General features: G+C 40.7%; 3 protein-coding genes and 1 non-coding gene across 8 annotated transcripts in view; 3 read left to right on the top strand and 1 right to left on the bottom strand.

The window, feature by feature from the left end:
- The window catches only part of Ccdc92b (coiled-coil domain containing 92B), a 12,586-nt gene extending 4,054 nt beyond the window's left edge, over positions 1-8,532 (top strand). The window contains exons 2-3 of the mRNA XM_076870510.1: positions 252-299; positions 4,965-8,532. Coding sequence (XP_076726625.1) covers positions 252-299; positions 4,965-5,569 — 653 coding nt within the window. The 3' untranslated portion in view covers positions 5,570-8,532. The remainder of the gene's footprint in view (positions 1-251; positions 300-4,964) is intronic.
- A 6,614-nt stretch (positions 8,533-15,146) lies between these two features.
- Positions 15,147-36,744, top strand: Cluh (CLUH binding protein of NUMT mRNA). 3 transcript variants are annotated; one of them, XM_076871692.1, is made up of 26 exons: positions 15,147-15,356; positions 21,960-22,162; positions 22,996-23,167; positions 24,892-25,035; positions 25,223-25,347; positions 25,432-25,586; positions 25,689-25,814; positions 26,100-26,247; positions 26,424-26,516; positions 27,631-28,325; positions 29,003-29,226; positions 29,428-29,529; positions 29,702-29,802; positions 30,477-30,629; positions 30,718-30,780; positions 30,892-31,136; positions 31,429-31,513; positions 31,679-31,832; positions 31,909-32,048; positions 33,304-33,384; positions 33,459-33,584; positions 33,667-33,788; positions 34,035-34,128; positions 34,218-34,352; positions 34,440-34,513; positions 35,254-36,744. In XM_076871692.1, exons 1-26 carry the CDS (start codon positions 15,257-15,259, stop codon positions 35,438-35,440), a joined length of 4,047 nt encoding a protein of 1,348 aa, XP_076727807.1. In that variant the 5' UTR covers positions 15,147-15,256; the 3' UTR covers positions 35,441-36,744. The 3 variants fall into 3 exon arrangements, with proteins under 3 accessions (XP_076727807.1, XP_076727806.1, XP_076727808.1); XM_076871691.1 differs by having other exon boundaries at positions 29,425-29,529; XM_076871693.1 differs by lacking the exon at positions 15,147-15,356 and adding an exon at positions 19,420-19,557 and having other exon boundaries at positions 29,425-29,529.
- Positions 36,745-40,689: 3,945 nt separating this feature from the next.
- Positions 40,690-118,863, bottom strand: Pafah1b1 (platelet activating factor acetylhydrolase 1b regulatory subunit 1). 3 transcript variants are annotated; one of them, XM_076870506.1, is made up of 11 exons: positions 118,493-118,863; positions 85,133-85,354; positions 65,467-65,551; positions 65,159-65,233; positions 63,422-63,628; positions 54,504-54,672; positions 52,693-52,795; positions 51,173-51,401; positions 48,401-48,502; positions 45,540-45,696; positions 40,690-44,593 (listed from the first exon to the last, which is right to left on the bottom strand). In XM_076870506.1, the coding sequence occupies exons 2-11, from the start codon at positions 85,162-85,164 to the stop codon at positions 44,520-44,522; spliced, it is 1,233 nt and encodes a 410-aa protein (XP_076726621.1). In that variant the 5' UTR covers positions 85,165-85,354; positions 118,493-118,863; the 3' UTR covers positions 40,690-44,519. The 3 variants fall into 3 exon arrangements, with proteins under 3 accessions (XP_076726621.1, XP_076726622.1, XP_076726623.1); XM_076870507.1 differs by lacking the exon at positions 118,493-118,863 and adding an exon at positions 118,136-118,322; XM_076870508.1 differs by lacking the exon at positions 118,493-118,863 and adding an exon at positions 95,138-95,153.
- Trnat-ugu (transfer RNA threonine (anticodon UGU)) lies at positions 90,455-90,528 on the top strand. The gene has a single exon. It is a non-coding gene; the product is annotated as a tRNA-Thr (tRNA).
- Positions 118,864-134,238: the final 15,375 nt, after the last annotated feature.

The following is a 134,238-nucleotide window of genomic DNA, read 5'->3' as shown; positions in this document are numbered from 1 at the left end:
TCCCACAAAGGTTGAACTAATTCTCCAACCAAGGCACAAAGCCTGAACTGGAGTTGAGCCTGTCAAGCTCAGACTGTGCCCTGGGCATGTTTCTTCCCCTTGCTGAACTGCAGCAAAATAGGTGTAGGGGATGGTTTAGATGGTTCTAGGCATCCTTATGCCACTTTACTGAACTATGATTCCCTGATATCTATACCTCCCCCCACATCTCTACATACACTCAAATCTGCTTTTTCTTTTTTCTCCCCCAGAACTGACCCATGACCTGGAAATGAGAGAAGCCCAATCTCACCAGCAAGGTAAGAGAAGAACCACTGGTGGGGAAGTGTCATGGGACCCAACAGGTCAAGTTCCCTCCAACCCTTGGTAGGACCTATGTCTCTCCATCCCAGCCTGAACATAGGGACAGCAACCTCCTCATATTGGTGACATCCTCACCAACAGAGCATGTCAGCCCTGCCTGCCCATTCAGAGAGTGACCTTGTACAGTAAACAACCTGCAATACCATATGAAGCACCCTGTATCCATGTCTCTGTCCAAAGTAAGAAAAGGAAAGCAGAAAGGAGATGGCTCTGTGGTTTTAATTCCACGTTTCTGGGACCCAGCTCCCCAGTTCTTCCTATCCTGTACAAGTGATCTACAGTTAATGTCCACACCCCATCAGATGCTGAGTGTCAAAATGTAACATAATGGTAGTATGGAGTCCTTGGCTTGGAGGCACTTAGTCTAGATGAAAACAAAAGAGATGCCACCCACACACACATTAGCAAATCTTCCACTTCACAAAAGTATAACTTAGTGATACTGTAGCAATTGCATCAGGACATTTTTTTTCCCAAAGCATTATTTTACTTATAATATGGGAGTTGGGTGGGGGGATAGTGTTCAATGAGCACAAGAGTTCCAGTTTTGAAAGATGAAAAAGCTCCAGAGAAAACTGAGCACGGTGTTACACACCTGTAATCCCAGCCATTAAATTGCCCAGGCTGGCCTCAAATTTGGGATCCTCTCCTGAGGCAGGAATATCCCAAATGTGAGGCCAGCCTGGGCAACTTAGTGAGACCCTGTCTCAAAATAAATAAGTAAAAGGAATAGGAATGTAGCTCAGTGGTAAAGCATTCCTGGAGTCAATCCCTAGTACCACAAAAATTAATTTAATTAATTAATTAATTTTTAAAAATTAAAGTAAAAAGGGCTGGGGATGTAGCTCAATGGTAGGATGCCCCTGTGATTAATCCCAAGTGTGAGGGGTAAAGAGAGGGCAGAAGAGCCAGATACAGAGGCATACACCTGTAATCTCAGGAGGCTAAGGCAAGAGGACCAAAAGTTGGAGGCCAACCTAGGCAACATAGTGAGACCCTGTCTCAAAATAAAAAATAAAAAGGACTGGAGGGGCTGAGGATGTGGCTTAAGCGGTAGCGCACTCACCTGGCATGCGTGCGGCCCGGGTTCGATCCTCAGCACCACATACAAACAAAGATGTTGTGTCCGCTGGAAATTAAAAATAAATAAATAAATATTTAAAAAAAAAAAAAAAAAAAGGACTGGAGCAAGGCACAGTGACACATGCCTGTACTTCCAGATGCTCAGGAGGCTGAGGAAGGAGGATTGTGAGTTCAGAGCAATTTAGTGAGGCCCTAAGCAATTTAACGAGACCCTGTCTCTAAATAAAATATAAAAAGGCTGGGGATATGGCTTAGTGGTAAAGTGCCCCAGTACCAAAGAAGAAAAAAAAAATTCTAGATATCTATGGTAGCCAGGTATTTCTCTGTGTAGTCCCAACTACTCAGGAGACTGAGTCAAGAGGATCACTTGAGCCCACCACTTCAAGGCCAACCTGGGCAACATAGGGAGATCCTGTCATTAAAAAAAGAAAAGAAGGGGCTGGAGCTCAGTGATAGAGCACTTGCCTAGCATATGTGAGGCACTGGGTTCGATCCTTAGCATAGCATTAAAATAAACAAATAAATAATTAAAAGAAAGTTCTAGAGATCTGTTGCACAATGTGAATATATGCGATATTACTGAACTGTACACTTAAGAATAGTTAAGATGGGGATGGACACAGTGGTGCACACCTGTAATCCCAGCAGTTTGGGAGGCTGAGGCAGGAAGATCTTGAGTTCAAAGCCAGCCTCAGCAATTTAGGGAGGCTCTAAGCAACTCAGTGAGACCCAGTCTCTAAATAAAATACAAAAAAGGGCCAGGAATGTGACTCAGTACTTAAGCACCAATGGGTTCAATCCCTGGTGCAAAAAAAAAAAGAAAGCAAGAAAGAAAGAAAGAAAGAAAGAAAGGAAAAATAAAAGAAATGGTTAAGATGGTAATTTTTATTTTGCTTTAACTATAATTTTTAAAAGATTAAATGTGGGGCTGGGGTTGTAGCTCAGCGGTAGAGCACTCGCCTCACAAGTGTGAGACCCTGGGTTCGATCCTCAGCACCACATAAAAATAAATAAATAAATAAGTGAAATAAAGGTGTTGTGTCCAACTACAACTAAAAAATAAATATTAAAAAAAAATTAAATGTGGCAGGAGGAAGATTGCCTTAATCTTAATCACCAGATTATAGGATTTTAATCATCAGATTATAGGATCTCTAAGAACTAGGACTGGGTGTTATCCTTTGTCTGTGAAGTGCAAGACATGTTACCTGGCTTGCAGGGACTCTAAGAACTTAGCTAAAAATAAATCCAAAACTAGTTATTCTTGGTCAGAAGAGTCTTAAGGACAAACTGCCATATTGCTGAGTTGCTTATAGATTAAGAGCTACATGACCAAGAATTGAAGACAAGGACACCTGGAAGTTTAAGCTAAAATGCTAGGAGTCCTGTAAATTGCTTTGTATATATAAAGATTAGCTGGGATCACCTAAACATTTCTTCTCATTCTGCTCACTTCCTTAGATGGCAGCCCAGGGCAACCCTTGATCCTTAGGTCCTTAGACACCCCCCACACACATACAAAAAAAAAAAACAGATGGACAGACCAGTGACAAGCAGCTTTCACCCCTACTGTCCTTCCTTTGAAAAGATTTTTGGGGTCACGAACTCAAGTCACTATCCCAATGTCCTGAGGTCTTTTGTTTTTTTTTTCTTCTCTCTCAATGAGCTTGAGAACTCTTTCTTTGTCCTATAACTTGGTGATTTTCATGTCCCAGGGTTCCCTTTTTCTTCTTCCTCCTCCTCCTATCCTTCTCTAGGGATTGAACCCAGGAGACCATTGGGCTCCATCCTCATCCCTACCTTTTTTCCTTTTTACTGTTTATTTTTGAAACAGGGTCTCCCTAAGTTGCTGAGGCTCTCCTCCAACTTGCAATCCTCCAGCTTTGCCTCCCTCCTGGGAATAGCTGGAATTATAGGCCAGCACCACCATACCCAGTCCACTGTTCCCTTTCCTCTTTCTGCTGCCTAGATCTCAACATTGACTCACATGTGCCAAGTCCCAGGATATACTCTTCCAGGATGGAGTTCATGATCCAGGAAGCTGGGGTCTTCAATTCTAGCTGTTCATGAGATTCACCTGTGAAAACCAAAGCACTATCACTTCCAGGTCCAATCCTAGAGATTGTGATTCAAATAGGCCTTGGTAGGGCCCAGGAAATGTGTGGGGTTTTTTTGTTTTGTTTTTTTTTTTTTTTAGTTGTCAAAGGATCTTTATTTATTTATATGCGGTACTGAGAATCAAACCCTGTGCTTCACACATTCTAAGCAAGCATTCTACCACTGAGCTAGAACTCCAGCTCAGGAAGTGGTATTTTTTTTTGTTTGTTTATTTATATTTTTGTGTGGTGCTGAGGATCGAACTCAGTGCCTTACATGTTTGAGGCAACTGCTCTGCCACTTAACCACAACACCAGCCCAAGAAAGTGGTATTTTTTTAAAAGCTGTCTGAGTGTTCCAATGTTATGTCCAGGGCTGAAACCTGCTGCAGAGGCAAAAGCAAACAATACCCAAGTAAACAAAACTTCAGGATTGAACCCAGGGGTGCTCTGCTGAGCTACATCCCCAGACGTATTTATTTATTTATTTATTTATTTATTTATTTATTTTATTGAGACAGGGTCTTGCCAAATTGCCCAAGCTAGTCTGGAACTTGTGATTCTCCTGCTTTAGCCTCCCCAGAAGCTTAGATTATAGGTGCTTGGTTTAAAAAAAAAAAAATGATAAATGCTCTACAAAGGAAACAAGGACACCGATCTCTCGATTTCTCCCTTCCAGTGAACACTCCCAGCTCTTCCAGCCCCTTGCTCTTGCCATGTCTTTCTTCCATGGGACTTTTGTACAAGATGTTCCCTCTTCTGGAGCACACTTCTCCAGGGGAAGAGGTATTCATCGTTCGGATTCTAAGCCAAGCCTCTTCTGCCAGGAAGCCACCTCTGATTAGGTCACATCCTTCTGTTAGAGCATTGATTGATTTGCTTCTTTTTGGAGCATGTCACAGTGTGATCTCATTTATTATTTACTATACCTCTCCCACTGCACTGTAAGTTTCTTGAGACCCGTTTTATTATCCACCATATCCTCAGTGCCTAATACAGTGCATATAGACAGCTCAACAAATTACTTTTGGAAGGACTAAATGGTCAGGAAGAGTTTCACATTTAAAATGAACCCGGAAAGGGCTAGGGATATAGTTTAGTTGGTAGAGTGCTTGCCTCACATGCACAAGACCATGGGTTCAATCCCCAGCACCAAAAAAAAAAAAAAAAAAGAAAAAAGAAAAGAAAAAAAAAAAAGAAAAGAACCCGGGAAAAATTACAAGAAAAGCCAGGATATGTGCAAGGATCCTGAGAAAGAAAAAGGCAGGCCACTGAGGCTGATTCGTGGGGCGGGAAAGAGCGCACCACAGGCCGCGTAGGTGGGGCGGACTAAAGCTTTGTTACACTGGCCGCTGAGCTGTGGGGGTTCTGCCCCACGCCTGGCGGGCACTGTCACCGCTCTCTTCTATCTCTTCTTCCCAGAGGAGGCGTCCCGGGAGCTGGAGAGCAAGTGCCGCGCGCTGGAGTCGCAGCTGGCGGCACGGACAGCCGCCAACGCAGAGCTGCGGCGGGAGGTGGCGCAGCGCGAGGTTCTGGTGTCGGCGCTGCGGTGCAGCCTGCGCGCAGAGGAGCGCCGCTTCCTGGAGGAGCTGCGTCGCCGCAGCCACCGCGCCACAGTGCTGGGCACCGAGCTGCAGAAGCACACTGAAGCGGCCGCCTACCTCTCCTGCCAGCTGCACGCCGCGCGCCAGAGACTACAGGCCCCGCGCCCGGGCCCCGGCGCAGCTGCGGAACCCCGGCCCCGCCGGCGCGCTCAAAGGGCCCGCCGCCAGCCCGAGGCCGCCACCAAGGGCCCCAGCCGGGACTGGGCCTCCTGGGACCGCGCGGCTGGACCCCTGGACGACGTCGACCCCATGCCAGACCCCGCGCTCTTCCTCTACGCCCGGAGGCCCCCGCGGCCCGGCGCCCGCGGCCCACGCCAGCCGCCGCCACAGGAGCCACAGGAGCCTCCAGACCAAGGTGGCCAGCAACCCAGGCCCTGCCAGAGCCCGCCCGCCGCATCCAGCGCGCCCAGGGCCCCGGAGTAGGCTTGGGGCTGGCGGGGGAAAGGCCTCACGGCCCGGCTAGGGACGCAGCCCAGTCCCGCTGGCAGGTCCCGAGGGCCAAGGGCAGTCGCCCCGGCTCCAGGGAGCAGGGGAAGGCGGCCCCAGCTTCCCCACCCTCTCAAACCGCCCCGCCTTTTGTATTTCCCAGCGTTTCTGAAGCTTCGAGCTCTCCCCTCTCGCGAGGGAGTTCCTCTGCGGGGCTGAGCGATTGCACCTTTTTTTGTGGAGAAGGACTCGTACCAATCCAGATCTGGTCCCCACCCTGCCACTGGAAGGGGAGGGACGGGGGACACGCCCGGGAAAGCTGACAATCTTTGTGGGGAGGGGAAAGGCTGGGTTGGCCTATAGAAGGAAATGCAGAGTGCACTTGGCACCCCTAGACCTTCCAGCTTCCCTGCCCTGCCTCCCCCAGCCCTGCCAAACCTTGCTCCCAAGGAGAGGCCCGGGCTAAGAACCGGCCTCTTCACTCGGAAACCTCCCGTTACCCCTCCCCCATTGATACGTCCTTGCAGGTGAGAGCACCGAACACTTTAGAATTTGCATCCTCCCAGAAACCCTGGTGGGGAGAGTGCTGCCTGATGGAAGTTGAACTTCCGGAGAGCAGCATGCCGTAGACCCTTAGAAGAGTTATGGAATGGTGGCAGGAACGGGGCTGGAGCTATTCCAGCTCAGTTCTTCTCGGGTCTGCCAGGCAGGTATGTAGGGATTGGAGCTGTGCTGGGGAAGCGCCCTGGGACAGGGCAAAGACTGCCGCTCCCCCTCAGGAGCCTGTTCTGGGAGTTTCCCTAGTCCTGTTATTGGTGCTAACCTTGCCCAGCTTCTAAGCAGCTGGCTGCACCCAGAGGCAGGAAAGAGGGCCTGGCTTCTTGGAAGTGAAAGCTATTGATAAAAGTTTGGGTTTGCAAGGGGGAATGTCCTCCTCCAGGGATGCCTCTAAGCCTATCTGAGAGTGGTGGGATACCCCTATGACCCTCTGTCTTGGTGGGGAAATGGTAAATGGAAAGCAGGATTCCTCCCCTCTCCCAGTTACCCAACCCCCACTACCAAAGGCAGGAAATAGTTTCAGTCCAGCTCATTGCCCCCAGCCCAGCCCAGCCTAGAAACACAAACCCCCAAAGCTCCATCACCATCCCTCTTGGGTTGGTCCTACATCGAGTCCTAAGTGCCTGTGAGTTCTTCCAGGGGCTGCCAAGGGAGGACGCCTTTCCCTCACTCTGACACTGGTCCCTGGCAGGTTCTGACCCTGGCTTGAAGACACACATTCTGCATGTCACCCAGGGGTTGGGAGGAGAGCAGAATCAATCTCTATAGGTGAAAAACTCTTCTCCCATTAAGGCCCCCAGGGAGAAGTGGGGAATCCCCAGTCATATCCTCTTTTGCCCTGTTAGAGGGAGGGAGAATTTGGTAAGAAGCAGAACCCAGTGAGTACACTTCAGGCCTGGTCAAACATGCTGCCCGCTCCCAGCTGACCCTATCCAGGATTGATGAATCCACCAAGCAATAACCAGGCCTAGTCTGGGCTGTCCAGCTCCTGGGAGTAAGGCAGCAGAGGTGGCAGTCTGGGAACCTTTCTCTCTCATTGCCTTACCTCTACCCCACTAGCCCCTGTGGCTGTGCCCAGGCATCTGCCTCTCCTCAAGAGTGTATGATTCACTGTGCCCCATTCTGCTGCCCTCCCTAGCAGAACCTGTGGGGGAGGGGGCTCACTCCCCTCTCTTGGAGGTGCCTGGAGGATTATGGGAAGAGGAAAGTTCTCTTCCAGAGGAACCCACATTGACCTTCATCTCCCACAACCACACCTTTGGGGTGAACAGGGTGACTTTGTTATGTTGATTCTTCTGCAGAGATGGCAAAGTCCTTTATCCACCGCCCACCCATCCACTAAAAGCCATAGCTGTGCCACCTGGCCTCCCTCAAAGCTCTGTAGCAATAGCTCTCTTCCTTTTTCTTCCTCAGTACCTGGAGTGTCTGGCTAGGGCACCCACCATATCCAGCCCCAGGAATCCTCAGTGGCCTGCCTGCCTCTCCCCAAGAGACCCTATCAGCACTGTCCAAACCCTGTCCCTCCTCCAGCAACCAGATAATGATACTTAATTGTTTGGGTAGTGCTTGGAGAGTTCCCAGATGAAAGAGAATGCTGGGGTGGCTGACCTGCAGCTGACATGTTTGGGGGTGGCTGGGAAAGAAAATAAGGCAACCCTTATCTCAGTGAGGAAGAGTGGCAGGAGGCCTAAGGCAGACACAGGGTTCCAGTTTTAACAGAAATACCCCTTCCCCTATTCTCATCTGGAAATAAAGGAATAGATGACTTCCTTCCACCTACCTGCAGCCTCAGGGCCTGATTGGGACCCTGCCCTCAGCTTCCACTTCCTCCCCTTCCTGGTCCTGGTTTGAGGGACCCACCAGGCCTAGCTCTTGGAATATTTGGGACTGAGAAGGGAAAGGAACGTTTTTCGTCTATTACATGCACCCCACTGGTGGAAGGAGGGGAGTGTTGACATGGACACTCAGGGTCCCTAGGCAGGGATCCCACCACATTCCAAGTATAGAAAGTCCCAGAAGGGAGAGCTGCAGGTAGATGGAAGCCTCCCCGTGTTCAGGAAGCTAGCCAGGGCACAGTGGGCAATGTTATATGAGGCTCTGTACCCATGACCCTGTAACCCTTCCACCATGACCTGCACTTTGTGGGACCAGTTCAGGGCAGCACAGAGCCCTACCTAGTGGAGAAGGAGGCCAGAGGGTGTGGAGCAGTATCTCCTCACTTGCAGAGCCCGGGGGACCCCTAAATGCCCTCTCACTGATATGTCAGCCTTGAAAGGAGGATATGCAGGGCAGAGGGATCCTGCTCCGAATTCTCTGTTGGCTGCGCTTTTTAACCCAATGCTTTTCAGAGTGTATTCACTCACCCACAGAAATAGAGCCCTGTGCTTTAAGGGGTGACTGTCATATGCCTTATTCTTAATAAAATATTTGAAAAACAAGCAAGTCAGCTCTTTTCCTAGGGCACTGCCTGCTACCCCATCTCTGTTCCTGCAAGTTTGGGGAAAAGAGGTAGAAAGTGGCTTGGGAGTCAGCAGATAGAGTGAGCAAGCTGAGTCTCAAGGGTTCCCTCAGCAGATATGCCTCAGATAAAGCATAAGGTGTTCTCTGAGATGTGCTGGCCCCCAGCCTATTGCTGCCATGTAACCCATGCCAATGAACAATGAAAGAAAGCAATCTTAGATCAGAGGCTCCTGTCTAGGCTGGGGAGGGATAGATTGGTAGGATCCCATGCGTGGAATTATCCATTGTTCTGCCTAAAAGGAATCATGAGTTTTGGGCATCTTTGGCTGTGAGGGTTCCCTGCCTCTATCTGTGCATTTATTTATTTATTCACTTATTTACTTTTCCCCAGTACTAAGGATTAAACCCAAGGGCAGTCTACCACTGACTTACCTCCCCATCCCTCTTCATTTTTATTTTATTTTATTTTATTTTATTTTTTGGTATTGGGGATTATACCCAGGGGCACTTAACCACTGAGCTGCATCCCCAGTCCTTTTTATTTTGCGACAGGGTCTTGCTAAATTGCTCAGAGCCTAAATTGCTGAGGTTTGCTTTGAACTTGCAATCCTCCTGCCTCAGCCTCCCAAGTAGTGGGGATTACAAGCATGTGCCACAGCTTCCCTGCTCCCATCTGATGCAACTGTAAAAAATCCCAACATCACAGAAGTGAGTCCTTTCTTATTCTCTGTTGATGAGAGTTATCTTAAGACTGCAGGCTTAGGAACTCAGCTTACCCAGCACCCACAAGAATTCAAACCAAAACACTTTCAGTCTAGGTCTATGTTGTGGATGAGTCTAGGAGAAAAAAGCAGTAGCTTCACATCCCAAGGATACAAGGGATCCTGATAATAGGACCCATCTCTTCCTTTTGAGGAACAGCATTCTGCCCATCTCCATGTTTTTTGGGGGGATGACCCCCGGCCCCATGGATGTGACCCAGGAAAGGTAGGTCATGTTGTTTGGTTTAAAGATGGGTACATAATTCAATCTGAGCCAATGAGAATCAATAATAGGACTTTTATTAAAGCCACTCATTGAACACTCCATGTTAGGTGCTAAGGTTATAGCAGTGAACAAAATAGGACTGTTGACAAGGACAGCCCGTCGGGTGGCTTAAATGGCAGAAGATCTGTTTGGCGGTCTGGCAATTCATTTGCTACTATAAGAGATAAGGCTGCAAGAGTATGAAACTATCAGAAAAGAAGCAGAACCAGGAGAGATGGAGAGTCTCCTGGATCCAGTTATGCCTGAAGCTCATACAATCCTGCATCTTTCCTTTATATTAACCAAAAAGTCCCCTCCCCCTTCCACATTTTTGCTTTTTTTAAGTGGTCAGCATTGATTTGTGTTTTTTTTTCCTGTTTATTATTTTAAGAGGCAGGGTCTTGCTATGTTGCCCAGGTTAGCCCCAAACTCTTAGGCTCAAATAATCCTCTTACCTCAACTTCCTGAGTGGTGAGAACCACAGGCATGGCCAGGTTCTATGTGTGTGTGTGTGTGTGTGTGTACCAAAGATTGAACCTAATGGCATTATACCACTGAGTTACATTCCCAGTTCTTTTTATGTATTTTTAAATTTTGAGACAGGGTCTTGCTAAATTACTGAGGCTGACCTTGAATTTGCAATCCTCCTGCCTTAACCTCTTGAGTCACTGGGATTATAGGTGTACGCAGATACACCTGACCTTTCTACTTACTGTTTTGAATTTAGTTCCTTGTCCCAGCCTCTAGGATTAAGTTTTGGCCCAGGCTGGACTAGGCCAAGGACTTATAGCAAACCCAGAGAGTATGGCCCGGGGCTCTGCTTGTTGATGTCCTTTTATCTCCTGTGGATCCTAGGGGAGGGAACATTTAGTATTGGGTAAACATTAGCCAAAGACTCTTGGGTCTCATATACAATTTTTTTTAATTTTTTTTTTTTTAGTTGTAGATGGACACAATACCTTTATTTTGTTTATTTTTATGTGGTGCTGGGATGGAACCCAGTGCCTCATTCTTGCTCAGCAAGCACTCTACCACTGAGCCACGACCCTGGCCCCATCATATACAATTTTAGAAAAAGGAAAAAAGAAGGGGAAGAAAGAGAAGAGGTTGAACTAAAGCCCTCCCTCAACAATAAGAGACCCTTGGGGATGCTTGGCTGAACCCAGCCCAGAACCCAGATGAAAATAGAGATGTAAAATGTCAGCACCAGATAACTCTCAGAGATCACCCATGCAACTCCCTCATTCCACAGATGGGGAAACTGAGGCCAAGGACATCTCACTACTGTCAATCCTTTCTTCCTGGAAGTTCTGCCTACACAGGTTTGGGGTTGAGGAAGTTGTAACATTTCCTCCTCTAGGTTCCCACAGTCAAGGCAGGGAGATAGGGGACTCCCTTCTGAAGTCCAGGAGGTTTGGGTCCCAGCCCCATTTCGCCACCTGCCTGGGGAACACCAAAAGAAGTGGGGAACTATGTATGGCTAGCTGAGTAGGTGGATTCGTCATAACAACAATTAGGGAGGTGGAAGGCTTTCAGCGGGCTAATTATGTGGGCTAGGTCTCAGCCTAGATAAACTTCCTTAGGCGTTTGGCATCTTTATGTGAGAGCTCCAAAGATAAGAGAAACTAAGATACAAAGAAGTGCCACCCTGGCAACTCTGAGGATGGGATGTGCAAGGAGAGCCCGTAAGGGACAGGGGAAGAGAGCCACTGAAGACAAGTGGTAGATTCCAAAGCTGCTGGGACCACCTTGTCACCAGGCCCATGGACAGATCAGTCATCAGCCCTTCTGCTAATCAACAGACACTCCCAAACATTGACCAGAGGTGGACAGGGAAGGCCACCTCTGCTGAGCACTCTGTATGGGCACAGGCTGGTGGGTCTAACTGTGCATTATTAAAATGATCTGAAGCTCTGGATACAAAGGTCAAAGCTATAGTACACAAAGGGAATATCTGCAAGTTAAGCCCAGATATTATAAACAAAACGGTGGGGATCAAAGGTGGCACTCTGGGCTGCCAGCAAAGCTCCCCCTCTGCACCCTGTGAAGCCCTCAAAGGACTGTTTGGTATTCTGTATGCCTGGATCCTCCACTCAGCTAACAAGTATATATTAAACACCTACCCATGGCAGGCTCTGGAAAGATTCCCAGATTAAAAAGGTACTGTCCTGTTTGGCACAGTGGCACACACCTGTAATCCCAGCTACTCAGGAGGCTGAAGCAAAGAATCACAAGTTCAAGGCCAGCCTGGGCAATTTAGAGAGATTCAAAATTGAAAAAAAGTGGGGGGAGTGGGCCCTAGGGAGTGTAGCTTAGTGGTAGAGCCCTTCTGGGTTCAATCCCCAGGGCCAAATAAATAAAAAATACAGTCCTTGCTTTCAAGAAGACCCTTGATCTAGCAGCTAGATGCCACACCTGAGAACCAGACATCCCATTTTGGTCAAGACAGTTTCAGTTTTCCAGGAACACCACTTCCTATTTCTCAGTGTCATTATTAATAGTGCCTACTTTAATACTCAAAACTGTCCTGGTTTGAATGGCAAAGTATTTGGTAACCTGAACCACAACACAATGTTATGGGTAATGCTGGATATAGTTGGGAAAGTAGGTGTAGCTCCTATTGAAACCACAATGGAGATTGGGATGTAGCTCAACAGCAGAGAGCTAGCAATGGAAAAACATTGGTAAGCCAGGTGCTTGGGTGTATACCTGTCATCCCAGATAGGATAAGGGTCTCAAGTTCAAGGCCAGTCTGGGCAACTTTGAGACAAAAACCCTGTCTCAAAATAAAAAATAAAGAGTGTAGCTCAGTGGTAGAGCACTTGCTTAGCATGTGCAAATTCTATATATTATATGGTAAAAACATCTCTCTAGAAAGGTACAAAAGAATTGGTAACCTTGGTAGGTTGGCTGGAGACCAGTGAGACTTCAATGTATATCCTTTTTACTTTTTGGAGTTTGAACTGTATGAATGTATTGTGTATTTAAAATTAGGTATTTAATTAAATAAATGAGTGAATTAATTCTCAAGAGCACCTTGATTCTTCTGCCTCAGCTTCCTGAGTGACTTTGAGATTACTGGTGTGCACCACAGCAGCACCTAGCTTCAGAGTCCCTCCTGAGTCTGCCCATATGATTCTCTAACCTCCTCATTTAAATCCTTTGTATAAAATCAATTTAGACCAGACTGCCCAGAAGAACTTCCTGAATGCTTTCCCTAACACTAAGCTTTGTGTAAAGACATTATTCTGCAGAGTTCGACATTGCTGTGTGTATCTCACTTTACCTACCAGATTGAAATTTCTTCTCAGTAGGGAGTGGGCCTGGTTCACCTCTAGTCTTCCTTTAACACTGAACTCTTGAAATCTGTTTGAAAGAATCAGTGAATCAGGAGCCCCATGAATGTTTTATGCTTTGTGAAGGGCTTTGATGACCGCCATTTCCTCTCAACAGCTAGGTAAGGCTATACAGATGGGTGTTTTTATCTGATAAAGAAAGGGGGTCTAGCTCAGAGCATGCCTTAAAGCCCTAGGCTTGATCCCCAGCACCTTAAAAAGGAAAGGAAGAAGGAAGGAAGCAAGCACCAAAGATTCAGTAATCATAATCAAGTGATTTGCTCAAATTCACAAAACTCTGAGTAGAGGGTGTCAGGTACAGATTTCTAACCCAATTCAGTGGTAGGTTCACACATTATCCTGTCTGCCTGCCCTCTATGTACATCTAATAGTAAGATCTTGTTCTCCTTTCCAGCCTGCTTATACAATAGTTCTAACTCCCTCTAGTTCAGCTCAGTCCCTCTCCCCCCTTACATGGTAGCCAGAGGGATCATTCTGAAATCTTATCACTTCTCACCTCCCTTTCTTCTGCATAAAGGCTTCCTCCTTTCACCACTCCTCTTCTCTCCACCTGCACTCCAGGGCAAAGTCTACTTTCCTTTGCAATATTCCAAGGGCCTAGGCAGCCTCCCACTCCCAGCCTATCTCTGCAGCTTTGGTCCCCAATCTCTCCCAATTTCCATTAGATCCTGGCAAATGTAAAAAATATGCTTCCAGGGGCTGGGGATGTGGCTCAAGCCGTGGCGGGCTCGCCTGGCATACGTGCGGCCTGGGTTCGATCCTCAGCACCACATACAAACAATGTCTGCCGAAAACTAAAAAATAAATATTGAAAAATTCTCTCTCTCTCTTTATAAAATATATATATATATATATATATATATATATATATATATATATATATATATGCTTCCAGCAGAGTGTAGTGCAAATGCCTGTAATCTCAGTGACTTGGGAGGCAGAGGAAGAATCACAAGTTCAAGGCCAGCCTGGGCAACTTAGCCAGACCCTGTATCAAAATTAAGAAAATAAAAAGTGTTGTGGGGCTGGGGTTGTGGCTCAATGGTAGTGTGCTTGTGTAGCCTGTGTGAGGCCCTGGGTTCAAGCCTCAGCACCACATAAAAATTAAATGAATAAAATAAAGCTATAAAAAAAAAAGGGTTTGGAATGTAGTTCAATGAGAGTAGCCCTGAATTCAATTCAGTAGTGCAAATTAAGAAAAAGAAAATCTTTTAAGTACTTCATAAGGGCTTCCTGGGCCTATGCAGGGAAGACTCTCCCCACTCTCTGCCTGGACAACTTCAACTCACAGGTAAGGCCTGGTTGAAATGTTACCCCTGGGGCTGGGTGGTAGCTCAGTGATAGAGATGTGCTTAGCAAGCATGTGGTTCTGGGTTCCATCCTTAGCGTCCCACACCCGATTATCCCGGTAGCAATCTCTGATCTCACTCACTCTCCAGTCCCACCAAGCCAACAACAACAACAAAATACAAACTACTGTAAATTGCCGAGGCTATGGATTTAGGCTGCTCTCTGTGTGACCTTGGCCTCAGCTTCCTCTTCTGTAAAATGAGGATGGCAGCCTGGAAGAGAGCACCTATCTTGTGAGGTTGTAAGGACGTTGATACGGAGGTGCCGAAGGTGGCTCAAGACAAAATGTGGTGAATTAATTTCTTATACTTCATTCCCATTAGTCACCCTCACCCTTGCCTCTGGTGACCACGCTCTGGACTGCCTTGCATTCCCTCCTCAATAATCCAGACGCAACGAGTCTCATTCCTTCATTGGGAAAGGGCATGCTGGGAGAGAAGGGTCCTGAGGGGTCACGCTAATACCGCAAATTAGAAACCCGCGGTGGTTTGGCGGATTCGCAAAATGAAGCAGAGGGTCATTGGGGGAGGGGGGCGTTAGCTATAGTAGGCCTGGACTAGTCTCCACCCAAGGTCACGGCGCCCGCCCAACGGGCAGCCAGCTGCAGGGACGTCTCCCCGAAGCCCCGCCCCTCGAGAGGGCCGAAGTCTCCCTCCTTTGAGTAAGGATTCGTTGCCTTTAAGGCTTTCCGGAAAGTCACCGCACCCGTGGACTGGCAACAAGGCGCGGCGCTTTTTGTCCCTCGCGGGCCTCCGTGGGCCGGGCCGGGCGCGAGGGCGGGGCAGGGGAGCGGCGGTGAGGTCAAAGGCTACAGCGCGCACCACGTGGGCCGGTGACTCCGTCCTTCCCGCAGCGGCGGCCGCGCGCAGGGCACTTGGGTTAGTGGCGCGGCGGGCGGCGCGGACAGCCTAGCCGGACGCCCGCTCCCGCCACCATGGTCATCAAGACGGACGAGTTGCCGGCGGCCGCCCCGGCCGACAGCGCCCGGGAGCATGGCTCGCAGACCGGTGGCAAGGGGCGGCCGGGCGCGGCCGGTGAGCGGGGCCGGGACCAGCGGGCAGCCGGGCGGGGGGAACCGGACCGGGACGGACGGGTTCGGGACTCCGCGGGGACCGCCGACTTCCTTCTGTGCCTTGCTCCGGTGCATCTCACTGGGCTCTCCGCTGGCCGCCCCCGCCCTGAAGGTCACCTTCACTCTCGCCCCCGGCTGCGACCCGGGCTTCGCACGTGGGGTCCCGGGGAGGGCAACCGCGGCGGGCACACGCGCGTCAGATCGTGGGGACACGTGCGCGCACACGCGGTTTCAGGGTGCGCCGCAGCCGCAGATAGACGGAATCGGCGGCCCCACCCCCTCCGCCCTGGAGCATGGGTCCCCTCTGGTTTGGGGCTTTCTGACACTTTCGGCCTAAGCTCTATAGGTTCTCTTTCGCATCAGTCTCCCAAATATTTCGTGTGCAGCAGAACTGCAGCCCTGCCAGTGAAACTCGGCTTGACACTTCCCAAGCTGGTCTGTGGGAAGAACACACGAGTAGGGGGTGTGTGTGTTGTGAGGGGCCTTCTCTGGTTCATTCCTAGAGACAAGGGCTTAACCCTAGATCTTGGGGCTGTGATCTTTGCCCACTTAGGTGTTGGCCTGGTCTTCTGACCTGAAGGGTCTGTCTGTGTGTGGGGGCAAAGCTATGCTCTCTGGCAGGGGGAGGTGTTTATGCTAGAACTTGATCATTAACCTGCCTTATTGCGAAAAGTGGGTCAGACCAGAGTTGCTTTTTTTAAGGCAAAGGTCATTAGCGTGGAGTGGAGCTCCCAGCTCTTCCCCAAGGGGGCTGTGTAGCGGTGGCTTTGGGAATGGCTGTAGCTAGCCTGGGGTGGGACCTGCTTCTCTCCATTTCATCTGGTCCCCTTCTGTTTTTTTTCATCATGCCCCAGACTGCAGTCCTTAGGCTGGAAGCCCCTTCCCAGCCTTTCACTGTCATTTCCTCAAATCTTCCTGGTGGCCCAGGGCTGAACCTCTCTACCCTGAGTGGCAGTGGAAGTGTAGAGTTACCCTTATTTCCTGCTCCCTCCAACCCTCATCATCATCATGTCCCTTCCCAGCTTCAGTGAGCAGGCTGGGGCTGACTTGGGAGTCCAGTTGGGGGTAACACTGGGTAGGTTCTCATCCTGACTTGGGAGTCAGGATGGGACAACACTGGGTGGGACACTGTGATGTCCCTATCATGGTGGATTTACCTTGATGGGAGAGCAGGTACTATGGCAGCTTTGCAGATTGCTTAGACAAGGCCAGGGTTTGGGCAGAACAAGAAATGCTGATAACTCCAGCCTACCAGGCTTGGCCCTGATGCAGTTCTGAATCAGTGGGCGGGCTAGATAAGAGAAGGTTGGGGCTGGCTGGTTTCCCCTCCAGAAAGAGACCTGAAGTGAGTTGCCCAAGGTCACATAGTAATTTAGTTATTGAGGGAAGCATTTGGATTTCCAGGTCATGGCCAGCATTCCAAGGCTGCCCAAGCCTGGCCCACAGGAAGCTAGGACAGACATGGTGCTTTAAATTATGTGCTGAGAACTGAGGAGTTAAAGAGAATTTCTGTGAAAGCCAGAGTGAAGCTCCCTTCTCAGGTGTGCTGAGGGACTGTTTCTGTGGGAAGCCTGGGTCAGCAGAGGGGCACAGCTGTCCATCTTGGAGAAACTGGGGGGATTCTAGTGGGAGGACCTTGGCCCCCGCATCCCAGGGAGGTTAGTCTAGAAAGCCAGGACTTGCATTACAGCCAGTCTGGATCTGTTAAAAGAAGGAGAGAGCTTTATTGGAAATCCTTCTCCCCTAGACTCCCTCCCGACCCTTAACCTCAGTTCCCAGCTCTAGAAGATTCTCCAGTCCCCTTAAGGAGGTGACAATCAAGGTCTTGGGAGCAGGTAAGGGTCTGTTACCTTCTTAGGAATAAAGCAGCTTTTAGGGGTTAAGAGAACAGGCAGGTTTTTCAAGTTCACAGTGGTGTGTCGAGTTCCTTCTGCCTAGGGGAGAAGGAACTAGGGCTCTCTAGAGTTGGGGCCAAGAGGGGGAAGAGAAGAGAGCTGGCAGATGAGGGAGGAGTTCAGGGGCTTATAAGCTCCCTCAAAAGGATTCTAAAACTCTTCTCATGAATAGGGTCTGGGCAGACAGCTTAAGGAACTATGGACTAGCCTCAGACCTTGAAGACTTTCTGGCCTGGGTGGGACATGAAGAGGCAAAGGTACTGGCTTCCCCAGGGTCTTCACAGGCTGCCTGGCTGCCCCTGCAGCCTGAAATTCTGGCTCCAGTGTCTTTTGGGACCTTGCTTCCTGCTGCAGCCTCACCTGCTGAGGTGTGGCCTGGCCCTGGCACGTCTCCTGAAGGAGACCATTCCAGGCTGAGGAGGCACACAGACACTAGCCACTCATTCTTTTCTAACTCTTGTCTGCAGCTAATGGGACTTCTGTGTTCCCAGGCCAAGGCAGGATAGGCTTTGTCTTTTCACTTTAATCTGCCTAGTTAAGACATAGGATGTGCACAGAAGACATAGGATGTGCAAGAATGCTGTTTGTGGACAACCTTATCCCATACTTCAGAAGGCTAAACCCCAGACTCTCAGAGGAGGCCCCTGGAATATGAGAGGGGGAGCTGGCCCAGGGCTCTGGAGGCCTGGGGAAATTCTATAGCTATAGATATATCTGCCTTCTGGGCTGAGTCCTGAGGTGTTAAAGAGGAAGAGGGTGAGAAGGTGCTGCAGTCTGATGTCTAGGGAGTAGGACAGCATATTGTGCTCAGTGGGAGTGGCACTCAGAGGCAAGGACCTGGGCATCTGACACACCTGGCTTTATCTTGACCTGGCTTTGCTGCTGCTTGCTTCTGTGACCTTGGACAGCTTGACTGCCTTGTGGAGTCTCAGTTTCCTCAAGTTGAATGGGGTGGTGGATTTGATTTAGGGACCTGCTATGGGCTGGGCCTAGAGTAAGCACTGACTCTATGGTAACTAGAATCTAGGTGATATCAACCTCTGGGTTCATTGCCAGGCTACTCTACCTCATCCCCTTCTCTAGAGCATTAGGGTATGTTGGGAGAGTGGGTGGGGGGAAAGGGGCTGTGTCAGGACTTGATGTTTCTTATCTTCTGGTCCTTGTGAGGAGCAGAACCCTTTATGGAACTGTGGAGGAGCTGCTCAGTGGGTCCCTGGGACTGGAGGGGAGGGGGTCTGGAATGAGATCCTGGCTCCCTGCCCCCACACTGGTTAGTATGGATGCCGGAGCAGTTCTGACTGGGCCCTGGCAACAAGTCAGAGGCCCTGGGAAGGCGCCCTGGCGAGGCTGGGCATGCTTCTTTTCCACAGCCCAGCGGCCTTCGGCCTCTTGCTGCCAGTTCTGTTTTCCCCAGGGGAAACATTTGATTTTCTCCTGGCAGCGCACAGGCTGCTGGGAAGGAAAGAGAGAGCCTGCCAGCTTCTTGGTGGAGCCCGGAGGCCTGGGGCATGGGTGCAGTTGTCCTCTGGGAGACTGGGGGACCATCCTCCTCTCACAAGGACTAGTGACTCTCAGGAAGGGGCTAGCTGCCAGGTCACCTGCAAGGGACAGCAGGAGCCAGAGGCCCCAGCCAGTCCCTTGACCCAGAAGGCAGGCAGGGCACTCAGTGTCTGTGACTGGTGGACAGGGGCAGCCACCTCATGGCCTGGGCCCGGGTCTGTGCCAGCTGTTGCTGGCAGCTGGCAAAAGCAGTCTTGCCCACCCCAACTGGGGTTGGAACTGAGGAGAGGACCCCCTTGCTGAGCTCTTCCTCTGCCAACCAGTACCCCCAGCCCTTGATCCTGAGAGGTCCAGGTACCCCAAATGCTGGTTTTTCTTGCTCCCAAAATGGCTTCACCAGCAATGACCTCCTTTCTGGGGGGCATAAAGAAGTGGGCCTGAGTGCTGATAGCAGCTCCTTCTGGGGTCCTGGAGCCACCGGGGCCTCCTGGCCCACAGCCGTCCTTCTGGCCGACCTTGAGCAGGATTCGAGGCAGGGGGAGTGTGCCCTTTCCGGGGCCGCCCTAGCAGGCCTGGCCCCACTGAAACCTGAAGCCAGCCAGAGCTCCAGCTCTGGACCGACCAGCTGCATTAGGGCAAGGGTAGAGGCAGAGGCTGGAACAAGGGACACAGGCAGTACTGGGCCTGGGCCGGAGGGCTGGCTGCCTTGCTGCCATGGCAGTCCTGAGACTTCAGAACCGAGGAGAGGGCAGCTGCTGACTGCACCAGGTGGGCTGTGGGGGTTGCATGGGGGAGATCATTTGGCCCTAATCTAGTGGTGGGGAGACCTTCAGAGTCTCTTGGAGGAAAGAAGAGAGGTCAGAGCTGGCTGTCCTAGGGGAGAGGAAGACCCTGGGGAACATTCCCTTGATCAGACCAGGAATTAGGTATTCTCCCACCCCTCACCCCATACAGCCCCTTGGCTGGAAAAGGGAGGGGGACCTTGGGCCTACTTTACATCTTCTTTCCCTATTCCATGTCCTCCCTATTCTATACACCCTGAGGAATATAGGCTGCCTATCTGGGTCCAGGTCTGATTCTCTAGTTCTGGGGCCTCACTCTGTATTGGATGAGGGTCCTTCCTGTTTCTCCCCTCATTCCCTGGAGTTTGCTAGCCAAAGAAACCTTTCTCAGGGACCCAGTAGAGGGGAAGCTCCTCCTATCTACCATCTCTCTTGCTGCTCTTAGAAAGCTGACCAGCCACCACTCTCTTATCTGTCTACTCTGTCATTAGATGGGCAGGGCTACCCTGCTTGGGGCTGGTGGGTCACTGGAAGGAAAAGATCCTTGTGCATCCTGTGGATTTCAGGAGTTGTACTCCAGATTTGGAGAGGGTATGGTGGGGAGACAAGGTCAGGACAGATACTGTTAGAGGCCCACAGTGGCCAGAATTGAGGACAGTGAATCAACATGGATTTGCAGCCTTTAGGAATCTGGGGTCCATTCTGGTTTGATGACCTTGGGCCAGGTTTAAACCTTAGATCCCTTATATGGGGTAAGGAGATGGGGACTTACCACTAAGTTGAGGGGTACATAGAACGGAGAATGGCTTTTCCTTAAGTCCCTTAGTGTCCCTCTGTGGTCTGGGCCAGTCTCCTTTTGTGAGGTCCCTGTTTCATGTATCTGGTGCCTCTGGACAGAGGACAGAGACCACAGAGCTCTGGGGAAATTCACTCAATCTGCTTTCCTGATGGCTGAGTAGGGAAGGGGAAGTGGGTTTGGATAGGATGGGCTGGCATCTGGAACAGAATTCAGTAAGCTGTCCTGTCTGGAAGGGGAACTACCTCTTGACTGTGGGGCCAATCTGGGAGATGGACAAACTCTGGGGCCAAGGTCCCCATTTGCCCAATGGGCATCCAGATTGGCATTTGTTCAACTGGAGTGTTTTTGAGAGGAGGTCCTTGACTCCCTAGGGCAGGAAGGCCTCACCTTTGTTTCTTTTAGTTCCTGGGGAGAAATGGGAATTTTTATTCTCTGTTCCTCTCTCCCCACAGCATGTGAGTTTAGTACTCTTCACAAATATTGGACTTGGCTATGGGTTTGTAGTAAGTTATTGGTTAATTTGATGTCTTCTCCTTTATCCTGGGCAAGACAGAAAGTGGTAGATAGAGCTGCTGGCATGAACAACCACCCAGAATGTAGCAAGATGGTGCCCTGGAGCAGTGTGGGTTGAAAGTCTTCCACAGGTGATGATTCTGCCAGCTAGGGTCCATTGGGCAGGCTTTTGAGAAGGGGCTTCATTCACCTAGCCTTTGAATTTGCCTGGTGGAATGATACATCAAGGGTGGCTTAAGCACTGAGGTTGGAAGAAGGGAGCTGAGAGCTGAGACTGACTTTAAGTAGTACCTAAGAGTGCTAGTCTAAGTTCTTGTCTTGTCAACAGTGGGATTATTAGAAGGGTTCCAGGTAGTGCTCTTAAAATTGAAGAAATGCCTGTACCAGGGCCCTGACTGAAGAAACAGGATCCCATGGGTCAGGTTGGAGAAGTAGGTTGGGTGACTAGATAGATGGTGGGGGCCTTTACAGAGCAGGGACTAATTTGTAGATGAAGATGAATTCCATCTCCACAAGATGAACTTTTAGTGATGTGTAAGGGACAGCAACATGTGATACCTGGGTATCAATTGAAAAACTTGAGTAAAGCCAGGAATGGCCATGTGAGTTCTAGGCAGAAGGCTATGCGAAGCCAGGTGAGAGGATGAGGGGAAATTGAAGAAAGGCTGGGGCTGACCCCACCTCTCAGGATCACCAAAGAGGATGGAGAGGTAGAAACAAGAGTGTCACCTTGGTCAGGGAAGAGGAAGAAGTGCACGGTGATGTTGGTTGCTGTTGAAAAGCCAGACAGGGCTGGAAAAGACCCATGGGCTTGGCCTTAAGGGTGGCATTGGTGAACTTGGGAAGAGTGGTTGTGCAGTGTGCTCAGGAGGAAGCCAGAATAAAGTGGACTGGGGAGGGAAGGGAGGGCACAGCATGTGGAAGAGGGAAAGTGGTTGTTTGTAGGTATGTTGGGATGAGGTGGTGTGTCTGGTTAAGGAAGACATGCACATTCCATGCTATAGGGCACATGCCCAACTCGGTGTCACCTGACCAACGAGACCCATCGGACTCAGCTCTTTTCCTGTCTTCCCCAGAGCCACCATCAGTTATGCTGTTGAATGGGGACTGCCCAGAGAGCCTGAAGAAGGAGGAGGGGGCAGCTGAGCCACCTAGGGAGAATGGGCTAGATGAAGGTGAGCCAGGAGATGAGACTGCTGGACAAGAGGTCATTGTCATCCAGGACACAGGCTTTTCTGTGAAGATCCTGGCCCCTGGGATTGAGCCCTTCTCCCTTCAGGTAAGATGGAGAAAGAGGTCTTGGGAACAGGGCCTGAGCTTGCAGAGGACCACCAGCCCAGGAAGCCAAGCCCTGCTCTTACTTGTCCTGACCTCATGTTGTAGTCAGGAAGCAGGAGTCCTAGGATCCAGGGATCCTTGCTTAGGGTCTCAGCTATTGGGTAGGTGAGGGAATCAAGTCTAGGTTCAGGTCATTTATCCGTTGCTAAAGGACATCTACCAGTGGGATTGCCAGCCCTGTTTGGAGAGAGGAGCAGTGTAGCTAGGTGAGATTGGCATGCTCCATGCCCCAGCCTCTTGCTGTGTACCCTCAGTAAGTTACCTCTCTTTGGGCCATAGTTTTACCATCTGCCAGAGGGGCAGGTGGTATTGGATGGTCTCCAAGGGCAGAGCCAATCCAGAGGTCTTGCAAGCTGGTGACTTGTTATGGGATCACGCAAGGCCCTCTTCAGTCATCTATATCCAGGACTTGGGCCCTAGAATACCCCTTCCAGAGAATGAAGACCATTTGCCCTGGGGAACCTTAGCATTGGGAGGAGGCAAGACTGCATTTGCTCTCCCTGCTTTTCCATCACAGGCCCTGCTCAGGGATTGCTCTTAGGTGTAGGAATTGTGTGGGGCTGGGCTGTTCTACATATATAAACACTGAGGTGTAGATAGATATGGTATATATGGACAGGACCTGGAATGTAAAAGCCCAACAGTGAGAAACTGAGTATTTGGGGCATTTACTCTAGGGACCAGGTACTTTAGCCTGAGGGCAGGAGATATGTATGTCCTTGCTCCCCATTATGTGACCTTTCACCAGGGTAGTCTTGTCTTTCTCCCTGGCAGGTATCTCCCCAGGAGATGGTGCAGGAGATCCACCAGGTGCTCATGGACCGTGAAGACACGTGTCACCGTACCTGCTTCTCACTGCACCTAGATGGCAATATGCTGGACCACTTTTCAGAATTGCGCAGTGTTGAGGGGCTGCAGGAAGGCTCGGTCCTCCGTGTGGTGGAAGGTTGGTCAAGAAGTTGGTGGCCTACTAGAGTAGAGCCCGGAGAGGCAGGCCAGACAGCATTCCACCTGTCACAACCTAGTCACATCTGAGCACATGGAGGTGGGACTAATTGGCACACAGGTCTGCCACTTAGGCCATTTTGCTGTCACTGTCCAGCTGAGTGGTCTGCAGGTTAAAGACCAGAGTCCCGGGGCTGGGGTTGTGGCTCAGAGGTAGAGTTCTCGCCTAGCATGTGTGGGGCACTGGGTTCGATCCTCAGCACCACATAAAAAAATAAAGTAAGGATATTGTGTCCACCTACAACTAAAAAAAAATAAATATTAAAAAAAAAAAGACCAGAGTCTCCATATGAAAAAATCAGCCAGTCCCAAGCCAGGCTTATAATCAGCCCTGTTAAATTCTGCAAAGATAAATGTAAACTCTTGTAAGGAAATTTAAAAGTTTTATAGCTTTCAAATGAGGAATTTGAGCCCAGTACAGATCTATCAGCTCTGGTGTGAGATGTTTGGTTGTAAAAGAAAAGTTCCAGGGGCTGGGGTTGTGGCTCAGTGGTAGCGCTCTTGCTAGCATGCGTGAGGCACTAGGTTCGATTCTCAGCACCACATACAAATATATAAAATAAAGGTTCATCAACAACTAAAAAAATTTATATATATATATATATATATATATATATATATATATATATATATATATATATATATTTTATTTTTAAAAGAAACGGGGCTGGGATTGTGGCTCAGGGGTAGAGTGCTTGCCTAGCATGCATAAGGCACTGAGTTCGATTCTCAGCACCACATACAAATAAATAAATAAATAAATTTAAAAAAAGAAAAGAAGAAAAGTTCCAGCTGGGGGACTGTAGGACGCACCTATAATCTCAGAGGCTCAGGAGGATCCCAAGTTCAAAGCCAGCCTCAGCAAAAACGAGGCACTAAGTAACTCAATGAGACCCTATCTCTAAATACAAAGTAGGGCTGGTGATGTGGCTCAGTGGTTTCAGTCCCTGGCAACCCCCCCTCCGCCCCCCCCCCCAAAAAAGTTTCTGTGGCCTTTTAGGTTCCTAGGGCCTGTCAGCTTTTCAAGAGCAAATATGGAAAGTATCTGTTATTCAGCTGTGTGCATGATTAATCACAGAATGTCTTCCTTACCCCTGTCAAAGAACCACACCATTAAAATCCCATAAAACATATATTAAGGGGCACTGTTGAAGTTGGGTGTCCTGTGATGTCAATCCCTAAGAGAAACAGAACCAAGGCTCTGGAGGCCCAGGAGCTGTAAAGTCCTTGCCTACTGAGGCATCAGGGAGCAGAAAGCAGGCACTTTGTAGGTTTTCTAAGGTCTTTGTGGTTTTGAGAGGTATTTGGTGGACAGGTTTTAATACTTTTTAGTTGTCAGTGGACCTTTTTAAAATTTATTTATATATCGAACCCAGTGCATCACACATGCTAGGCAAGTGCTCTACCACTGAGCCACCACCCCAGCCCCTTCATAGTGGAATTTGAAAATGGGAACTAAATTGAAAATTTAAACATCCATGAGGCTGGGGATATGGCTCAGTGGTGGAGCATTTGCTTAGCATGCACAAGACCCTGAGTTCTATCCCTAGCACTGCCAAAACAAAAACCTCCCCCTTATAGGACCTCTACAAACTCTTTGCTGAGCTAGGTGGGTTGGTCCTGGTCAGGGCTGTGGTAAACCACCTGCCTCTTCCCTCCTGCCAGAACCCTACACAGTGCGGGAGGCTCGTATTCACGTGCGCCATGTCCGAGACCTGCTCAAGAGCCTGGACCCATCTGATGCCTTTAATGGGGTTGACTGCAACTCCTTGTCCTTTCTGAGTGTCTTCACTGATGGCGATCTGGGAGGTGCCGGAAGCATTGGGGCCGGGGAATTGGGCAGAGGGGCAGGGAGCAAGGGGGCCAGGGACTGGTGAAGAGGCTAGGGGCCATGCCTTCCTATCAGGGAGGTTGGGTCCCAGGAATGCACACCAGGGCCATATTGAGGCAGGGAGACAGCTGGTTCCCAGCTGACCACCAGCCTCGGGTCCCTCAGACAGTGGGAAGCGGAAGAAGGGATTGGAGATGGACCCCATCGACTGCACGCCACCTGAGTACATCCTGCCAGGGAGCCGGGAGCGGCCATTGTGTCCCCTACAGCCCCAGAACCGTGACTGGAAGGTGGGACTGCTAGGGGAATGAGGTCGAGGGTCTGTCGGGGTTGCCCAGGAAGATCAGCTACCTCATGCTTGACTGTTCCTGTAGCCCCTTCAATGTCTGAAAGTGCTCACCATGAGCGGCTGGAATCCACCCCCTGGGAACCGCAAGATGCACGGGGACCTCATGTACTTGTTTGTGATCACAGCCGAGGACCGGCAAGTCAGCATCACGGCGTCTACGCGGGGCTTCTACTTGAACCAGTAAGCCCCTGCGGAACCCCCAGTTGCCCCCTGTGTGACCCCTGCCCCAGGTCCGAGATAGATGCTCAGAGCACCTGCTCAGTGACCCCTGTCTTTCTGCAGATCCACAGCCTACCACTTCAACCCCAAACCTGCCAGCCCACGCTTCCTTAGCCATTCCCTAGTGGAGCTGCTCAACCAGATCAGCCCGACCTTCAAAAAAAACTTTGCTGTGCTACAGAAAAAAAGGTAGTTCCTTTGTACCTTCTCTGCACCACCCTGTCTCCCATCACGCGTATGAACTGAACAGTAGCATCTTTGCTTGAAGAAGTGGTGCCCATGACCCTCAGTGCCTAAGAGTCCCCACTTAAGGGAGATGGCAATCCTGGGAGAGTTGCCCGCTAGTTTCTGATGCTTCAGGGTGGCATCTCAGGCCCAGAGATGCTGGAACAGTGGGGTCCTCAGAAAAAGGACCTTATAACTAGGCTCAGAGCTTGGTAGGCTGCCCATCTCCCCCTCCCCTGCCTGCCACAGGGTCCAGCGCCACCCGTTCGAGAGGATCGCCACCCCGTTCCAGGTGTACAGCTGGACAGCTCCTCAGGCAGAGCATGCCATGGACTGTGTACGTGCAGAGGATGCCTACACCTCAAGACTGGGCTACGAGGAACACATTCCTGGACAGGTGCAGCTGTACCCTCCTGGTGCCCTGCTGGTTCCATGCATTTCCAAAGAGGCTTCATTTGCTTCTCCATTCACTTGGGAGTTTGGGGGGCTGTCTGCAGGAAGTGGATAAAGACTGTCCAGAATAGGTCATGGGGCACCAGGCTGAGCCTGCATCTGTCTCTTTCCCTTTTTCAGACTCGGGACTGGAACGAGGAGCTACAGACAACTAGGGAGCTGCCCCGCAAGAACCTGCCTGAGCGGCTTCTTCGAGAAAGAGCCATATTCAAGGTGTCCCTACCCCTTCATGACTGTCAGGCCCACCTGCCACTTGCCAGCTTTTCTTATGGTCAGGAGGAAAACTGTGGAAGCTGGGACACCCATCCCTATCAGCTGCCTGAAGGCTGGTCTGGGTACCTACCTGCAGGATGTCCCGGCTCCCCGCCTCCCAGCAGACTACCCAGTTCCTTTTTCTGGTTCCTTTGAGGCTTTGAGTCCATGGGAAGGAGAGGGACCCACCTCCTATATAACTTATGAGTGCAAAGTTCATCCAACTTCCCACCTTTCACTCGTCACATGGGGCCTTCATCTGGACACCATAACCATTTCTTGGGTGGTAGCACATTTGCACTGCACTTTCAAGTTGCTTGGGTTTAAAAATTGTTAGTACTATTACTGTGATAGAAATGAGGAAAAATATTAAACAAAACAACAGCTAGGTGTGGTGGCACCTACCTGTAATTCCAGCGGTTTGGGAGGCTAAGGTAGGAAGTACACAAGTTCAGAGCGAGCCTCAGCAATTTGGTGAGGCCCTAAGTAATTTAGTGAGACCCTGTCTCAAAATAAAACAAAAAGAGCCGGGATGTGGCTTGGTGGTTAAGCATCCCTGGGTTAAATCCCTGATAACAAAACAAAAACCACCTGTCATCATACCATGAGAGACCATAATGGTAAAAAGAAAGAGCTCTGATTCTTGATATTAACTTGGCTAGGGGCTATGCCAAGTGCTCTATCAGCATCATCCCTAATAATCTGGGACACCTCTTAAAGGTCCATGTAGTACTCTTATCAGTGTTTTGTAGATGAGGGGATCGGAGAGGCTACCCGTTCTAGTTTCCCTGGCACATATCTGCTGGGTTCCAAACCTGCTCTAGCCCCCGTACTTCCTGTTAATCAGTAAGCACTACTGTCTTTCAGTGTTTAGTCTGGGGTTTTTGTTTGTTTGTATTTTTGTTTTTTTAAAGATTTTCTCTCCCTTTTCTAATTGAGGAACGTTTGAGGCTAGAGTCTCAGCTCCCAGCAGGTCTGGTTGCCTCTACCATCTTGAGATTGGCTAGGGTAGGATGCAGTGTGAGATTCTTGTGGGTGGGGCTTTTCTCACCCTCCCAACCTTGGCCCCTCCTAGGTACACAGTGACTTTACAGCAGCAGCCACACGGGGTGCCATGGCAGTCATTGATGGCAATGTGATGGCCATCAATCCCAGTGAGGAGACCAAGATGCAGATGTTCATCTGGAACAACATTTTCTTCAGCCTGGGCTTTGATGTCCGTGACCATTACAAGGACTTTGGTGGGGATGTGGCAGCCTACGTGGCACCCACCAATGATCTGAACGGTGTGCGCACATACAACGCAGTGGACGTGGAGGGGCTGTACACACTGGGCACTGTAGTGGTGGACTACCGAGGCTATCGGGTCACGGCTCAATCCATCATCCCTGGCATCTTGGAGCGGGACCAGGAGCAGAGTGTCATCTACGGCTCCATTGACTTTGGTAAGACAGTGGTGTCTCATCCACGGTACCTAGAGTTGCTGGAACGGACCAGCCGACCCCTCAAGATTCTGCGTCACCATGTACTCAATGACCGTGATGAGGAGGTAGAGCTCTGCTCCTCAGTTGAGTGCAAGGGCATCATTGGCAATGATGGCCGCCACTACATCCTTGACCTGCTGCGCACCTTTCCACCTGACCTCAATTTCCTTCCTGTTCCCGGTGAGGAACTGCCTGAGGAGTGTACCCGAGCTGGCTTTCCCCGTGCCCACCGCCATAAGCTATGTTGCCTACGCCAGGAGCTGGTGGATGCCTTTGTGGAGCATAGGTAAGGAGCACACAGCTGGAGGCCGCGGCTGCAGCTCACAGTGCCCAGCCAGGATGTGGCCTCAGAACCTGTTTGATTCTGAGGAAAAAGAAGGTTTGGATGATAAAGAAGGGCAAGCTGTGGCCACACTGTCTGGGGCTCCATTCCCCACCTCCCACCCTGGTCTGACCTCAAGCTCTCAGGTGAGAAATCCAGGGGCTTCCTGTCTCTTGTCTACAAGTGATCAGACCAGAGACTCAGCCGAATCTATTTTCTTAAGGAACATTAGAAATCTGCTATGGTGGTTTTGAATACCACAATTCCAGGGCTAGGAGATGGCACATGGGATATTGACACTATTTAGTGCTTAGGAGTTGACCATGTCAGATGTTCCATACCATAACTAACCCTCTGAAAATGACAGTGGCAGTCCTGTTACTACTAACATTCTTCCCCAGCCTCCCACCCCCAGTTGCCTTCTTCCTGTTTGGGGAGTTCTTGCTTTCTGCGTGACCTGCCACTGCCTAGTAGTTTTGCCGGGCTGCCATAGGCATGTGTACATTGGGCAGGACATGGCCTCATGCCTGCAGGGTGTCCAGTCTGGACATTCCTTAACCCCTGCAGGAAGCTGCCAGGCCAGCAAAGCTTTTAGATTCCCCTTTCCCACCTCCTGCTTTATCCTGTCTGCTCTGCTGTAGGTACCTCCTCTTCATGAAGCTGGCCGCCCTACAGCTGATGCAGCAGAAGGCCAGCAAGGTGGAGAACCCCACCTCACTGGAAAATGGTGGTCTTTCCCCCTCGGAGTCCAAGCCTGAAGACCCTCTGGGATCCGAGGTGGGAAGCCAGGAGGAGGGCGGCAGTGCCAGTGGCCTGGCCAAGGTGAAGGAGCTGGCGGAGACCATCGCCTCAGATGATGGCACAGGTGGGGCTGCTATGGAGGCCAGTGGGGAGAGCCCTGAGTCTGCCCTGGCAGCTCATCTTTGCCAGGGATGGCTCATGACCCGGCCCTGGAGAGAAGCAGGCAGCCATCTCTGCAGGGAGCTGGGAGCAAGAGGCTCAGGGTAGCCTAGCCCCCCAGAGGTGGAGTGGGACCACCTGCCATCGTGCCATATCCCCACAGCAGACCCCCGGAGCCGAGAGGTGATCCGCAATGCATGCAAGGCTGTTGGCTCCATCAGCAGCACGGCCTTCGACATTCGCTTCAACCCTGACATCTTCTCACCAGGCAAGCAATGGGGCTTCAGTGTAGGAGTGCTGGTGGGTGGGGGCAGAACATCCTGGAATGGACTTGGGGCCTCAGTGCCTATTTGAGCACTGCCATGCCTGCTCCAGTGATATCTTTCTTACCTCTGTACTTCCCCTGCTTAGTTCAGGCTTCTCTCCTGTCTCTCCTGCAGGGGTTCGCTTCCCTGAGTCCTGCCAGGATGAAGTTCGGGACCAGAAGCAGCTGCTGAAAGATGCAGCTGCCTTCTTGCTTTCCTGCCAGATTCCTGGCTTGGTGAGGGAGGGGCTGCAAGGGTGGGCAAAGGTTACCCAGAAGGGCTATTGCAGGACCTGGTATCTTGTGGGTGTCTGATTCCAGACACTGGAATTTTTGCAGGGGTGGCTTCTTCATGCCCCCTGGCCTATAGGTCAGGCAGAGCCAAGTGATTGTCTCCATTTTGTACATGGGGAACTTGATCCCAAGAGATCAAGGGAGGCCCAGGCACCCACTCTGCTCTGCTGAGGCTGGGGTCTGGTCCTCTGAGCCCCAAGTAGTGAGAGGCCTCATCCTCACAGGCTTTGTACCCTTGTGTGACACATTTACTCCCATTTTAGTAGGAGCCCTAGGGTCAGATGGCCTGCTTGTCTCAATGTTGTCTCAGGAAATAGGGATAAAGGTGTGGCCCCTACATAGTCACCTACTCTTTCCCACATGGTCACTTGGCCCTCAGTTCTTCACACATAGCCCTACTTCCCTCTTGGGAGGGTGGTCGCTTCTGTTTGCTGTGCTGTGGAGAAAGTTGGAGACAGGTTCTCATGGCGTCACTGCTGCTTTGTCTTCCCACCTGGGAGCTGGAGTCTTATCCCCTCCTTCCCTCAGGGCCCCAGGACAGCAAAGCTCCCCAGGAGGACCCAGGGGGGTGGAGGCAAAGGGCCCAGGCTGGGGCCCTGACCTGCTGCAGCCCGCAGGTAAAGGACTGCACAGATCATGCGGTGCTGCCCATGGACGGAGCCACACTGGCTGAGGTGATGCGCCAGCGTGGCATCAACATGCGTTACCTGGGCAAGGTGTTGGACTTGGTGCTGCGGAGCCCAGCCCGTGACCAGCTGGACCACATCTACGTGAGTGGGGCTGAGGGTGGACTGTGAGATAGGCAGAAGGGTAGAGACCTAGGGCCTGATCCAGTTTTCCCTCTTTAAATCCCTTTAGAAAATTGGCATTGGCGAACTCATCACCCGCTCTGCCAAGCACATCTTCAAGACATACTTACAGGTGCCGCCCTCCCCAGCCTGGCCAGCCTCCCTGGGTGGTATAGGGCTTTGGAGAAGAGCCATGGGTTGTAATTGAGGGCCTTCATGACTTTGGTCATAACCTTCCTTGCAGGGAGTCGAGCTCTCAGGCCTCTCGGCCGCCATCAGTCACTTCTTGAACTGCTTCCTGAGCTCCTACCCCAACCCTGTGGCCCACCTTCCTGCGGATGAGCTTCTTTCCAAGAAAAGGAACAAGAGGAGGAAAAACCGTCCGCCAGGGGCTGCGGATAACACAGCTTGGGCTGTTATGACCCCCCAGGAGCTCTGGAAGAACATCTGTCAGGAGGCCAAGAACTACTTCGACTTCAGCCTCGAGTGGTGCGGACATGGGGTGCTGGGGGTGCTGGGGGTGCTGGGTCAGGTTGAGGAGGTGGTGCTGCTGGTCTCCCAGACAGCATCAAAGGTCCTTGGTCAGGGTAGTGGAGTGAAGAGAGGAGGGAAGAGCCCGTAGCTGTGGAGGATCTGTGGCATGGGAAGCAAGGATGGGAGCATTAGCTCTTGGGTACTGGAGGTTGAGCAGTGGGGGGGCTCCTGGAGTCAGGTGGAGAACCAGCTGTCTTTAGAGGCAGAGACAGTACTGGGCTGCTCAGGACCCAAACTTCTCCCCCAGTGATTCTGTGGACCAGGCTGTGGAGACCTACGGCCTGCAGAAGATAACACTGCTGCGGGAGATCTCCCTAAAAACCGGAATCCAGGTGGGCACAGGTTATAGTGCCCTGGCTCTGTGGATCCCCCCCTGTGCAGGGCCACAGGGTCATTGGGGGAGGTGGCTTTCTCATATTGGCAGTCTCTCGACACATGCTGGTGGGCTGGGAGTTGCTAGGCCTTTAAGCCTAATGCTGAGGCTGCTTGTCCACCAGATTCTGCTGAAGGAGTACAGTTTTGACAGCCGCCACAAGCCTGCATTCACTGAGGAGGACGTGCTCAATATCTTCCCCGTGGTCAAGCATGTCAACCCTAAGGCCTCAGATGCCTTCCACTTCTTCCAGAGTGGGCAGGCCAAAGTACAGCAGGGTGCGTGGCCAGGCATGCCAGGGGAGGTGGGGACATCCCTTAGCCTGCTCTGACCTTGTGGTGGGCTGCCCTGCAGGCTTCCTGAAGGAGGGCTGCGAGCTCATCAACGAGGCCCTGAACCTGTTCAACAATGTGTATGGAGCTATGCATGTGGAGATCTGTGCCTGCCTGCGCCTCCTGGCCCGTCTCCACTATATTATGGGTGACTACGCTGAGGTAGGTGGCTCTAGAGTTCTCCTGGGGTGCGTTATAGAGGCCTTGGGTGAGGAGGAGTGAGGAGCCTGGGGCTGCATTGTCAACCCCTACAGTAGTAGGAGGTGGTGTCCAAGCTGTTCAAGGGATGCTGCTCCCTTTGGTGGTCTTATGGGGAAGCAGGTAGGATCCAGGGACCATGGGAGTCAGTCACCTGTTCTGTGAGCTTCCCTTCAGTTCCACCCCTCACACACTGTCCTTGGGAGAGCTCAGGGGCCACTTTTGTTCCAGTAAAGCGAATAATTTGGAAGGACTCAAGGCCTGCCCTTTCAGGGACACTGGCAAGGGTAAATTCTGAGACCCTGTGAGGAGTGTGGCACAGTTCCTGTCACCTCACAGGTCCCACGTGGAAGCTACACAATGTAGTGTTTTTGTTGTCAATGTTCTGTGGCCTGGTTTGCGGATTGCCTTTCTGACCCTGGAGCTTTGAGGGGCTTTTTCAGGGATCGGTACACTTTAAGTCATCCCTCACTGCCCTTCAATCAGAGGGGCTATTTAATCTTTTTGGGTAGGCATGTTTTTATTTAAAAAGTTTTATTTCTAGTGCAGTTTTGGGTTTGTATGTGTGTTTTTACATAGGTTTTGTTAGAGGAAGATGACATGACAGTAATTATTAGTCTGGTATGATGGCCCATGGCTATAATCCATGGAATCTGATTCAGGGCTAAGGCAGGAGAGTTACAAATTGAGGCCAGCCTCAGCAACCTAGCAAGACCCTATCTCAAAATTTTAAAAATGTTAGCCGAGCGTACGCCTGTAATCCCGGTAGCTCAGGAGGTGAAGGCAGGAGGATCGTGAGTTCAAAGCCAGCCTTAGCAATTTAGTGAGGCATTAAGCAACTCAGTGAGACCCTGTCTCTAAAGTACAAAATAGGGCTAGGGATGTGGCTCAGAGGTCGCGTGCCCCTCAGTTCAATCCCTGGTCACCTCCACCCCTCAAAAATTTTTTTAAAAGGGCTAAAAATGTAGCTCCATCATGAAGTGCCTTGGGTTTAATTCCTAGTACCAAAAACATAAAATAGGAAGAGTAGATTTTTAGAAGGCTTGGTAGGGTATGTACATCCACAGTGACAAAAGCTGATAATGTATGAGCCACTCTCTATTGCTTTTGTGCAAAGAAAGAATAGAAAGCACAGCCAGAGCCGACAGGCTGAGCAGCAAGGTGTGGGCTCTGGTGTGGGGTGGTGTCTACCCTGAGACTGACCACCCTGCCTCCCCAGGCCCTCAGTAACCAACAGAAGGCAGTGTTGATGAGTGAGCGAGTGATGGGCATCGAGCACCCCAACACCATCCAGGAATACGTGAGTAGCCGCCCCAGGTGGCCTTTGTGGAGGTGAGGCCTGCACCGCCCTGACCATCATGGCCTCACCCACAGATGCACCTGGCTCTGTACTGCTTCGCCAGCAGCCAGCTGTCCACGGCGCTGAGCCTGCTGTACCGTGCCCGCTACCTCATGCTGCTCGTGTTTGGGGAGGACCACCCTGAGATGGCTCTGCTGGATGTGAGTGCCAAGGAACGGGGCTACAGCCACCAACCTCAGTCTATGGGAGCAGGAACTGACCATGTTCTCACGTGTCCCCCAGAACAACATCGGTTTGGTGCTGCATGGCGTGATGGAGTACGACCTGTCACTGCGATTCCTGGAGAATGCGCTGGCTGTCAGCACCAAGTACCACGGGCCCAAAGCCCTTAAGGTGGCCCTCAGGTGAGACTACAGTAACCCAGACCCACAGGGGCCCAATGGGCTTTTGGTGGGGCAGGAGTGGAACCCAGTGCTGACTCTTGTGAAAATTTTTCTCAACCTCCACCTCCTCTCTGTACCCTGGACTTATGTGGCCCCCCCCGGGAGGATCCAAGGGATGGATCTAGAGCAGAGCCCCAGGCTCCAGAAGGTCCTCATTGCTCTGCCCACTTTCATCCTTCCTTCGCCCTGTGTACTATGCCTCTATAGCCATCACCTAGTTGCCCGGGTCTATGAGAGCAAAGCTGAGTTCCGGTCAGCCCTGCAGCATGAGAAGGAGGGCTACACCATCTACAAGACCCAGGTGGACCATGGCAGGGGCTGCAGGGGGGCTGGGCCTAAGTACTGTGGGCAGCCCTGATTCCCTCCTGCCTCGGCCCCTGTTCCTCATAGCTGGGTGAGGACCACGAGAAGACCAAGGAGAGCTCCGAGTACCTCAAGTGCCTGACCCAGCAGGCTGTTGCCCTGCAGCGCACCATGAATGAGATCTACCGCAATGGCTCCAGCGCCAACATCCCGCCCCTCAAGGTATGATGACCCTGGGCAGCATGGCTGGCCCCTGGCCTGTGGGTCCCTGGCTTCGCTCACTGGCTTGTCCTCCCCACTGCCCTTTAGTTCACAGCTCCCAGCATGGCTAGTGTCTTGGAGCAGCTGAACGTCATCAACGGCATCCTCTTCATTCCTCTCAGGTGAGGCTCCCCAGAGCATGCACCCCCCCTCTCAGAACCTGGCCTTTAGTTTTCATTTTTAATGTCATACATTGACATGGCTGCAAATTGAGAAGTGTCACCAGTGATGAGAGGTTCCTTGTTACTCCTCCCTAAGATTACACAATTGAGCAAATACTATGTGCATGGTATGCTACAATTTCATGTACAAAAATTAAAGGGAAAAAGATGGAATTTTGGGTATTTACATCACTTAACAATGTATCTTAGTGATCTTTTACATCCAGCTCCTTTTCTATTCCAGAGCAGGGATGTCCCTCATAAACAGACCAATCCTGAGGGTTCTCTGAGGATTCCCTCCGGCACTTATTAACAGTGCTACCTTTAGGAGCTCCTCCTTCTCCCTCTTCCCTCCCACCATTGTGGGAAGTGGCTTTGGTCAGCCATGGTGCTGCATCTGGCTCCCATTCTCTGCCTGTGGCCTGCTACAGGAGAGGACAAGTTGCAGCTAATTTGAACTTGGCATGACGGGGAGTGGGACCCAGGCCTTGCCTAAGGCTCTCTCCAGAGAAATTTGGGACTTTTAGCACTTAGGGACCTTTTGCTTTAGGAAGGAAAGTGCTTGTTATACACATTTCTCATAAAATAAAATAGAGCTTAACCATGTCCTGAGTGTAAATGTAACCAAATCCAGCAAGGTGGCAGAGGGCCCAGGCTACTCTGACCCCACCTTCACCCCACCCTCCCATCCTTCCACTCAGCCAAAAAGACTTGGAGAATCTGAAGGCCGAGGTGGCACGGCGGCACCAGCTCCAGGAGGCCAGCAAAAACAGGGATAAGGCCGAGGAGCCCATGGCTACTGAGCCTGAGCCAGCAGGGGCTTCAGAGGACGTGGGCTCCAAGCCCCAGGCTGCCAAGGACCCTTCCTCCCCAAGCTTGCAGGGATAGAAAGGAAAGACAGATGGACTGTTAGTCAGAGGCCCGTTACCCAGTGATCCAGACTCCAGGAGAAGGGGGCGTGCCCTGCAGATCGGAAGAGGAAGCCAGTCCCTTTTCTTCCATGTTCCACCCCACCCCACCCCAGCATTCTCCTGGGACCCCGGCCTGGCCTGCCCCCCAACAGATGTTTTTGCACTGGTTCAATGAATATACGATGCAGAGGCCTAATTGAAGACACATGAATGGAGTGTGTGGGCATTGGTTCCAGCTGGGGCCAGGTGCCCCTCAGGCCCCATCCTCAAGCAGGTGTGTGCGAGTGTGTCCATGCCCGTGAATGTCTTGATCCGTCCCACCTAACTTGTACATAGCCCCCAGTCAGTTCTGAGTGGATGACGTGCAGATGCGATTTCTCAGGTCATTTGTATGTTTGACATTATGGCTGCTGCTTTTGCTGCCACTACCCCTGGGCCCAACCTGGCTTAAGTCCAGGTCTTAAGCCAAAAAAGGGGGGCTTTCCTTTATCCTGGGAGAGGGAGCCAGAGCTTTGTGGCAGGCTAGAGGGTTGGGGTGCACTTTAGTTTTGTGACAAGATGAGATCTGCACTGGCTTTACCAATTATGATGGGGCTTGACCTGGCTATAGCTTCAGGGCAAGGGAGAAGGGGGACCAGTGGTGGTGGACCCTCAGACACCAGTTGCCCAACCCAGCCTGTCTGCCTTTGGCCCAGCAGGAGGCACTGCCACAGGCTCTGACTTGCCTCCCTGCACCCTAGGTGGGATAACCTTGGGGGCCACAGCTGAATGTATCCTTCTCCCATTTTAACCTGAGCTGCCTAACGCACAGTGGGGGCGGGGTGGGCAAGGGCCTGGGGAACCAGGACTGAATCATGGATCCTGGGGAGAAATTACCAGGTATAGGAGTGATTGTCACCTCTCTGGAATCCAGCTCCCTACCTGATCCTTGTCACACAGGCACCTTCAGAGAGTAGTTCTGGGGGTAATGGGGGCTTTCACCAGCCCAGCTGTTCCCGCTCCCTGCCTGCCTGTGTTGCTTCTCCCTGCCTGCTGACAAAGCCCTAGCCAGGAGGAGACTGTTGCCCTGTGAACCCAAGGGAGCTGTTCTGGGCCACAGCCTCTGCCTGGGGCTTTGCAGAGAGCTGCTTATGGGTAGGGTCTGTCCAGGCACCTTGTTTCAAAGGGAGTGGGCATGAGTTAGCAAGCGAGGCATCCCACAGCTGATCAAGAACTTTTTCTTGTTTTTAAACCATCACGTCTTCATTTCACATTGGAATAAAGTGAGTTTTTGAAACCTGCTGCCCTAGCCTTCCCAGTGTGTTCTGTAACCCAGCCCCTTGTGTTGGATTGTAAGGATTGTTGTCAGAAATGTTACTGGAAGTTGACTGCAAATTAGGTCAAATCCAAGGTTATGCTTATAATGTCACTGAAATGGGAAGAAAGGAGGTGGAGACTCAGGCACTTAGCTGGGGCTTACCCATGAGTTTGTTGCTCAGGTGACAAGAAAAAAGATAGGAACAAAACCTGAGTGGGGGATGGCTACTAAGAGAGGCCTAGGACCTGGACAGGTTGAACTTATTAGGTCATAAAAAATCTTACTGGCTGGGCACCTGCCCTTATCCCTTCACTTGCAGCAGGAAGATTGAGCAGTACTCCCTAGTCTATAGTGCTAGAATGGAGGAGTGTCCACAGTCAACTTCTAGGCCTTCCGTTGTTTTGGGGGGGCACTCACAATTGAATCTAGGGGCACTCACCCCCTGCTACATCCTTTGCCCTTTTTTTTTTTTTGAGACAGTTGCTAAGGCTGGCCTCAAACTTGCAATCCTCCTGCCTCAGCTTCCCAAGTCTCTGGGATTACAGGTGTGACCAGCAAAAGACAGCAACCTTTGTTTTTGCAGTTCTGAGGATTGAACCCAGGGCCTTGCTAGGCAAGTGCTCTACCACTGAGCTCCACTCCTGTCCCTCAGTGTAGGTTTTAGAGCAAGCTCGTGGAGTGCAACATGAAATGGGAAGAAGAGCCCAACTAGGGGGACTTGTGGGACTGAATGTATTTTTGCTTGGTTGTGGTACTGCGGCTCAACACAGGGCTTAAGTTAGGCAAGTGCCCTACCGCTGAGCTACACCACCGCCCTTGAATGCCTTTTTGAGTGCTTGGAGAGTCCTTAGTGTATTGGACATCCTGAGAAGAAAGTTGTTTCCAAACCTGATGTCTTAGTTTTCCTGAGCAAACTTGGGGAGACAGCCCTGACCTGAGGCTTAAAGTGGCATCTAAGGATAGCCATCAGTGCTTTAGCCCTTTAAGCCTGTTACATGTTCCCCACCAATGATTTCTTAATGGTTGTGTTCCAAACATACTTCCCTCTGCCCCTCTGCCAGTGAACAAAGGTCACATCTCACAGTGCTTGTGGAAATGGGGCATCATGGAAAGCAGAGACTGGCTTGGATTTAATTACCATTGTGGCTGCTAGTCACCTGAGAGGCCCATTTTTCCTGGTTGGTCCCTTAAGCGTCTTAGTGCTGTCAGATATGTTTTGTCAACCCAGATAACAAGAGGCTGTTCTGTAAGAAACAGACTGGAGGTGCGCAATCATCCTTTCTTTTCCCTTTTAATTGGCAGGTTTCTTTTCTTTTTTCTTCCCTAGTACTGGGAATCGAACCCAAGGACAGTCTACCCGGAACCACATCCCTAGCACTTTTTTTCTTTTGGTTGTAGTTGGACACAATACCTTTATTTTATGTATTTATTTTTACATGGTACTGAGGATCGAACCCCAGCGCCTCACATGTGCAAACTGTGTGCCCTACCGCTCAGCCCCAGCCTCCCTCCCCAGCACTTTTTAGTTTTTATTTTGAGACCCTATCTCAAAAGGCTGGGGATGTGGCTCAGCGATAAAATACCGGAGTTCAGTCCCCAGTACTGTGGGGGGCGGGGGGTTAAAAGTCTCAGAGAGTCCTCCTCACATTTACTAGTTCATAAGGTGCATTACACAGCCCAACTAGGTTAAGGGGAAAAGCTAGTGCAATTCAAGTTCCGGTTCACACCTTAATTCGCTGTAATACTTTTGGTGTGTGAGTCTCTTATGCAAGCCTTGGTTTTCCTGTCACTAAAACTTACCAGCAGGGGGCGTGTGTACGAAGTGTTTGTCCCTAGTAGGCATTTGTAATGCCATCGGTTGTCATTCCCGCCTTAGTCCCTCCACCTCCACTTTCAGTGAGAGGGCCAAAGTGATGAACTCCCTGTGTCAAAAGTGAGGATGAAGGCTTCAGTTGTGGCTCAGTGGTAGGACTACTTGCCTGGTATGCATGAGGCAATGAGTTCAATCCCTGGCACCACATAAAAACAAAACCAAAGGCATTATGTCCATCTACAACTAAATATATACATATGTATATAAAAATAAAAAAAGTGTATCCATCTACAACTAAAAGAAATTTTAAAGGAAGGTGAAAAGGAGAAAAGAAATATTAGTTAAAACCCCACTAGGGGCTGGGGCTCAGGGACCAGCAACTTTTGCCCAAATTTCTTTGGTGAGAAGTTGAATCATTTAGGTCAATGGTTCTTGAGCATCAGAATTATTTGGAGGCATGCTGAAACGTTCCCAGGCTCTCCTGTCCTTGCTTCCAAAATGACAAAGCAAATAAGGAATATTAGTGTCAAAAAGGGCCATGGCCATGTGCAGCCTATTTGCTGCACAAACTGCGCAGTATGTGCCCAAGGACAAGGCCACCAAGAAATTCATTATTCAGATCACAGAGGCTGCAGCTATCTTCATTGCTTCCCAAGCTGTGTATGAAGTTGATTTACTGCATGAACTGTGCCATCCACAGAATGGCAATCAGGACTGGATCCCCCACCCTGATTTAGACTTGTGGTGCTGCTCCACAGCTTCCACCAATGTGGAAGGAGCTGGGTCTTTACTGAAGAAAAACTATTCTCTGGGAAAAAAAATAAAATAGAAATCATACTTTCAAAAATGTGCTAGACTCAGTGATGGACACCTGTAATCCCAGTAACTCAGAAGGCTGAGGCAGGAGGATCACAAGTTGGAGGCTAGCCCCAGAAACTGTACAAGTGTCTCAATGAAAAGGGCTGGGATGTAGCTCACTGGTAGTGTGCCCTCAATTCCTTGGGGGAGGGGGGGGGGGCGTGGAAGGTGCCAGTGTGTGTTGGGGCCCTAGAATTTGCATTTCTAATGAACTCCCAGGAGAGGTTTATACTATTGGCTCCAGAATAGCTGTTCCAGATGATTTTGGTAGATCAGTGGTTGAAAACTGTCAGCTACAGTTTCCTCCAAACTAAGCAGGGAGAGCAGCAACACCCAGAATGTAGCACAATTTCTCACCATCTTCCACTTTCCTGTTCCTCACCATCAAGCAACAGAGATGGTCATGAATCCTGGGAGAAGGCACAATGTGTATGATGCACCATAGGCTTTGAATGTTTCCCATTTCAGGACAGTGATTAATAGATATTAAGGCTACAACTCTACACCTTAGCAAAGTAGTCAGGTTCTCATCCTAGGGTGAGAAAAGAGCCCTGCAAAAGGTAGGACGCTCCAACTAAGGCAAATTATGTTGTTGCTTAGGATCCAGCTTCCAGTAGGGGAGGCTACTTCCAATAGGAGGCAGGAAAACAGCTGAGTTGTAAGAAGAGCCACCACCTCATTTAAAATCTCTTTGTATGTGAAATAATGCTGTAGACTTCACGGCCACCCTTGGGGATACAGGCACCAGCACAACAGCCTGGGGATAAGGCAGGACACAGCACAGAAAATGGTGGGGCTTCTAGGGGTAAAGATTCTTATTTTGGTACATTTTAGGCAAACTTTCAATATTAAGGATCTTCAAGAATCCAGGGTAAGAGAGGGTCACTATCTCTAGAATTGAGTCTTTGTAGAGGGGGTTGTATAGTCCTCACTGCTTTAGCTCTTGGCTTCAGCTCTCTGGCCAAGCTGTAGTCAGGGAATGTACAGCTAGAGGGGAGGATGGGGCTATAGCTACCCAACACAGTCAGCTCTGTGCACACTCACCAGACCAGACCTCTACTGTGGAGCTGCTTCCTCCAAATAGAGGGAAGGATAGCATCAAAGCCATGGCTGGATGCTATAAAGAAGAGCCTTCTGTCAACTGCTTGCTGCCCAGGGCCAACTTAGACTTTGTTCTATGACTGGTCCCACTTCCTATTGACTGAATTCTTGCCCCAGAACTCACCCCCACCAAAAAAAAAAAAAAAAAAATCAGATCTAGTTTTATAGGCATTTAATAGTTTACCAATTGGTACAATAAGATTTTTAATATGCAGAAAACATGAATAAATTTTGTTTTACACAGTCTGAGAGCAACAAATCTTACTGTAAAACACAAGAGCAATATTATATACATTCCTTTACTGATTTTTTTTTTAATTGTGTCAATATCTTCAGTTAACTCTTACAATCTGGGGAACTGTTTTCTCCAATTACCACCTCTACAATGTTCATATGAAATCAATGCTTGCCTTCATGTCAGTGTCAGGATCAGATTATAACTCGAAGATTTCGTATTTATTTCTAACATCTTCAGAGTGAACTTTAGGGATGCCTGAAGGATGGGCAGGACAGGAAAGCAGCTACTTACATGATATAGTGGAAAGATAAAAAGGCTAGTTCAGTTCAGTCCAGTTGTGACTTGTAAATCCAGCTTGCCCTCCCCCCAACCCCACTGGAAACAAAACAAAACCTTTTTCCACCAATTTTGTACATATCACTTCTCTACCAGGAGATTCTTTGCATCACCTAGATTAATCAACACATTGGATTTATATACAGCTGGACAGAAAAAGTAACCATTTTAAGTGCCTTTTCCTTCAAACACTTTCAATTTCAGTTGCTTAAGGATTATCAAGCCACCACTGTCAACAAACAAAAATGTGTCCTCTATTTTTAAATAGTTTTTCTTTAAATTAAAAAAAAAGAAAGAAAAGAAATTATTTGATGAGTGATATTACCTGGAAGTTCACACAGAAACAGAAAGAGGCAAACAGGAAAGCAGGGCACTGACAGTAAGGAGACTGGGCTTGGTGAATCTAGAGCCAAAGCTTCCAAAGGATTATAGCACGCTCCACAGCCCAGGACGACTTGCTAACACTAGTGATTTCAGATAGTGCTCTGGGCACACCATTGGTCACACCATACAGACAAAACAGGACGGTCTTAGTCTCCTAAAGTGCAAGATGCCATGTCAAAAAGCAACTATTCTTCAAGTGATGTCTAAACCAGTTTTTGTGGCTTGCACTTGCAAGAGTGCAGCCAGAATTTCTTGGGCACGTTATATTAGGGTGGCACTGGAATGTCTGTTTTCACACATACACAATCGCACACACACACAGACAGTCAATAATCATCTGAGGATGCAATTCTACTAGCTTTTTATTTCTTAAATAAGTGGCCAATTTGAGAAAGTGACAAAGCAGCAGTGAACCTCTAAACCAATTAATAGTCCTCTACTTACAATCCAAACCAGTAACCTCATCATTGTCCTTATCCCAGGCAAGGCACAGGGTTAGACAGCAGACAGAGAAAACAGAACACAGAGTAAGAAAGGGCATCGACAGGGCAGTGTCAAACAACAGTGCAGGGAACCTCTGCAAATCTGATTCCAGATTGTGGATGGATTGCCCTCCCCCACCCCCTTCATGATTTAAACGGGGCTTGTTACATTTGGATCCAGTTGTGGACCATCCCTGAGATTCAATGTTCGCTGCTTCTTAAATGGACGATGTCTGGTAACTCAACTAAGCAGCAGGCTGTGGCAATCTCCCAAGTAAGGATAACTTTGTTTATAGAGTAATTGTTTCTCCTCCTTTGTCAACGACAGTCACTGTATGCTGCAGGGGAAGAAACCCAGCGAACAGCAGCTTTGTTTCCTCTACATCAGTACCATATTTCTTTTATCAATATCTGTGAGTGATTTCTAGATGTTGTGGCTTACCCTTAAACAATTCATGTTGCTACATGCTAAAAATGAATTAATACAGGACATTTATACATGTACAAACAAATGTTAAGATGCACCATTTCTATGTATTTATATTTCTTGAAATAAGACAGGAAATAGCAGCAAATGAGAACAAAGATAATTTCCATAGCATCTGTAGAAAAATCTAGTCAGAACAGCCAAGGGAAAGAAAAGATTTCTCAATGTAAGCAGGGTTATGAGGCAATATTGTCCTGAAAGTTAACCTATTATATTTAAGGAATTGACTAAAGATGTAATTTTTGTCCTTAAAAATAGCTATTAGTTCTCAAAACACTTTCCCTTCCAGAGACATTTCTCAGGAATTATTGAAAACAAAGAAGTAAACAAACAAAAGACACACGCTAGACATTAAGCTGCTTAAAGTTAATATATATGGCCTATTCTGTGTGTGTATCTACAGGACATTAACTCTCACCCTTTGTCTTGAAATTTTTAGGAACCAAATTTCCATTAAATGCTAAAAGGGACATTTGAAAAACATCCTATATTACACAAATTGAATAAAATGTAATTCAGAAAAAATAAATCTTGGTTAAACTGTCATTATTTCATTGCTTCTATTAACTTTTCAAATGACTCTCATTTAAAAAAAAGAAAGAAAACTGTTGTTTAGCTAAGCAATGGAATTCTTTATTAATAATTGACAATGGAGTGGTGTTCCAAGTCATAGATAAAAATTCTTAAACCTACTTAGTAATAACTTTGGATCAAAATATACAATATATCAGGGATGTGTAAAATGCTGAATGGCCACATTAAGGGGGGAAATAAAGGAAGTGATTTTCCTTTAGCTGGGAAAAATTTCCAAAGAACCAGTTTTCAGAAGCATTGGGATCAAAAAGAATTTGTTCTAAAGCATGGTTGTGGTATTCCAAGATTTATTCTAGTTGAAACTTTTAGCACTTCTAAAACATGGAGGTTCTATGTGTGCCATATAGATATACAGACTTACCCACTTGATAGGCCCATATACTTACAAAACATTTATATATAAACAAAAGGTGAAAAAAACAGTACAATTTTATGGACACTCCATTAAACCCTGTCAATTTTTTTTAACTTGCAAGTGAAACAATTCAAATTGTTAATTCATGTTGAAAAACAAACTGCTGTTATTTCTCTCACTCCTTTAATATGGGCAAACATAACCTTTTCAATATTTCTATCATTATGTAATGCACATTGCACATCCCTAAAAAACATCAAAAACAAAGTGATTTGTATCATGACACTCAATGGGAAGATTAAATTCTACTTGGAAATCACATCACTATACAGTCTAATAGTATGGAGAATACAACTAGAAGTATGTCTAGTGTGGAAAATAGAAGCTTAGAATATGAGTGTTTTTTAACCTGTTTACAAAGAAGACCCAAATGAAAGAAATGACTTGCTATTAGCTGCTGAGATTTTTCTTACTCAAGATTTACAATCATTTTCTTACATAAATATACCACTAGCCTTTGCTTGATAGGCTGCCAAAACAAACATATCCTATTGATTTGGCAAATGGGTCATGACAAAAATTCCAATGTGTAATCCCCATTAATTACATAGATGGTTCAGAAGATTTTGTTATCTAACATCCTTAAAGATTTATTAAGCACACTTAAGTGATGTTACATAGATACACATTTCAGAAAAGCCCTAATAACCACCACTTTTCCCCAAATGAGGCCATCAAGTCAGGCACCAACAGATAGCAGAAAGAAAAACAGGAATTAATAATCCAACATAAAACGACACTGTCAACTATTCAGTTTAGTGCCCTAGTTCAATTTATTAAACTTCTGCCTTCATAGGCCTGGTGTGACCAATGCCAGCCCAGGTTTTTAAACCCTATGGTACTTCTAGACAACGTATGTAAATTTACAGTATACAATTTGGATTCACCATGCATGAATACTTTGTGTGTAACATTTAATAAGCTCAATCTACATCCAGAATAATTTACATGAAAGGACAATATTTATTTAAACAGAGCTCAATGGGGTAACCATGGTATCATCAGAGTGCATCCAGAGGAAAAAAGGGAGGAGGGGCCAAGTGAGACTCAATCAACGGCACTCCCACACCTTTACTGTTTGATCTACACTGCCAGTAACCACATAGGGTGCCGTCTTGTGGAAATCTGGAAGAAAAAGAAAAGGCTTGCTTTCAAATCAGATCAGGACACAAATAAGCAAATCCAAGTGCCAAGAATATTCATGTTTCTCCGTACATACAAATCTACACTCCTAGAAGACACCAAGCATACCAACTGAGTTAGGGAGGAGACTCAATGATTAAATTCTTTTTTTTAAATGTATTTTTAGTTGACAATGTATCTTTATTTTATTTATATGTGGTGCTGAGAATCAAACCCAGTATCTCACACATGCTAGGCAAGTGCTCTACCACTGAGCCACAACCCCAGCCCCTCAATGGTTAAATTCTATATTAATACTTCAGTGAAAACGCATTGGCCTAATCCAAAATGGGGTTCAAATCTTATTTATAAAGACAGTTCTACCATATCCATTTATTATTGAATATGATGTTCCAGGCTTAGAACTAATGCTTTATGTTCATGTTTAATCCCTCAAATATTACTGTGAGGTAGTCAATGGCCCTATTTTACAAAGGCTTTATGTTCACCATTAGGTTTACCACATTCCAGTGTATAATAACTTACTGTATTCACTATTTTAAATTCCAGATTTGAGTTCAGATGATAATTCCCTGAGTTCCTAGTACACAGTACCACCTGCCAGAGAAAGCCTTCTTTTGAGTAGTTTACAAACTAGTAGTAGAGAAAAATTAACCTTTAGGAGTGTTAATTTTCAGTAAGTATTCTTTTCACAATTCTATTTTCAAAAATAAATCCTCTATGATGAAGAAAGTAATTTCTTTATTATAAGGCTAATGATGAAAAGAGGAATTTAAAGCAACGATAGGACTCCACAGTTTTATCTGTTTATTCTATTCGGCCCTGAAAGCACTGTGGTCATCTTACCTGGAAAAGTCCACAAAGTTACATAAAACTTTGCTACATGGGGCACTCCAAAATTTAATAGAAACTTCACAACTGTACATACCCAAAGAGGTAACAAAGTGTTCATGCGCATTGAGGGTCTTCATGCATCTTTTGTTCTTGTAATCCCATACACGTAGGGTCTTGTCATCAGCACAACTCAAAATAAATTTCCCCCCAGAATGGAACAGAACTCCACGTACCCAGTTATCATGACCCACCTTAAAGACAAAAAGGTATTTGACTAGTAAAAGGGTAAATTGTTTTAAGCAGCATCTATGACTAATACATTATTACAGTGAAACTATGTATACCAGTATTCCCAAAAAATGAGACTGACCATTAAATGTTCTCACCATGAAAATGCTTACTATCTCAACAGGGCAAATCAATAAAAATCTTTACACTGGAAATACTGGAGCAAATTAATACAAATCTTTTTAAAAAAATGGCTATGTGGGCATCATGAATGAACCAACATGAACAGCATAAACCTACATTAGGAACACAGAGGTTGCTGGGCACAATGGCACACACCTGTAATCCCAGTGGCTTCGGAGGCTGAGGAAAGAGGATCACAAGTTCAAAGCCAGCCTCAGCAACTTAGCAAGGCCATGTCTCCAAAAAAAGAAAAGTCTGGGGATGCGGTTCAGAGGTTAAATGCCCTTCAGACCTCCCCCTATCCCTGCAAAAAGAATGTAGAGGCTGAGGACAGCTCAGTGGTGGATCATGTGTTTATTAGCATGCACAAGGCCCTAGTATCAAACCCCAGCATGAAAAAAAAATAAGATGAATTGTATTAAATATTCTTTTTGTTTTGGTTGTGCTAGGGATTAAAAACAGGGCCTCATGCATGCAAGGTAAGCACTCTATTACTGAGCTATTCACCCTTCACTGGAAACTCTATATCCAAAAACAAACAAAAAAATCATAAAACTTTTAAAAAATGTTAAAAGAAAAAACCCACAATATTATATACACCAAAAAATGTGAACACCATAAAAGACCAAAAAAGGGGGTGTGGGGGGGAATAAGTTTCGGAATTCTAGATTAAAGGAAACCAAAATTAACAGGACAGGACCAGAAAATGCAATGTGTGATCCTAGACTCGATCTCAGGTATTAAAAAAAAGTTATAAGGGACATTGTTGGGATAACTAAAGAAAATTTGACTATGCAGTGTTACCAATGTTAAATTTCTTATATGTGACTAATTTTGCAGTGGGGGCGGGGGGTGCCTGTAAAACTCTTTGTAAATGCACATATAGAATTTCACTGTGGAAAGTTACACTGGACAGCAAGTCTAGAAAAATACACTTGGAAGGCATTATCAAGTATGGTAAAACTGATCTGAAGGTGATTTTTATTTTCTTGTTTTAGCTTTTCTGTTTATTTCTACATTTTTCCACAATGGCAATGATTACACTGCTTTCATATAAAGGGTAAAAAAGAACTTTTTTTTTTTTTTAAAGACAGTAAAGTAATAGGTGTTTTGTCTTGATTTACTCTTCCTTACTTGCCCTTGTTTAAAATACTCTATTATCCTGACCTATAAAAAAATTACCAATCACTAGAGTTGTAAAAGCCTCTATAAGGCCAGGCATGGTGGCACACACCTGTAATTCCAGAAACTCAGGAGGCCAAGGTAGGAGGATCGTGAGTGCAAGGACAGCCTCAGCAAATTAGTGAGCCTCAAGCAACTGAGTGAGACCTTATTTCAAAATAAAAATGAAAAGGGCTGGGGATATAGCTTAGTGATAAAGTGCCCCTGGGTCCAATCCTCAATATCAAAAGAAAAAAAAATAGCCTCTACAAAAAGCCAAATCACATTTCTTGTGGCCATATGAAAATAAAGCAGGAAAAAAGTATCAGGACCTGAAAAGGATCCAGAAGCCTCCTATGGAAATTCATGCTGTCCTGGCTATTACAGATGACAGAGCATTCTTCCTAATTATAAATGCAGATCTACTTTTCTAACAGCAACATGGTATAAGTGAACACAGCTCACAATACTATGGGTTTAATTTTTTATTTTTTTAATCCCCTCCTTTTTTTTGGTGGTGGTGGTATTGGGGATGGAACTCAGGGGTGGTCAATCAATTTTTAAGGTGGCCCCTTTAAAAAAATTTATTTTGAGACAGGGTCTCACTAAATTGCTAAGGCTGGCCTTGAACTTGTGATCTTCCTGTCTCAGCCTCCTAAACTGCTAGGATTACATGTGTGTACCACCTCATCAATTTTTTTAAATCCACTCTTGTCAATGCTTCCATGTGTCTATCATTCTACAGAGACAGTCACTTTAACGTATGGTCAGCAACTGAAGAATCTAAACAAACATGATGGCAAGTTATAAAAACTGCTAACAAATTATACCCACAGAATCTTTCAGAATTCCCTTATGCAACCCAAAATATTCATAATCCCTTATTACCATTTATATATTCTCATGTGGAAATCCCAGTGTTCCTAAAATGAAGTATTTCCAAATCATAAAGCTAAAACAATTAATTTCAAAATGGTAAAAATAAGCCAAATAAACTAGATCATATCAAGAAAGAGACAATGTTAAAAGAATTCATATAAAGAATGAAACAGTCATGAACAAACATCAGAACTGATTACATCTGCAGAACTTTCTTCTCCTCCATGGGAAATAATACACAATTTTTAAAGATACAGTGATCTAGGACTCCTCCCAACACACACACACCCTGCCAGCACTGAATACCTTTGTAGATTTTTAAATATAACACTCTATAAAAATAACTTTCATGCCACTATAACAATGGAATCTTTATAAAGAAGTTACTTTTTAAAGCCCAGAATATTTGGGGCTTATTTTAGATTATTTACTAAGATATCAAAAAGCATCTAATTACAAACACAGTGATAAGACCAAAGAAGCAATGAGATTATACAAACTTACAAGGGTCATAAGGCACATGCCAGTACTGACGTCCCACATCTTAATAGTTTTGTCTCTGGATCCAGACAGCAAGAATGGCCCAGGCTTGCCACTTTTCTTAGTCTATAGAAAATATGTAAAAATTAATTTTCTCATGAATGAAGCTAAATAAGAACTTTAAATGGCATCCATAATAATTCTTTTTTTCTAATTCTATAAAAATGCAATTTTATTTTTAAAGAGAGAATTTTTTAATATTTATTTTTTAGTTTTTGGCAGACACAACATCTTTGTTTTGTTTTGTATGTGGTGCTGAGGATCGAACCCGGGCTGCACGCATGCCAGGTGAGCGTGCTACCGCTTGAGCCACATCCCCAGCCCCAAAATGCAATTTTTTTACTCTTTTCTTTTTTTCTTTTGCAGTACTGGGGATTAAACTCTGGGCCTCACACATGCTATGGAAGTGCTTTTGACTACTGAGCTATATTCCCTGTCACTTTTATTTTGACAGAGTAGTGCTAAATTGCCCAGGTGTCATTGAACTTGCAGTCCTCCTATCTCCACCTCCCAAGTAGCCAGGATTACAAGTGTGTGCCACCACAGCTAGCAGCAATTTATTTTTACCTATTGATATACACAAGTCTTTAGACACTATAGCTAGGCTATATAGAAAGGACCCAGATAACACTAACAGATGACAAATTTACTGCTTCAGACTTCTGTAATAGGGATAAAGGGTATGTGCAGGGCCCTGGGGATTCAATTCCCAGTACTGCTATAATTTTTAGACTATTTTTTAAACTATTCATTTTCTTAATATAAAGAACAGCCAAGATAAAAATTCATGACATGTAATAAGTAACACCACCAGAGGGCAGAATAAAGAATTTAATGCAACAGGCAGGGAGCAGTGGCACACTCCTGTAATCCCGGCAGCTGATTGAGAGTTCAAAGCCAACCTCAGCAAAAGCAAGGCCCTAAGCAACTCAGTGAGACCTTGTCTCTAAATAAAATACAAAATAGGGCTGGGGATGTGGCTCAGTGGTGCCCCTGAGTTCAATCCCCATCAATCAATCATTAAGCAAGCAAGCAAGCAACTGGGTAGCCAAATAGTGATCACAGAAGCTTCATTTAGAAAAACACCTGGGATTTCAGGGGAGCTTTCCTCCTTTATTAGGATGTAGTTATAAAAATCCATGAGAGGAGGGCTGAGGCTGTAGAATTCTTGCCTTACACATGTGAGGCACTGGGTTTGATCCTCAGCAACACATAAAAATAAATAAAGATACAGTGTGCATTTACTGCTTGAATTTTTTTAAATAAAAATTCATGAGAGGAATGCCACTAAAAGAATGTGAGCCAGGCATGGTGGTACTTATAATCCCAGCTACTTGGGAGGGTAAGGAAGATGGCAAGTTTGAGATCTGCCTTCGCAACTTAGTAAGACCCACCCGCAATTATTCATAGATAGATAGATAGATAAGGATGAAAATGTAGCACATTTCAAGAGTGCCCCTAGGTTCAATCCCTAGTACCACAAAAAAGAAAGAAAGGGATTTTTAACCCATATAACCTATTCATAGAAATAACATCTGCAACTTATTTTTTTTTTTAATTTTTGCAAAAGTTTTGCAATCTTTCATGGAAAGAATGCTAAGGATTGAACCAAGTGCCTCACACATGCTAGGCAAGCAAGCACTCTGCTGCTGAGCTACAGTCCCAGCCCCTGCAACTTACTTTTAAAGTATTAATCATAAAGACCGAAATCATTTATATATATAACAGAATTCCAGACTCAGCAAGAATTTTTAATGATCAAGAGTAGCAGAGGCTTCCATATGAAGTCTTCATCTAATGCAAATATGTAGGGGAGGCTGAGGCTGGGGCTGGGGCTGGGGCTGGGGCTCAGCAGTAGAGCGCTCGCCTAGCACATGCGAGGCGCTGGGTTCGATCCTCAGCACCACATACAAACAAAGATGTTGTGTCTGCCGAAAACTAAATAAATAAATAAATTACTTAAAAAAAAAAAGATAAATATGTCTAACTACAACTAAAAAACTATATTTAAAAAAATTAAATTAATTAAAAAAATACACAGGGCTGGGGAAGTAGCATGGTGGTAGAGTACTTGCTTATTAGCATATATAGGGCCCTAGATTTGATCCTCAGTACTGAATTTTTTTTCTTTTGTAAAATTGTATATAAAAAAGTACCATTAAAAATTTTAAAATATTTAAATATTGAACTGCCCTTCAACATGAATGTATAGATAATTAGGTACTTTTAAAGAAGGTTCTTCTTCTAAACAAGAACTCTAAAATAACAAGCTTATATTTATACTGGTTTACTCTTATAACAATGACATTTCATATAAACTTAAATAATCACTTTTACTCTTTAGGAGAATCTATTCCCACAACCCATAAAATCAAGGGTCAGTTGACAGCAATAATAACCACTGGCTAAAAATATTAACACAACTATATGTTGGAAAGAGTAAAGAGTTTCATGATTCAGAATTCTAAAGTGCAAGTTTTTTTTTCCTCTTTCCACATTTTTTAATTGGTGCACTGCAATGTACACATTGATGGGATTTATTGTTACACATTCATAAATACACACAATATAAAAATACAATTTGGCCAATATCACTCCTCAGCACTTCCTGTCTCCTTCCTTAAAGTATAGATTCCTAAATGCATTAATAGACATGAAACAGAATCAGGAATGTTGTCTAAGGTTCTAAAACATCAACAATAAAATCATGGAATGATAATGTATATCACACAGTACCTCAGATCCTGTTGCTTCAGAGATGGAGGAATATGAGCTTTCTGGAGCCCAGGAAATGCATTCTACCACATGTTCATGTTCTCGGAGCTCGGCCTTGCACTCCTTTGTTGCTACGACCCATACACGCACAGTCTGGTCATTGGAACAGCTGGCTATCAGAGTGCCATCCTGATTTGGCCGCACCATACGTACCCATTCTCTGTGTCCTGTGAATGTCTTCACACAGTAGCTGTCAACATAAGTAGTAATTTACATTGTGAATGACAATCATCAGGACCCTTTACAGAAACTTTATAGATACAAAAATAGCTATACATTGGAATAAAAAGAACAGAACAAGCAAGTCAACAAAATAAATCTAAAATCCTGGTTAATAAAAGATGGGCACAAGCCAGGCATGGTGGTGTATGCCTGAAATCCCAGTGGTTTGGGAGGCTGAGGCAGGAGGATCACAAGTTCAAAGCCAGTCCCAGAAAAAGTGAGGCCTTAAACAACTCAGTGAGACCCTGTCTGTAAACAAAATACAAAATAGGGCTGGGGATGTGGCTTAGTGACTGAGTGCCCCTGAGTTCAAGATCTGGTACCAAAAACTAAAAAAGATGGGCACAGGACAGAAAATTGAATGCCAGTTAAAATAAGCTGACAGGAATATTGTTAAGGAGCCAGCCCAACCAACAGAATCTAAAGGATAAGAGATACATAGAATAAAATCTTTCAAAATTAAAACAAACAATAAACCCAGGGGAAAAAAAAATTTCTAGTCATGCTGTGAAATAGATTATGTGCTACTAATCTGAGCAAAACCAGTCAGTTAAGATTTTGTTACAACAATCAAGTGTAACTTAAAGCACAAATTTAGCCTAATAGGGATACTATCATAAATGTTATTTACATTTTAATTTAAATCCAGACAGATCACCTAAAAGAAATCCACAAAAGAAAAATAAGTCAGCACATAAAATGGCTCTTAAGGACACAGAGTCTCTGTTATGTAATGTCTCTGTTTCTTTTAGGGAAGCATTTGAAGATCAAACTTAGTTGTTTGTCATACAGTGCTAGGGATCGAAGCCAAGGTCTCCCCCATGATAGTCATGCACTTTAGTACTGAGTTACATCTCCAGTCCTCTAACTTAAGTTTTACAGTATATCAATAACTGGGCATGGTGGCACAAGCTTATAATCTCAGTTATTCAGGTGGCTGCGGCAGGAGGACTGCAAGTTCGAGGCTAGCTTTGGCAATTTAGCAAGGTCATGTCTCAAAAAAAAAAAAAAACGGAACAAAAACAAAAACTAAAAGGTGCACAAGTCCCTGAGTTAAACAGAGAGAAACTAAAAGGGGGCTGAGTATGTAGCTCAGAATTGAGTGCCACTGGGTTTAGTCCAGCACCATCAAAAAGAAAAGAAAAAAAAAAATGTGACTACATGGTCCTTCTGGATTAGAGTCAAAATTACTGAGCACTCAGAAAAAAAAAAATTTTTTTTTTTTTTAAACCTCTTTAGTTGATGCCTTTTCAACTTACCCAGTTTGCACTTCCCACATTTTTATAGTTTTATCCCTTGAGGCAGACACTATATGATCTCCATTGGGCATGATGGCTACTGAAGAGACATTGTGGTCGTGGCCTAAAACATATATAACATAGTAACATATTAAACAATATAGCACCAAAAGCAACTAAACCTCAGTTTACCACTGGCTTATACCATGGTATTAATATATCACAGCAAGTTCTCCTCCCCTCCTCCTCAGGACCAAGGACTAAACTCAGGGCCAGGTCTAGATACACCGAGCATTATATACATTTCATAAGATATGGATTTACACAAAAAAGAAATGAGTAATTAAAATGTAACCTGTACAACTGTTTTAAAATGCAGACAACAGTGTTTGAATATATTCACACACTTTAGAGAGTGATGTTTACATAATGAGCACCAGGAAAACATAAAATTTCCTATGGTTGATATTCTACAAGAAAGAAAATTAACATTTAAAATGCCAAACCAGATGGATTTTAAAAAATGGGAATCTGATGCTTTATTTGAAACACTTGCTGAGAATCATCTTTGTGTTGTTGTTGATGTTCATGCATTAAAAAAAAAGAAGAAGGCGGCATTATTTCATACATGTTGCTCACATTCTTAATAAGCTATGCTTTGTGGAAAAAGTCCCCGAGAATCCACATAAATATCGTATCACTTCAACAAATAAACAATAGTTAGAACAATCTTTTAAGTGAGAATGATAAGATATAAGCAACATAAAGACAGACGAATAACAGACTTTACAAAATATCCTCCACGTAATCACAGCTTATTCATGCACTAAGACCACTAGTTAACCGTGTTTTTGTTTTTGTTGGTACTGATCATTAAACTTAGGGGCACTCTACCACAGAGCCACAACCCTGGATATTTTTTTTTTTTTTTTTTTTTTTGAGACAGGATCTAAGTTGCCCAGGCTGGCCCAAACATGATTCTGCTGCCTTCCAAGTGATTGGTACTTCAGATGTGACACCAAGTCAAGCTACATAATTTATTTAAAAAAAAAAAAAAAAAAAATTTATTACTCACATAGTGTTTCTTACATGAAATCTAAAACATTTATACTTAACCATATTTAAGGAAACAACAAAAATCCTTATACAGTGAGCACCTCCTATGTATCAAGATGACTGGAGTTTTTAATTTCATTCTATTCCCACAACTTTTATTTGAATAAGATGTCACTACTTCTATTTTCCAGATGAAAGAAGTTAGAATTTCATAATGCTGAAAGCAAGCAAGTTGAAATTTGAACCCAGATATCTGACTTCAAAGCCCATGCTATTTCCACAAAACCACACTGCATCAGGAAAAAGTTTCCAAAACTGTTTGCATCTTACAAGATCTTTCCTTGGCTCCTTAAATGTCTGAGCTCTGCTAATCTAACAATAAGAATGAATGTGAGAACATTTAAAAATGAGCAAAAGACCCTGAGATCCAGTTTTCATGATTCCCACACTGAACAAGTGAGGGAAAAATGAAAGAAAGGGTGGGGGGACACCCAATAACTTAAATTTCTAGGTTTCACAAACACCAATCAGTTTTTCTTATACAAAAAATAGTACTTGGAAAATAAGTTAAATATTCTATGTAAACTTCTAAGAGATACTTAAAAACAACTTTCAACCATTGTGGCTTATTCATGCATGAGATACATCATATTTTTCTCCAGCAACACAATTAAGAGTTGAATGTAGAATACCTGCAGACTTTTAGAAACAATAATGCTCCTCTCTGAAATGTTACATTAGCAATTACTATTAAAGTACTATCCTCTATGCCTTACCATGCATGGTTCTAATGCATTCAAAGCCCTGAAAATCCCATAGTTTAATGGTCATATCTGCAGAACAGGAAGCCAGAAGCTTGCCACTGTGGTCAAAGGAAATGTCTTGTACAGAGTCTGTATGTCCCTTTAGAGTTCGTTCAAAATCTCCTGTCTCATAATCCCACACCTGTCAAGTAAAGAAAAAACTGGTTAACACCAACTCATGGCACCTTTCTTATTCACATTTGCATTCAGCAGGCCCGTTCAGCACCTTATTGACTAATTAACTGAACAAGGAACAAAGAACAAACACTATTACATTTTCAAGTTAAAATTGGTATTGTTTTCTATAGAAAACAAGTGATCAAAACAGACCTTTAATATCACATTTATTATCTACCATAGGCCCAATCATGCTGCTGTCAAGACAGCAAGACATAGACCCTTCCTAATGTGACAGCAGGTAATGTATCACACTTTTTGGACAATACTAGAGATTGACCTAAAGGTCTTGCATAGATAGCTAGGCAAGTGATCTACTACTAAGCTACACCCTCAGTCCAATATTTCAATGGTATGTGTAAGAAAGAGAGAGTGAGAGAGAGGTGGGGCGGGAGGGGCGTGGAGGACACAAACAGACTAGAAATTTAATCTGGAGTTTTGTGTAGGCTAGGCAAGTACTCTACCATTGAGCTATATCCCTGGCTCATAAATAAAGAAATTTAAATGTAAATTGACAAAACAAAAAAAAACTTTAAGGGGCTATGACACACATTTATATGTAAAATATTAGGTTATATAACAGAGTACTCAATTCTACTAGACTAGCAGAGCTCAGACATCTAAGAGGCCAAGGAAAGATTTTATAAGATGCAAATCATTCATGAATAACAAACTGTAACAAACGCATATGTGTAAGTTTGATTTTTTAAAATGAAATAATGGTCACCTTTTTTGGCACAAGACTTGGGTCTGAACCCAGGGATTTGCATGTTAGGCAAGTACTTTTTATCACTGAGCTATATCTCTAGCCCTTTTTGTTGTTTAATTTTGAAACAGGGTCTTATTACATTATCCAGGCTGGTCTCAAACGTCCTGAGCCTCCTGAGTAGCTGAGAGTACAGGCATACTCCACCACACTCAGCTTACAAGTATATTTTCAATTATTCATTACTAGTTTATAGAAATACAATTACTTTTTGTATATTAACCTGGTATCCTGTGATTCTCTTAAATTCAGTCATAGTTCTAGTAGCTTTTTGTGGTAGAATCTTTGGGATTTTCTATGTAGAAGATCGTGTTGTCTGTAAATAAAGACAATTTAATTTCTTCCTTTCCAACCTGTAGCTAAAGCTAGAACTAAAAGCTCTTATAAAAAAACAGGCATAATGTTTGAGATATTGGATTAGGCAATGGTTTCTTAGATATGAAACCAAAAGCATATGCAAATAAAGAAAAATCAGAAACAACTTTATGTTAGTGTACAGGATGCTTCATTTCCCCTTAAAGGCACATGGCCAGTTGTATATACCAAATGTCAAGCTTGGGGCTGTGGGATAATAATGGAAACCTCTATTCCAGTTGGGAAAAGAAGAGAACATCCCCACCTCACTCCCATCATGGGCTTTCAGGAAAACCGGACCATGGTTTCAAGGAGACAATGAATGTTCTGCTGTCTGGTTCCTTTTCCTGACCCATAAGACTGACCTCAGGAAATCACAGAAAGTGAAATCTTGGATAAAGGAGCAAAGCTAGGGGACTCAGTGCTAGAGCACTTGCAAAGCAGGCACAAGGTCCTGGGCTCAGTTCCCAGCACCATAATTTAAAAAAATTACCAAACATTGTTTTTAAGGAATTCCTATTGATGATAAAACATTTTCATTATTACAGAAAACATTATGATGGACATCTTTAAATACTGAAAAAAATATATGCACTCATTTTGTAATACTTTGGTCAGAAAATGATGATGAAAAGAGTTAATGAGTTAAAAAGCAAAACTTTTAAAGTCCTTTATATATTCTACCAACTTGCTCTCCCATTAAGATGGTTTGAAATGTAATGAGAATGCCTGCTTCATTAAAATATTTTAAAAATATTTTGTTTATTTAGTTGTAGTTGGACACAATACCTTTATTTTTGTTTTTACGTGGTGCTGAGGATCGAACCCAGGGCCTCAAACCCAAGCTCTACCACTGAGCTACAACTCCAGCCTTCATTAAAATCATATCACTGAATATTCTTGTTTAAAAGATAACTTGAGATACACACACACAAAAGTAATCCTAATTTATATTTTTCTATTAGTAATAAGGTCAAAACTATTATTATGGTTGATTAGCCACTGCTGCTTTTTTCAATAGTTATCTGTTCCTGTTCAATATACATTTTCTACTAAGATGCTACTACTTTTCATATTTGTGTGGATTCTTTATTATAGACAGTCCCTGACTTAGGATTTTTCAATTTTATGATAGTGTAAAAGTGCTCACATTGCAATTCTGCTTTTCATTTTCAGTACAATATCCAATTAATTATATGAGATATTTAACACGTTATATATAAAATAGGCTTTGGGTAAGATGATTTTGCCCAACTAGGGCAAATGTAAGCTAATGTGTTTAGAGCATATTTAATGTAGATTAGGCTTTAGCTTAGGTGTGTTAAAGGCATTTTTTACCTACAATATTTTTAATTTACAATGGGCTTATCAAAATGTAACCCCATTTTAAGTCAAGGAGCACCTGTATATTAAAGTGAATAATCTCTCATCTGCTTATTAGTTGAACATATTTCTGCAATTTTCTTTGCTTTTTATTTTTTTAACACTAAGAATTAATCCTGGGGAGAGAGGAATAGACAGAAGGTAGTTAATGCGTACACCGGTACAACTGGTTAGGTGAAATACCTTATTTTACCCCAAATGAATATAAAATTACTATGTGTTAAGATAATTTATTAAGGAAATTATTACTTTTAAGTGACAAGCAAAAATAACATTTTAAAAATCTACATGAGGGCTGGGGATGTGGCTCAAGCGGTAGCGCGCTCTCCTGGCATGCGTGCAGCCCGGGTTCAATCCTCAGCACCACATACAAACAAAGATGTTGTGTCTGCAGAGAACTAAAAAATAAATATTAAAAAATTCTCTCTCTTTGGCTGGGGATGTGGCTCAAGCGGTGGCGCGCTTGCCTGGCATGCATGCGGCCCAGGTTCGATCCTCAGCACCACATGCAAACAAAGATGTTGTGTCTGCCGAAAACTGAAAAAATAAATATTAAAAAATTATAAAAAAAATAAAATCTCTCTCTCTCTCACTAAAAAAAAAAAAAAAAAAAAAAAAAAAAAAAAAAAAATCTACATGATATAGTTAAAAATATTCTAAGGAAGCTGGGGGTGTGGTTCAGTGGTAAAAGTATGTGCTTAGCAGTGCATGAAGCCCTGGGTTTAGTCTTCAGCTCCCTCCACCTCCCTTTCCCCCCAAATACTGTCAAGAACTGTTGTGAATATGGATTCTCTTTTTTTCCTCAATTATTACAGTTGAAATGCTGATACATCTACATAAATGAATGGCCTTAAAAGGAAAGAACCTGTGGTATTTACCAAATGCACGCAAGAAATAATATAAATTGAGCCCTTAAACATCTATCTCTTAACATCCATCTGCCAGTCATCATAGTGTTACATACATTATTTCATGCTACAGAATCTTTTTTTTAAACTACTTTTGGTTGTAAATGAACCTTTATTTTTTATTTATTTACATGCGGTGCTGAGAATTGAATCCAGTGCCTCATACATGCTAGGCAAGCATTCTACCATTGAGCCACAACCCCGACCACATGCTGAGAATCTTAAGACAGATATTATTAACTCAATTCCCCAACAAATGAGAATTATTGAACATATTCAACTATGCTCAAAAGAGTCACAAAATTACAATACCTATATTATGGCAATTGGGTTGTTTGTCTTTCGTACTAGGGATTGAGACTTTAACACTAAGCTTCATCCCTAGCTCTTTTATTTTTATACTTTGAGACAGGATCAAGCAAAGTTGCTGAGGGCCTCATTAAGTTGCCCAGGGTAGCTTCAAATTTGTGATCTTCCTGCCTCAGTCCCGAGTCACTGGAATTACAGGCAGGCACCACTATGCCTAGCAATGTTATGCTTATGAAATTCTGAGTTTTTCTTAGTCATCATTTAAAAATAACCTAGTTTGGGGTCTGGGGATGTGGCTCACTGGTAAAGAGCTTGCCTAGCATGTGTGAGACCCTTGGTTTAATACCCAGCACCACAAAAAATAAACAAACCAACCTAGTTTTACCACAACTTCTCTCTCTCTCCCTCCCTCCTTCTCTTTATATCGGGGATTATCCACAGCCCATTTTTGTGTTTTATTTAAAGACAGGGTTTTGCTGAGTTGCTTAGGGCCTTGCTAAATTGCTGAGGCCTGGCTCTATAAATAAAAAATTAAAAGGGCTGACGATGTAGCTCAGTGGTTAAGCACCCTGGGTTTAGTCCCTGGTACCTATGAATCAATCAATCAATCAATCAGTTTTGCTTTGTTGTTTGGTATTTATTATTATAAATATTATATTATTATAATTATTTAATATATTATAATTTTTTAATATAGACTAGTCGATCCATTCTAACAATTTAGAAAGAACCCTCCATCTTTTTTTGAGAAAATGTTTTAAAATATTTCTATATTTTAGAATATTATCTTTTAAATAGGTATCTACATTTCTAGTCTTTTTATTTTTTGAGATAGGATATGGCTCAGTGGTTAAGTGCTCCTAGGTTTAATAGCCAGTACCAATAAAAGATTAAAACAATTTTAATATTAAAATAAATTTTTTTTTTAAAAAAAAGATTCTTTGACAATTACCTGCCACCCACCCTCATGGCTCACCAGACCTCAAGATAGAAGTCACCAATTTAGAAACTAAAGAAACCACATAAGGAGGGGCTGGGATTGTGGCTCAGTGGCAGAGTGATTGCCTTGCACACGTGAGGCACTGGGTTCGATCCTCAGCACCACATAAGCCCTCTCTCAAAATTTTTAATTTTGAAGCAAGGTCTTACTAAGTTGTCAAGGCCAACCTTGAACTTGCCATCCTGCTGCCTCAGACTCCTAAGTAGCTGTGATTACTGGAGTGTACCATTCCTGGCCATTCTGCATTTTACGCTGGACTGCTGCTAAAACTTCATTGATATAATAATTCTCTGATTGGACCTCTAGTCTATAAAAAATACAGTAAGATTTACATACTACTCCCTTCACTAAAAGATAACCTTAATCATATCTTTTTAGAGGCAATTAAGAGATACCTATTTAAAAGATAATATTCTAAAATATAGAGATATTTTAAAACCTCTCAAAAAAAGATGGAGGGTTCTTTCTAAATTGTTAGAATGGATCAACTAGTCTATATTAAAAATTATAATAATAAATAAAAGGTAAATCTATTCTTATCATTTAAATACTTGTACTATTTATTATCTATAACTTAAACTAATGATACTATGACTTATGCCAAGCCTTTACTCAATTTTATTAAATAAAAAAAAGGGGGGAATACAGGACCCCAGAGACACACTCTAGATTTTACAAATATTTTATAATTTTTTTCTTAAATTGTAATATTAATGTTACTGAGCATGATTCAGTAAATTAAATCAGATATCAAAGGAGAGTTTAAACCAGTCATCATGATAATGATTGAGAAACCTGGCACAGGAAGGTAAATTTCTAGCTACAGAGTTTATAGCCATGCAGCTTCACAAGCTTGTCAGGTAAGTAAAAATTATGAAAAGACTTCTATGGACCCATTTCCCAGGTCCACTTTTAATATGTCTTGCAGTGTGGTCTGGAAAGTCCACCCATGAAACTAGATTAATTGTCCTGACTGTAATGGTCAGTTATACCTATATACTGATTCTGTGGTAAATAGACTGACTGGAAATATCTTTTGAGAAAAAGTGTTGAAATAACGGATTGTTCCACATCCTTATGGATAGCAGCTATGGACCAAATGTAAGTAATACCAACTAAGGGCCAGTTCTCTATGAGGGATCATGCCCTGAGTCTTAGCACTGCTCTCCTCTTCATCTATCTGTGTCTCTCAGCTTTGTCACAACATTACTGTTTGTCTGTTTATGGCTTTTCTCCTTCCTTCCTGAACGCAGCCTCACCAGCCCAGGGCTGTGAGCTGGGCCCTCCATGGAGAAGAAACCTGAGTTTGCCAATCCTAAGGTAAATGCTGGTGTGGAGGCCACGGGGGCATTATCTATCAAGGAGACAGGGGCTGGGGGTGTGGCTCAAGCGGTAGCGCGCTCGCCTGGCATGTGTGCGGCCCGGGTTCGATCCTCAGCACCACATACAAACAAAGATGTTGTGTTCGCCGAAAAACTAAAAAATAAAATATTAAAAAAATTCTCTCTTTCTCTCTCTCTCCCTCTCTCTTTAAAAAAAAAAAAAAGGAGACAGAGAGCCCTCTTGGGGACAATGCCTTGCACACACCACGTCACCCTGTTTGGCCCCAGAGGATGGCTGGTTAGTCAAAGACAGGTAAGATTCCTCCAGGGAGGGACAACCTAAGATAGGCACAGTTACAGAGGGGCCATCAGGAGAAAACTTGGGGGCCAACAGAGGTGAGGCACAGAACCTCACCCCCCACCTGTAAAAAGGACTAATTCTTCTCCCCTTCTGAGAGAGGTCTCCTGCCCCCATGGCTGTTTTACTCTCCACATCCAGATCAGATGGAAACCCAAGTGACCTAGTCAATAGTGACTGCCTGCTCACCACTGCAGGAAACAACTGCAGCTACAGGAATGGGTCATGTCTGGATGCTTTTCTCTTTCTTGGTTCCCATTATTTTTTTCTATGCTTTTCCCTTTTCCTTTCTTCTCTCATCAGGGTTCTCCTTTGACAACAAATTTAATAAAAGGGGAGAAAACGTTGGAATAGCCTTCAGTTGCAACTAGCAGCTATGAACAGCTTGGAGAGCTTGAGGAATCCACATTCTTTAAGGCCTGACAGAAATACCTGTAGGATGGGGTGCTCTGCTCTAGTGAGACGTCAATAAAACTACATGCTCAGCACTTGTGGTTAACATTGCCAAACTACCCTAACTCAGTAAGCCTCTTCCCTTAGGGACACAGACCCTTCCAGATTGCTTTCCACTACAACAGCAACTATTTAGAGTTTCCTCACAGTATGGTTACATTAGGCAAAAGATGATTGGTTTACGGATATTTCTTGCTTATGTATGATTGACGGGCACGCCTCCCTTAAACCCTATAACAGTTTGTGTACATTCCAAAAATCAACTGAGTTACTGGACTTCGACTTGAGGTTTGTCACCAGCCAGTTCTCAGCAGCTCCCAGAATCTGTGTGTTGATTCCACATCTCTATCCCCCACAACTGAGGTAGGTGAGGCAGCCTAACAACAAATCGACCACACCAGTGACAGAAACACATGCTAGACAGCAGATAAAAAACCCAAGCCAGCCAATTATGCTGGACTTTAGTGACTAAGACTACATTTACCTATAGGGACAATTGTTGAGAAGATTATTAAAATAGATTTTTCTGAGAGTATTTATATTACTGACAGACCTAATTTACTCCTTAAATGTGAGAGTTAAGAGAAAAAATGATAAATACCCTGTAGCCTGTAAGAATACAACTTATTATATCATTAGTTATTGACAGCTAATATTTCAGAGCTTTAATATGCTGAAGTTAATATTCAGGCTTTAAAACAGGTGTATGTCAATTAACCAGACCTAGGCAAACTGCTGGTGTCATAATCCCTGAAGTGACTACTTTAAACATTATTCCTTGCTTATTCAATTGCAGTCTTCATGGCTATGTCTTAAAACTTACAATGTATGGATTTTCTTAATATTTGAGTTAAATTACTTCCAAAATCCTTCATGGTCAGATAGTGCTGATGGAAGGATGAGAACTAAGTAATGATGCTCTGGAAGAGGCAAATAAATAATGTGAGTGAGCCCTTTGCTCTATGGTTTATGGAGAGGCCTAAATGCCATGGTAATGAAAATGTCTGTTACTATGGCCAAATACAATGCATCCCAATAAAATTCGGAAAAGATTAAAAATCTTCTGATGAGTGTTTGGCAAAGTAATAATAATCAGGATTATTGTGTTAATTGTGTTATGAAGATGATATGTTTTCTACTAATTGTGTTGTGAAGATTGTACGTTTTCTACTAATTCTTTTTGTGTTTCAATAGCAGATCGTGATGATCTTGGACCAAGAGTCAAATGACTAAAATATAAAATTTCCCAGTTACATTTTTTATATATTAAGAAAGGGGAATGTAAATACAACTGACTCACATTTTTTTCTTAAAATCTGGAACTTAATATGAAATAAGCCTTACAACAGAGAAACTCACCTAAACTTTTCTATATTTTAACTATCTTATTTTTCCATGTCATTTACACAACTATCACTTTATTGTGTGTAGACTAAAGGCAACTATTATAAAAATAGCTTTTGTTCTAAAATTCCTTTCCAGATGAGTTTTTCCCCCCTAAATTTCTAGCTTTGTACACCAATATTTTCATATATCATTTCTGCTTAAAAGTAACGAGCACACTTTTCATTCACTAAAGACAAAACTTCTCCCTGTTTAGGCCCAAGGTGACCTACTGCCCAACATTAAATTAAAAACATTCTATTTTTTTCAAATTCACCAGTGAACTTACTGGCAGAATGCCTCTCAGGAGCTACAATGAAATTTTATTCTAATTCAGTCTTCAAAGTTCAGAATCAAACCACTGACACAGTTTCAAAGAACCTTTCCTTTCCCAGTATCAGGGCCTCATTTTCAGGGCCCCCCCCCACCTTTTCCCCCCTCCTTCCTAACTTAAAAGTATTTTTTAACAAAAACTTACCTTAATTGTAGCATCCTCTGAAGCAGAGACCATAACACTGAACACAGGATGAAAAATGACACGAGTGACTGGACTCCTATGACCACTCAATGCATATTTTTCTGGTGGACGGGGAATCCATTCTTTTGGGTCTCGTTTCTGACCAAGAGGACCACCTGACGTAAATTCTTCTTTTGCTTCATTTAGCTTTGATTCTAATTCCATAACCTTGAAAAGGAACATGCAGTTAAGTAGACAGATTCTGATAAAAATAACATATTTGATATATTCTATCTATCTATTTTTCTATCTATCTATTTATTTATGGTAGTGGGGACTGAGCCCTGGGGTATTCCATGACTGACCTAAATCCCCAACTCCTTTTTATTTTTTATTTTGAGACACAGTTTTACTGAATTGCTCAGATTTGTGATACTCAGATTTGTGAATTTGTGATACTCCTGCCTTGGTTTCCCAGATTACTGGGATTACAGGTGTGCACCACCACACCCAGCTTTGGCTTGATATTTTTTAAAACTGCCTTTGTTTTGCACATAAATGTAAAATACATGAAAAAATGTCAGTAATTTGCAAACCATTTGGCAGATTCATGTGAAAATTATCTTTATCACCAAAATGTAAGTAGTATTAACAAAACCAAAAATGGAAAAATTCAGTATATCTTCATTATTTAACTCAAAGAAAAATTTCGATTTACATTTGACAACGGAGTCTTCTTACTACTAATCAGAAGAACAGTAAACCTGTCTTCTTCTGAGACTGCTATATACTACTGTTATATCCCTTTTGTTTTTTTCTTTTGTGTGTGTGGCATGGAGATTAAACCCAGACAAACTATCACTGAACTATAATCCCAGTTCCCCCGTTTTTTATTTTTTGAGAAAAGTCTTGTTAAATTGCCAAGGCTGGCCTTGAACTTGAAATACTTTTGCCTCAACCTCCCAAGTAGCTGGGATTACAGGTGTGTAATGCTGCATCCAACAGAGAACTAATGTAATAACATAAGTTAGTATTCAAAAATCTACAATGAGCTAGATATTTTTTTCCAAGAGCTTTTCTTTTTTGGGGTTTTGGGTATTGAATTCAGGGGCCCTCAACCTCTGAGCCACATCCCCAGCCCTATTTTGTATTTTATTTAGAGAGAGGGTCTCACTGAGTGCTTAGGGCCTCACTTTTGCTGATGCTGGCTTTGAACTTGAGATCTTCCAGTCTCAGTCTCCTGAGCCACTGGGATCATAGGTGGGTGCCACCACACTGATTTTTCTAAGAGCTTTATATAGATGAACTTATATTAGAAAAGGGCTATTTATTTATTCTAACTTTGCCTATGAAGTATAATCATTTTAGGGCTTAAATATTATTTGTTGCTCTCATATTACAGGTAAAAATAAAAGTAAAGCTCAAAGATGAAAATGTTGTCTAAGAGCATGCTTTAGTGCTCTTTCCCTATAACCACAATGATTGCATGAGTCCTTCTCTTCTAAAGGCACAAACGAATTCTTGTAGGATGAGTGTCTCAAAGTCAGGACTATACCGATTCAACATAGTCAATACCCCATGTTGCATGAGTAGTATGTATCAGTAATGATCTAAGTTTTCATAAAGCATATTTTCCATTAGCTTTTTCAAGATTATAGATAGGCAATTAATGCAGAACAATTTGCTAATATGTTCAGGATATGAATATATAATAACATGCTGAGTATAGCTAACTTTAAAGAAAAAAGATTTAGTTACCTTCTTTTGTAATCTAATAACAGATGTCCATTTTTTTTCCAAAAGACCAGCATACTTCTTATCTAATTCTTCATTCTAGAGAAAAATAAATAGGAATCTTTAAACAACTTAACATTTCAAATCACAGAATACCATCTCTAAGCCTAAATATTACGAAAAATCTGATTATATAAAAAAGTGTAAAACCGTGTTTAATGCCAAGAAACCTACAATAACAAATAAGATTTGTTAATAGCTGACTATTAACTACTGATACTATAATAAATCCACTCTTTACACTATGAATGATTATAAAAAGTCAAACATACCATATCTAATTCAGCTTCTTTTTTAAAAACTGAATATGCCTCTTCATAGCCATTTGAACGAAGATAATCTGCTATAGCTCGATTTCTGAAAGACAACAAATTCAAATGACTCCTAAATTTTTTTATAATACTTTTATTTTTATGCAGTGCTAAGGATCGAACCCAGTGCCTCAAAGGTGCCAGGTGAGCACTCTATCCCTGAGCCACAGCCACAGTCAACCCCTAAATTTATCTCATTCATATTTAAGAAATATATTTTATTTAAAATTCATAAACATGAAGGCACTCCTTTAAGAGTGCTCCCTTTCCAAGAGTACATGTATTTCTCAAATACACATTCAAACACACACACACACACACACACACACACCCCCTACAAAGCCTCAAGAACATTTAGCTCCTATTACACAGTATATCCATAATATATCTTATTATTCTTGGCCTTTTTTTTTTTTCTAATTTGTTGCTTACCTCAAGCTGTGGGTACTCTACATAAAGTATGGCTTATATAATTAATCTATGACAATAAGCAATTAATTTTGCTAATGTTTACACACTACCATTCTCTTATTATTTGGGATACACAACTAATCAAGGGAAGGCAACTAGAATTTTTTGCAGAATAATGAATTTTGTACTGGGGACTGAAGCCAGGGGCACTGTATCACTGAGCTACATCCCCAGTGCTTTTCATTTTTTATTTTGAGACAGGGTCTTGCTAAATTGCTGGGATTACAGATATGCACCACCATGCTTGGTCATATAAAGAAATGTCTTGATATTTCTCTATAAGAAATAACTTTGTAATAAGTTTAGTATACTGTCATATAGAATGAGACATTCATTCTTTTTCAATTTTTTTTAGTTGTAGGTGGACAGAATACCTTTATTTATTCATTTTTATGTGGTGCTGAGGATCAAGCCCAGTGCCTCCCATGTGCTAGGTAAGCACTTTTTTTTTTTTAAAATATTTATTTTTTAGTTTTAGGTGGACACAATATCTTTATTTTACATTTATGTGGTGCTGAGGTTCGAACCCAGGGCCTCGTACATGCTAGGCAAGCACTCTACCACTGAGCCACAATCCCAGGCCCAAGGTAAGCACTCTTATCACTGAGCTACAACTCCAGCCCCAAGACATTCATTTTAAATTAGAACTTGAAGGATAGAGAAGATCAATTAGTAGGTAACTTCATTCTCTTCCCCACCCTCTTTTCTTGCTCTATGGGGAAATGACTCAACCACTCCAGCTCTTTTTAAATTTCAATACAAGAGTCTCCTTACATTGCCAAGGATGCCTTGAACTAGGATCCTCCTACCTCAGTCTCCCAATTTGCTAGGATTACAAGTATGTACCATTCACCCAACTTATGCTTATCTTTTATTCTTCTCAAAATATAGACAACTGGCCCTCCCTCCTAAGGCAACCTACTTCAAGATGTCACAATTATTTTGAACCTTAAATTCCAGCATAATATAAAAGGTTTTTGGGGATTTCCTTTAAAATATTTTAATTAATTTAAATAATTTAAATGTAAAGTAATATATATACCAAGTTAACCAAATTTTAAATATACAATAAAGTATCCTTTCAATTACTGATCACCTCTATTCCACTCCAATACAACCATTTTCTAGTGTTTTATGCATTTTTTTTAGAGATATTTTACCTAAAAACACATATCTACAATCTTCTAGATAACCTCTACTTGTTTTTGAAAAAACATTAGATTGCTGATGGCACATAAATCTACTTCATCTTATCATTCCTTATCTGCAGATTTAAATCCCTCTTGTATTCAAATTATATTACATTCCATTATAGAGCAAAATGCTTTTATTACTACACACAATGCTAAGAATACCCTTGTATAAACATTAATGCCAATACCTAATGCTTTAGGAAATAAAAACACTCTAGCAGTATGGCAGCACTGTGGGATTAAGTTTTAAGTGAAGGGTATATTACCAAAAATGAAAAACAAAAAGAGTAGAGAAAGATAATAGGACATTACAGCAAATATTTTATGTTCCAGATAATTATGAGCATGCCAAAGATTAAAATAATAATTACAGGGTTATTAGCACATTGAATTTCCAGACACAAGGATAGAAGAGAGATAAATTTTTACTATGAGTCTGAGTCTATGTGCTGCTCATACCATGGCCTATACTTTCTGGTCTATTCTACCAATTCATTCATCACAAAATATCTTCTTTTAGAGTAAAATCTACTTCCCACCAAGTAGTAGTTTTACTAGTACTTGGGACTTCCAAATCAATACAAACTAAGAAGGCAATGTCTCCCCCATAATCCCCTTTTATTAAATATTTTGTTGTCGAGATATTCAAATTTCAATAAAAATAAATTTCCTTTTCATTAGGATATCCCAAAATAATAAGGAAAATGAAAAATTTAGAAAACATCTATTTCTTAGCTTTATTTCCATCTTTTTTTTTTTTTAAGAATTTTAATATTTATTTTTAGTTTTTCGATGGACACAACATCTTTGTTTGTATGTGGTGCTGAGGATCGAACCCGGGCCGCACGCATGCCAGGCAAGCGCGCTACCGCTTGAGCCACATCCCCAGCCCTATTTCCATCTTTTAATCTAAAATATAAATATCAAGTAAATAAAGGGGAAATGTCAAGGGCAAACAAATTATACACAGCAGTTGTAAATATTTAATGTTCCTACCTCATTCCACTTCTATCTCAGAGTTAAGTCCAAGCTCCTGACACTGCGAGAACACAGCACACAGCTTCTTACACTAAAGCTCATATAACGAATAACATGTTATGTATAACATATGCACAAACTAGAACCACTATGGTGTTAGTGAACATTTTTTTTGGTAAGGGAAGTGTAAATAAATAAATGATGATACTTTTTCATGTAAGAATATTAAAAGGAAGCTAGGTGTGGTGGTATATGACTGTAATCCCAATGGTTCAGGAGGTTGAGGTAATTAGATTTTGAGTTCAAAGATAACCTCAGCAACTTTAGTGAGGCCCTAAGCAACTTAGCAAGACCCTGTCTCTAAATAAATAAAAAAGGGATAGGGATGTGGCTGATTGGTTAAGTGCCCCCGGGGTCCAAGGAAAAAGGGAGAAAAAAGATTAAAAGGAGAAAAATGCAAAATGAATATTTCTTTCTTTTCTTTATTAAAACAAAACCATCACTTTGAGATTACAATCACAAACTGAGAATCCCTACCAGAAAATCCAAAATATTCCAAAATCTGGTACTTTCTGTGTGTAGTGTTGTGTTGAGGTTACTGAACCCAGGACACCTGCTCTACCCCCAAGCTACACACCTTGCTTCTTTAAAAAAAAAAAAAAAAATTAAGTTACCCTGCTAACTTCATCCCAACCCAGTGTAAATACCTTCCCTTACTAATATTATTTTATAACATAAAACAATATTACACTGTATAACTATCAAATTAATTTGTGTTATCATTTACTGCTAGATTTTCAGGGTGATTCTAATTGCTCATCCTTTTAAACAATGTTGCAAATAAGTAGCCACATAGTTAAAACTTTCCTAACATCTTTACATCTGAATCAAAAGATACATAATGGGCTGAAGACACAGCTCTGTGGGTGAGTACTTACCCAACATACCTAGAGTCTGGGGTTTGATCCCAGGACTATTAAAAAGAAACAGGTCTGGGGGTTGAGGCTCAGTGACAGAGCACTTGCCTTGCACGTGGGAGACACTTTGGGTCCTCAGCACCACATAAAAATAAATAAAATAAAGGCATTTTGTTTAACTAAAAAAAAATTATTAAAAAAAAAAGAAACAGAGATAGCGATATAGAGATGGGAGGATGTGAAAAAAAGATTTTTCAGGATATTCTGAGAATAAATACTCTCCAGAATTGCATCAATTTTGCTTTCTATCAGCAGTTAGGAATGCCTCTTTACCTCTTCACTTGGTAAAAATGAGCGGCAAACATGATTAATTACAAAGATTTGGATAATCCCAAAATGTACATAATAAAACAGCACTCCAAGTTAGTTGGGCTTTACACTTATGATTTTTATTTGAGAGAGAGAGAATTTTAATATTTATTTTTTAGTTTTCGGTGGACACAAAGTCTTTGTATGTGGTATCGAGGATCGAACCTGGGCCACAAGCATGCCTGGCCCCACCACTTGAGCCACATTCCCAACCCTACAATTATGATTTGTGTCAAATGTTAAGTCCAACTTAACCTTGTCTCTTGATTCTAAAATCATCCAGTTAATTTAGGGAGCAGAATATATTATCCTGGTGTCATACGTTGGAGGACTAATTTCTCTTAAGGAACAAAAGTAGTTAGTAGTAAAATAATTTAGAGGACAATAATTCCAATGAATATATATCAAGTGAGTGGGAAAGCTCTTTTTAACTCTTCTATTCAACCAGAGATATTGATTTTTACATATTTTCCATATCCATATTGTTCTTCATAAATGTTCTTAAAATTGAGGTACACTGATTTTTAAACTTCCAACAAAGCCAGGCACAGTGGTGCAATCCTGTAATATCAGCAACACAAAAGGTTGGGACAGGAGGATCTCAAGTTTGAGCAACTCAAGCCTCAGCAACTTAGGACCTAAGGATCTTAGTGAGACCCTGTCTCAAATAAAAAATTAAAAAGGCTAAGGATGTAGCTTAGTGGTATAAAGTGCCCCTGTGTTCAATCCTCAGTACCAATAAATAAGTAAACAAAAATAAAATTAAAAAAACAAAAAATAAAAGAGCTCAGTGGTTTAGCACCCAGGAGAGGTTCAATCTCCAGCACCTCAAAATAAATTATTAAATAAAAAACCCTGCACACAAATATTTAAAACAAATCTGACTCATAAATTTACTTCCCCCCCCCCTACCATACTCATGATTGAAACCAGGAGTCCTTCACCATCTCAGCCTTTTTTAAAAATTTTTTATCTTGAGACAGAGTCTCACTAAGTTGTTTAGGGCTTCACTAAGTTACTAAGGCTAGCTTTGAACTTGCAATCCTCCTGCCTCAGCCTCCTGGGTCCCTGGGAGTGCAGTCAGGTGTCACACTTTTAACCAGTAGGCTTTTTTTTTCTTTTTTTTGTTAACTAATTAAATATAGGAAGTGAAAGAAATAAATAGTTATCTGCAAGTTTCGAGTAGGTGATGGTTATGAAACAAAGTCCCCTTTAAGATTAAAAGCAACATCCTGTAAGTGTCCTTCTGCATTCAAAATTTTCTTTTCCTGAGAATCAAAACTGGAAGGAAAAAAAAAAAAAGAGCCCCAGGCCAGGCAGAGCCCAAGTAAACTAAAACTGACAAATTCTCTGGCTAGCATAGCCTAGCTCAATCTGCATATGCATATCACCTGCTGGTTTTGTTTGTTTGTAAAGGGAACTGAACCCAAAGGTGATTTAGCCCTTGGGCACATCCCTGGCCCTTTTAAATTTCTCTTTTGAGACAGGATCTAAATTGCTTAGGGCCTCACTAAATTGCTGAGGTTAGTTTTGAATTTGTGATCCTCCTGCCTCAGCCTCTCCAGTCACTGGGATTACAGGTGTGTACCACCATACCCAGCTCACCTGAGTTTTGTTTATAATTTGTAACCACTTATGTAGGACCAGAAGAGAAACAATCTAGCTACTTCTCCCTAATCTGATCCAACTACATAGTATTCTCCTTTTTAGTTTTTTTCTTGAGAGAGCAGCAGACCAAATGCTGCCAGCTGAGATCTAGACAGGTACACTGACTTGGCTATAGGGAACCAGAGGTCTCTGCTAATTATACCAAGTGCAGTTTCAGAACTTGAAGCAGCCTCAATATTCCATTCCACAATAAAATTTGAAATGAGTATGCACAGTACTGGCACTGAGATGGAGCAGTATGGTTTTAGGAAAGCCTCAGTTCTTCCTTCACAGGTTCTCTACTGAGTAAAAGTCAACATAGATAGATGTCTGTAATCCCAGCATGGTTAAAAGGTTATAATACAATGACAAACTTTTATTTAGGTACTTGCTCATGGAACCACTGACAGAATTTAGAGAGATCACAATATACCACATGTCATTAATAACATCATAATACTGAACAGTAAAACAAGCAGGGTGCCTGCCTGTAATCCCAGGGACATGAGAGGCTGGGGCAGAAAGACTAAAAATTTAAAGCAAGTCTCAGTAACTTAGCAAGACCATTTCAAAATAAAAAATAAAAAGGGCTGGGGATGTAGCTCAGTGGCAGAGCACTCCTGGGTTCAACCCCCAGTTTAGAAAAAAAAATATATACAGTGAATAAATTACAAATGAGGGCCTGGGGATATAGCTCAGTTGGTAGAGGGCTTGCCTCACATGCATAAGGCCCTGGGTTCAATCCCCAGCAACACACACACACACACAAAAAGTGAAAACTTAAACAAGCCTGAAGTAATTAGGAACAGTTGTACAACATACTGATCAAAACCAAAATCCTAACAGTCCTTCAGGAGCTCCAGTCACTTCTCTTATAATAAGATACAATTTAGTCACAGTCACACTTCTTGCAATATGTTAAATAAGTGACAGGGATGAGGAATACTTTTAGTACTACCATCTCTGATGTCCCACCTCTTATTATCTAAGATAACTATCTGATCCAATGAATGAGGAATTTCTAACTCTAGGAAGGTGTACTACCATCATTTTAAGTAAGAAATAAATAAGACTAAAGCTTTAAAGGATACTCCTAGGGTTTGCTAGTTGTTGACCTTGAGTTGATTTTTTTTCCCCTTCTTTTTTCCAAGTTGTTTTTCATCAGTTTTACTGCAGAGGCAACATCTATCCCCTTTTAGACAAGTAAAATGAATTGTAACAAGCAGATATCAAGGCAAATGTTTACAATAATTATGAGAAACTCCAAAGACATGATTTGAATTATCTATTAAACTTCAGGGGATTAAGAGAATAAACCAATCACTTGGATTCAAGAAAAATTCTCGGGGCTGTGGTAGCTTGCTTGCATAGCACGTGTGAGGCACTAGGTTTGATTCTCAGCACCACATACAAATAAATAAAGGTCCATCAACAACTGAAAAAATATATTAAGAAAAATTCACATGGAAGTGCAACAGATCATTCTGAGTAGACCAAAACCAGTAACTCTACGCAGAATTTAACTAAAATCAAAAGGAAGTGAGGTTTTTTTTTCCTACTGGGGATTGAATTCAGGGATGCTTGACCACTGAGCTACATCCCTAGCCCTTTTCATTTCTTTTGAGACAGGACTTGCTAAATTGCTGAGGCTGGCTTTGAATTTGTGTTCCTTCTGCCTCAGCCTCCTGAATCACTGGGATTACAGCACCCAGCCTGAAATTTTTTTTTTGTACCAGCCACATCCCCAGCCCTTTTTATGTTTTATTTTGAGACAGAGTCTTGCTAAATTCACAGGGCCTTGCTAAATAGCTGAGACTATCTTTGAACTCGCATATCCTCCTGCCTCAGTCTCCAGAGCCGCTGGGATTACAGACATGTGTCACCATTCCTGGCCTCGAAATATTTTTTTGTTTAATATTTATTGTTTAATTTTCGGTGGACACAATATCTTTGTTTGTATGTGGTGCTGAGGATGGAACCCGGGCCGCACGCATGCCAAGCGAACGCGCTACCGCTTGAGCTACCACCACCGCTTGAGCCACATCCCCAGCCCTCGAAATATTTTTAAAAGACCCATTTATCACATACTTCAGACAGATTAGATGAAATAGCAACTAAACAAAGGAAGACTGTTGTATAGTAAATCAAGCCCTAAAGAATAAAAGTGAAGATCCTTTAAAAGATCTCTGAAGATCTCAGGTTGTAGTCATAATAAACCTCCACATTACCTATAAATACAGGTTCCACTTGGCAACAGATTTTTTACTCTGTATGAGCAGGGATATTCAATAATCTCCACTGACTCATAGTGGGTAGGGAGGGGGAGCATGGGAGGAATAGGCAAACTCTAGATAGGGCAAAGGGGTGGGAGGGGAAGAGAGGGGATGGGGTTAGCAATAATGGTGGAATGTGATGGACATCATTATACAAAGTACATGTATGAAGACATGAATTGGTGTGAACATACTTTATATAAGAGATAAGAAAAATTGTGCTCTAAATGTGTAATAAGAATTGTAATGCATTCCGTTGTCATGTATTTTAAAAATAAAATCAGTTATTAAAAAAAAAGTATTTACATTTAGAATTAGTATGTAATTATCCATAATATGTGGTTACCATTCTATTCTAGGGCTACCTAATGATCATTTATTTATTTGTTCAAGGTTCCCTTTCCTCACTCTGAAACACTAACTACATCTCAGCCTCAGTTGACCTCTAGCATCATGCAGAAAATAGCAACAACTCAGGATACAACTTTCTGAACTTCCTTATTGGAATTAGTGGCACTGGCTGCTGCTTCTACAATGTTTTGTTGTTGTTGTTTTAATTTTCCTTTTAATACAACCCTCTAGAATTACCAAATCTCAGTGAAATGAAATATGATCCTGCAGAATAAAAAGGCTTCATAATCCTACAGAAAGTAAACAATCACGATCCCATGGTAATCACCTTATTTATTGATTGATTGATTGATTGACTGGGGGGGGGTGCTGGTGATGCACTACCAGGGAGTTTCACTTTTAGCCCTTTCTAAAAATTCATTTTAAGACAGGGTCTCACACTAAGTTGCTGTGGCTGGCCTTGAACTAGTGATCCTCCTGCCTCAGTTTCCCAAGAAGCTGAGATTATAGGTATGTGTCACCATAACTAGCTATATTTCATTCTGTTATACTTGAAATATACTTTCTGAAACAATGAGCAATTCCATGATTTTGACTTGAATTCACAAATCAAATGTGTGTTTTGTTTACTAGTTTATCTTTTTGTCAAGTCTAGAAGGGAAAAGGCCAATATTCCTATAATACAGGATGTTATCTGTAATGATCAGCATACAATGCTTCTACTAAAATACTAATTTAAAATGTTCCAAAAAAATAAGACTAATTGTAACACAAGCTAAGAATATTTAAGTCTTTCTTTGAAGGCTCAACAGACTCTTTCTAATCTTTTATCTCAAAGTAATAATTACAACTATAATGTACGAAGTAAGAATACAGTCAATGATTATAGGTTCCATCCCTACCAAACTTTTAATCCCAGCAACTTGGGAGGCTGAGGCAGAAGGATCACAAGTTCAAAGCCAGCCTGGGCAACTTAGCAAGACCCTGTCTCAAAAAATAAAAGGTACTGAGGATATAACTCAGTGGTAAAGTACACCTGGGCTCAATCTCCAGTACAAAAATAATAGTAGTAATAATAATAATAAAGCTTATGTTCAAAATGTATATTTTTATACTCAATGTGAAAATACCTGTTTTTAATAAACACTTGAAAATGAAAGGTTATGAATTATGGATTAAAACTGCAGTCTTATTTCAACCCTAGTATTCAACTGATTCATGTATTTTGCTTTTATTGCTCAGTATTAATAACATCCTGATTAATATAGGTACACTGTGCAAACGGTAACTGGACTTAAACAGCTCAACTTGCAGTCTTAGAATATTCTTCAATTAAACCAACCCAGAAGATTTTCACAAGTGGGAGAAATACCTATTTGAAAGCTAAGTCAGTAACAAGATCTGAACATTGCTCTCATTCCTTATTATAGGACCTAAAGTCTGACAAGAAGTACCCAAATCTTAAGCTAAACCCTAACACTATTTGTCTAGCATCTAACTCAACTCTATGAATATGTGTTACTGTAGTGTATTCTCATGTACAATTTTAAATATGTAGGCAGGTGCAAATTTTCACTTTCTTTTGCAAAGGCTGGGAAGAATCACTTTCTAATCAATACTAAATATATACAACATTCAAATACATGCACAGTTGAAATCCATGTACTTCAATCAACTGACATTAGTTTTAAAGAGGAAAAAAAGTTTAAAATATATTATTACACTCGTGAAACAGCATGGAGGAACCTTCAATGCATATCCTCTAAGTCAAAGAAGCCAATATAAAAAGGCTATATATACATCCTGTGTAATTCCAAATTTCTAGAAGACAAAAACTATGGAGATTAGTAATAATATCAGAAGCTGTTCAGCTTGGGGAGAAGAAAAAAAAGGATGAATAGGTGGAGTTCCAGGAATTTTAAGGGCAACAAGTATTCTGAATAATACTATAGTGGTGGACATAAAACATTATGTACTCACTAGTCAAAACCCACAGCAGGGTTGGGGATATAGCTCAGGTGGTAGAGTGCTGCTGCCTAGTATGCATGAGGGCCTGGGTTCAATCCCTACTACTGGAGTGGGATAACAATGACAATAAAACAAAGACTATACAACACAAAGAGTAAACTACGTATTTTAGTTAATAATGATGCTTTAATATCAACTTGTCAATTATAACAAATATATCACATTAATGCAAAATGGTTAACAGTAAAGAAATTTGGGGGAAAAGCAGAAGGATTAGGATATGGGGAGGATTAATAGGATTCTCCTCTAAACTATTTTATCCCATTCTCCAAATTAAATTTTTTTATTTTTTTGGTAAAATGATTTTTAAGTTTCTTTAGAAGAAAAACATTTTACAAAAGAAAATTTTTAAGACAAAAAATTAGGAAAACATTATCAGATACTGAAATTTATTATACAGTTATAATAATCTAAAATTTGTAACTCTGGTTCCTGAAAACACAAATCTAAATCCTAATATAAGGCTCTGGAAAAAGGTGCTTTTAGATTAACTGGGAAAGGACCACTCAGTAAATGTTTGGACAAGTGCTTCAAGGGAAAAGCAGCTGGATCTCTTCCTCATACAGTCCACAAACATCAATTCCATATGTCTAAGACATTGTAAAAGTAAATAAAAGCAGAAGAATGCTTTAGGAATATAAAAATGAATATTTATGTAACCATGATTAAGGAATTATTATCCAAAGTCTGATTCTAATAGTCAAGGAAAAGACATAGCTTTCACTACATGATACCTACTTGTAGCACAAAAGTCCTCCTAGAACCAAGAAAAATGTAAACACTTCAAAGGTAAAAGAAATATACACAGCAAAGCCAGAAACAAGTGATTGACAAGAAAAAACAAATAGCAGGCTGGGGATGTGGCTCAAGCGGTAGCGCGCTCGCCTGGCATGCGTGCGACACAGGTTCGATCCTCAGCACCACATGCAAACAAAGATGTTGTGCCCGCCAAAAACTAAAAAATAAATATTAAAAAATTCTCTCTGTCTCTCACTCTCTCTTTAAAAAAAAAAAAAAAAACAAATAGCAATACATCCACACAAAACTTCAAGCTCATAATAACTTTAAAATACTTTTTTTTATTAATTGTGGAATTACTTTTATACATCTACATATAACCTGATTTTCTGCTTTTATTATGGAAAAAAGCTTATAAAAAAGCATCAAGAAAATAGTTAACAAACCATTATACATTGTAAAAGCAGTTCAGATTTATTACACATGTACTTCATACAAGACTTCAAGCCAAGCATTTCACATACACTATATTTAATCCTCATTATTCTAAAAAGTATTCCCTGTTAATCTAAATTACTTAAAAAGTGAGCTGGGAAAATCTGGAGAAAATATTTCTACCACAAAGTAATGCTGAGGGCTGGGGATACAGCTGAGTTGGTAGAGTGCTTGCCTTATAAGCACAAGGCCCTGGGTTCAATTCCCAGCACCACAAAACAAAACAAAACAAAACAAAAGTAATGCTGATGCTGAATTGTCTACGGATGTGATATGAAAATATCTCTTTTCTTTTTCAAGAAATCTGTTCCAATTTTTCTTATGTTAAAAACTATTATATTTTTTCCTAATTAAAATCACATTTCAAATAGTTCTAGCTGTTCTGCTTGTAAGTTTATTAATAGGTGACATCTAGCACCAGAGATCAAAAAACTGGGTGCTAAGCCACAGTCTTGATCATTTGCTTTTAGTTCCAGTTTCTAGGATTATGTGTTTATGTGACTTTATAAGATATATTCCAAGAGGTGGAGTTATAGGTCACAAATAATTTTACTTTAAATAACAAATACTGCCATAATATCCTCCTAGACAATTACAATTCCCTTTCCTTAACAGACACTATACTCTCCTTCCTAGAAGCATCTACTTTTTTTTTAAATTTTATATCTTTATTTTTATGTGGTGTTGAGGATCGAACCCCAGAGCCTCGCACATGCTAGGCAAGTGCTCTACCGCTGAGCCACAACCCAACCACAGCATCTACTTCTTTATACTAGAATAAATGATCTGAAATCAAAATCTTTTTCTTTTTCCTTTTTTGGTGGTGCTTGGAGACTTGAACCCAGGGCCTTTACATGTGAGGCAAGCACTCTACCAACTCAGCTATATCACCAGCCCCAAATAGCTTTTTTATAGTAATTTATTTCAACCTATTGGCTTCATTACTATCTAAAATTGTAAGTGCACTAAGTCATGTCTTGTACTCTAGATCTCAAATATTTGTTTTTATTTAATTTTATCTTGTTTACAGCCATTGCTCTAGATATTTGCAATTTTATTTATCATTAAATGTATTCTGTAACTTCATATCATCTAAAAAACTGAAAGTGTCCTATATATTTTAACACTTAAGACAAAGTCCAATGTTTCTAATTTCTCTTTAGTTGTAACTCTTGTAACTACTTTGTACTACTCTCATTTAGTATATAATTATCCACCTTGTCCACAAGAATATGATAACAAAAACTTTTCTGAAAACCAAGTATATTGTGGACCCAGCATTTGTTCAAATGTCCAAAGAGTTGCCTTGACAAGGACTATGAGGCAAGAAAAGAGATTTCTTCTTATATGCTTTTATATAATTTGTCATTCCCATTGGCCTATGATAAAATACACTTATGAAAAAATAGGGGCTGGGGTTGTGGCTCGGTGGTAAAGCGCATGCCTTGGACGTGAGAGGCACTGGGTTCAATCAGCACTACATAAAAATAAAGGTATTATGTCCATCTACAAGTAAAAAAATATTTTAAAAAAAAAGAAAAAAAATTTAAAGAAAATAGAATCTGTTCTACTTATTCTTTACAAATTAAAGATAGGTTAGTATAGAGGCTGGAGGGGTGGCTCAGTGGCAAGAATGCCTGCCTATCATGTTCGAGGCACTGGGTTCGATTCTCAGCCTCACATATAAATAAATAAAATAAAAGTCCATTGACAACCAAAAATTATTAAAAAAGGAAAAAAGAAAAAGATGAGTTAGTATAACTTAAAACTGAATGTCAAACTCACTAGCATATAGCCTCTTTTCCTGTTATACAACTTATTCTTTCAACTCAACAATACAATTCATCAAACACTAGAGACTCAACTCAAAGCCACTAGATAATCTTCTAAATTTTTCTTTACTCACTTATTAGGTTTTAGTTCTCTTATTAATGTTCATTCTGGCTTTCTAATAAACTTTGACAGAGAAAAAAAAAATGTTAGCAAATAATTGCCTAGCAGCTGCAATTTGGAGTATCCAAAAGTACAATACCACTAATCTGGCATCAGATCCTCCTGATGGCAGTATACATCTAAATCACCATCTTAAAAATCAATCTGATGGGCTGGGATTGTAGCTCAGTGTAGAACACTTGCCTACCATGTATAAGGCACTGGGTTCAATTCTCAGCACCACAAATAAACAAGTAAGTAAAATTTAAAAGTCCATCAACAACTTTAAAAAAAAGACAATCTAACCATACAAACTTTAGTCCCACGCCAAAAAAGAATGCACAGCCCTTCAAAACATTCTGCATCCTAATGACTGAAATGAATCTTTCTTTTCTGGTTCTGTGACTTTATATTTATAGTACTACACATCTCTTTCTTACAACAGATTTGAAACTGTTTGAGGAAAAATTGAATGTACAAAAATGACATCTCCCACATTTTAATGTTCTCTGGATGAATCTAGAAACCATAGAGGGGCTGGAGTTGTGGCTCAGTGGTAGAGCACTTGCCTTCCATGTGTGAGGCACTGGGTTCAATTCTCAGCACTGCATATAAAGAAATGAATAAAATAAAGGTCCACCAACATCTAAAAAAATATTTAAAAAAAGAAACCATATAGATACTTAATGCAGCTGTGTTTCTTCATCCCAAAGGTGATATTAAATCAATGTGTTATGTAATCAATGATATCTCAGAATAAAAGGGGGAAAACCCAAACTATAAATCAATGGAAAGATGGAGAATGTCACACAGAAAACCTGTCTATAGGTCAAAAAAGATTTAAGAAAAAAGCCAAGAGATTTAGCTTCACACATACTGTCCAGAATTAGCTAAACATTTAATTATTAGATAAACAATAGATTATCCTGAAAAAAGGCTTGAAGATCACTTTTAGGAAGGTCACTTTACCCAGAGAAGGAGTTGCCAGAGAAAAATCAACACACCCTAGAGCAAAAGGTAGCACAAATGTGGCAGAAAGGGGCTGGGGATGTGGCTCAAGCAGTAGCACGCTTGCCTGGCATGCGAGGGGTGCTGGGTTCGATTCTCAGCACCACATACAAATAAAAATGAAGATGTTGTGTCCATTAAAAACTAAAAAAATACTGAAAGAATTCTCTCTCTCAAAAAAAAAAAAAAAAATGTGGCAGAAAGGTGTTCTAAAGAAAGCACGCCCAATTCAAGCTATTTCATTAGATTCTCCCCCTCAGATCAAAATGTCCTCAAAGATGATTAGTAAGAAGGAATAAGACAACACTGGGTTCAAATAAATTTTATTAAGAGGGGAAGGGGAAAATAACAAAGCAAAGAGAGAAAAGCATACTTTAGATGGGAAGAATAGCCCAAGGAAGCAAAAAATTACAGATAAATATACTTTCAAAGAAATTAAAGGTAATATCAAACTAATGATAAAAATAAAAATTCAAGATATTATATATATTATATTATATATATAATAAAATATAATATATATATAAAATAAAAGAAATATCCCCTAAAATAGCCAATTTTTTTTTTTTTTTAAAGAGAGAGAGAGAGAGAATTTTAATATTTATTTTTCAGTCTTCAGTGGACATAACATCTTTGTTTGTATGTGGTGCTGACGATAGAACCCGGGCAGCACACATGCCAGGCGAGGGCGCTACCACTTGAGCCACATCCCCAGCCGTAAAATAACCAATTCTTTAGCAGGAAAAAAGTTACACCACAACCAAGAAACTGATTCATAATGTATTACACCCAAAATCTGGCTTGGTAAAATTTACTTTTGATTTACACAATACATTTGCCATATAAAATATTGAAAGAATACTGTCACAAATCTCTTTTTGTTCTACCTTCATCCAGTATCATTCTTCTGCTCAGAAGCAACCACTGTTAACATTTTAGTGTGTGTCCTAAAACGGTATAGGTATTTATCTATACATGTACATAGATGTATCTACACAGATATAAGCAGAAAATAAATAAGTGTGTATGTGGTATGCATGCGTGTTTGGGAGAGTATTTAAATGTTTCGTATCTTTTTCATACCATCTTATTTAGCAATCTGATTGTTTCACTTAACAATCGATCTTAGAGTTCATTTTCTATACATATGCATAAATATACCACTTTCTTTTTAACTGCTTTACAATATTTCCACAAGATCTATATAGTATATTTAATATACCCTTCTGAAGGATAAATTTTTTAGACTGCTAACAGTTTCTCACAATTACACACAACTGCAACAAACATCTTTTCATATAGTTATCCCTAGAGAAATTTCTACACACATGCTGAAAAAGTTATGAAAGTTAAATCAAGGAATGTACATGTTCTAATGGTACCTCTCTACACAATGTGCAACCAGAGAAATGAAATGCTGCACTCCATTTGTGTACAATGAATTGAAATGCATTCTGCTGTCATGTACAAGTAAGTAGAACAACAACAAAAAAAGAATGTGCATGTTAAAAGATATAGCCAGGGGCTGGGGTTGTGGCTCAGTGGTAGAGTGCTCGCTTAGCATGCACAAGGCACTGGGTTTGATCTTCAGCACAACATAAATGTAAAATAAAGATATTGTATCTACCTAAAACTCAAGAAGAAATATTTTTAAAAAAAGATACAGCCAAATTAACCTTTAAACAAACTAACAAGAGCTGGGGATGTGGCTCAAGCGGTAGCTTGCTCGCCTGGCATGCGTGCTACCATATACAAACATCTTTGTTTGTATATGGTAGCACGCATATACATTCTTTCTCTCTCTCTCCTCTCTCTCTCTCTTAAAAAAAAAAATAATAACATTAAACAAACTAACAAGCTGGGCATAGTGGTCCACTCCTATAATTGCAGCTACTTGGGAAGCTGAGGCATGAGGATCACAAGTTGGAGGCCAGTCTGGAGAACTTTGAGAATCCTTGACTAAAAATTTAAAAAGACCTAAGGAGCCAGGCACATTGGCACACACCTGTAATCCCAGGTGCTCATGGGGCTGAGTCAGGAAAAGTGTGAGTTCAAAGCCAACCTCAGCAACGTTGCAAGACCCTGTCTCAAAAATAAAAAATTTTAAAAAGGGTTGGGGATGTAGCTCAGTAGTAGGGTCCCCGTGGGTAGAAAGAAAAGGACAGGAAAGGACAAGACAGAAGTATTTAAATACTTTTAATGCATTATGACAGCAAATAAAGCCTATGTGATTTCTACTTTTTTGGAATTTAAAATTTTCTTTGTAGATTAATACATGAAATTTTTGTAAATATATGAAAATATCTGGAAAAATATATATAATATACAGAGGTAATGTTGGCTACATCTCGAATGTAAGATTGTAAAGTTTTGGTTAGGGTAAGGGAATTGATGCTTATATTTTGACATGTACTATTTTTTGAACTAAAAATCAGAAAACTGGTTTTGCTTCCGTTACTCATCATGAAACCAGATTAATTTTAATTTCTCCTCAATTAATCTATAAAGGTATTTGTCATATCCACAAAAATGTTTTATATTAGTCATGCCTGTAGGACCCAGAACAATAAGAGCATAGAAGGTAAATAGCACACACTGTTAAGCTGAAACACATTTAATTGTACTGCTTCAGTGATCTCTTTCCTTCTTGAAGTCAAGCGTGGTGGCTCATGCCAACAAGTCAGGAAGGCTGAGACAAAAGGATGGCAAGGTCAAGACCAGCCTCAGCAACTTAGTGAAACCCTGGCTCAAAACAAAAAGGGCTAAGGATGTGCTCAGTGGTAGAGTGCCCCTGGTTTAATCCCCAGTACCAAAAAAAAAAAATCATTCTCATTTCTACCTCAATGATAGCTCAAAGGATTTTACACATCAATTACTACCCAACCTCTTATAAATGCTACAAATGTTACCAAAAAAAAAAAAAAATCAATTAAGGTATCAAAATATACCATATTTCAACGAAGTATATACACATTTGTTTCCTCCTATTACAGTAAATACACATTCATATTATTTTCAGAAATGGGAGGAAAAAAAAGATTCACCTTCTATTTTTACTAAAAACTAGACAATTTATTTCCCAGATTTACAATGAAATCCTATTATAACACAAATTTTTGTTGCTTGATAAACATGTCTAAAGGGATGGGAATATAGCTGAGCAGTATAGCTCACCAAAAAAAAAAACAAAGAAAGAAAAAAAGAACTCATGAGCTCATACCAAAAATGAAAACACTACTAAATAAAAGGTGGGGGAGGCCCCTGGCTTATAGTAAAATGATAAGTGCTGAATGGTAATTGTGGAATGAGTGGTGGTATTAGAAAATCATTACTTTGCAACCACTGTACTAAAGACTGGCTCAAGCAAGACTCACCAACCGATATTAAATCTAGGAGGAAATATCGATGGAAAACCAGAAGTTCATGTGGTCTTAAAGTATTTCCTCACTTATGCAAAACATAAATCTAACCACGAGAAAACAAAAGACAAATCCAAAATGAGGAACACACTGTTAATAAAAATACTCTTCAAAAATATCAATGTCTGGACTGGGATTGTGGCTCAGTGCTTGCCTCACATATGTGAGACACTGGGTTCAATCCTCAGCACCACATAAAAATAAATTAATTAATTAAAGGTATTGTGTCCATCCACAACTAATTTTTTTTTAAAAATCAATATCATAAAAGACAAAGGCTGAGGAAATGTTCCAGAATAAATAAGACAAAAGAGACAGAACAATGAAATGCAACACTTGATCCTGGATTGGATGGTGTACTAGAGAGGAAAAGAAATGCAATGAGCAACATAATGGCCAGGCCTAGTGATCCACACTTGTAATCCCAGCTACTAGGGAGGCTGAGGCAGGAGAATTAAAAGTTTGAGGCTAGCCAGAACAATTTAGAGGAACACTGTTGTAAAGTAAAATAAAATGAATGGAGGAAGGTGGGTATGTTATGGGATCAATTGACAAAATTGGAATAAAAAAATAGATTAAATGAAAAAATTTGTCAACATTAAATTTACTGAAAACACTAAATGTATTGTGGTTTTATAGAAGAAAACCTTAATTTTAGGGACTGAATAATGAAGTATCTGGGGATCTTTGCATAAGTAACTTAATCTCAAACATTTAAGGGAAAAAACTATTGTGTAGTATACTTTACACACACCCTTATGAAGTAAACATGTGAAGTAAATGGTATGAAATGTTAACAATAGGAAATAGATAAAACTTAATAAACAATCTCTGTAATAATTTTGTAACTTTTTTATAAATTTAAAAATATTTCCAAATAAGGCTGGTATTGTAGATCAGTGGTAAAGTACTTGCCTTGCATGTATGAGATACTGGGTTTGATCCTTGGTACCACATAAAATTTTTAAAAATCTGAATTTTCTCCCCCATACTCTTCACCTAGAAATATGGAATGCTATAAAATACTAAAAAGTATGGAATATCCTAAATAACAGTGGTTAAACTACTTCACACCTGTCTCATTAATGCATTTGCATTTACTATCATATTTGCTACCTCACAAAGTCCAAGTCCTAATAGCCTTTGAATGATAAAAGATAAAAAAAACACAACAAAGCTAAGGAAAGGCACTGTCAATAACAAAACATGATGCTAGGCTTTGTGGCATATAACTAAAATACTAGCAATTCCGGCAACTTAAGAAGATGAAACAGAAGGATTACAAATTCAAGGCCAGCTGTCTCTGCAATTTAACCAGACCCTGTCTGAAAATAAAAAATAAAAAAGGCTGAGGATGTAGTATATAACACCATGGTCAGAGTGGGAGTAATTTCTCTTTTATTTTTCTAAGACATGGATTTAAGGGGGGGAAAAAATAGAGATATGAAGCATTTATCTTCCTGCGAACATAATTTATTTAAAAGACAAGTTTATCCCTGAGTTCAATCCCCAGTACCATTCCAAAAAGAAAGGGGGGGGCGGAGTTTAGGATAAGACATATCAACTAACTTGCTTATTTATTTTGCTTTAAACTTAATCATTTAAAAAAATCACATGAGTAAATAATGCTATGTTAAAGGAAGACCCGGGTGTAAGATCAAACCACACTGCCAAACCAATAGGCACCCACCTGTTTAAAAAAAAAGTTTTAATCTTAAACCTCCCAAATCTGTATTTTAATTTACTACTCTGTCTCTTATGAAAGAGAATTTTTTTTTTCTTAACATCACACAAAAAAAGAAACTTACAGTTCATCTCGTTGTCTCTGGGACAGCACCATTTTGGCTGTTAATGTCAAGCTTATTTGATATAGTGGTATGTCCCTCCTTCAGGAAATCAAAAGGCTTTGTAATCCCTGGGTTTATAATTAACTATGCCACTAAGTGGCTTCCACACAGGGGAAAATGATTCTTTTATAAGTGAATCCAACCAGTAACCAGGAGATATTCAACAAGTAAGGTTCATTCCACCTAAGGAGAAAAAGAAAAAGAAAAAATAACATTATTTTTTCACTTAAAATTCAAATTATTTCTAAATTACTAATTGCAGTACACATTTTCAAAGATGAAGTTTACTCTGTTTTTTATTGGTTATTTTTAGTTATACGTAACAATAGGATTCATTTTGATATATTATAAAAGCATGGACTATATTCTCATTCAGTCCCCAGTAATTTCTCTTTTCCTCCCCTCCCCCGAATCCCTTCCCTTTATTAATCTTTCTGCTATTTACTTGTAGTTTCTTTTAATTAGTGTCTTATGGATGTTAATGAATTTTAGATTTTTCAACCTAAAATAAAAATATATGCCAAAATATGTAGTATTTTATATTATCTTCAATAGTTACTTAATGATACAAACTGCTTAATCTATGTTAAAATGTAGCCTACATTTACCTATTCCCATCCTTGTCAACTGCCAAATATACTTAATTTAAAATATTAACATATAACTGGCCTATAGAGAAGCTCAATGGTAGAGAATTTGCCTAGTATGTGTGAGGCCCAAGGTTTCATCCCCAGAACCACAAAATAAATAAATAAAAAATAAATAAAAACAAAAACAACAACAAAAAAACCTACTCTAGAAGATTATAATTTTACCTTAAAGACAAAATCTATAATTTATAATTTACAAAAAAGGTAACATAAAAAGCAAAAGAGGGCTGAGTTGTGGCTCAGTGGTAGAGCGTTTGCCGAGTATGCATGAGGCACTGGGTTCGATTCTCAGCACCCCATGTAAATGAATAAAATAAAGGTCCATCAATAACTAAAAAAATATATTTTTTTAAACCTGGAGATAAAGATTTCATAAACTGTACAGAAATCAAATTATGCCAGCCATAAATGAAGTGATCTTCAGGATTAACAATTAGCCACCAATTACAGCCTTAGATTGGCTGGTATTTATAACGGAAATAAACTGCTTAGCAATCTTATGCTCTCTTAACCAATGCAATTTAAATCAAAAGACAAATTTAATTCATTTTATTTTGTGTCCCTCAGAGGCATGTGTTTAAAAAAAAAGAAAGAAAGAAAGAAGGAAAGAACTACTCTAGATTCTCAAGCTTACATAGCACTTCCCTCTAATCTAGCTTTTGGATACTATTACTTAACATACATTTCAGAGTCCTTATTTGATACACTTATAATACCATAAAGTCAGTTTCCATATTGTATCTAAAAAGTAGTAATCAACTAAATTAAGGTAAATTTGTGAGAAAAAAAATCAAGAAATTATATTCTTTTTTAAATAATCATTCTTCAGGACAGGGGTGCTTCTACTCATGGCTACTGAGAAGTAAGGCAGGTTTTCTAGAGCCCAGGAGTACAAGTCTGTACCTTAAAAAAAAAAAAAAAAAAAAAGAACAACCTGGGCCCAAGAGTGAAAGCCTATAATTCAAGAAACTCAGAAAGCTGAGGCAGGAGAACCCCAAGTTCAAGGCCCTAAGCAACTTAGTAAGACCCTGTCTCAAAGTCAAAGAAATAAAAAGGACTGGGGACTTGGTTCAGCAGTAAAGTGTCCCTGGGTTCAATCCCCAATAATAAACAAACAAAAATACTGGGCACTGTGGTATATAATAATTCCAGCTACATGGAAGGCTGAGGCAGGAAAACGGCAAGTGTGAGGCCAGCATGGGTGGGCAACTTAGCAAGACACTGTCTCAAAATTAAACAATAAAAAGGGATGAGAGGGTGTAGTTAAGTAGTGGAGTAGTAGCCCAGCATATGTAAGGACCTTGTTCCAATCCCCAGTTGGGGGCAGGGGATAAAATCTCCTAAAAAGTAAGATTGTCTTGTTATACAAAAACAGAAGGTATTTCCACTGAATTTAGGAAATGTATCTGAGATGGTTTTATTTAAGCAGACTTCTGGCATATATAAAATTCAGTCACCAGGGGCACTTTAAACCAGTAGGATAAGGTGTGGTGGCACAAGCTGTAATCCCAGTGACACTGGGTGGCTGAGTCAGGAGAAACACAAGCTCAAGAGCAGCCAAGTCCTGAGCAACGTGGTGAGACCCTGACTCAAAATAAAAAATAAAAAGGGGGCTGGGGATGTGGCTCAGGGGGAAGCGCGCTCGCCAGGCATGCCTGCAGCCCGGGTTCAATCCTCAGCACCACATACAAACAAAGATGTTGTATCCGCCGAAAACTAAAAAATAAATATTAAAATTCTCTCTCTCTCTCTCAAAAAAATTTTTTTAAAAATAAAATAAAATAAATAAAAAGGCTGGGGATATGGCTCAGTGGTAAAGCATCCCTGGGTTCAATCCACAGCACACCCCCCCCCCCAAAAGGAAATCATCCTCCAAGTAAAATAAAAGCATAACAAATAACTTGCAGGACTACCCATCAAGAGAAAATACCATACTGGGCGCAGTGTCACATGCCTATAATCCCACTAGTAGGCTTGGGGGCTGAGGCAGAAGGATCAAGAGTTCAAAACCAGCCTCAGCAAAAGCAAGGCACTAAGCAACTCAGTGAGACCCTGACTCTAAATAAAGTACAAAATAGGGCTGGGGGTAGAGCTCAGTGGCTGAGTGGCCCTGAGTTTCCCAGTAAACCACCCCCCGCCAAAAAAAAAAAGAGAATATCATGGAAAGGGAAAATAAGAATCATTCTTGAGTGCAATTCTCATGTCATGCCTGTGCCAGGCACTGCTCCAGTTACTAGAAATATAATGGTAATTTCCAACACTACAAAAAAGAACGTCAAAAAGAAAACTGAGAAAGCAAACTATAGTTTTAAATATGATCCCTGAGTCAAAAAGTGAGATGCTCCCAGTGGCAGGTGTTGATTTGAAGAAAGTTTTCTCTATTAAGCAATTCTAACACATATAAGCAGGAATTTATTTTAGTTTTCAATGATTCTTTCAACCAGGAGTTTAGCTAGCAAAAAATAACAACTGAAAAAGCTAACACTACCACTCCACCTAAACACAGAGAAATATGATTCTTGTCAGTAATAGTGGAATCAGAAACAAAACAATGGATAATCTAAAAACACAACAAACAACCCATTGGTATTTAACACACCCAATTAAACCTCACTTTTCTAAGTACTAATTGTCATGAAAACAAAGCATCTAGGGATTCATACACATTGAAAAAGAACATGGTAGGGTAAGGATCATCTGATGGTGTTGATTATCTAAACTACAGTTTTCTATTACCTGAGACAATAGTAATTCACTGATAAGTGAATTCATCATATGAATTAATAGTAAAAAAGAGACATGGATCAGGAAAATATTACTATATTATTATAGAGTTCAACTTAATATGGAGTTCTAGTCATAGAAATAAACACAAAAACAATGCACTAAAATAGCAGGATTACTGAAGAATAATAATAAAACCAAAATATAAAATTAACAAACATATAGAACACTTACTATGTGCCAAGCATTATCTTAAATCACCAAGTTTAATGGGAAAAAGACTTGGTCATTACAATCAAGAAACAGGAAATTAAAACTGTGTGAACAGTGTGAAATTAACAAGTGATAAACTAACAAAGTCAATAAGTGTTGACTCAGAATGAAGCTAAGCAGGTAAGTAGGAGATAGAACAAAAACAATTTATCCAAAGGTCAAGGAGAAGCCATTATATAAATTTTTTAGAAAAATCTCTTTAGGCAGGGACCATGCCTAAAATCCCAGCTGAAGTTTCCACTAGGAAGGTGTACAAACAAGCCAGTTCTGAAGAGAACTGATGTAAAATAAAATGGTTTGACAATTTTTACTTAGATGTGGTAAATGGAGACATAGCAATGGTTGAGATGACCTAGGAAGAATTTGCAGAGCAAGCTGAGCAGAGGGTCAAGCCTAGAACCAGGAACAGCAATACCAATACTTAAGATCTTATCTACAATTAGGGCTAGGATGTAGCTGGTGCCCTGGGTCCAATCTCCAGTGTCAAAAACAAAAATATAGGAAGAAGGAAAGAAGGCAGGCAGGCAGGCAAAAACAAAAACAAAAAACTTTTTGTCTGGGTAAGGAGGCACACACCTGTAATCCCAGAAATTTAGGAGGCTGAGGCAAGAGGAGTACAAATTCAAGGCTAGCCTCAGCAATTTAGAATGGCCCTAAGCAACGCAGTAAAATCTTATCTCAAAATAAAAAATAAAAAAGGGCTGGGGATGTAGTTCAATAAAGTAGCCCTAGGTTTAATCCCCACTACCACGAGGAAAAAAAAATTTGTAAGTAGGGCTGTGCTATGGTATAACTCAGCAGTAACATACATGATTCCCCAGCACCGCAAAACAAAAACAAAATTTAAAATCTTCAACTGGGCTGGGGTTTGTAGCTCAGTGGTAGAGCACTTGTCTAGCACATGTGGGGCACTGGGTTCAATCCTCAGCACCACATAAAAAATAAATAAATAAATAAATGTATTTTTTTTTTTAAACAATCTTCAATTGGTTCTGAGAACAAAAAAGGTTACCCAAAAAATAGAAGAAAGACTGTGGAATGAGATGGACATCATTACCTCAAGTACATGTATGAAAACACAAATGGTGTGACTCTGTGTACAACCAGAGACATGAAAAATTGTGCTCTATGTGTGTATTATGAATTGAAATACAAGATAACAAATCAGAATGAATGAATGAATGAATCAGGAGAGAATGTCACAAAAGCCAAGGTAGTGTTTCCAGGGGAGGCAATCAACAGTATCCAAAGCCATCCAATTACCCAGCAAAATAAGGTTAAGGTGGGTTGACTGTATTCATCATAGAGCTCACTAATAACACAAATTGATTCAGTAAAATGGCAGAGAAATGAGGGGTTGTGGGTATAGCTCAGTGGGAGGGTGCTTGCCTAGCATGTGTGAGGTACACTGGGTTCAATACTCAGCATCACATAAAAATAAATAATTAAAGGTTTGTTTTGTTTTGTTTTTTTAATAGCAGGGAAATTATTTTAAATGGCAGAAACAATATTTAAACAGGGGAAGGGGTAGGGTAGAGATGGTACCATAAACAAATTTTAGAAGTTGATGAAAATATTGAAAAGTAATTATTTTTCTCAGCCAAATCAGATGGTTGAATACTAATGGTGGAGGGGCTGGGGATATGGCTCAGTTGGTAGAGTGTTTGCCTTGTATGCACAAGGCCCTGGGTTCAATCCCCAGCACCACAAAAAAAAAAAAAAAAAAGTAAGCTGGCTTTGAATTAGTATGGTAGAGAAAAAGACACAGGACACGGGAGAAATGAAAAATGATGAATTTTTAATATCACTATTTTTACTCGCTAATTAACCAACACTGTTAACAAACTAGATATATATATAGTTATACCTACATAAGTATATTTATATTGGTACAGTGAAAGAAAAACAGTATACCATCTATGAATATTGCTGCCACAAAATCAAATCTGAACCTGATTAAGTATCTGCCTTCAACTATCAATCTGCAAGAAGTAGAGTGGACATATGTTAAAGACACAATGGGGATACAATCAGCAAAAACTAGACTATGAAAAACCCTATAAAGCAAATGACCCAATTTCTTCAAATTCCAAAGAAAGAAAAAGGGATGGAAAGAAAAGGGATGGAAAGCATTTTTCAGTGCTGGGGATCATGTACTTTACTGCTGAGTTATACCATGGCCCAGCCCTATGTATTTGAAACAGAAAAGTGAAGAGCTAGGATTGTGGCTCGATAGTAAATCACTTGCTCAGCATGCGTGAGGCACTGGGTTGATTTTCAGCACCACATATAAATAAATAAAATAAAGGTCCATTCAGAACTTTAAAAATATTTTTTAAAACAACAGACAAATGACACATCTAAAAATCGTGATATATAGACCATACTTATATCTAGACCCAAACAAATTATAAAATAAACAAACCAATAGACAAAGATTTAGGGAAATTAGAGTACTGATGGAATATCGCATGATATTTAACAATTATGAAAATTTATTATGTTGTTTTCTAATTTTGTCTATGGGTGTGACATTTTCCATAATAAAAGTTTTATTTTGGGGGCTGGGCTATGGCTCGCAATAGCACACTTGCCTGGCATATATGAGGCACTGGGTTTGATTCTCAGCACCATATATGAATAAATAAAATAAAGGTCTATCAACAGCTCAAAATAAAACTTAAAAAAATTTTTTTTAAGTTTTATTTTGTTTTAATCAGTAGAGGGACTCAATGGAACAAGTACATTAGGAGGAGAAAAAGAAAGGATACAGAGAATAACCCATACAGATGGGTTATTCCTGCAGATTATCAACTGTTTATAATATAGTTCCAAAATATTAGAGAAAATTTAATATGTGACCAAATATAATACAAATATACTCCTTTGAAATTTCTATTTTTGCCATTTTATATTTATAGAGACTTTACATATAATCTACTAAAGAAAAACAAAACCAATCTTTTTAAATTGGTAAAAAAGAATGAGCTGGGTATGGTGTAATCCCAAATACTCTCCCTCCCTAGCATAGGCAAAACCATGGATTCAATCTCCAACAAGACCAAAAAAAAAAAAAAAAAATTCACAGGAGGTTGTCAACGTCTTTCAACAGCCTCATCATTTCCCCATATTTCTGTTAGTTACAGCTAACCACCACATCTCATTTGACAAGATTTAAGTCATTCATCCAAAATTTCCATTTTTCAATTAGCCTTGGACCAAAGATTAGGAGACTACTTTTTTTTCACCAAGAATCATTCCTACCACTATTATAATTCTGATAATAAAGGCAAATGTTACAAACAGACGGTCCAAAGTTTTAGATTATGATTCTGAAGAAACAAAGTAGAAATCGTTTTTGGGCTTTGAAGTCAAGCAGATGTAGATTTAAATAACACAGTATATGTCATATCTATATGTTCATTTTTTCTTGTAAGATCATTTTTAAGCTTTGCCATTTGATTTCACTAGATGATAGAATACTAGAAGATTAGACTGCACATTATGAGATGGTTCCTATTGTACTCCATGTGATGGTTAATATTGTGTCATGTTGACTAGGCCACAGTACTCAAATATTTGGTCAAACACTGGTGTAGATATTTTTTAGATAGGAGTAACATTTAAGTCAATTGACTCTTGAGTAAATCCAACTACTTTCATAATGTAGGTGGGCTTTACTCTCTCTATAAGTTGAAGGTCTTATGGGGGAAGAGAACCTTCCCAGGAAGAGAAAATTCTAACAAGACTGTCTTTTGACTTGAGCTGCAATATCAACTCTTCCCCAGATCTCCAGACTTCAGCCTAACCTGCAGATTTTAGATTTGCCAGCCTTAATAACCAAAGTAAGCCAATTCCTTAAAATCAACTAGTTTAGTCAATCTCCCTACACACACACATGCATATTATCTCTGGCTGTATGTAATATAGGACCTTTTATTTATATAGTTTTAGCCTGTCACAAGTCTTGCAAAGAATACTTTCATATTGCTTAAACTCTGCTCTCTGGGTACTACTTCAGGCAAATTAACGCCTTTAAGGGGTATCAAAATGCAAAAAACTGCTTCTCGGCCTGCAACAAATAATAGAGCTAGGTTTATTTGTGGACAGATGCTCAAAAGACTACCTTTTCATAATCCCAAAAAAGGAGAAGTGTCCCCCCTCTTCTCTGACTTCAGCAGCATGAAGCCATTTTAAACATCTGAAGTTTCCAAAGAAACTGAATTCTGATTTTAGATTTTGTTGTGTTCAGTTTTTTCTAATGTTTTTAAATCTCAAACCAATTGTTCTGTATGATACAAATGTACATGGCCATAAATAAATAATGGAAGGGAATGTAGAAAAAAGGCAAACATTTGTTGTTTAAATATGATTTTAGAGATTGTAGATAAATTATACTACTAACACTGAAACTTCTAACTTGGATTCTATTAAACTACTAATTGAGTGATATCAAAAGAGCTAATTCACCGAACCAATATTGATGATCTCAACCAGTTACATCAAATTAGGCAATAATTCTTTAGGCTAGAAAACACCTCTGGGAAATAACAGTAAAAGCCACCTATGTTGTTTCTTCAGATCAGATTTTTGCTAAACTGTGGATTTTAACTAGGAATGTGTATCAGAGTTACCTAGGGAACTTTCTGAAAATAATCATGATTATGTTCATTCTCAGAGTTTCTGAAGAGGCATATGAATTTTTAATATTTCTTTAGGTGATTTTGATGCATATCCTCCTCACTAGAGAACCATAAAGTCAGCAATCTCACTTATAGCTAATACTGAAGAGTCAAGATCAAAAAAATTACAGAGAAGGGAAAATCAAGAAATCATCAAAGTCAGAAAATGTTATCTGGGGACATAGTTCAGCGGTAGAGTACTTGCCTAGCAAGTGCAAGGCCCTAGGAATGATTCCCAACACCACAAAGAAGTTACCCAAATAAAAAAAATCAAAATAGGAGGCCATGGTACTGAAATTTCAATAGTAATTACAACAAACATCACTAAAATTCAAAGAAATGTTTATAAAACCCTTCAGATATACCATGAACAGACTATATTAAGAAAAAGGTGACACGCAAACTTTTGGAAATAATAAGCAATATTTCCTTATAATTGAGCTTTATAAGGCTTCAAAAAAAATCCTTTAATAAGAAACTGTAACTAGCTTATTAGTTCTGTAACTATCTAGTCTTCCTGGTCATCCTAATAAAGGCACATTTTTTTGCATCTATATTAACTTTGGTGCTTTTTATCTTGTGTTCTCTCCCATTTGTATTTAAAGCAGGAGTCAATAAGTCCCCAAACACTTAGATAGTATCTTAGGTTTTGCAGGCTATCCAGTTTCTATTAGCAACTACTCAATTCTGCCTCTGTAGTAAGAAAACAACAATAAACAATGTATAAAGAAAAAGGTTTGCGTCTGTTCCCATAAATCTTTATGGACTAAAATTCAAATTTCAAGTACTTTTTAAAATTATTAATTTACCAAAAGAATTTTACAAAATATTATTTTATTTATTTATATTATTTATTTATTATTACAAAATATTATTTCCCTTTTATGCTTTTTAACCATTAAAAATTATAAAAACCATTCTTAGCTTGCAGGCCCTATCAAAACAGGTGGTTGGGCTGGGTATGTAGCACAGAGACAGAGCACTTTCCTATCATGGATAAGGGCTTGGGCTAACTTTCCAGAATTGAAATAATAACAAGTGGCAAGCAGAATTTGATTTACTAGCCACAATGTACAAACCCGTATCTAATACAGCTACTTTAATAATAATAGTATTTATTTCACAGGACTGTCAAGGAGATTAAATAAAAATAAGAAAAATGCTTAGGACAGGACTTACTACATAGTAAGTACTACAGGATTTTTACAGACACACACACACAAAGTGCTACAGGATTTTACATACACACCCCCACACACACAACACACAACACACACACACACACACCACTGTAGTTTTCTATCTCCTCCATTTTATTTATATTTGGTACCAGGGATCGAACCCAGGGGTGCTTAACCACTGAGCCCCAGTCCCAGGTCCAACCCTTTTTATTTTTTGTTACTTAGGGCCTCACTAAATTGCTGAGGCTGGCTTTGATCCTCCTGTCTCAGCCTCCTGAGCTGCTAGGATTATAGGTGTGCACTAACACACCCAGCTTCCCTTCCATTTTAATGCCCATTTATTTTCTTAGCTTTTAACACTGAAATATTTTGCCTAATAATCCATTAACAAGGAAAAATTTTTTACTCTTAAGGCAGAAAAATATCCAATTATGATTTCTCAGCTTTCCTTTTTACCTCCTTCAAAAATCCAAAGAAGGCTGGGGATGTGGCTCAAGCGGTAGCGCGCTTGCCTGGCATGCGTGCGGCCCGGGTTCGATCCTCAACACCACATACAAAGATGTTGTGTCCGCCGAAAACTAAAAAATAAAATATTAAAATTTCTCTCTGTCTCTCTCTGTCTCTGTCTCTCTCTCTCCCTCGATCAAAGACAATGTATGTACCTGTAATTTATCTGAGCAACAGTCCTATTAACTTGAATCTTAGGCAAAACTACTTATTACCTACCTAAGACTTCAGAGCCTGGTACTGGGAATCAAACCCAGGGCCTCACACATGCCAGGCAACTATCCTACCACTGCTGTCATATCCCCAGCCCCAAGATTCCATTTTTATGTTTACACACTGGGCTTCTGAATACATTTTATATACTTCTGTTATGATACATTGTAAAAAATCAATGGTTCTGCACTGTGCTAACTCCCACATTCATTGTAACTATATACAGGCCATACTATACACTACATTGGATTCAATTTTAAATCTGTAGTGCTAGGCACCATGAATGGCATTCAATAAATGTCTTAAGAAATCAAACTTCAAAATCAAGACTCTCCAAATTGAATAACTTATTTCCACAGTTACAAACAATTATAATAGCTTATGATAACATTGCACTTTAAAGTTAATAAAATTATTTTATACTCGTCACCTTAAAAACAGAACCAAGGGCTAGGGTTGTGGCTCAATGCTACAGCACTTGCCTAATGTGTGAGGCACTGGGTTCCAGTCCAGCACCACATATAATAAAATAATGTTCCATTGACAACTACAATACACAGACATAGACACACACACAGACACACACACACACACACACACACACACACACACATTTTTGCAGCAGGCATGGTAACACAAGCCTATAGCCCCACCTACTTGGGAGGCTAAAGCAGGAGGATCCCCTAAGCTCAGTAGTTTGAGATTGGTTGGGGCAACACAGCAAGACCCTATTTCAAAAAATAAAGTAAAATAAATAGCCTAATTATCCAATATTCAAAGCTTTAAATAAATACTACAAGGGTTAAATCCTAGAAAACTGCCAACAATGACAATCCCATACATTCAGTCTAATACTTATTAATCATATTTAACAGTATTAGCTAAATTCTCAGCCACTAACATAAAGCAGAACTTAAGGGTTTTATTTACCATTTCAACATAGTTTTGACAAAAAAAAAAAAAAATAAGCAAATAGAGTAACTCCCTCTTCTGTGATTTCATAGTACTTTGTACATACACATACTTAACACTTCTCACACTACACTGTAATTATCTGCTGTGATGTTATCTCTGCAACAACTTTCCTCCAAAGCCACAACTCTGACACATTTTTCTTTGTATCTCTAAAATAAATTCATGATAATTAGTATTCAGTAGGTATCTAGTATTTCTAAATGACTACTGCAAGCATCACAGTAAAACTGAGATCAAAATTTACTATTCTCAGGCTGAGGTTGTAGCTCAGTGGTTGGTACAGGGCTTGCCTAGAACGTTTGAGGCACTGGGTTCAATCCTCAGCACCATAAATAAATAAACAAATGAAATAAAGGTATTGTGTCCATCTACAACTAAAAATATATATTTTTTTAAAGAATTTTTTTAATATTTATTTTTTAGTTCTCGGCGGACACATCTTTGTTTGTATGTGGTGCTGAGGATCGAACCCGGGCTGCACACATGCCAGGCGAGCGCACTACCACTTGAGCCACATCCCCAGCCCTAAAAAATATATGTATTTAAAGCTTTAAAAATATTAAACTATTCTCAGAAAATAAAGATACTTTATCACTTTATTCTCATTCTTTTTTAAAAATCAAAAAAAGCCAAAATTCTGAAATGTAGGCAATAAGATATATCAAAGTCCAGCCACTTGGGGCTGATTTTATTTTAATTTTTTTGTACCAGGGATTGAACCCAGGGGCACTTAACTGGGTTCCAGTCTCAGTACCACATATAAATAAATAAAATAATGGTTCACTGACAACTAATATATATATATATATATATTAAAAAAAAAAAAAGAAGCCATGCTGAACTTCAAAAAGCATTTTTCCAGCAGGCATGATAGTCCCACCTACTTGAGAGGCTAAAGCAGGAGGATCACCTAAGCTCAGTAGTTTGAGACTGAGCCACATCCCCAGGCCTTTTGTATTTTATTTAGAGATAGGGTCTCACTTGAGTTGCTTCGGGCCTCCCTACATTGCTGAGGCTGGTTTTGAACTTGCTCAGCCTCCCAAGCCACTGAGATTACAGGCAAGCACTCCAGCGCCCGGTTCCGGGTTCGGGGCTGATTTTGATGTAATCTTTTTCTTTTTAAAGAGTAACATTTATGTTAAAGAAAATATACTAATTTTTAAATCTTCCACAAATCAATAAGCTATCTCCAGACTAAAACTTCAAAAATTTAAGACCTTTTTACGCTCCAGTTTCCACTTACAAAGGTTACATTTTTAGGACTGGAGATGTAGCTCAGTGGCAAGTATAGTACTTATTTAGCATGCATAAGGCCCTGGGTTCCATCCCCAGGGGGTGGGAGACAGTGGGTGGGGTACAGAAGGTAGGGGTTGGTATACATACTGCAAATGCTACATTTTCAAGTGACAATAGAATGGTACTGTAATTCTGTTTTGTTTTCATCAAAACTAAGTAACAACAACAACAACAAAAAAATACTGGGGGCTGGGGTTGTGGCTCAGTGGTACAGCGCTTGCCTAGCATGTGTGAGGTATTGGGTTCAATGCTCAGCATCATATAAAAATAAATTAATAAGGGCTGGGGCTGGGGCTCGGGCTCAGTGGTAGAGTGCTCACCTAACATGTGCAAGGCCCCGAGTTCAATCCTCAACATCACATAAAAAATAAAATAAATAAAATATTGTCCAACTACAACTAAAAAATAAATATTAAAAAAATAATTGAATAAAATAAAAGTACTGTGTCCATCTATAACTAAAAAATAAAATTTAAAAAACTCACTGGTTTAAAACATGAGGGAAAAAACTTACTAAACACTTCCAAGCATCATACAAACAATAGGAGACAGCTGTTTCTGTGTGCCTTGTTTTGTGGTTTTTGTTTGTTTGTTTGTTATGGTACTAGGGATCGAACCCAAGGGTGCCCTTTTCATTTATTTTGAGATAGGGTTTTGCTAAGTTGCCAAGATTGGCCTCAAACTTGCAATCCTCCTTCCCCGGCCTCCTGAGTATCTGAGATTACAGGTAGGATTGGTTTTGTTTGCTTTTAAACTATAAAGTAATGGTGAATTCTAAAGTGGATAGCTAAAGAAATTATGACAATCCAGAAATCACTGAAATTCTTACACAGGGAGGAATGTTCTGAAATTAGTGTTTCATGGTAAATGTTCTGGAGATTAAGGCACAGGATATATTAAAGAGGAGGGCTGACTCAGGAGGCTGAGGCAGGAGGATCACAAGTTTGAGGCCAGCCTCAGCAACTTAGCAAGACCCTAAGCAACTTAGCCAGACCCTGTCTCAAAATAAAAACTAAAAGAAAAGGCTAGGGATGTGACTCAGTGGTTATGTGAATGTTGCTGTGTCCCCAGTATCAAGAGGAAAAAACAAAGGGGGGCTGGTGGTAGCTGACAGAAGCCTAGACTAGGTTGGAAGTAATAGTAATGATCTGAATAAATTCATGGTCAAATTGCAATTATATAAAGATGGATTTTTTTTTTTTTTTAACATTTCCACTATTTGCTCTTGGTCTTCTCATTTTTTTTCCACAGGGCCTCAAAAATGCTAGGCAAGCACTCTTGCCACTGAGCTAGTCCAGTCCTTTTTATTTGGAGACAAGATCTTACTATGTTGTAAGATCTTACTTTAACTTGCAACCTCCTGCCTCAGTCTCCCAAACAGTTAGGATTACATACATGCACCATACCCAACTTGTTCTTGGTCTTTTTTTTTTTTTTTTTTTTGGGGGGGGGGGGGTGCCAGGCATTGAACTCAGGGCGCTTACCACTGAGCCACATGCCCAGCTTATTTTGTGGACTTTTGTTTTGTTTTGTTTTGTTTTTTTGAGATAAGATCTCACTAAGTTGCTGAAGTTGACTTTGAACTTGTGATCCTCCCGTCTAAGCCTCCTGAGCTTCTAGGATTGCAGATGTGCTCCACCATGCCTGGCTTGCTCTTGGTCATGAAATGGCTTTTTCTAGGTTCTGATCTTGTTCCTAAAAGAAAATCTCCTGTTTACATTTAAGCACATGTGCCCAGAAGTTATGACAACCCAACAGAAAACCAGCATTGTGATCCCTCAACTGACTTCAAGTTTATTACTATCCACTTCCACTGAAGCAAGTAATTTAGAAATAACTACCAGTGTCACTTTTTTCAATTTATTTACTAAGGATATATGAAGTACTCAGCATTCAAACTAAACAAAATATGTGTGTCCCAAGCAGCCTAGAACATAGTCAACAAACATGTTTATCTACAGAAAGTGACATGGAACTTAAAAGTAATGTTAAAGAGATCCTGGTTCTAAAAAATGTACAATGTAAAGTCATCAGCTAAATGTATTCATTCACTGATTACCATTATCTTTCTTGCTAGGATCTGTGCCATGAAGTTATAAGTGAAGATAAAATGCAACCCACCAAAGGAACACATGATCTAGTAGAGTGAGTTGAGAAAGGAGGTGATAAAAAAAATATAATAAAAGCTGAGGGACTGACCAAGTCAGCACTATAAACTAAAAGATTAAAAAACCTTTTGGGGGGGTGCTGAGATTGTGGCTCAATGGTAGAGCACTTGCCTAGCATGTGTGAGGCACTGGGTTCGATTCTCAGCTCCACATATAAATAAATCAAAGGTCCACCAACAACTAAAAAAGTAAAAAATAAATTTAAAAAGTAAAAAATACACTTTTTTTAAAAAAAAATCTGAATTCGAGGGCTAGGGCTCAGCAGTAGCACACTTGCCTGGCATGTGTGACCTACTGGGTTCGGTTCTCAGCACAGCATATAAATAAAGGTCTATCAACAACTAAAAAAATATTTTTAAAAAATCTGAATTCAGGGCTGGGGTTGTGGCTCAGTGGTAGAGCGCTTGCCTAGCATATGTGAGGCACTGGGTTCAAGCCTCAGCACCACCTAAAAAATAGATAAAATAAAGGTACTGTGTCCATCTACAATTAAAATTTTTTTTTCAAAATCTGAATTCAAGAGGTTCAGCAATAATGACAACAAGAATTACAGTTCTAGTAGGGTGAAAGAAAAATCTTTTTTTTTAAATTTTATTTTATTGATTTTTTTAAATAAATGACAGCAGAATGCATTACAATTCATATTACACATACAGAGCACAATTTTTTCATATCTCTGGTTGTATATTACATGTGTTCACAGCAATTTGTGTCTTCATACATGTACTTTGGCTAAAGATTTCCATCACATTCCACTGTCATTGCTAATCCCCTGCCCCCTCCCTTCCCCTCCCACCCCTCCACCCTATCTAGAGTTTGTCTATTCCTCCCATTCCCCCCCCACCACTGAGTCAGTCACCTTACATCAGAGAAAACGAAAAATCTTACTTCTTTCTAAATAAATCCTGAGCACAACTGAAGAGAAAAGGGGCAGAGCCTATCCATTACAGATATGAATAAAAATTGTACCTCCTTAAATTTAATTTGTGCTAAAAACCAGTATGAGTCCAGAATCATGGAAAAGCAATTCATTTTCATCTGCATAAAATCAGGTTGTATCCTGACCCTCTGTTTCTTTAAACCTTTTTCTTAATGGCTACCACTTTGGGATACTTCAGAGTTATGTTTTACACACCTTCAAATTAGAGAAGAAAGACAAGAATGTACCTCAATGGTAGAGTGCTTGCCTAGCGTTGAGTGAGACCCTGGATTCAATCCCCAGTATGGCGGGGGTAGCGATACCACTAGGTTTTCACAAAAGAATTTAAATCCTACATATGAATGATCTGTATAACATGTATGTAACATCCATACTTCACAATCATGCCAAGAAGGAATCTCAATACCTATCAAAAACTGAGCTGGGCACAGTAGCACAGGCCTATAATCCCACCTACTCAGGAGGCTGAGGCATAAGGAACCCTAGAGCCTAGGAATTGGAGGCCAGCCTGGGAAATATAAGAGACCAGGCTCAAAAGAAAAAGAAAAAAAACACACACACACACTGGGTGAGGGAAGCTGTTAAATACTAGTCATCTTATTTACCTTAGATATGTTGAAAAAGAAACAATAAAAATAATAATTACAACATAATCCCCTTTATGAGGAACCCTAAGGAAAATTCTAGCATCAAGTGGCTAGTTATCTTTCTGAACTGTTTTTTGTTGTTGCTTTAATCTTAAGGAACTGAAAAATAACCTCCCCCTCCCCTCCTGTTAGCATCCTCAGCATCACATAAAAAAATAAAATAAAGGTATGTGCCCATCTACAACTAAAAAAAAAAAATTTTTTTTTTTTTTTAAATTAGTGATCTCTTGGGGCTAGGGTTGTTGCTCAGGGGTAGAGTGCTTGCCTAGCAAGTATGAGGCACTGGGTTCAATTCTCAGCACATTAAAATAAAGATATTCTTTATTTTACACTTACAACTAAAAAATAAATATTTAAAAAAATCAGTGATCTACTTATAGGAAGAAAACTGAAATACCTTTTTGGTCTAGATCCTGGTTCCTGGTTCCATTTCCCCTTACCCTTTGTTTTTTTTTAGTCTTTCTTTTCTCTTCACTTAATCTGTAAGATTTTATAGTTTTATATATTCTTATAATATATCTTAAGTAAGGGGAAACAAATCAAATATAGAGAGACTAACGAGGGTGACTGCTTTGGCAGCACATACAAATAGAGACTAAAAAGGTAAAGGTGTGACTCAGAAATAATACAATGGAGGGGCTGGAGCTGTGGCTCAGTGGTAGAGCACTTGCCTAGCAACAACGATCCATCGACAACAATATAAAAAAATACAGTGGAAAAGCCCTGGTTTTCAAAGTAAGTTCAATTAAAAAAAAAAAAAATTATTGGGGCTGGAGGTACAGGTCAGTGACATTAAGTGCTTAGCATATGCAAGGCCCTGGGTTCAATACCCAGTACTCCAAACCCAAAGTTACTATGCTGTCAGACAGACAAAACCATATTTTCAATCTAAATCCTGGACCACTCATTTGTGGCCTCAAAGTAGTTGATGCATACAGTGCTGACAGGATGGATGGCTGAGATTATAAAAGTTTTTAATTCTAGACCAAGGGTAAACATAACAGATAAAAGAACAGGTAAATACCTTGCATGTTCACAGAACTTCATGATTTACAAACTGTTTTCATATTGTAAACCTCCAACTATGCTGCGGGGCAGCCCAATAGCCACACATGTAAAACACAATGATCATAAACTACTGTCTATAGAAAAATACAAATGACAAATATAATTTAAGTAAAACAGGCAAGGCTGTAATCTTTCCATACATGATTCATTTTGTTTACATGTTAAAATATTTTTCACTTTCAAAGAAACAGGTTCTCTTCTACTTTTTAGTAGAATACTACATCTGCCTAGCTAAATATTTTTCATTTTTGATTGACATTATCAGTAGGGAATTATTTATCACTATAGACAGTATAAGTACTACGATAAAAAGCATCAGGAAGGGCTGGGGTTGTGATTCAGCGGCAGAGCACTTGCCTAGCATATGTGAGGCACTGGGTTTGATGCTCAGCACCACATATAAATAAAAAAAAAAATAAAGGCCTGTTGACAACTAAAAAATATATATTAAAAAAAAGCATCAGGGAATGACAGAAGTTTGTTTCACTGAAAAGGTTATTCTCATCTAAAATAGAGTAACTGTGATTCAGTTTGGGACTATTATTGTTTCCAGATTTTTAGAATAATCCAAAAGTAGATTTTTATGCAAAATAGCTAACTTCTAAATGTTGGTTCAAAAAAAATTTAACTATACAAGCCCAAAAGAAATATATTTACAAGCTGAGTCTGGCCTATAGGTTGCCAGTATGCAGCCTATGGCTAAAGTACTAAAAAACATAGGTTATTTGAATGTCAAGAAAACGGAAGACAAAGGAACTAAGTTTAGGAATTCACAGTCTAAAAGTGGTGCCAAAAGTATTGTCCATTCTCTTTCCTCAATCAAAAGATAAAAATGATTAAAAATCACATTTTATTAAATTAACCTCAGGATGAATTCTGCAATGCAAAAACGAATTATATCATCTCATCTGAGAATTACTTTCTTATGTTCATTGCAGCACTGTAATGGTGAAAAGTTTTAATCTAAATACCTCATTCTATTGTCTAACTACAAAGAAATTAGGGCATAATCACATATAATGAATAATACAACACAATAAACTAGATCATTTTATACACACACACACACACACACATACATATATCTAGAACATATTTAGAAAACATTTTGTTGTGGTCAGGTGTGGTTGTGCATGATGTAATTCTACAAACTCCAGAGGCTGAGACAGAAGGATAGAAAGTTTGAGGCCAACCTCAACAACTTAGCAAGGTAACTCTGTGAGACCCTGTCTCAAAATAGAAAAAAATCTGGGGACATAGCTCAGTGTTAACAGAATGCCCCCATACAAAAAAAAAAAAAAAATTGTTGTGAAAAAAAAACAAGATAACAAGTAAAATCTACAAAGCATTACCAACCATAGTTATGGATGGATATACACACACACACACACACACACACACACACACACACAATAAAAACATGGAACATGCTGGGATGGTGGGGTAGGCCTGTAATTCCAGCAGCTTGGAGAGGCTAAGGCAGGAGGATGATGAGTTTAAAACCAGCCTCAGCAACTTAGTGAGGCACTTAGTAACTCAGTGAGATTCTGTCTCTAAATAAAATATAAAAAAAGGGCTGGGGATGTGGCTCAATGAGTAAGCACCCCTGGGTTCAATCCTCAGTACCAAAAAAAAAAAAAAAAAAACATGAAACAATGGGATATAGGCAAACTTTGGGAGTAAATTTGCTACTGGGAAGAAGAAAAGAGAACAGGTTTGGAAAAAAGGTATAAAAGGGACATCAATAGTAACTGTAATAACGCTTCATTTCTTAAAAAAAAAAAAAAAAAGTTCTGAAGTATGTAGCACAGTTCCCATTACTGGCCCTCTGACAGGTAACAAATTGAATATGGAAATCATATGAAAACACTGATGAGCCACGCAGACATGGTGGCACCTCTGTAATCCCAGCTATTCCAGAGGCTGTAGCTCAGTGGTACAACTTCCATGGGTTCAATCCCTACTATCATGAAAGGGAGGGAGGGGGAAGTGATGACGGAGAGAAAGAAGGAAATAACAAAGGAAAAGAAGATGAGAGTCAGTCTGTCTGAGCAGCTAGCTCAGTATTCAGGCTCCAGGTTTAATCTCCAGCAGAGTTGGGTACAAGTATTGATGAAATTAAGTCCTAGATTTTTGAGGCCCTACTGTGTGGAATTTAATACTTAAGATACAAATATTCTGGGAGCTGGGAGTGTACCTCAGTTGTAGAGCATTTGCCTCACATGTGTGAGGACATGGTTCTCATCCCCAGCATCAGCAGCTGTAACAACGAAAATCATGGCCACTCACCAACTATGTGACCTTGGGCCAATCTTCAAACTTTTTAAAAAGTTTATCCATCCACTCATGAAAAGGGGCTAATAGTAGTAACCTGTCCTAAATAATTGAGGTGAGGCTTAGCGAAACCAACAACATTAAGGGGTTGTCTACCCTCTATCCTCAGACATCCTCAATATAGCTCAGGAACAGGAAAGTGGTATAAAGACAATAATTTTTTTATGCTTTTATACACACAACCAAAGACACTGCTTTTCTAGTGTCAGGGACGGAAAACAAATCACTATCTCAAGAAGGTAGAAAGTAAAGGTAAACTTTAGTAGTATTATCTTAATTTCTCTCCCCTCTCACCCTCCAATATTTGGGATTGAAAATCCAGGGGTGCTACATCCCCATCCACATTTTTATTTTGAGACAGGGGTTCACTAAATTGCTGAGTCGGCCTGGAACTCGTAATTCTCCTGTCCCCGCCTTTTAAGTAGCTGGGATTATAGGTGTTCTGTGCGTGGCTCAACATGTCATTTTAATCATCTTTATTAGCATCATAATAACAAGCAACATTTACTAAGCACTTACTATGTACTGTCCCTAGTCTCTTTAAATGCATTAACTCATTTACTACATCAGATAAAATATTTTACATAGCTAGAACAGAGAAGCATAACATGAAACAAAGGAAGCTTTTTCCAGGCAGGAAAAATTAGAAATGATTGCCTTGAAAAGCAGTCTCTGTTATTCAGATATGAAGAATATACAAGGGAAAGGGAATAGAGTGAAAGCTGAATTACAGGAGATACGGCAGGCAAGAAGAAAAGGGCTGAAAAGGTAAGCCAAGACACGAATGTCTTAACTCATTTAGAATTAAACTACCATCTATTAAATATACCATGTTTTGCCATTATGCCCCTGGCATTTTCACATACATATGCTCATTAAAGACAGTAAAAAGCTGATGATAAGGGGCTGGGGATGTGGCTCAAGTGGTAGCATGCTCGCCTGGCATGCGTGCGGTCCGGGTTCGATCCTCAGCAGCACCACACACAAACAAATGTTGTGTCTGCCGAAAACTAAAAAATAAATATTAAAATTCTCTCTCTCTTTTTTTTTTTTAAAAAAAAGCTGGTGATAAGTTTTGAAGAAAAAAAAGTGACTTGAGAACTGTATTCAGCAAAATTTTTAGGCTGCTTTATGTAATACCCTACACAACTCCTCCTCTTATTCTCTTCTACAGCTAATACATCCAATTTCTTAATTCTACTTAGACACTCCAGCCCCAAAGTCTGGACTCTTAGTCACCCTACTATGCTTCCTCCTTATTTCCTAAAGTCCACACATTATATAAATCTGAATTATCTAAATTTCTGTCTTCCCATTTCACAACTCATCCACAATTCTACATCCTAAACCATTTTCAGTCAACATCAACAATCTTACTTCAAGCACTCATCATTGTCTCCTGAAAAAGTCGAAGTAACCTCCAAACTTCAACCTATGTTCCTCATTGCTATCCACATGAATTATCTACAACACATATTCAATGATGTTTGCTTTCGCTTGAACTTTAAAGATTTTCAAATCACTTAGAAGCTACACAGAACATAATGTACAAGGTTTTGTTTTAATTTTGGTTCATACCTATCTCATATTCTATAATCCCATCTACTTACCAGCACATACAATTTTTGCATATTTTTCTGCCTGTGTTGCTGTTCCTGCTACCTGAAATGACCTTCTCCCATGGCCATACCAATTATACATTCTTCAAGATTCAGTTTAAATATCCTCTCTCAAATGTCTTTAATGAGGAGATCTGATGGACCCTACAATAGCCTAAGTGACAGATATTATATACAATATATGCCACAACTCAAGATACAGATTTTAAATACTAAAAGTCCACTGACTTCCTATCCACTTCATCATTTTATTAAGAATCTAGAGAAAATGCAAATTTAAGAAAGCTCAAATTGTCCAACTTCAATCAAGATTTTTTCCCCTTCCCACAAAACTGAATGGTAAGAGAAATATCTTTTTAAAATTAGGAGCGAAGATTTATCCACAAGTGAATAGGTAATGAGAATATTGAAATTTAATGAAAAAAAATTGAATACAATGGAACAAAATTTTCTTTTCTTTTTTAAGCAATGAAAATCAAATTCAAGGCTTTAGCATACTAGGCAAGCATTCTGCCACTGAGCTAAACCCCCAATCCCTTAATGTCTTTAATAATTCAGTAATTACTTCAAAATTAACAGTATTACTCTGGTGCTATTATCTTTATAATCACAATTCTCAAAATAAAAATATAAACACAATACAATAGAACCATTATTCAAGCTTTTTGGATTTTTAGACTTGGGCCAAATGAGTCTTCATCATAATGCTATGTCCTTAAAGAGAAATTACTTCCACCTACTGAGAAAAGTAGCAAGGGCTATAAATTAGAGAGATTAAAAACTATCTCAAGCCTTAGCTGTCATTTTTATGGAACTATTACACCCCCAAAGAATCAAATATCACTACCAAAGATTACATTAAAGATCCAAAGTTCTTTAAAGAATATTTCTTTTAAAATGTTATAAGTATTACCATATGTGGGAATCAACCTTGCAACTCCTTTCATCCCCTATATCTAATCAACTCCATTGTCCTGCAAAGCTTACCTCCTCAATATTTGTTGAATTACTCTTCTTGTGTATTATCTTTACCACACTACCATACCTCACATAATCTCTTACATGCACTAATTTCAGCAGGTCTCACTAAACCCAGTCTTGGTCTATTAACATCTATCCACTATATAGACCCTATGGTCATCTACCTAAAATACAATCTGACAATATCACTTCTCTACTTACAACAACCCTTCACCAGCCTATTTTTATTTATTTATTTATTTATTTATTTATTTGTTTATTCAACAAATATTTATATAACTCTTACTATACACTAGGTACTGTTTTACAACTCCTCACAACAAGCTAGGAGAATTTAACTAGTCCAATATAACACAGTTATATAAGCAGCAGTGAATCCAAATTCTTAAGCCCCAAAGTTTGAACTCTCAGTCACCCTACTATGCTTCCTCCTTATTTCCTAAAGTTCACATCTTATAAAGTCTTCAATTAGCATCTGGTCTTTGCCTACATATCAAGTTTCTTTCTTTCTTTCTTTCTTTTTTTTTTCGTTCTGAATGGACATAATCCCTTTATTTTATTTTTTTTACGTGGTGCTGAGAATCGAACCTAGTGCCTCACATGTGCTAGGCAAGAGCTCTACCATTGAGCCACAACCCCAGCTCTCAAGTTTCATTTCTAATCAAGCCTCATCTTGCTCATTCTCCAGTAATAATGAGCCCCTTATAATGTATGCCCTCCCCACTTTGTAATTTTTATGATTCTACTTCTTCTGTCACCTCTGGAGCACCTTTGAGTACTATATAGCACAGTTCCCTAACAGAGTACACTAAATACATTTTGATGAAAGAATCCATTTTAATTGTTCTGTAAGGTTATAGTCCATAAGTGTCCCCCCACAAAAGCTCCTGTTAATGCAGGAATTTTCAGAGGTAAGTGATTGGATTATGAGAGCTGTAATCTGATTAGCCCATCCTACTTTGAATGACTGGGTGGTAACTATAGGCAGATAGAGCATGCCTGAAGGAAGTGGGTCACTGGGGGAGTACCCTGGAATGATATATCTTCCACACAGCCCCTTTCCCCTTCTCTCTGCCTCCTTGCTGCCATAAGGGGAGCAACATTCCTCTGCTGGGCCCTTCCCGCATTATATGCTGCCTCACCCTGAGTCCAGAGCAATGGTTCCACCATTTATAAGACTTAGATCTCTGAAACCGTGAGCCCCAGGTAAAATTTTCCTCCTGTGAGTTGTTCTTGTTGGGTGTTTTGGTCGTAGCAGTGAAAAAGCTAACTAAAAGTTACTAAGCAATAATAAAAATTGTAGTTAACTACACTATTTAAACTTGTGAAACACCAAATGTTTTAGCACTCATGACTTCAGTACATCTAATGATTATTACATTTAAACACACACAAACGGGACTGGGGTTGTGGCTCAGTGGAAGAGTGCTCACCTTGCACACGCGAGACCCTGGGTTCGATCCTCAGCACCACATAAAAAATAAATAAGTGAAATAAAGGTATTGTGTCCAACTACAACTAAAAGATAAATATTTTTTAAAAATAATAAAAATAAATAAATAAACCACACACAAACAGCTGGGCACAGTGGCGCACACTTGTAATCCCAGCAGCTGGCGAAGCTGAGGCAAGAGGATTGGGAGCTCAAACCCAGAGTCAGCAACTTAGTTAGGCCCTAGGCAACTCAGTGAGACCCTGTCTCTGAATAAAAACACAAAAAAGGACTTAGTACCCCTGGGTTCAATCCCTAATACTAAAACACATACACACATAAACAGCAACAAAAACAACAAAAAAATCCCTACATTTGGTCTATTTTTCCCCCCAGTACTGGGGAGTGAACCTAGGGGAACTCTACCACTCACTGAGCTATATACGCCCTCCCCAGTCCTTTTTCTTTCTTATTTTGAGATAGGGTCTCACTAAATTACTAAAGCTGGCCATATTAGCTCCTTAAAGACAAGTTTTAGAAGTCCAGGGACAAAATCCAATCCAGTTATAAGATGATTCTTGAATAAGTATAAGGTAATGATGGCTACAGCTTTATAGAATCTAAAGATTTTTCTATTAAAATCCTTCCACCACTGGACTGGAGTTGTGGCTAAGTGACAGAGCGCTTGCCTAGCATGTGTGAGGCACTGGGTCCGATCCTCAGCACCACATAAAAATAAATAAGTAAAATAAAGGTTTGTGTCCAACTACAACCAAAAGAAGTATTTTAAATAATAATAATGCCCACATCTACTTGATAGCTCAACTACACACCACCAAAAAAAATTCAACTCATTACTTTCCTCATTTCTCACCTCCCTTATTGCCCATATCCAATTTTACATATGAAACGTTCTCAAGTTTATTCTTTCAATCTGTACTCCCACTTAAATAGTATTAGTCTACTAAGCTCCACTGTTGCATTTTCCACAATGCTGACAGTTACCTTTCTAAAAGGCAAGTCTAATGAAGTCAATATTACAACTTATTATTCTCTACCAGTACCCCCCCAGGGCAAAAGCACTGGTTCTCAAAAACAATCAACTATATAACTTATTAAAAATGCAGATATGCCTGGTGTAACCTTATGGAATTCTGACTGGCTAAGTCTAAGATGGAGCTGAAAGTCTACATTTTCATCAGATAATTCCAATGCAGAATCTATTACCACCTTGTTCTATATGCCAGATAAGAGTAGGTAGTCACTCCTCCACCTTTATCCATCATTTCAGCCATAATGAACTATGTGAAGCATCTCTCTTGCCCACCAATTTGTTCTTTATGTACAGACTACTTTCTCCATATGAACAATATTCTCCCCATGAACCCCCCAAAATATAATAGGCTTTCTTCAAAAATGTTCAACCAATATCTTTGTAAAAACCTTACTTGAAAGCTCTAAGCCCTCATACCACCAAATACATATTTTGATTTTATCACCTTTATATGTTTATAAACTTTAAGATCTTTGAGGGCAGAAGCTGACAATCATGTTTGTATCCCTTGTCTTTAGTATATCATATAGAAAAATAACTGTTTGCTGAAGAGAAAAATGATAAAAATTTAGAAGGGAAACAAAAACGTAATGGTGTTGAATAATGTTTTAAAAAGTAAAAACCAAGTGAGGTTCTCAAAGTGTTACAATGGAGGACAAATAGAAAAACAACTGCAAGAAATATAACAACTTCAATTCTCAAGAATTGTCTTGCCTCCAAATTACAAATTCTCCTTAACATAAAATAAGCATCTCTTTCGAGTCATGAATCTATCAGTAGTTTTTTCTTTTCTTTTTTCTTTCTTTCTTTCTTTTTTTTTTTTTTCTTCCCTATCAGGGATTGAACTCAGGGGCACTCAACCACTGAGCAAATCTATTTTGTATTATATTTAGAGACAGGGTCTCACTGAGTTGCTTACCACCTCACCATTGCTAAGGCTGACTCTGAACTCTCGGTCCTCCTGTCTCAGCCTCCCCAGCCACTGGGACTACAGGTGTGCACCACACTGGCTTCTTTTCTTTTCTTTTTAACCAGTTGTTTTTATAGTAAGATTCTAGCAAGGAGTGGAAGAGCATACCTGTAACAATAGCAACATGCAAGGCTGAGGCAGGAGGATATCAAGTTCAAGGTCAGCCTCAGCAATGTATGGAAACCCTGTCTCAAAATATAAAATGAAAGTTTGTCAGGGTAGTACATGCCTGTAATACCAACTCAGGAGATACAAGGCTCGATGATTGCAAGGTCCAGGCCAGCCTGGACAATTTTGCAAGACCCTGTTGCCACCCCCCCACCCCAAAAAAAAAGCTCAGTGGTAGCACTTCCCTGGATTCAATCCCCACTACCAGGCCAGGGAAGTTGGAGGTAAGGACTTGTTTTAATAAGGGGAGAGGAGACAGAAAGATCTGCCTTACTAAGTAATATATACCCCCCCCATCCAGGAGTTGTAACCTAACTTACTTCCTAAAGGACGAACTAAGGAAAGGAAAAAGAACAACTTTACAGTAGAGAAACCTGGCAACTACCACATTAATAAGTGATGAAGTTTAACATCATCAGTGATATCTGTAGGTATCACACAGCCTCTGATATGTGATGAGAAGTTCAGTTCACCTCTGTGATATTTTCTTCCTGAAAACCCACATACTCATTCTAAATCATAAAAAACAAATGACAAACCCAGTTTGGAGAATATTCTTCAGGGCATCTGACCAGTACTACTCATGCCTACCAAGTTCACAAAAAACAAAACTGACGATCACAGACCAGAAAGACTAGGACACATGATAACCAAATGCAATGTAGTATACTTTGAAATGGATCTAGAACAGAAAGACATTAAATGAAAATTGGTGATCCAAATAGTCTGAAGTTTAGCTAATAGTAATATACCAAGGTTCTTTTCTTTTTTCAAGTACTGGGTGTTGAGTCCAGGGCCTTGAACTTGCTATGCTAGGCAAGTGCTCTATCACTCAATACATCCCCAACACTTTTATTTTAAGATGGTCTTACAATGTTGCCCAGGCTGGCCTGGAACTTGTGATCCCCCTGCCTCAGATTCCTGATTAACTGAGATGACAGGTGTGTGCCATAGTGCCCACCTCCAAGGTTAGTTTCTTAATTTCTACAATTGTACCACAGAAATTGAAGATATTACCATTAAAGAAAACTGGGTGCAGAGTATATTGAAAAACTCTCTGCACTACCTCTACAACTTTTCAATATATCTAAAATTTTTCAAAAATAATTTTTTTTTTAAAAAAGGGGGAAAGCTGGGGATGTAGCTCAGCAGTAGAGCATTTGCCTAGCATACACAAGGCCCTGACTATGAACCTCAGTAGCACATACAAACACATACATATGTACATACATACATAAAGGGGTATAGAAGCTTTTTACATTAATGACTAAATTCTCAAACAAAAATAATTCTAGCCAGGCACAGTAGCACATGCCTACAGGCCAGCTCCTCAGAAGGCTGAGCCACTGGGATTTATTGGCATGCACCATCATACCCAGCTTATAGTCCACATATTTTTAATAAAAATATGGAAATATGCTGGGTGAGGTAGCACAGGCCTGTAATCTCAGCGGTTCAGGAGGCTGAGACAGGAGGATCACAAATTCGAAGCCAGCCTCATCAATTTATCATGGCATGGGCAACTTAGCAAGACCCTGTCTCAAAAAATAAAAAGTAAAAGTCGATGGGGATGTAGCTCAGAGGTTAAGTACCCCTGGTACAATCCCTGGTTTAGAAAAGAAAAAGAAGGAGGAGGAGAGAGAGAAAAAAAAAAAAAACAGATAGGATGTAGCTCAGTTACAGAACACTTCATGTGGGAGGCCCTGGGATCTACTGCCAGTACTGCAAACAAAAAGAAAAGAAAAGAAAAGAAAAAAGAAAGATATGCTTCATACATACAAAACACTAGTATCATAAAACATATTCTTCTATCTTTGCCATAAGTTAAAACCAGATTAATCCACAATGTATGAAATCTTAATAAATAAAACTTTCTATAATGCTTTCGAAAATTAAAAATTATTAAGGCTGGAGGTACAACTCAGTGATAAAGCACATATATGAAGTGCAAAGCCTTGGATTCAATCCCAGCACCTCCACATACACATTAAAATTCTTAAAAATTTCCCAGATTCTTAATTCCATTACTATCGAAAGACAGAAAATTGCTTAACAGCCTCAGTTACCCACTCTTGTCAACATAAAGAGCCCCTAAAGCAATTATCAAAATGAGTATGTAGTTTGTCCAGTTGCATTAATTTGCTTTTTTATAGTTAAAAATTTTGTTGACATGTGATCCTGTTCCCATTGGACAACATAAAACCTCTACAGAGGAACTAAAAACACTTGCCCCTCTCCACGCCCCCATCCCCTTAATTCTGAATGGGTCACAGTACTATAGTATAGAACTTTCCAACCTCTACTCCCACCCTGAGATTGCTGGGGATCTAACCCACAGCCTAGGACATGCTAGGCAAGTGATGTACGGCTGAACTATACACCTCTAGCCCCAGCACATTTCTTTTCACATAATACTGCATTCAATCAAATGCAACAAGTTATTAACACTTCAATCAAATAACAAGTTATTAACAACTTATCAATACTACCTTTAAAAGCAGTATTAGGCACTTTCTGGCAGTTCCTGCTCAAATTCGTAAGGCCTTATATTTGCAGAATAGTCAACAATATAAGATCATGTTATTAAACACCAATTTAAATGATGCAGGCAACAAAGACCAGATTGTCATTATTTTAGAAAATAAATTTTAAAAGATAAGGAATTTATAGTTAGAAAAGGAAATATATGCCAATATCCAAGTAGTACAATGACTATAATATTTTTACCTCATTCTAGCCATTAAACTGTGACCTTAATAAAAGAAATTACCAGAATTTTAGTTCTCTCATCCATAAAAGTATCAATCTGGGCTGGGAAGGTGGCTCGAGCAATAGCGCACTCCCCTGGCAAGCAGGCGGCCCGGGTTCGATACCCAGCACCACATACAAAAAAAAAAAAAAAAACACAGATTTTGTGTCCGCGGAACACTAAAAAATAAATATTAAAAAAATTCTCTCTCTCTCTCTCGCTCTTAAAAAAGAAGTATCAATCTAACTTAAAAATAATTGAGAGAACAAATGATAATGAGGACCAGATTCTATATTTATGAAGCTTTTGAGAAATATTTTTGATAATGTTAAATGATAATACCTTTCCAGAAGTATCCTTGATAAATGCAGATTAGTCCTAACTACTTCAACCAAAAGCCACTATCTTTTAAACACAAAACAATAAATCAAAATAATAAGCATATATGATGCATGCATCGATGAGTATAAAGCACAAATATCAGTTAAAATCTGTAACTGCCATGCTGAGTATAAGAATTATAAACATAGCAGAAGTTAAACTAAGGTTCCATTTAAATGTCATACTAAACCAGCAACAAAGCTAGAACAATCCAAAAAGCCTTCTCTGCAGTTAACTATTGGGTTACATAATACAGCATCTTTCTTCATGAAATAGCAGATTTCTCAACATGCTTAGATTTCAACAACTAAGGTTCACTTTATAGTTAATGATCTTCAGGAGAATAGCAGATTTGCTTTTTTTGCTTCAGTATTCATATTTCATACTCACTAGTTTATTTTAAATAGAGCAACTTTTCCAGTTAAAAAAAGAAAAAATACAGTAACAATTGTAGAAGAAATAACAGTGGCAAAGAATTTCCAATTCAAATATAATTCTCTCTCTCCAAAGTACACAGAAACAGGTTACCTTCATAATGAATTATTTTCATAAAAGAGACTTAAAAGCAAGTAAAACATCTCAGTCTGTAAAGTATAACTAAATCTTACACCACTTGCCTAGTGGGCCCTGGGTTTTATCCCTAGAACTTTAAAAAAAACAAAACTATATTATAATCAGGACCACAAGCAGACATGACCAGATTTAAAATCAATGTGAGCATCAGCTAGGCACGGTGGCACATGCCTGTAATCCCAGTGGCTTGGGAGACTGAGGCAGGAGGATTGCAAGTTCAAAGCCAGTCCCAGCAAAAGTGAGGTGCTAAGCAACTCAGTGAGATCCTGTTTCCAATAAAATACGAAACAGGGGTGGGGATGTGGCTCAGTGGTCAAAATGCCCCGGAGTTCAACGCCAGTACCCCCTGCCCCCCAAAAATAGCAAAAATATCAACTTGAGTCTCCAGTTCCTTTGGCAAAAGCATGCATGACTCACTGCTTTAGAGCTCAATGATAAAAATTGGAAAAATCCTTCTGCCTAATATTTTGCTTTGGACTTGTTTTTTAATACATCTCCATCTTAATGTTGACAACTTCTACATTTTCTGTGGCTTATTTATCAAGACAACAAGTTGTGAATCACATTCACAGACATACATATATATGTATGTGTGTATATATATATATATATGTGTGTGTGTGTGTGTGTGTGTGCGCGCGCGTGCGCACACACCTTAGTACATAACCAAAAGGAAAACACTTATTCCTTTCTTTTTTAAAATATAGACAAAGCAACAAGAATATTCTAAGCCAGAACAACAAAAATTTTGAGATCCTGATTTCCTTCCCAGAATATTTTCACTAAATATACACTAAAGAGGTATTTTACCTGGAAAGATATTTTACCTGGAAATATCTATATATTAGAAAATTTAAAGCAGATTCCAAAAACTCCACTAAAAATAAAATTCATCCCAAGCTCATTAAAAGTTTTATATTTATAAGATTGTGAAAATTTTAAAAAATTGATCTCCAAATTAAGCAAAATATTCTGCCACATGTATCAGAACCATACACACACCAAATTATCTGAAGATCGTGATCACTGAAAAATTGACACCTTGTGCTTTTATAATTACAAATAGTAGAGATGGGGATAGGTTAGACACACAATAGAGTGAATAATCATTCCCAACCTACTCATTCCTTACTATATTAACCCTTCCACTTTCTAATCACATTAAAAAGAACAAAAATGTACAAACATATAAGTTGACAAAACAATTACAAGGCTCATCAAAATCATATTTACCTCATTAATTTGAAATTGTTTTTTAAAAATGTCTACTTATGAATGCTCCATGTGACCTATCCTCTCTTATGGTTGTATCTCACAAAAAAGTCCCTTTCAAGGGGTGACACAAGAGAAAAAGATCCATGTAAAGAGCCTATAATGCAAGTTATTTTATCCTTTTCCCTCCCTCATTTTTCATGTTCATTTTTTAAAAATCAAAGACAGATGACTGTTTTAGTGCAAGCTAAAGTAAAAGAAAACATTTGTACTATTCTTATCAGATTTGTTTGTAGAATACCAACTATTTCTTGCCAATTATTTCTATAACTCACTAATTTATACTTATTTGACTAGAACAATAAAAAATTAACAAGAGTATATATGTGTGTATATGTATTTTACATATATACACTAATAGACAATAAGTCTGCTTTAATGCAGGGATATTGTATTTTCTTCCAATTATTCAATGCCCATATTGCAAAAAATATGGAAAACATGAGATTTTGAGATTTACTATAGAGAAATGCCTTTGTTGAAGCAACAATTAGTATCAACCTTATAAAACATAAAGAGAAAAATGCTAGGAAAGGGCAATCTGGCATTTCACAGCTCCTGTTCCCTTACTCCACCCAGTCTTCTCGGCTCAATGGCTGTTCACAGCATACACAAATATTAGCCCATTTTTTAAAAAGAGGTGGGAGGAGGTACCAAAATAGAGATTGCTCCATCAAAATCAACATATTCAGAAATATGTTTTTCATGTAAAAAATTGGGTTCCTTTCTCTGATCTCAATATACTAGCTTAAATTTGTTTTAGGAGGTCCCTTCTTAACAATCCAAACAATGATCATTTATAATAGAATAAATCACCCCATAAATTACTCTTTTGCTTTAATAAAAACCTCAATTTGCACCTGCCAATTATTTTGCAAAACTGTTCTGAAAGACCCTCATTAAAGATTAAAAGATGTCTAATGTCTTAATACCAAACCAAAATTTTTTACGTGAAAGCTTTTAACACCTTCAACCTTATATCACTACCAACATACACAAGTAGAAAATATTCCCCATTAAGGGATTGAACCCTGCAGCAATTAAGCTCTGCTGGGGGTGGGGAGAATTAAGCAAATACTACTGTGGCAAAAGGGGAGGGATGACAATATTACTGTATAAGCGGCCCAAGCACTGTCTCCTCCGCCCTAGCCTCAAAAAGAAATTCACACAAAACAACCCACCCCCAACAAAAATAGAATTGCCAAAAATGACACAAATATTTTGTTTAGCCTTTAAAATGTTATGAGTCTTAAGGACTGTGTGCTCAAAGTAAAGGCTGGAATAACAAGAGTTATCTTTATTTTCTCCTGAGAGCCTCTTAAGGAAAGGGGGGGAGTCCTTGGCATGACATCGCCCATTGAGAACAAGATTACAAATCTGGTCCTTCTCTTCAAAAGCACAATTTCTTAACTAAAGGATTGGTATAAACTGGACCCAAACCCCAACCTGAAAGGAAAATTTCCTGCCCTTCTCTCAAGGAGTTTCTTGCTAAGTCACTGAAGAAAGACAAACAAATAAAGCCGGGCACCTTGTTCTCCCCTATCTCAAATACTGAAAATATCCTCCTCTCCAATGTGATGTTTTAGAGAGGAAGAGTCAAAACCTGCCACCACCTCAAAGGCATTTTCTCACCTGGAAGGCTAGAGGGTAAATAGATACAGGCACTGCATTTCCTAAAGCAATGGGGAGATGAGATGAGAGGAAGGGAAATGGCAGAGGCCCTCGAAGCTCAGTGTTAACAACGTCAAAAGGCAACTCCCGTCCGAGGAGCCAGTGGCAGAAAAGAAAACCCTGCCCGATTTGGTGGGTGGATGCTGCAGATTGTTCGAACAGAGGGGCCGGGCCGCAGAGGCTGGACCACTGCATCGGTGTGGGGGAGGGGGGAGACTGGGAGGCGGCGGTCCATCCTCCTCAGGTCAACCCCATCCTAAGGACAGGTGGGGGACGGAACGCCTGGAAGGCCCGGTAGGTGCCTAAGCCTGGGCCCCGAGCCGACAGCCGCGGAGGGGTGGGGACTGCGGAGCTCGCCTCCGCGGCCGGGGAGAGAAGGAGGGCCGAGCCCTTTCCCCAAGATCAGAGAGCAACCTGCTCCCCACGCCCTTCCTACCCAAGAATACTTTTCCTGCTAAGTCACCGCGGAGGAGGGCGATCCCCTGTCTGGGAAGACCGCGGGCGGAGTCGTGGCGGTCCCGGCAGCCCCCGATCCCGGGCCGGGAGGACGCGAACGAGGGCAGCGCCCTCCCCGGCCAGGCCCCCCTCCTCCGTGCCTCTCACTCAACGGCCGTCGCGGCCGCCATTTTGAGAGCGAGGAGAGAAGAAGAAGGAGGAGGCGGCGGCAGGGGGAGGGGAGAATAGGAGGGAGGGGACCGGCGCAGCCACATCGTCAGGCCGCCGGGCCCGGCCCGCAGCCACCCAAGTGCGGTGGAGGAAACAGAGGGGAGGGCACAGACCCTTGCCGCCTTACCGGAGCGCTGCACCGACGCCTCCGCAGGGCCTCTTCCGTCCTTCACTCCCATCCACCGGCGGGGGAGGGGGAGAGGGAGAGGGAAGGGAGGAAGGAGGGAGGGAGGGAAGGAGGGAGGGGGAGGATGGCGCGCTGGGCCCGGTCCCGGGGAGGGGGAGGGGAGGGGAGCGGGCGGGCTCCTCGGCCGTTCCGGGGCTCGAGCCCAAGCCCGGCGCTCGCGGTCTCTCTCGCTCGCGCCCGAGCGTTCCCCTCCTGCTCTTTCTCGCTCCTTAGACCCTCGGGTCGCTGCTCGTTCGCTCGCTCACTCGCTATCTCGGCCGCCGGACTCCGCCGCCGCCCCGCCGCTCCAGCTCCGTCTGTCACAGGAGCTGCCCCAACGCCCTGACGTCACCGCGCCGCCGCTGCCGCCGCCGCGGCCGCCGCCGCCGCCCCAGACCCGCCAGGAAGAAGGAGGGGAGCGAAGGAGGGGCTGTGGCGCATGCGCCAGACTGGGCCAAGCGGGGGAACCGCGTTGCCTTCTTCGTAGCGGCCGGGCGGCGGCCGCGAGTACTGGCTGGTAGTGCGGCGGTTCGGACCGGCGAGTTTGCGCACCAGACGCAGCTTTTCACGCTTCCCATGCTTCTGTAGCCTTCGGAAAAGATTCTTTTTTTCCTAGTCCCTCATCTGACGGTTGTGGCCCCTCACGAATTCGCTCTTCTCACCTCACCGCCCTGCTTCTATCCTCATACTGCGCTTTCCCAGCTTCCCTGACCGACAGCACGGACCGGTTGGCATCTGTGCCTCCTGGGCCCGGGTAGGCTGGAGTGTAAGCAGAGCTGGAGCCAGGATGTCGCCCCTTCTGCCTCCAGCCTGCGGGATTATGTCACCAAAAAAATAGGAAGGGAATAGGTATGTAGGCTTGGGAAGAAGAGCTGTTGGGCTAAAAGGCAGTTTTGGAATGCCTTAATTCTCTTCCTTTGTATTATAGATTTTTAAAAGGATTCACTTTTGGATGTGATTCGGCTGTTCTTTGAGTCAGACACATCAGAGACACTCGAAGTCTCGAAACTGGCATCCAAAGAAAGATCTGGAACTTTATCCTTACTAGGGATGTCTGTGTGTTTGCCAAATTATGAGATACTGATGACAAGGAAGTCTTGGGGATATGTAGTGAGTTTATTTCACATGGACACGTGATTTTTAAAAAGGCCAGGTTTGACGTTCTGAATAATTTTAATACAGGATACTCTTTATTAAGAGATATTGAATGAAATCACTTTATCGTTAATTTGTATTGTTCAAGGAAACTCTTCTTGAAACATAGGTTTCCTAATTGCTTATTTGATTTTATTTTTATACTGGGGACTGAACCCAGAGGCGCTCTATCACTGAGCTACTAATACTTCCAGTTACCGAGTATAACATTAGAGAAGCATGCCGAGGCAAGTATATAAAGCACGGTTTATTTAAAAAGGGGTAACATAGACTTCTCCCAGGAACGAGAAGGAGGCCATAGCTGGTATCCTGATATCCCAAGAAGTGAGGGGGTTCTAGCTTTTTTATATGTCCTAAGGCTTCCTTTGTTCTCTTTATCTCTCTCCTTCTTGCTTAAGTGACTAGGCCCAGGTGGGAGCACAGCGTGCATTTACAACTTTTATAACTCCCTGTAGAGAGGGACAATCCCTGGGACAGGTTATCTTTGCAACAGGTTGGGGCAGGGGCAGGGGCAGGGGCAGCTTTATTGGATAAGGGTGGAGGAAGGGCTCTAAAGTCCTTATATATTTTAATCCCTTTCCAACTTCCCAGACACAAATTGGCCTCCTTGATCCATCTGACCTGATTTACCTATCTATATTGACTGCTTCTTTTAATTCTGGCTTCACAACTACATCTCCAGTCCCTTTTTTTTTTTTTTTTTTTTTTTAAGTTTTCGGTGGACACAACATCTTTATTTTATTTGTATGTGGTGCTGAGGATCGAACCCAGCTCCCCGCACATGCCAGACAAGTGTGCTACCGCTTGAGCCGCATCCCCAGCCCCAGCCCCTCCAGTCCATTTTAATTTTGTTTTGAGACAGAGTCTCACTAAATTGCTGAGGTCAGGGGCCTCGAACTTGCAATCTTGCTGCCTCCTCTCCAGTCTCTGGAATTATAGGTGTGCGCCACCATGCCCAGTTTATGTTTATTTATTTAATGTCTTCCCTTTATGTAGGTAAATATTACACTGCATTGGGAAGCCACACAGTTAACATTTCTGGTGTGAACCCTTATTCTACCACTTGCCAGAAGTGTGATCTTTTTTTTTTTTTTTTTTTAGTGGTGGATGGACACAATACCTTTATTTTGTTTGTTTATTTGTATGTGGTTCTGGAATCTAACTCAGTACTTCACACATCTAGGTAAACGCCCTACCACTGAGCCATAACCTCATCCCCTCAGAAGTGTGATCTTAAGTAAATTATCAGACCCCTTTTTGGCTGCTTTTTCTTTCATTTTTTGTGTGCACGTATTGGATAGATATAATGCCTGGCCTAGTGGAGAACACCTATTGTCCCAGCTGCTGGGAACACTGAGGCACCAAATGTGCTTAAGCCCAGGCTTTTGGGAAACATGGGAGAGACCTTGTCTCTTAAAAAGTAATAACCCAATAAATTACACTTAATAAAAAACTTATAAGGCTTTTGTGAGAAATAGAAGATACTGCATATATTATCAGTCTCACCTTAGTGTTGACTCAGGTAACTCATGTAACAATTACTGTTGCTTGGTACCAAAACAAGTCTGCTTTTTTCAGGAAAGTTTGTATTACTAAAAGTGTTCAAAAGCAACATGAGCCAATAGTCCACAGAGTTTGGGTTTTTATTTTCATGAAGGTAGGAAACTAAATTAAATGGGTTTTGGAAGGTCTTTTTCAAGTTTTGGTTTTAGGGGTCTCTAGTTGGAAATAAAGACAAGATAAGGCACAGAAGATTGGGCTTCACTTTTATTTTTTTATTTTTTTTTTTAATTGTTGGTTGATCTTTATTTATTTATTTATTTATATGTGGTGCTGAAAATCGAACCCAGTGCCTCACACATGCCAGGAAAGTGCACTATTGCTGAGCCACAGCCCCTGGGCTTCACTTTTACTTATATCAGAAAACAGTCAATAAATCAATCCTGGCACAGTGATACATGCCTGGAACCCTAGCAACTTGGGAGGCTGGGGCAGGTGGATCACAAGTTCAACTTAGGCTGTCTCAACCAAAGAATAGAAGGTACTAGGGATGTAGCTCAGTTGTAGAATACTCCTGGGTTAAATATCCATACCAAAAAAGAAAGAAAATAAAAACCCATAGAATCAGTTAAATCAATCCCCCCCCCCCCTCTCAACCACTGAGTCATATCCCAGCATCTTGGCTCTTTTTTATTTTTTAGTTTGAGACAGGTTCTCGCTACCACACCCAGTCAAACCTTATTCTTAAACCTTGTTCTAAGAATCCAACCTTGTATTTTTTTAATAAATGCTCTAAAAGTCAACAAAATTGTTTCACAAGATATCAGAGAAGCACATTGATAAACACCAATTTATATACAAATAGGTAGCACTAACTTTTATAAACTTTGAGCTCACACACTCATGTATTTTGAAACCTTTAAAATTTTTAAAACCAGGCTAGGGTTGTAGCTTAGTGATAGAGCACTCGCCTAGCATGTGTGAAGCACTGGATTTGATTCTCAGCACTACAATGTAAACAAAGTCCATTGACAACCAAAAAAAAATTTTTTTTTTAAATCTTTAAAAGCTTTAGAGATCTTCAAAATTTAAAGTTATGTATTAAATTGAAGTCAATCTTATTTTATAACAGTCCTTAAATACAAGAAACCCTCTTTGGGGGAAGGTATAAAAACTTTCTAGATTATGATTTTTCTGAACAGAAAACTGTTATATGTTTAACCTAATGTGAAGCAATGTGTTAGGGTTCTCTGCACTTTCTTTCAGTTAGTTGCTAACACTAGAGATCCATTTTAATGAGCACTTGTCTTCTGAAAATAAAGAATTAGGACATCTATGCTATCAATCATAATTCATAAGAACTTATACAGAATTTACTATATCCATCCAAAAAAACATTTAATAATAGATATTTTGAATGCTCTTTCTTGAAGGAAAAAAAATATATATATATAAACCAGCTGGGTGCAGCAACCCATAACAGTAATCCCAGCTGCTCCGAAGGCTGAGACAGGAAGATCTTGAGTTCAAAGCCAATCTCAGCAATTTAGCAAGGCACTTAGCAACTCAGTAAGACCCTGTCTCTAAAACAATATACAAAAAAAAAAAAAAAAAAAGTCTGGGGATGTGGCTCAAGGGTTAAGCATCCTTGGGTTCAATCATCCCTGGTATCTAAATAAATAAATTTTAGAAAGGGCTGGGAATGTGACTCAGTGGTTAAGTGCCCCTGGATTCAGTCCCCAGTTCCAAATAAATAAATAAATAATAAAGTATAAACATCCGGTTTACCTACCACAATCTAACAATCTCTCCATTCATTTGAATTGCAAATCTTTATTTTTCCAGCAGAAATTTTCAAAATGGAAACATTTGTTTCAATTGCTGCAGTAAAATTAGTGTTTCTTTAAACAATTCTGCAAATAAGCTGACTGGAAGAAACACTCCAAAAATATTGCTATTAGGGAGAGAACAAAATGTCTCCTGAAAGTATCTCTAGAGCAAAAATCTGTTTACAATGAGTACAAATGTTAAAACATTATTTGAGAATTCAATTGCCCTCTATAGTTTATAGGCAATTGTGCATTGGTGTATATACACATTTTATAAAAAGCAATTAGCAAATGGGGAGAAGGAAGCTTTGGGGCATACAAGTTATATGAATTAAAGTCCCTTTTAAAAGAGAAATATGACCCAACTGGCAAGGATTCAGTCTAGGAGATTTCAGATAATTTGTGTACCTGCATTTCCCAAGAGCATGGATATGTCAATGAGGACAGATCCAACTAGACCAGTCATTCTTCATATTGGCGTCATGACATCTTCATGTGTCATGAACATTGGGAGGCCATAGAAACAAATTAAGGGCTGTTATAAGAGATTGAAACTTTCAGCCTAGATATAGAAATATTTTAATCTGAATCCTTTTCCTTCAACGCCCAGGGGTGTTATAACATTGAGCTACATCCCCAGATTTTTTTATTTTTTCATTTTGAGACAAGATCTTTCCAAGTTACCCAGGCCAGCCTCCAAATTGTGATTCTTTTACCTCAGCCTCCTGAGGAGCTGCTGAGACTACAGATGTGTACCATGTTGCCAAGCAGATTCATTTGATAGATGGTTATTATAGCTGTTACAAATGGAAACCCATATGCAGCAAAAGGAAATGAAACCTCTATCTCTCACCATGCACAAAACTCAACTTAAAAAGGATTAAGAACCTAGGAATTAGACCAGAGACCCCATGCCTAATAGAAAAAAAGTAGGCCCAAATCTTCATCATGTTGGATTAGGCCCTGACTTTTTTTTTTAATATTTACTTTTCAGTTTTAGTTAGACATAATATCTTTATTTTACATTTATGTAATGCTGAGGATCGAACCCAGTGCCTCATGCATACTAGGCAAGCACTCTACCACTGAGCCACAGTCCGAGCCCTAGGCCCTGAGTTTCTTAACAAGACTGACTCCTAAAGTGCAAGAAATAAAATCAAGAATCAATAAATGGGATGGATTCAAACTAAAAAGTTCTTTCTCAACAAGACACAATCAGGGCTAGGGTTGTGGCTCAGTGGTAGAGCACTTACCTAGCATGTGTGAGGCCCTGGGTTTAATTCTCACCACCGCATATAAATAAATAAAATAAAAGTATTGGGTCCATCTACAACTAAACAAATAATTAATTAATTTAATTAAAAGACACGATCGATGAAGTGAAGAAAAAGTGTACATATTGGAAGCAAATTTTTGCCACATGCATGTCAGAGCACTAATCTCCAGGATATATAAAGAACTCAAAAACATCAAAAAATTAAAAATAAAAAAAAAATAACTTGGGCTGGAATTGTAGCTCAGTGGTAGAGTGCTCACCTAGCATGCATGAGGTACTGGGTTTGATCCTCAACTCCACATAAAATAAAATAAAAATATTGTGTCCACCTAAAACTAAAAAATAAATATTGAAAAAATAATAACCCAATCAATAAATGGGCTAAAGAGCTAAACAGACACTTCTGAATCAGAAGAAGATATACAATCAATCAACAAATATATGAAAAAACGTTCAACATCTCTAGTAACTAGAGAAATGTAAATAAAAACTATCTAAGATTTCATTTCATGCCAGTCAAAATGGCAGTTATCAACATACAGAATGGTGTGACTCAATTTCATGCACAACCAGAGAAGTGAAAAATTGTGCTCCATTTGTGGACAATGAATTGAAGAGCTTTGTTATTTATATCTGATTAGAACTAAAAAGTAAATTTTTTAAAATTATCAGTTGAAATTTTAAAACGCTTTGGTATTTCAATAATTTATTGCTAATATATGGAAATTATTTATGTGGGGGGAGGGGTGCTGGGGATTGAACCCAGTGCCTTGTGCATGCAAGCAAGCACTCTACCAACTGAGCTATATCCCTAGCCCATGGAAGTATTTTTATTTATATTATAGCTATTTTGTGACCTTACTAGTCTAAAAGGGCTTTTTATTTATTTCTTGGGTAGAGTTCTAGAGTTCAGGGTTTTCTTTTTCTTTTTTTTTTTTTTTCTTTTTTTTTTTTTTTAGTACTGAGGATTAAACTCAGAGGCACTCAACCACTGAGCCACATCCCCAGCCCAATTTTATATTTTATTTAAATACAGGGTCTCACTGAGTTGCTTAGCACCTCGCTTTTGCTGAGGCTGGCTTTGAATTTGTGATGCTCCTATCTCAGCCTCCCAAGCCGCTGGAATTAACAGGCTGGGATTATAGGCTTAGCACATGTGCCAGCATGCCCAGCTAGAGTTCAGGGTTTTCTACATGGACAATTATGCCATCTGCAAATACCAACAGTTTTACTTAAGATGTTCAATCATTATGCTTTTTCTTTCTTTCTTTTTTTCCTTGCATTATTACACTAGCTAGGATTTCCAACACAATGTTGAAAAAAAGTAGGAATAGACATTTTTGCTTTGTGTCCAATCTTTGTGGGAAATGGCTCACCATTAAGTAAAATGTAAGTTTGGGTTGGAGATATAGCTCAATTGGTAGAATGCTTGCCTCTCGTGCACAAAGCCCTGGGTTCAATCCCCAGGACCACACACACTCACACACACACACTCACACACACACACACACAAATGTAAGTTAATTTTAGATGACCTCTATCAAAGAAGTTCCCTTTCCTTTCTAGGTTACTGACTTTTGTATAACTGATAGATAAAATTACACATATTTATGGAATAGCTGTAACATTTTGATGCATGTGTACATTGTATAATGTTCAGATTAGGTTAAACATATTTATCTCTTCAAATATTTGTTATTTCTTTCTTTTTTTAGGTTTTTTTTTTTTTTTTTTTTTTTTTTTTTTTTGTAGTTGGACACAATATCTTTATTTTTATGTGGTGCTGGGGATCGAACCCAGAGCCTCGCACATGCAAGGCGGGCACTCTACCACTGAGCTACAGCCCCAGCCCATGTCATTTCTTTTTAAAAAAATTTTTGTCTTTTAGTTATAGTTAGGCACAATATCTTTATTTTATTTTTATGTGGTGCTGAGGTTCAAATCCAGTGCCTCATGCATGCTAGGCAAGCGCTCTCCCTCTGAGCCACTACCCTAGCCCTTTCTTTATGGTGAAAAAAAAAAAAGCTTTAAAAAAAATAAATACAGTTTCTGGGTGCAGTGGCACATCCCAAGCTACTCTAGAGGCTGAGGCAGGAAGATTCCAAGTTCAAAGCCTGCTTGGTCAATTTTGAGACCTTGTCTCAAAATGAAAAATGAGAGGCTAGTACTTCAATTCCCAGCACCACATAAAAATAAATAAATAAAGATATTGTGTCCAACTACAACTAAAAAATAAATATTAAAAAAGTTCAATCCCCAGTAAAAAAAGGAAAGAAAAAATATAAAGTACATTACTGTTGAAAATCATAAATGACTTTGAATCTTGCCAAAAACATTTTTCCATCTATTAAGTTAATATCAAGGATTTTTGTCCTTTATTCTGTTAATGAGGTGAATTACAATGATTAGTTTTTGGGGGCTGGGGATGTGGCTCATAGCGCGCTCGCCTGGCATGCTTGCGGCCCGGGTTCGATCCTCAGTACCACATACAAACAAGGATGTAGTGTCTGCCGATAACTAAAAAAATAAATATTAAAAATCCTCTCTCTCTCTCTCTCATTCTCTCTCTCTCTCTCTCTCTCTCTCTCTCTCTCCCTCTTTTAAAAAAAAATATTTAATGTATAAATCTGTGAATGAACAGGGCCCTTTCTGGGTAGTTAGCATATTAAACAATTGGACAAATGCACATATTTTTTAATATCAAAAGGGAGCTGGGCAAAGTGTTTCAAGCCTGTAATCTTAGCAACTTGAGAGACTAAGGAAGGAAGATTGAAAGTTCAAGGCCAAACTCAGCATCCAGTAAGAACTTTAGCAACTTAGTGATACCCTGTCTCAAAATAAAAAATAAACAAAAGTTTAAATTTTAAAACTATCAAAAGGGGGGACTGGGATTGTGGCTCATTGGTAGAGCACTCGCCTAGTACGGGGGTGACCCAGGTTTGATCCTCAGCACCACATAAAAATAAAGGCATTGTGTTGGGTCTATATATACCTAAAAAATTTTAAAAAAATAAATAAAAAAAAAAAAATATATATATATATATATATATATATATATATATAAAGGGTGCTGGCACTGTAGTTCAGTGGTAGAATGTGTGATTAGCATGCATGAAGTCCTGGTTTCAATCTCTAGCACCCAAAATAAAAAAGGGGAAATAACCCAAATATTCATTAAAGAAGTTGTTAATAGATTAATTTATATCCTGACAATGGAATGTCAGTCAGCCATTAAAACTTATAACTTAGGCTGGAGTGGTGGCTCGTGCCTATAATTCCAGTAACTCAGGAGGCTGAGGCAGAAGGATTGCAAGTTCAAGACCAGCCACAGCAACTTAGCAAGACCCTGCCTCAAAAATAAATAATAAATAGGGCTTGGGATATAGCTCAGCGATAAAACATCCAGCACCAAAACAAAACAAAAATTTATAGCAGGTCCACATATAAGTATAGAAATATATATAAGAAGGCTTATTAAAATTGAAAAGGAGGTAACAATATTGTATGATTTGGAGTGGGGTGTAGAAAGTCATCCGACTCCCAATCATATGTGTAGAGTTGCCCTATACATTTACATAAAGTGTATGCATGTATCTATGAAGAAGCTCAGAAGAATGAGTTACATCATTTTTGATATGAAAAAGTCTTCAAGATAGAGTTAAGTGAAAAAAAATTATGTTATAGAACAATGTAGTATATTCCCAATTATGGCAAAAGAAAAAAAAACATACATGTGATTTTCTGTATCTGGGTTCTTGGGAGTAAATAACAAATGTAAATGACTAAGAAAGCAAACAAACAAACAAAAAACAGGGCTGGAAATGTAGCTGGATGGTATAGTCTTTGCATAGTACATGTGAGGTCCTGGGTAACTTGATCTCCATCACTCAAAAAAGGAAGAGAGGGAGGGAAAAGAAGGGAAGAGAAAGAAACAAAAAAGGAAGGAAAGAAGGTGGGAAGGAAGAAAAAACAAAGAATGAATTTAAAAAGTGATCAGGAAAATATGTGGAATGGGGTCTCAGAAAGAACAGGTATCGTGAAGCCCTGAGAAACTGAAAAGAAGCAACAAATGGTAGGTAATGTCTTCCTGCTACTCTGTTTGAAGAAATATGCTCCAGCAGGTCTTTGAATTTTTCAGCTCAATATTCAAATTACAAGGAGAGAGATTTTGATTGACTTAACTTAGGTCATATATGTACTCAACTTTTGACTGACAACCTGAGGGATACTATCTCTAATATGGATGGTAAAGATTGGGAGTTATTTGTGCAAGCAAAAACCAAGAGGTTACGTTCTTTGCATATAAATACACAGGTGTGGTGAAAAATAGCTGTAATCCCAGCAGCTCAGGGGGCTGAAGCAAGAGGATCACAAGTTCAAAAACAATCTTGGCAACCTAGCAAGGTCCTTAGCTACTAGTGAGACCTTGTCTCAAAATAAAAAAATAAAAAGGACTGGGGATGTAGCTCAGTGTAAAGTGCTCCTGAATTCAATCCTCAGCACCAAAATAAATGAAGAAAGAAACTTAAATAAATTAATAAAAGCACAGTTTTCTCTGGAGAGCATATAGCCTTTCACAAAGATTATTGCTATGATTTGGGAGTGTTCCCCAGAGACCCATAGGTGAAGGCTTGATTGCCAGCCTGTGGCACTATTGAGAAATGGTAGAATCTTTAAGTGAAGCCTACTAGAAGGAAGTTAGGTCATTGTGGACATGCTTTTGAAGGAATATTGAAACCCTGGCCCCCTCCTATCTCCTTTTCGCTTTGCACCTACAATGGAAAAAAACAACCTCCTCTGCCTTCCATTCCTACTATCATAATGTACTATGCTGCCATAGGCTCAAAACAACAGAGCCAAGTGACCATGAACTAAAACCATGAGCCAAAACAAACCTTTCCTCTTTTTTAGACAGCCTACCTTTATTTTATTTATTTTTATGTGGTGCTGAGGATTGAACCTAGTGCCTGACCCATGCTAGGCAGGCACTCTGCCACTGAGCTACATCACCACCCCCTTTTTAACTTTTTAATCTCATGTATTTTGTCACAGTGGTAGAAACTTATTAACATAACTTTGATGAACTGATACCCCTGAATTTCTGCAACACTGAAGCTATGGAAGAGAAGTTTATACTATTTACTTTGAATGTCAGTGTAGTCTAAATTTTGTTACAAGGAGAAAGTACTCATGTGTGGCTAGTTGAGGCAAAAGCTGCTTGTGGTTCCAGCCCATGACAACCACTAATATTAGAAAATGGGGCCCATGCAGGAAAAATGACAAAAAAAAAAAAAAAATCTCATGGATTTTTAAATCCTAAATGCAATCATATGAAGTTATTGCCAGACTTTCTCCTTTTTAAGATCTAGAAATGTGAGCTACTAAATCCAACCCTATGACTACTAGTTTTTCTTAAATTAGTTTGAATCTGTCTTCAATTGAATCTTTTAATATTTATTTTTTAGTTGTAGTTGGACACAATACTTTTGTTTGTTTTTTTGGTGCTGGGGATCGAACCCGGGGCCTAGTGCAAGCATGGCAAACACTCTACCAACTGAGCTATATCCTCAGTCCCAGACACAACACTTTTGTTTTACTTATTTATTTATTTATATGTGGTTCTGAGGATCACACACACTAGGCGAGTGCTCTACCACTGAGCCACAACCCCAGTCCCTTGCCATTGAATCTTGACCCATACTTGCAGGTAGAAGTAGCAAATATAACAACAATGTTTGTATAACCATAGGAACAAATAAACTTATCTAAATTAGCATTTTTTTAAATGCAGGCCAATATTATGTAGAAGTTATATTTTGAAAATACTAAATCTGAAGTGAAAAAATCAGCCTACAGAATGGGAAGAAATATTTGCAAGCTATATATCCTATAAGAGAGTGATGTGTAGAATATGTAAAGAACTCCTACAACTCAACAACAAAAAACTAAATAACTTTATTTAAAAATGGGCAAAGAACTTCAATAGACATTTCTTTGAAGATGGTATACAAATTTCTAAGAAGCATATGAACGATAGTGGTAGTCATGTATAACAAAAAAGAATAAAAAATTTTTTAAAAGAAAAGATAGTGGTAATCACTAATCATCAGAGAAATGCAAATCAAAACCACAGTGAGATACTACTTCACATCCATTAGAATAGCTATTATGGAAAGGAAGAAGGAACAACTTACTTGATAAAAATCTCCTAATTGAATAAGAGGATAGTTTCTCATTGTAAAGAAAATCAGATGACAACAGTCAATTTTAGTTGCAAAATACCAAAGGAATCCCTGCTAAGGTCAGGAACAAGAGAAGGATGCCATCAATTACTAATTTTAGTTTTAATTGTTCTCAAAATTCTAGGTTAATGTAATAAGAGAAGAAAAATACATATAAAGCATAAAAATTAGAAGAGACATTTTCTACTTTTTTAGAAGAATAAACATTTATTAAAAATGTTTGTGTCAAGTATGTATAACCTATCAATTCCATAACTCAAAGGTAATAACCTACAACAGTTCGGTGAGTTAGTTTCAGGCCCTTTTTAATGAAAATTCAGACATAAATATTTCTGAGTGTATATACTTCATATTTGAACAATAAAACTAGGATCATAATAAAAATAGCATGGATCCATTTCCAGGTTGGTATTCAAAATCTACCTTATTCTCTTAAATGACTGCACAGCATTTTGTAATATGAATGTATCATAATATATTTCTCTACTGATGAATTTTAAATTGTTATATTTACTATGAAAAAAAAGTATTTCAGTTTAATATATTATTTTTGCTCCCTTGTGAAGAATAAAGTTTTACAAATGAAATTGTTAGGTGAAAGGATTTGAAATGTTAAAACTTCTATGGATATTCTCAAATTATCCTCCAGATATACATACCAATTTACACTCATGGGGTTGAGAAAATGCATTTGCCTACATTCTTATTAATATGAAACATTAAACATTCTTACAACTCTTGTCTCTCTAGTAGAAAAGACAAACTAATAAGAAACACAAGGGGGATTCCCACCTCTTGGGTCCCCTTCTTCCTCCAGGAGAAGTCTTTTCTGCTGTCCTTTAATAAACTTCTAATTTCTATTCTGACCTTGGCCTCGGTGTGCTTCTTTGGTGTTATTCTTCAACATTGGGGAAGCAAGAACTCGTCACCGGTCAACAGCGGTATCATATTGGAGGTCCCATACCGAGATTCTACACCGAGGTAAGTGCACGCACCCCATGTCTTTTTGAGGTGCATCTTTCTCTCTCTTTCTCTCTGGAGGGTAAGGTGGGCACCCGACGGCTACTTAAACGCAATTAGTGCAGTCGCCACTCTTTAAGACTCCGGTGAGAGGTTTCTCAGCCTAGGCAGCTCTTAATCACCTGTTCAATACAGAGCAGGCATGTTGGGTTCTGCCAAAGCTGCTTCCAACTTTTCTGTCTGGGCCCGGAGAGCAATTGGCGTGAATACGCGGTGTCCCGAATCCCGATCTGCCTTGGATGCTTGGAGGTTGGGGAAGGAGTTTGGAACAACTGCGGAATTCCGGTCTGGGCTACTCTCAGACGATTCTTAAAGTTCCTTTCTCTTGAGCCTCCTCCCGACAGCCCCCAGGGGTATCTAGGGTGATCGGTAGATGAATGGCACTGAGGGAAAGCCCCAATCACATTTGCCTCCGTATGGGCTACGCAATCTCAAACAGGGGATTATAATGTATAACCCCACCAAGATTCAAGGTAGCTATTATATGAACTAAATATGTTTTTACTCTTGATAATTTTGTAGTTTTCTTATAAATGGCTTAAAGATTGCCTGTTAATGTTTTGCAGAGGTACTGATTTAAGAACTCACAACCTGGGTCAACTTAAGGAGTTACCACCTACAGGATAGAGAGAGAGACATTAAAGCCCAGTGCTCTTAATATAAGGCTGTTAACTTATTTGCTAGATGTTTAAGATCAAGTTTTAAAATTAAAAATTTGGCTCTTGCCCTCTGAGTCAGTCTGAGTCAGGGGATAGGGGACTTCTCCAAAGGCTCTGCAACTCTAGGCCACATAACCTCCTGAACAGGGAGATTAATGAGACCAGTGGAGGACAGAAAGCCAATCAGTGCATTTGCTGTGAAGTGGAGGGTCATCAGAAAAGGGAGACATTCCTGATGCTTCCGAGGGAAGCCACATGGTCAAGCAAGGCCTGGACCCATCCTAGAGCAAATGGCACTAGCAGATCTGAGAAGCTGCTGTAAGTTCCCGAGGACTCCCAAGGAAACTCAGCTGACTGTTAACAATAGATAGAAACAAAAGTCAGTTTGACTTGCTTCATCTTAAACACTTAGCAAACACAGTCAAAGCCAAAACACAGCTATTCCTGGGCATTTTAAATAAGATAATAGTTAAATGTAACTTCCATAAATAAGTAAACTGAAGGCTTCAAAAGAGATTCTCAGACAGGAATGCCTGATAACTATCAAAAGGAACTGCCAGAGTAGTTTTTAGTTTAAGGCTTTTATTTCTAACCTACCCAGGTAGGCATGGTGTTTGCTAGTATGGTTATCCAGCCCTAAGTAACAGAATTAAAGATTTCTCTATTAGACACAGAGGTCATACTAGTAAAAGGATTTTGCAAGCTCAGATGACATTAAGTTATTAAACTGTATCTTAAGGAAAAGGACATCTGTAACCCTAAAAGTTAAATGTTGTGTTTACATCCCTGACAATTCTGGCAATGTGACAAATATCCTTAAAGATTTACATGCTCAGATAGAAGCCATGTCCTCAGCAACTTTGTCACGGAAACAATATCTTAGCTCCTGGTTCTTGGTACTTCCTGGTGGAAAACATTGTTAGTCTTTGTCTTTGCCATCATACTCATTGGCATATTCCTGTGCTATGGGATTTATTGCTGCATCAATCTGGTTCCAGTACTAATGAATTCTTATTTCTCTTATAGACCACCCATCACTCAAATGGCCTTCCAGTCTATTACTTCTCAATCAGACTTCTATCATGGACCCACTCGATAGACCCGATTTTTAAAGGGGGACTCCAAACTGCTTGCCCCACACCGTCACTTTTCAGCCTGAAGAAGCCAGAAAGATCATCTTCGCCCCCCTTCCTTACAGCAGTAAGGAGTTCCCAAATTAGAGGGGGGAATGAAGCCAGATTTAAAATTAGGTAGTCAGTGTAGTTAGGTAAATCGGGTGTAATATCGAGTGAAATCTAAAATGGAGGCCATGCTGGGAATGACTCAGGGAAAACGCAGGACAACTCATGGAATGTTAATGAAGTCCTGAAAAGGCCCTAGGCCAAAGTCCACCTCAAAGAAATGTTAATGGAGCTCAGGAAACAGCCCCCAACAGATTTGGAGATAGCCCATCCTAGAGAAATGATAAGCCCATCCCAAAAGGTGATAATTGGGCCCACCTGTGTCCTAACCCCTTCAACCTACATTCCATCACCAAAACTATAAAAAGGGGAAACAACCGCACTTCCACGGATTCCCACTTCTTGGGTCCCCTTCTTCCTCCAGGAGAAGTCTTTTCTGCTGTCCTTTAATAAACTTCTAATTTCTGTTCTGGAAAAAAAAAGAAAAGAAAAGAAACACAAGGGCTGGGGATATAGCTCAGTTGATAGAGTGCTTGCCTTCAATGCACAAGGCCCTGTGTTCAATCCACAATCCACAGCACCACAAAAAAAAAAAAAAAAAAAAAAAAAAAAGCTTCATGTGGGCACACACCTGTAATCTCAGCTAATTGGTAGGCTGAGGCAGGAGGATGACAAATTCAAGGTCAGCCTGGGCAATTTAGTCTGACCCAGTCTCAAAATTTTTTTTAAATTTTTTGATATTTTTTTTTTTAGTTTTCGGCAGACACAACATCTTTGTTTGTATGTGGTGCTGAGGATTGAACCCAGGCCGCACGCATGCCAGGCGAGCGCTCTACCACTTGAGC

Source organism: Callospermophilus lateralis, chromosome 11 (genome assembly GCF_048772815.1).
Source record: "Callospermophilus lateralis isolate mCalLat2 chromosome 11, mCalLat2.hap1, whole genome shotgun sequence".
Taxonomy (NCBI): Eukaryota; Metazoa; Chordata; class Mammalia; order Rodentia; family Sciuridae; genus Callospermophilus; species Callospermophilus lateralis.
Note: the sequence above shows the minus strand (reverse complement) of the source record. Positions and strands in the feature narration are given on the sequence as shown.

Coding starts and splice junctions, on each gene's coding strand:
- Cluh (XM_076871691.1), top strand. CDS start 15,257: ATGGTCATCAAGACGGACGAGTTGCCGGCGGCCGCCCCGGCCGACAGC. Junction 33,789..34,034: donor GCCCTTAAGGTGGCCCTCAG/GTGAGACTACAG, acceptor ATGCCTCTATAG/CCATCACCTAGTTGCCCGGG. Junction 34,353..34,439: donor CCAACATCCCGCCCCTCAAG/GTATGATGACCC, acceptor ACTGCCCTTTAG/TTCACAGCTCCCAGCATGGC.
- Pafah1b1 (XM_076870506.1), bottom strand. CDS start 85,164: ATGGTGCTGTCCCAGAGACAACGAGATGAACT. Junction 65,234..65,466: donor AAGAAGCTGAATTAGATATG/GTATGTTTGACT, acceptor ATTTTTCTCTAG/AATGAAGAATTAGATAAGAA. Junction 44,594..45,539: donor ACACTTTGTTACCTCTTTGG/GTATGTACAGTT, acceptor TTTTTCTTCCAG/ATTTCCACAAGACGGCACCC.